General features: G+C 41.2%; 4 protein-coding genes and 2 long non-coding RNA genes across 10 annotated transcripts in view; 2 read left to right on the top strand and 4 right to left on the bottom strand.

Moving 5' to 3' along the window:
* Nucleotides 1–4,715, bottom strand: part of LOC120409777 — an 8,037-nt gene extending 3,322 nt beyond the window's left edge. Inside the window, exon 1 of the long non-coding RNA XR_005601592.1 lies at nt 4,551–4,715. This is a non-coding gene — a long non-coding RNA (uncharacterized LOC120409777). The remainder of the gene's footprint in view (nt 1–4,550) is intronic.
* A 17,185-nt stretch (nt 4,716–21,900) lies between these two features.
* LOC104687366 (histamine H3 receptor-like) lies at nt 21,901–28,754 on the bottom strand. The gene is made up of 3 exons (XM_010396442.4): nt 28,451–28,754; nt 25,017–25,183; nt 21,901–23,020 (listed from the first exon to the last, which is right to left on the bottom strand). The coding sequence occupies exons 1-3, from the start codon at nt 28,695–28,697 to the stop codon at nt 22,235–22,237; spliced, it is 1,200 nt and encodes a 399-aa protein (XP_010394744.2). The 5' UTR covers nt 28,698–28,754; the 3' UTR covers nt 21,901–22,234.
* Nucleotides 28,755–33,556: 4,802 nt separating this feature from the next.
* On the bottom strand, nt 33,557–41,184 carry LOC104687319 (histamine H3 receptor-like). The gene is given in 5 exon segments (XM_010396395.4): nt 33,557–34,599; nt 34,602–34,682; nt 34,685–34,871; nt 37,429–37,595; nt 40,132–41,184. Coding segments are annotated over 5 exon segments (1,242 nt in total). The 5' UTR covers nt 40,421–41,184; the 3' UTR covers nt 33,557–34,081.
* Nucleotides 41,185–43,016: 1,832 nt separating this feature from the next.
* Nucleotides 43,017–56,502, bottom strand: IMPACT (impact RWD domain protein). The gene is made up of 11 exons (XM_010396396.4): nt 56,364–56,502; nt 55,412–55,540; nt 54,631–54,683; nt 54,283–54,345; nt 52,095–52,180; nt 50,385–50,513; nt 50,000–50,094; nt 47,707–47,780; nt 46,093–46,183; nt 44,015–44,149; nt 43,017–43,766 (listed from the first exon to the last, which is right to left on the bottom strand). Exons 1-11 carry the CDS (start codon nt 56,397–56,399, stop codon nt 43,695–43,697), a joined length of 963 nt encoding a protein of 320 aa, XP_010394698.2. The 5' UTR covers nt 56,400–56,502; the 3' UTR covers nt 43,017–43,694.
* Nucleotides 56,503–63,346: 6,844 nt separating this feature from the next.
* Nucleotides 63,347–142,619, top strand: OSBPL1A (oxysterol binding protein like 1A). Of its 5 annotated transcripts, XM_010396388.4 has the most exons (28): nt 63,347–63,435; nt 68,736–68,858; nt 75,457–75,542; nt 77,407–77,481; nt 78,241–78,352; nt 79,473–79,558; nt 82,714–82,858; nt 83,594–83,661; nt 83,742–83,786; nt 85,217–85,290; nt 85,376–85,439; nt 86,364–86,465; nt 87,921–88,043; nt 89,840–89,921; nt 92,538–92,644; nt 112,591–112,753; nt 119,790–119,946; nt 124,930–125,005; nt 126,603–126,737; nt 129,582–129,679; nt 130,362–130,544; nt 131,040–131,147; nt 131,239–131,328; nt 131,580–131,706; nt 134,960–135,076; nt 135,850–135,973; nt 137,681–137,771; nt 141,454–142,619. In XM_010396388.4, the coding sequence occupies exons 2-28, from the start codon at nt 68,738–68,740 to the stop codon at nt 141,554–141,556; spliced, it is 2,862 nt and encodes a 953-aa protein (XP_010394690.1). In that variant the 5' UTR covers nt 63,347–63,435; nt 68,736–68,737; the 3' UTR covers nt 141,557–142,619. The 5 variants fall into 5 exon arrangements, with proteins under 5 accessions (XP_010394690.1, XP_010394691.1, XP_010394696.1 ...); XM_010396389.2 differs by lacking the exons at nt 63,347–63,435; nt 68,736–68,858; nt 75,457–75,542; ... (10 more) ...; nt 89,840–89,921; nt 92,538–92,644 and adding an exon at nt 95,136–95,271; XM_010396391.4 differs by lacking the exons at nt 63,347–63,435; nt 68,736–68,858; nt 75,457–75,542; ... (10 more) ...; nt 89,840–89,921; nt 92,538–92,644 and adding an exon at nt 95,297–95,514.
* LOC109144201 lies at nt 71,079–73,162 on the top strand. Its single transcript, XR_002044800.2, has 2 exons — nt 71,079–72,933; nt 73,040–73,162. It is a non-coding gene; the product is annotated as an uncharacterized LOC109144201 (long non-coding RNA).
* Nucleotides 142,620–143,153: the final 534 nt, after the last annotated feature.

Here is a 143,153-nt window from a genome sequence, read left to right as displayed (position 1 = left end):
AGCAACACATCCAAAAGGGATTTGCTACACCTCTCGGAGTAGCCAGGATCTGGGAGGTCAGCCTTTTTATTAACAGGCAAGGCTGTGCCATGTGAGGAACAGCAGAATTTACACTTGCCATCTGCAAAATGAATTACATGTTCCAGGCATCTGCAGCTTCATAAATTATAACACAGTGTCAACAGTGCACCTGTGAGGAGATTTTAGACAACAGGAGCAAAGAAACTGCCAGTGAACCAAGGGGATGCACAGGCAGGAACGCTGGGAAGGCATTTGGCTGCTACCTGCTTCAGCTTGCCCGAGCTTTTCCCTCCTGCATGCCCAGCCGCCAGCAGATTCGCACCACCAAGAGTCACAGAAAGTGCACACTTTTATCAGCCTTTTAAACACTGGGCCCCTTTCTGTAATTAGGTGTGGGGATGAGGCTCTGCTTGGCCTTCCTCTGTGGTTCCCCTTGAGCATCACTGGTGAGGGGCTCTTGGGGGAGAGGGGGCAGGCAGGGGGCCGGGGGGCTGGGGTTTTGCATATGAGATTAAGGACTGAACATCCTGTTCATTTCGCTTTTATCTGTCTGTGTGCTGTAGCGCTGAAGTCTCTGCTTTCCCTGTGTTATATTCAGCGCGCAGAGTGACTCATCTGCAAGCGCAAATTACCTTGCTAAAGTATTCTTAGGAGAAATAATTAGCCACAAGCACCTCCTCTCCAGCCTCCTGTATGTGCCTCCGGGGACTGGGGCGCTTGACATAAATCATTTAGTCCCGAGCCCTAGCACACACCTTTCCCAAAGGACTCCATAATTGGCAAAGTAGTTGCCAACCGGGTTTAAAGTGATTTGAAATTGTTTTCCATACAGCCTTGCTGATAGCAAAAGGTTTCCCCCTTTCCTCAAGCATGAGTTACAGTAACATGATTGGATGTAACCCGTTATTCAGTTCAAGCTGTGATTCTGATACAGTATAGACAATATAAATTCCCCAGAGCTCTGTGAGGCCACCTCAATGGTCCATTTAAGTCCAATTCAATTAGGCTCACTATAGTTCTTAGGATTTCTTAGGTATGTTTGCAGCAGCCTTGGGGTTTGAATGTGAGAACAGTATTCATCTAGGAGTTTTAAATTAGGTCTCAGGTGTCATCATTCTAAATGAATTATTACAGTGGTGTGTTCATGCCATTACAGGTAAGGTTATGTTAGTATCTCCATTCAGCCATATTAATGCACCAAGGGCTGGAGCTTGGTATGTAAGGTCCTTGCCTTACAGCGTCTGCTTTAACCTCTCCCTCAAAATAACCGGGCTGCCGGGCACCGAGCTGTGTTTAAAATACGTGTAAATAGCTTGTTTACTTTCAGTTTCTGACTGATTGTCAGCGATGTGAATTAGGAGGTGCTGTTACACCCGCAGCACTGCCAGTGCCCTTCCCTCCTCAGAGGGTCGGGGAAAGGGACCCTGTCCAGCCTGACCCCCCTCACTGCCGATGGCAAAGAGGTGTGCAGAGAGGAATGGAGTGCTGGGATGGGAAAGACTGCAAACGTCGCTCCTGCCTTTCTTTCAGTTGTTGGATTTTGGAGTCCTGGTTTTGCTTTATTTCCCCAGCCACGGCTCGCAGGGAGGGAAACATGAAAATGTGCTTCATTTCGCTTTCCCCAGCTTTTCTCCATTTGTGTCTGCATCTGATCTCCCTCTGGTATTTAACGGTCCTCTCAGTGCTTTCAGGAATGAGTGTGGTGAGGGAAGAGAAGCACTTCAGCAGCCCAAATGGCCCCTCCATATTTCATGTCTACAGATGGACACCATTTGGCTCCTATAACAAGGCAGTGCAAATGCCAGCTATGTAGATGAAGCTTACTTCAAAGGAGGAAAAAAGAAGAAGCAGAGAAGATGATTAATTTTTAGCAGGGAACTCTGGAAGCCTAAACTGGCATTTGGATTGAATCCTGAGACTAGATTTAAAGGTCAAAGATAACATGTCTTTATTGGCTATATGTCGAAATTATTTTCATTGTTTTACTCTGGTCCCATCTAGTGGCTCCTACAGAAAGTGAGAGCCCTTCGCTCCATTGCTGTATTACCTGGAAAAGCCACAGTCTCACTAAGGCTAAAGAGAGAAGGGATAGGGGATATTTCACAGGTGGAGACCTGAGAAATAAAGCAACCTGTTGGCCTTTACGTAGTTTCACACTGGCTGTCAGGTCTCCCAGATCCAAGCCTCCTGAGACCCATACAGTACTTCCGAGAAGAGTATCCTACCTCCCAGAGCCATAACCTTTTCCTATTGTTTTTATCCTGGAAATTTCACTTAGTTTATCTCCACTCTGATTTGCTACATCTTGCCCCTATGCTCCTGGGAGAAACATGTCAATATTTTGCCTGTGTTATATAGGGGAATAGTCAGAAGAAAAGACTCAAAATCTTTCCTCTGCTCTCTGTCATATCTTTGCTAGGGCAGGCTGTAGCCCTAAGGTCCTTCCAAGATCAAATAAATGCCTCCAGGAAGAAAAGATCAAAGGAGAAAGAAGCTTAAGAAGTCACTAGTCTGGGTATTTCCTCCTATTAGAGTGGCCCATCATGATTCAAGCAGTCTCCTGGGTAACAAAAATTATGGGGCAAAGCATGTTTCTCTGGGGACAGAGGCCCCCAGATGAGAGAGAGCATCTGTAGGGCAAATCCACACATGCAGGACTCACTTTTCCCACAGCCATCTAGAAGAGAGTCAGACCTCACCCACAGGCCAAGTAGCAAGATTAGTAGCAATTATTTCCGAGATTCTCAGCAAGGCCTGTGGGCGGTGCAGCACTAGCACAAGCTTCGGGACACCTCACAGCCAGGGCTTTGGCTGAGCACAGAGGCATGGGATCCATAAAGGTCACTGTTCCTCCAAAGGCATTTGGGACACACACTGAGGGATGGCTCTGCTGTTTCAGGACCTGAGCTGGGATACCCTGACTGCCTCATTATGCCATAGGAGCTTCTCTGGGGGATTGACACTAACTGGGGGATGCCTGCACCATCCATAGATGACCACTTAACCAAATATATTAGGTCACCTGCTAGGTGCTGGGTGTTTCCATTCATTTTCTTGTAGCCAGCTTCAATTTTTAAGCCTAAATTTTGTCTCCTTATTTTTCCTTGGCACGACCTCACTTCTTTTAATACTGCTACTATTAAAGTACAATCAAGGTCACTTCAGAGTGTCACTTCTGGGACTGTTCTTTGTTTGCAGATACCCAAGGGAATTAGAGCCAAATAACTTAGTCACATATGTAGATATCTTATTGAGTCAAGGTTTCAGTGAAAGGGAATGTAATAAAAATTAATATCTCCTAAGGAACAATGTTGATTTGCAACTTTTTACCTTGTTTACCAGAACATTTTTTCTGGGAAAGCCTATGACTTCCCGAAGTTTTATTTTAGTAATTAATTGTACAGATGTATTTTCTTACCATTTAACTAAATTCTTTTGCTAGAAACCCTTTTGGAATTTTAATCAATGGAGATTTAGTAGGAAAACAACAGGTGCCCACTTTATATCTTAAGAAAGGTAGGACATTTCACAGAAGACAAATTTTGACATCCCTGCAGAGCTAATCTAAAGCCAGACTGGCAACTGGGAGAAAAAACATTCCCTAAAACACAAATCCTCAACAGCTCTCTTTTGGACTCTCAGATCTAGGAATCAGTCTTCATCCGTGAGGAGCTTCTGTTCAACACAAGTATTGGAGAGGAGGAAAAGAGAAGAAAAATTACTTTGCCTTTGTCTCTTTGCTTGCCCAGCCCTACAGTCTTCTGTGGCCTAAATGCACAAAGCAGAAGTATTCACAGGTTTGCCTAACATTGTACTGTCCACAATCATCCTCTCCGGACAGACCCACTGCTCTGGGCTCACTGGTGTTTGTCAAATGTTGTCTGCATCGGGAGCACCTGAGGACACTTCCCAGCTCCCTTACTGGGCAGACCAGTTGCACCGCAGCCGCTCATCTGGGCAAGACCAGTGACATGCTGCTTCCCACACGCCCTGCTTGCCCCAGGAAGTGAGTGCAGGCTGAGGATGATGTGCTTTTCCTGGCTCCCTTCCTGGCGTCCTGCAGCTCAGCCCTGATGTATCCATGAGATGCAGCCTTCTCATCCCGGCTGGACTCCCACTGCCCTCAGACCTTTGCATGCAGAGAAGAGATTAACTCTTTATTGTGAGGGGGAGTGAGGCACTGGAAGAGATTGCCCAGGAAAGCTGTGGATGCTCCAACCCTGGGAGAGTTGAAGACGATGTTGGATGGGGCTTTGAGCAACCTGGTCTAGTGGAGGGTGTCCCTGCCTGTGGCAGGGGGGGTGGAACTGGAAGATCTTTAAGATCCTTCCAACCACCATTCCATGATTCTATGAGTCCATGAAGCGAGCAGCCACAGGAAATGTCAAAGACACTCTAAAGCTACTGCTGGGGGATCCTGCTAATTTCATCACTGTTTCCTTCCACCATCAATAAGTAGCTATAACAAAGAATGCACAGCACCGACACCCATAGCATCCATACCTCACCCTCCCAGAATCCATACGGACCTTTTGTGTGAGTCGGGGCTGCTCGGAGACACTCAAAGCAGCAGATCCCGCAGATCCCGGGTGTGAAAATCCCGTGTTCTGCCACTCCATAGCTACCATCACTTCTCCTTGCGTGGCTTTCGGAGGGTTTCCGCGGAGCAACAGTGACATCCAGTGGCCGCATCCACCCGGTGGGATTCCTGCTGCAGGCGCGACTCGGGATCATTACAGATGCTCTGCCTTCATTACGGAAAAAAAGCCGGCGCGCAGAGAACTGCCGGGCTGGTGAGAGCGCACCCTAAGAAGGGACATGGGGGCTCGCCTTCCAGCAGCAAACCTGTGCGCTCCTGAAGGCAGCTGGGGAGTCGCGGGTCAGTCAGGGGAAAGCAGGAACTGCCCAAAGAACGCGGGCAGAAACAATTTTGTGAGGGGGAGACAGTATTTCTGAAGGGGGAGGTCATCTCTAAGCCTCCGGCCACTAGCCCCCCAAAACCACAAAAGAGACAGGGAGTAGCCTCACATGAGTGAAATTATCCTGGTGGTGTTTTTCCGTCTCCTTGTTTCAAACCTCACAATTGTGCCTGTAAATCTTCCAGCTGCAGTCAAGGGACTGAAAAGAAAAAATGGCAAACGCTGTGATTCTCCTGATATGTGCCCATCACTGGAACCTTGGCTCCAAAATAGTGAGTACAGGGAAACGGGCAAAATCAAAGGGTCAGTGATGCTGCAACCTCTCTGACTTTTTTCCCCCAACAGTCCAGCTTTAGTGTAAATGATGACAAGAGCTACCCTTAAAAAACTGACCTGAGGCTAAGTCTCCACCGGAAACCTCTGCCTGTGGAACCACATTGGTTTAAGCAGTGACATTTTTATTCCTGTTTTTTATTCCTGGTAAATCCCTAGAGCAGGATTAGCTGTACTAGAAAAAGTTCCTGTGAAGGAGTGATGGCAGGCGAGTTAACAGGCAGTAGTTTCCACTCACTAGCAGTGCCTGGGGCAGCCTTAGCTCAGCCTCAGTGCCCTTTCCTCCTGACCCTCCTCCCTCTGAAGCACAGCCCTTGAGCTGTGGCTGTGCTGCTGGGCTCTGCGGCTGCGCTGGCTCAGCCCTCCTGCTACAGAGACCCTTCATCATCACCCTTGCCTGTAAGATCCCTTACACAGCAACAGCCCAGTATTTCCAAGAATACGCTTTTACTGGCAATAGTACTAGTTACAAGTGCTGCAAGGTAATTTGCCATGACTCCCACACCAATCTTTCCTCTCGTAAGATCTACAATAGGAAAAAATACTCAGTAGGTGGAAAAATTCCATCATAGAGGAGGGAGAAAGGCTCTGTGCACCTGAGTCATTCCTTGTGCCTTAAAGATGAAGGACTGGAGTAACTACATGGGAAGCCACTTCCCAATTTCATTATCCTTGGCTGCACGGTAGATATCATAGCTCTAACATTTAAATAAGTTACATGGATGCTGAGAGAGGATGACCCATGACCCACAAATGTTGAGAAGTGATTTTTTGGCCCCTGAGAGGAAAAAAACCCAGATTACTAATTAAGGTAAATAGTAGCTTTATTTCTAGCTTTCCCAGTTGCTCCAGGGACATTCAGGACTGTCAGTGAATTGGAAAAAAAATCAATAACTAATTGAGAAGTAAACATTTGCTGTTACAGGTCATCCCCTGCAACCTCAAGCCACAGAGGAGGAACCCTCTTCTTGTAAAATTTCAGTCCCTCAGTCTGGTTTAAGACATTGACAGGATTTTAGTATGACCACTTCCACCTCCCACATGGTAGATCTGAGGGAGGATAGAAACCCTGCAAGTATCCTGCTAGAACCCCTCACAACAGTGCCTGGAAATAGACAATATAAATTCCCCAGAGCTCTGTGAGTGCCCGGGACACCTTCCTTGCTCCAGCCTTGCTCCAGCCCTGCTCGTGCCTCCTAAGAATCACTTTCTAGAAATACTGGAAGTGGTTTCCTCACTAGCAGTGAATGTTTTGAGGATGCCATGGGCATGTGGGCAGAGCTGGACCTATCCTGGATGAGACAGCACCAGGACAGCCTTCAGAGGGGCCTCTTCCAGAGGCACACCTATGGGTGCAACTCTCCTTTCATGGAGTACATGCCACTGATCTCATAACTGTAAAATGACTTTTTACCACTGCCACTGTCGTAGTTACCATTGCTGGCTGCCCTCCCAGGCAGGCAGAGGGATGTGCCCCTGACCTCATCAGGGAGCTTCTCCCATTGCAGAGCATTCACAACTGTCCCATGTGTGGAGGCTAAGGAGAAGGAGAACGGACTCCACTTTTCCACCCCTCACTTAGCAGCTGCAGTAAAAGGTGGACCGACCCAGTCTGTGAGAAAAACTTTCTCACACAAGTTGCTTGTTTAACAGTGTTGGCTACTGCTGCTGTCTTCCATCCCCAAGCCTAACAGGGAAAAACCCCTGGGAAACCAGCTGCTGTTAGATGTGCAGCAGCTCCAGCAAGGGGCCCAGGTCAGTGACAGTGGTAGTAACACGCCAGGAGTCCTGGAGCCGGGGTACAGCTGTCAGCACAAGAGGTGGGTGCCAAAATTACACCAGCACCTCATTAACCTGGAGAGGCAGCTCTGTGCAGCAGAGGAGGCAGGGATGGCCGAGGAGGAAGAGGCCAGGCTGCTGCTCAGATGTCAAAGCACAGGCAGTAATTGACAGCTACATGCTGGCAGGCAGCAGTGAGGGAGAAATCTCTATACTTGTCCTCCCAACATGAGGAAAGAGCCGCATGGTTCTCTAACAACCTCATTTCGGAATCGTCTTCCTTTTCATGTGCGTAATAGCTACCAGCAGCATCTCCTGTCAATTGCTGACAAAGGATCCCACCTGGCACTGTGCAGATGCTGCCTCATGAACAACAGGCCACCAGGAGAGAGGTGTTGAGCGTTGGAAGATTTATAGGTATCAAATTCTTCTTTCTAAAAGAGAAAAAATGTGGGTAGCAAGAACAAAAAGGATGAGAATAGCAAAAACAAAGACAGGGAGGAAAACCTGCTGTGAGGAAATACAAGAGCAATAAACTTACAGGAAAGAAGTCAGTGGCCCAACCAGACTGGTGTAGTGAGTCTGGTCCCCTCTTTTGCTTTTAGTAATGTAGTAATAATGTTTAGTAATTACTTTCAGTAATGGATACTGCCTTCAGATGGAGGTCTGAATTTGCACAGATAGTTCCTACAATTCCTTTTAACTCATAAGATTTCCTAGTTGTCATTTCCCTTCCTCCAGGAAGGGCCAGTAGCTAAGAGAAAAGACCCATGCAGTGGTATTTTGCTCAGGTACTTCTCAATCCTTCCTTTGTATCAGTGTAATTTCCAAAGGTGCTTTTCCTTGCCTCTAATGTCAGTAAGCATGGATGTCGGGTAGCACTGTGTCTATGACCACAGACACTGCTCTACAATTTGTCTTCATTTTTCACCTTTTTGTTTTGTGGAGGCACAGCTTCTCTTGCTCACCTGGTGGACTGAGTCATCTGACATTACATTTGCACTTTCCCAGAGACCAGCAGGCTTCAGCTACTAAGCCATCATCATCCAGCCTCCCCCTATGGGCATAATATGCTAATTTATACCTACAATCAAGCATCTGTGATACCATTTGTGCTGCAGATACTTTGGAGGGAATTGATGGTTATTCAGATCTTGTGTTAACTGAGGAAAAACTGATTTATTTCCCCACTGAGTGGAGCAGTTACTAAAACCAGTGTGGATGAACTCTGCTTTTTCAATGTGTCTTGGCTGCATGCTAATCGTTCGGAGTCTAGGTGACTCATTCATTGGAGAAACTTTGCTCTCTGAATTATTCACTTATTCAACCTACTAAGCCAGATAATAGGAAATGGCAGAACCTTTCCTCATGTCTCAGAGGGTATATTAATATCCTTTAAACATTCATACTCTGCCCAAATATATACATTTCAAGACTTATTTTTGCGTGTGTTCTTTTTCTGTAGTTGATTTGATATTCTTTTATTCTAACTTGTACCATGCACGTTTGGCTGGGAATAGAGCCATACTTCCACACAAAGAAAGAAGATGGGCTCCCTTTTTTACACAGGCATTTTATGTGTGAAGATGCTTAGCATTTATCCCCTATGATGGGAACCACCACCGCCTCTTTCCTGTCCTACAGTCATTGTCTATTTCTAAAGTCACTCCAACTTTATTTTAAAGCACAAACAACTCTATGTGAGTGAATTCATCATCATTTACATAAATTACAGTAGTTTTTCTCTGAGATAAAATCCAAGATACACATTACTTCTTGTGTGTATTCAAAGCAGATTTCATGACACCTTTCTAGCTGTCTACCTTTTCCCTCACACTGATTCTCCATTTCAAATTCACCTCCTGCCTTACAGGCCTTTGCTCTGGCAGGGCCAGGCCACCCAAAGTGCAGACCCCTTCTGCCTGCTCTCATTTTCCTAAGGTCCCTGCCCCTCTGTCTGTTTTACTTCCCATTGAAGCCAAAAAGGCAGATAAACCTACTTCTGTCCTTTTCACACCTTCTTCTGTGCTGATCCCCCCTCGTGGAGCACAATCTCCCCACCACCACACTGGTCACTCACTGTGTCCCCAAGCTGTGCCCAGCTCCTCCAGCAAAGATGAACCACCAAAATCATGGCATCATGGAGATTCAAGACGCAAAGGTGAGCAAAGTTCTAGAAGGCCCTGCATGCTGAGAGGGATTTTAGCATTGCTTTTGCCCTTATCTATATATCACCACATAATTATTTATCACCATAAATTCTATTAACGAGGAACAATACTGAGTCCAACAACAGACAGACAAGATAGGTGTGATCCACCATCCTAGACCCCTCTTCAAGATTCACTTCTTCCAGAATCCCTGAAGGCTGATAAGGAGTCGCAGATGGCTGAGATGCTTTTGGTGCACTAATTTCATTTCATTCTGTTGCCCATCAAGGCTGGTAACCACTGTTCAGGCAAGGACCAGATCATTCTGTGATTATAAAGCACCTAGCACAGCTAAATCTCAGTCCAGCTTGTCTGTCAGCCTCCAGTTACGCAAAGCATGATAATATCTGATTGCATGCCTCTCCATTTGTCCCTCCCTTGGGGCTTCCAGTATGAGAAAGTCAATCAGGGACCAAGTCACCCTGTGCATTGTCTTTTGCAACAGACTCCTGTCCCAAGTTCCTCTACAAAATTAATATAACATGATAATATGTAGAAAGTCTTCACTCAGACTTCCTTCTTATCCATTTATTCTTACAATAGAAACTTAGCAAGGTCACATATAATGATAATAATAATGGGATTAGGGGTAATTTAGAACATATATAAGGACAGTTTCTGATCACAATAAGGTGAAACACCTCTTTTCTCCTGCTGAGGCCTATTTGCCCTGAGTCATTATTTATCTCTGGCTCTTCACAACCCTGCTGTGCTAATACTGTTTCAACAGAGATTTTTAACATTTCATGAAGGCATTATGTTAGATTTTAACCAACTGATTGTAGTATTCTGCATAGCTGAACCTTATTTTTCCCCTTCACTTTTTTTCAGGTGAAGCATTACATTTCATTTCAACCAAGTTGGTCTCTGAGTAGACCAGATTTAAATATCTGCAAACTTGCTTGCATTTTCTTCATCTAGGGATAATAAAGCAGCACATGAAAGCTGTGTTTCTGAAGTTTAGTGCTGAACAACACATTGGAAAAAAAATATGGTCAGTGATGGGTGAGAGAAAGAAATTACACAAGGAGTGCTATTTTGAGAAGAATTAACACTTTCAAGAATAGGAAGCCCACAGGGGCTGAGTGTGGCCTGTGAATATGAGCATGGGAGAGACCCAAAGTAATTCCTTCTTGCACAGCCAATGTAAGCCATAGAAATACCCTTGGTGTGTGGTTGCACCTTGTAGGGTCAAGAAGCAGTGAAAATCCAATGCATACAGACACCAGCAGAACCTGAAAGAAGAAAAAACTTCTCCCTCAGAGATATCCAGAGTCCTATGGGTCCATCGTACTGTACTATCTATGCCATCCCTTTGCAGCAGATGAATAAGGAAGGGAGAGTGTTAAATTTCCTGGCATCTATTTTAACACATCTTCCATTCTGGGACCTTAATTATATCCAGGTGGTGTCCAGGTGCAGTTGTCTGGACTATCTCCATTGGGCACATTTGCTTATAGAATAGTCTGGTTAGAGGCTTTTTTGTTTTAGAAAAATGTGTTCTCCTGGCCATTCATTATGGGCTTGCACTCTTCCCAAATTTTCCCTATGTCCCCAAACTGAAAAATAGCTAATCAAAGCCATAAATAAAAGAAATCCACTTTGACAACTGAGAACACTCCTAACTAAGTTTATACAATACACTAGGCATCACTGATTATTCCAAAATCCACAGCAAGGGCATATTTTAAAGAGTGCAATATTATTTCTGAGATGAATACAGTTTGTGCTTTTTCTTTTTGTACTTGAGACCACCAAATCTCACCATGAAATCTAAAATATACCCTGGACTTTATGAAGCAGTAATATGAGAAGAAAGAAAGCTATAATAATCAAAAATGATGGCACCAATATACAAGAAGAACTTGAGGAAAAAAAGAAAGAACAACATTTTTGGGAGGCAAAATAATTTTCCAATGATCAGACACTAAATTTCACCACCAGATTTGATTATGCCCAACAATCTCACTAAGATTGTTCATGAACTAAGTGCTGTCAAAATTTTATTATGGCAAACTGTGACAGCCTAGATGTGGGTTAGCAAACAAATGCTTCTAATGGTAATATGGTCTGACAATATCATTAACTGAGAGGACCAACAAATATCCTCATCCTCAGCAACCTTCATTCAGAAGATCACAGTCTGGACTTGATTTGGTTCATATCTGAGGCACTATAAAAGACAGATGATTAAAGAAAATATCTTTTAAGGAGTTATTACAAACTGGCTCGGCTTAAATTAAATGTGAAACACAGCAAAAAGAAAGTTTCATAAGTAAAGTCATTAATTTGAAAGAACAAAAGTGCAGGTAAGTCAGCCAAACTAAATATTGAATGTAAAGAAAATGTTCAGCTTCCCTAAGACAAAGATGACCAGCATGCTAGAATAGGAAGGATGAGATAATATCCTGCCTTAAATTAGAAAAGCTTTGCCACAAGATTTTTCAAGTCTGTTAGCAAGTCTCTTTGATAAAGTAATAAGGTTGTAGACGGTGCTGTAGGACTGGGGAACAAGGGTATGACCTTCAATTAAGAAGGTGAAAAAATTGACCCATATTTACAGGTCTATTAGAGTCACTTGAATAGCTTGCTAGGTTTTAAAATAGCATTCTGTGGGGAGTCTAATTAATGATGCAGAGGTAAAAGCAATATGGGATAAAATGCAACATGGGTTTACTAAAGGTAGACCTTGCCAGATTCACTTAATGTCCTTTTTTGAAAAGGGAACTATGAGGGCAGCAGGGGAGGTATTTCTAGTAAAAATAGGGAAGCATTCATGTCTTTGTACGAGGCCCAGGTGATACCATATGGAAAACTGCTACAATCCTGGTCACCCATGTTTCAGGGAGATGCCTTCCAGCTGGAAGAGGCACAGAGAGGTCAGTGGGAAGGTTAGGAAAATGGATGTGAGATGTCTGGCTGTTCAGCCTAACAAAGGCTGGCTGACTGGGGATATGTCTGCGAGAAGCAGCCTGGGGAAAAGAGACTCAGCTAAAATAAAAAGCACTGGCACGGAACCTATACATACAAAGTGGTCAAAAGTAAATTCAGGCTGGAAGCAAAACGAGCTGCAAAAGCTTTGCAGCCCAAGCAAATGTTTCCAACAAGAGTTGTGGCACAGAAAGCTAACTACAACTCAGGCTGAGACGCAGGTATGTGAGAAAGGATGGCCCAACAAAGGGACCAGAATGTCACTTTGAAGACTCTCAGTGAAGATTTCCTCAGTTCCCACTCAATGATTTTCAGATAATTGCTATGATTTTACATAAAACACATGCTCTGAACCAACTTTCAAATCAAATTATTCAAATTAGTTCATGTTAAGAAACTAGCACAAAACTAGCATTGCTATTAATTTTGCTGGTGGCAGGAGTTGATGCTGGCTGCTGACAGGATCCACTTGGCCACTGGAAACCCTTGTCTCGTTCTGATGGGACAGGGTGTGAGGGGGACGTAAGTGTCACACTGTGGTGGACCCCATTTTACTGCCTCAGAAACATTCCCTTCCATTTAAAATCTGTCTTGCTTTAGAAGTCTTTCACACAGGAAAACAATTGTGGATTGTAGCACTCTACTTCCTCTGCTTTCACTTCCTCGGAGAATCAAAACTGACACACAGAAAGAAATTTCTAAAAAAAAGTAAAACCTGTTAACTTGTTTACACATTTAAAGTGTTCTCAAGAACTGAATGACCGTCACGGGTCACCTCCAACCAAAATTATTCTGCAGTTACATGAAGTGGTGCTACAGGCCTTGTCAACCTCTTCTCCCAGCTGACCCATCTCACAGAAGCTGGAAACAGTGTGGAGCAGAAAGGCTCTGTTCAGTGCCAGGTACAGTCTACCTACAAGGGTGACACTGCAAGACCATGCTGTAAGAAAACTGCTCACATCATCACCAAACTCATGAATGTTTGAGGGGAAAAAATTAAACTTTGGGTGACAGTAATTTCAGTGGCATTGAACACTTTGAGAGGGACATAATATGTAACCGAGTCAGCTTTGAAACCTGCTGGATTTCACAAACTCTGCTGCATGAGGAAGGCTTAATTTTTTTAAATGTCTGAGGGCCTGCAAATCTGCAGCTAAGCTGCGTTAAAGGTTTAAAGACCATTTATTATTTTCTACTGATCTAAAATCCTTAAATCACCTTAAACTCTTAGCTCATCTAAGATCTTAAAATAGAAGAACATAAGCTCCCTGTGTCACTGTATCAAACATTAATCTGATCAATATTTACTAAACTTATGCAGATAAAAGTCTAAACTTTATATTATTAAAAAGTTGTGAGGTTTTAGAACTGTCATGACTAAATGTGGCTCTCAGCCGACTTTGCAAAGGCAGTCTGCGTTCATGTGAACTTTCACGCTTCAGAGATAGTTTATTCTCTGTATTGGACACATCCCTTTAATTTGGGGACCCCTCTTTATCATTTATGAGGTAGGGAGCCACTATAATAAGGAATAATCAAATTATACCATACCAATTTTGTCTGTATGACTAAGGAATGCATCCCACAATATTTGTATGGATAACTGCGCTCCATCATTTTGTTGTCCTTCAGCAGGGTTTCAGTCACATATTGCACAATAATCACAAATATTGCGAAATATAAACAGGCTTGCAGCTAATCTTTTGATTTATTCTTCAGATCTTGTAGAATCATTAAGGTTGGAACGGACCTCCAAGATCATTAAGTCCAACCTTTGACCAAACACAATCATGTCAGCTAAAGCATACCACAAAGTGCCACATCTACCCATTTTTTTGAACACTTTCAGGGATGGTGACTCCACCACTTCCCTGGTGAGCCTCTTATCATGCTTAACCACTCTTTCGGTGAAGTTTTTTCTTAATATCCAGTGTGAGCCTCCCCTGGTGCAAATTGAGGCCATTTCCCCTCGTTCCATCCTTAGTTGCCTGGAAGAAGAGGCCAACACCCACCTTGCCACTGCCTCCTTTCAAGTAGTTGTAAGAGCAATAAGGTCTCCCCTGAGCCTCCTTTTCTCTTCCCTCATTTCCAGAGAAACTTAACTTTCCCTATTCAGTGTTAAGTAGTCTCTTACTTCCCTCTATCACATCCTTTGTTGTAAATAAAGGGTAGTTTTGCTTTTTCTTTCTGTTCCCCTAACAAAACCACAAAGATGGAAAGAGAACTTTGCTTTCCCCAGCACTGAGGAGATGTCCAGAGTAGTTCAAGATGAGAGTAATAAAATAAGGAAAGAAAACAGGCTTTAAAGGACTAGCAGCTCCTGTTACTGGGGCCTTGAACATTACAGTGGAGAGGGAATTAACAGCTCAGCAGAGAAAATGGGCTGCAGCACCTTCATATAGCCCAGAAGTGTAGGGGTGATGGGGCAGCCTAAGGACCCAGCCAAAGTGTGTGCCCTCGATGTTTGTCATTCTATGCAAAGATAATTTAGAATTGGAGACCCTGCAGGCTGGGCCATCCAGGTGCCTGTGCTCAGGGTACTCAGCTCTGGAAACGTGCTTCCTTTGGTTCTCTGTTGCCCACCTCACACCTCTGCCCTCCTCTCTCCAGGGCAGGGCACGGCTTTCAAATTCTCCTCACAGCTGTGGAGCTGTGGAGCTTTTTGCCTCTTAGAAAAGCTAAATTGGAGGCCAAGTACCCTGACTGACAGCAAAGCACAGCTGATGGCAAGAGCCACCAGGCAGCCACTTCTCTTTGCAGTCTGCTGCCCCACCTCAGGCTCAGCCAGAAGCCCTTCAGGTGCCACAGCGGCAGCTTCCCCTTCAATTAATAAATCTGAACCGGGAAGAGCCATGGAGAGGCAGGAATTATCCAGGGCAGTCAAAGGGGACAAGGCAAAGGCTAATGGCCTGAAGCAAGAAAGAAAGGCAATCCAAGATGAAAAGATCTTAACAGCAAGGTCCGTCAGAAGGCACCCACAAGAACTCTTAGAATGGTTATTTTTGCTTTGGGAGGATCAGGGGAAGGAAGGAGAGGAGACAACTGCTTCAAGTCCAAGAAATAAACAAACACACTCCAGGAATACTAATCACTACAGAAACACTTCAAGTTGCTCCACTGAGGGTGAAGTAGTCCCCTCTCCGCAACCTGGCCAGAAATCTGTAATATTATCAGCAGTGCAAAAGTTCAGTTCACACTTTTACCTCTGTGCAAAGCTGACATGTCATAAATGAGGAAAAAAGCGCCCATTTTTTAATGGGCAGCCTAGTAAACTGCACCCATGTTACTAGCATCCTTTTTTAAAGGATCTAGAAAATTTGGAGGGGAAAAGAAAAAAAATAAGTACTCTATTTAAACTCTCAGAGCTTTTCCAGCCCAGAACTGGATATAGCGCAGCACTGAATAGCACTTGTCCTTCTGCTGGTTCCCTTTCTCATGAAAAATACATCCAAAGAAATCTGCTACATCTCTCTATGGTAATTGATTCACTCAGATCCCTTCTAACATCTAAGAAACTGTGTGAGATGAGACACTCAAATATGGCTCAAGGTCTTTACCAGAACCAGAGGTGTATTTTGCCTGTTTGCTGTTTTAGTAGGCAAGTAACTACTCCTCCTCACATCCCCCATTTGGTTCAGGTTTCCTACCTGTACAGATATGCCATCCCACGTTACCAAGGAGCAACAAATCTCTGACTTCACAAGAAATAACTTGCACAAGGGCTAGGGCCTAAGCTCTGGACATAGGAAGAATCTCAGAAAGATAAGAAATCCCCACTTTGCTTCAGTTTTGATTTAAACTCTTCTTTCTTCAGTCTCTTATATGCACAGATTCAAGTAGCAAGGAAGACTTAAATCTGCATGCTAGATGGGAAGAATATTGAAAAATATAGTACTGCCATTCCTTACCAAGCAAAAAACTTACAGGCCTTTACACCCAGGTTCTCAAAGCACTCTAATTTCAGTACCTCCAGCATGGTAAAGAGGAGGGATACAACACCAGGTGCAAGGCTGTAAGAAGAGGTGAGTCAGAGGCCAGTGCAATTTGCTCTCATTATACCTGATGTATAATAATGAAAAAATTATATTGTGACATTAACTAGTGTGCACAACCCAGCAATAGAGAACAGAAAAAGACACTGTGTCAGTATAACAGCACAAAAGTCAGGCGGTGAGTTAACCTGAGATGGCATTAGTAGGACAAGCTGAAAACTGATTGATCTGCATACACTGGAATTTATTACAGAAATAGAATACAAGTAATATAAACCCTTAAACTTCAGAAGCCATACCCATTGACTTCCTTGGCTTTTTTGCAGAAACTAATATGGCTCATGTCCTGTAAAGAAGGCATTTGTACTGACATACTCTCTTTATACACACTTGAGGATTGACTCTACTTGCAGTCATTTGTCAAAAGCAGCAGAACCAGTTGAACGTAAATGTCCCGGCAGGCAACTCCACAAATTTTAACAGTTACAAACAGTTTCCCATGTACAAGCAGTTCAAGACAGAGTTAAAGTTGCTCAGACCTTTAGAATGCCAGGGAAAGCATTAGAACCAAGATCTGTCTTACTGGGGAAGTTCTCCATCCCCAAAAACCCGGCTGAGCAGACCCCCTTGAAGTTGTCCACTGTACAGATCAGACAAAGGCCTACTCTATTGTTGTATGGCACAACTTGGCTGTCTCAGTAAATCTCCAATGACTTTAGCAGAGCTAAAGCTCTGATCCATAGGAATTGACTGAGAAACATATTCAAGTACTCATATCCAAAGCTGCAGTTCCATTGGTAGTTGAAGATAACCCAAAAGTAAGCTGCTGACAAAGGGCAGCAAGAAGGGCAGGAGAGATGGACTTCTCCAGCCCACAAGCAGTCTAGCTTAAATAGCTTAATGAGAAAAAAACCTTTTATATCAGAAGAGAGGGCACTTTTTTCCAACAAGCCAATGCTGAGGACCTGCTTTCAGCTTGCTGTGACCCTCTCTCTTTTTCCATTGGTGACATAAGGCTCTGCTTTAAATTCTGAGCACAGGATGATTTCTATGCAGAGCAACTTAGGAAGAAGTTCTGTGCTGACTTATGATTATCTGTGTGACTAAAGTCTTCCTTTCTTTGCCAAGGTAATAAGCCCTTCCCCTAATCTTTTGTGCAGCAGAGTAAATATTAGATGTAATACAGCAGATCTGGTGGCAGTTTTAGCAGAAAGGTGCTGGTGTCATATCATGTAGGATTGTACATATAAATGGCACCTTTTGAAAAACCCACGGATCTGCAGGGTTTAAAAATACCGTGTAGCACCAGTGACATCTGCAGGAACATGCTGGTTGGAACAGCGAGAGGAAAAAAAAAGCCAAAATGAGGCTTCTGTGAGAAACTGCTGTAAGAAAAGCCAGGAGATGTACTCACAGTGCCTGACTCCTTGGCGTATTTAAGATAAAAATTTTGGGCAGAGTTGTTTAGCAAGAAGAGAAAGTAAATGAACAAGTATACACACAAGTGAAAATCAGAGCACTGTGCCAACACTTAAAAGGCAAGAAAGTTTGCTCCAGCTTGACATACAGTAGCCAGATCCTGAAAAAAAAGAGAGGAAAAGTCTTGAGGACAATTCCTAGTGATTACCAGTGATATAAGAAGCAGTCTGCCTTTTCCACCTCCCCTTTTGCATGGTAAAACACTGAACTTCGCCTTCATCTTCTCTCATTACATGATGCTGTTCCACTTTTGCCACACAAGAATCCAGCCACTCCGCTTTATACCAGTTTACCCTATTTACACTAGGAAAGTTGTTTCTAATGCACATCATTAACACTGCTGCTAAAACATTGTATTTAAAATAAATGCATGCAGGTAGAAAACAAAGGAAAATTTGGTTTTTCTGCTCAGGATTCATTTGTAGTGTTTCTTGGCTTAAAATTTTTTTTATACTTAGTAGAACAGCTGTACAAATATGACCGGGGAACTGTTGGGCAAGGCACAGAGAAATATGTGCCACAGCAGATCTATAGACACTGCAAGAGTGTGGTTGAACATGAGCTACCTGATGCAAAATGGGAAACCTGGTAATACAAGAGTACAAGAAATGTGGTGACTCTGAAAGGAAAAAAAATGCATCACTGAAGGATATTAAGTGACAGGAAGATTGATATAATGATAAAGTATTAGGATAGCACTGGTAAAAAAAAAAGTAAAGAGTGGGATCTGGAATTTTTTGGGGGGAAGAAAGCAAGAGATGCTTTGCCGGCAGAACTGAGAATCTTTCTGAGAGATGAGTGATATCACAGACTATGCTGCTTTGGATGACTTCAGTTCCCCCAGTATGGCTGGGGCAGAACATGACAGAACATGAGGTGACAAGCTGTGTCCAAGCCAAATCTCAGAAGTCCAATTAAAGCCTCAAAAAAATGCAGAAGACAGAGCTCAGAGCAGCCTACAGGCCCTCATGTATCTCAGGAGAGGACCACCCCAGTATAACAATGCTCCTAGGCCCAGGCTGATGTCAGGACTGGAGGTCCAGGGGAGGTCAAGTCATGGCATTTAAGTCCTACTGGGTGCCCACAAGGCCCTCACACAAACAGCAGTAAGACTTAATTGGTCTTGACTAAGGTTTCTCAGCAACAGGTCCCGCATCAGTTCTTTTTTTTTGAGCCCAAGGACAATTTTTTATGAAGGACTAAGCTGTTGTTTGGTAGTGAAACTAAAAAGCCACCTCTCCAAGGTCCAGACAAATTCCTCCTAAAAAGCATGGCACTTTCTTTTATTCAACTTTAGATTTTGGTCTTAGATGGACATCTGAATTTTGGTTTGTTTTATGGTTCCACAAGTCCAAGGGAGAAGTGAAATCTGCATCTGACAGTAGTATCAGATTTTCCCTCTAACCATCAGCCTTACTGATGCCTTTCATCAGCATGGATCCCAGGCCATGGTTTGCAGGACCTGCACTGACCATGGGTTCAGAGCAGGTATGGGAAGAATTTCATGCCATCAGCATGAAAGCATTATTTAGGTCAGTAATGCAGGTTACTTGTGCAACTTCCACAAGGACTCACAGTCTACAAGTCTCCTTGGTCTAAACCCTCCCCCGACTGTTCCAAGGGTTTCCACAGCCTGGCTGAAAGGTAAGGGGTACAGTGTACAGAGATCTTGTGAGACCCCAGCTGCAGTTCAGCATCCAGCTCTGGGGTCCCCCACATAAGAAGGGTATTGACCTGTTGAAGCAGGTCCAGAGGAGGGATACAAAGTTGATCAGAGGACTGGAACACCTTTCCTATGAAGACAGGCTGAGGGAGTTGGAGCTGTTCAGCCTGGAGAAGGTTGTTCAGCTCCAGGGAAACAGCCTTCCAGTACCTAAAGGAGGGCTACAAGAGAGCTGGAGAGGGACTTTTTATAAGGGCAGGTAGTGACAGAACACGGGGCAATGGCTTTAAACTGAAAGAGGGCAGGTTTAGATTAGATATTAAGAAGAAATTCAAGGATGATGAGGCACTGACACAGGTTTCCCAGAGAAGCTGTGGATGCCCAGTCCCTGGAAGTGTTCAAGGCCAGGTTGAATGGGGCTTTGAGCAATCCAGTCAAAGGTTTGTACCTGTCCCTGCCCAGGTACAAGTGATCTTAAAGGTCCCTTCCAATCCAAACCATAGCATCAATGCTGTGATTCTGTGCCTTTCTCTGCTGGAAATAATTTCTACATCAGAAGAATAAAGAGACTAACCTAGCCCCTCACCTAAACAAATCCATTTTGCTTTCCCACCAGTTTCTTTCTGACTCCTCTATCCTACTAACAATAGGTAAGGAAAAGAGAGGGAGATAAGACCAAATAGATTCACAAATTATTTCCCAGTACAGTTGCAAAGGCTGACAAAAATAAGCCAGAGGTATTACTGAAATGTCTGCTCACACCTCTAAAAGCAAGTTTGCACCAAGAAGCCCTGTCCAGTCAGTGTTTATTCTGATCACTCCTAACATGTCAAGTCAGCCCAAATGGAGGCAGCATTAAATGTTTCACTGCTCCTCAGAGCACCTAAGCCTGTCCTCCATATCTTGTATCAACTAACCTCAACTCGCTTTTCCTTGGCTTTGCACAGGGCACTGCTGCAGAATTCACAAGGCCTCAGTCAGCTTATAAATAAGCCTCTGTTGATACCAGCACTCAGCTCTTCTGGCCTGCACCAAAGAGTTGCGGCAGAGACCAGGGTGGTATGAGAAGAAAGCAAAAGATGTGAACGACAAAGAGGAAGAACAGAAAAAAATGTAACACGTCATAGATATAAGATTATGTGTCCTTGTCTACACATGGCAAGAGCTAAATTTCAAAGATATCTTTGATAAGCTAACTAGAATGAAATCTTTAACTCTGTATTGCTGACACAGTCAAAAGTATGTCTTATAAACTTTAAGGAGGATTTTCTCTGAAAGCTGACACAGACGGATCTGTTTGCACATGTTCAACACTACTGACTCTACAAGTGGCATTTTAAAAGAATGACAAAAACTTTGCAGATGAAAGACTGGTACATGCTGCACTTAAAGAAAATAGGTGGGTGTAGTGGCTCTTGTGTTTTGTGTTCTGGCATGCTTTGGAGATACATATATATATAGATATAGATATAGATATAGATATAGATATAGATATATATACTGACTTTTGGCAGTAATTACAAGCCCAACTCTCTGGCCAAAATCTTATAACAGATGCAAAACATGGGTCTTCAAAGTAGTTTCTATTGAATATCAGAGTTTTCATCACATATTTGAGAGACAATACTTCTTACATTGCTGAATACATGTGTAATTTGTATAAGTAGAAGAGTATAAATTATCATATAGTATAGCAAAATATGTAACTGTGATTAATGCTAATGCAGCCTAGAAGAATATTCAGAAGACTGTTAGGTAAAATATACTAATATACTGTATGAATATACAACAAAATAAAATGGACACCAAATACTTCTCACATTTCTTTAGTTTTCATTCTTCCATTTATTTCCCAGCCTTATACTTACTGACTATATGATGAAAAGAAATTATTTACACTTTAAAGTTACACCTGTTTATTTAGTAAGGAAGTTAGTACCTGGTAATTCCAGAGCCATGCAACTAAATAGCCCTTAACAGTATGGATAGTGTGTATTGAAAGAAGATCACCTCCAAGCTGTCTCAGCTCTCACCACACATACGACAGGCAGACATCAAGGTCAGCCGTTTTTCTGGCTCATGCAGAAGAACAAACACAGCCTTATACAGTGCGTAAGGAATATACCCATTAATCACAACCTCCAACTAAGAGCTTGCAACAGAAACAGAATGGGATTTTCCCCCTCAAGGAGTGAGAACAAATACTACTCTTCCCTGTGATCTCTCAAAACTACATCTGAAGAAGTCTGGTTTCTTGCAGAATAGTTGGGCATCCACAGCAGTGCTTTACACACCTGAATTCTCTACTGCTGTATCTGAGCAAATATAGCTAGTGATGGCCTTCTGCAGAGACCACATACATCCAAGTTTTTGAAAGTAGTCCCTATTTGCTTCTGTGGTCCAAAAACCTTTAGTGAAAGGAAGTAATCCTGCTATGTGCCTGACAACAAAGTCATAACTTCACTGGATGTTTCATATAGGCAAAAATCAGGTTCTGAATGCAGTGAAAATTGTTCAAAAGAAACAGAACAGAGAAGATTGCAAATTTAGAATACAATTGACCCTATGGGCAATACACAATTTATTGTATTTTTAACTAATGTCACCTGTGAACAAAAATATAAGCTGTACTGCAGTTGAAGAGAGCATCTTCAGCAATTAGAATTAAGATAATATGGGTAGACTACTAGGCAAAGTCAGACAGAGGCAATAGCCTTTAACTGGCCAATTAAATAGCTGGGAAAAGTACACAAAACTTGGGCATGCACATTTGTCTGCAGGAAGACATTTCATGAAAGTTTTATTTAGACTTTCCAACTAGTTTAATCTCCTGAAACAGTCTAATTTCAAACAGTGGCTACTTACATCCCTCATCCAGCTCCTCTTGGACCTGCTTTTTTTTTCCTTCTAAAAAGAACCTGATCTCAATGTTGCAAACTTTTTGGGACATAGTATTTTCAGAAAAGCCATTCGAAATTTAACATGACAGAGAGGATAAAGAAATGGGTTCAAAGAGGAATTGATCCACAAAAGCCAAAAAGTTGCTTCATACAGGGAGCTATGGATGCACTTTCCTTGGCAGGCCCCACGGATAATCATTAATAAAGAGTATGGGGCCCAGCAAATGGCAAACACACATACAATTATGGCAAGGGTCTTCATTCTCTTCTTGTCCTGCTGCAGTTTTGATCTGGTCTTTGCACAGAAGGAAACAGGACAGTCATTTTCTGGGGTTATAGAATAGTCTCTGGATGGAGATGAGCAGTCAGTTACCAAAGACTCTTTCTTTGGTCTCATGGAGGAAGAAACACTGTCCTCTGCTTCTGACAAACGAGATGAAGCCCCTGGCCTCGGCAAGCCACAAAACCTCCAGGATAAGCTGCTCCTCCTTGGAGGCTCACAGTCCTGCACGCTGCCACGCCGCTGGCGCCTCTGGATGTTGTGGAAGATGTGCATGTTGAAGTAGGTCACCAAGAGCAGCGGCACAAAGAACTCCAGGGTGGATGCACACAGCAGGAAGTACCAGTTGTCAAAGAACTCGGCGTAGCACTGATCCGCCGCTACCACGCTGTGTCCGGCCACGTGCTCCCAAAGCAGGATGGCTGGGCAGTAGAGCAGGAAGGCAAAGACCCAGATGGCCACCATCTTGATGGCAGGGCTGGATGTTATTCCCTGCTGGGCTCTGTAGGATACCTGCGAGGGAAATAAACATAAACAGTTCATGTTGGGGTCCCTCCCCCGCCGTGTAGCCCTGGGAGAGGGGCCCTGAGGGCACAGACACGGGGTTTCCCTGCCCCTGCTCAGCCTCGTTCCCATGGGTTGGTTTGTGTTCCCTGCGCGGGCAGAAGGACCCTTGGGCCGGGGACTGGAACAGTTCCTCGGCAGAGCCCCGGCCATGCGGCTGGAGAAATAAACATCTCTGAAACATCTAGCAAGAGTCTGTCCATATATAGATTTCTTTCCCACGGGCCTCATTGTCTGATACATCGTGTTACAGAATCCCCACTGTAATAAGTTCAGACTTGTAGAGACTAATTTTGGAAGTAAGAATAGTAACAGGGGAGGAACTCAAGAGATGCTTGGTGATACAGAGCTGTAGCTGTGCTGATCAGCTGAAGCTCACCCAAGTCTGTTTATTTCATTGATGCTGACAGAGCATAGGGTTATCTCTCTTACAGGTTAATATCACTGTATGAGGGTCCAGGTCCAGGGGACGAAACATGATCATCCATCTGTACCTAGTAATTTGGTATGCCCTGTTTGAGACACCTATTGTCTGAACTAGCAGAGGAATTAGCACTTTATAGTTGTTTGGAGCATGACTCCCACTCACTGACAACAGCACTGCTTTTTACAGCATTTTACAAACAAATAATGGTATGCACCATGGTGCTCAACAGAAAATGAGGCACATAGATTTAACCTATGAGAAAATTATTTACTGGACACTTCATGAGGATGAAGGAATAGATACCACTTCTGCACCACAGCCCTTAGCTGATGAAACTAAAAAATCACCCATTTCCTTCCTTCTCCACCCACTCCAGGGCCAGTACCTATTTTCCACTATATGTTGCAGAACAGATAGTTATATTGTGGTTCACATCCTGCTCCATCCCTTTCACAGGATGAATGTGTAATTCTGAGAGCTTAGACATACAATTGATAGCAAAAGTTTGACTTAATGTCACTAGAACTATCATACAAATGCCCATAGGTATTAATTGCATTTGTATAGAAGCTCTGAATTTTGCACTTTGGAAATTCTGAGTCTTTGTCTCTCCAGCGTGAGGTTTCTTACACAACAAAAGTTTTGGTGGTTGATTTCCCAGATGTTTTCTTTAATTAAAATAAAGTAAAATAATAAAATTTAGTAAAAATGTAAATCTAGTAATTTAAATTAGTTATCATTAACAAAAATAAGACTGAAATTCTATCACATGATCATACATCACAAAAGAACCGGAACCTTTAGTTCTCTGTGACATTCCCTGCCACTTGAGCTAACAATGTGGCTGGTGAGAAATGCTGGCCTCCACCCCTAGCAGGGCCCAAGACATAAAGCACACACCAGGTATGTAGGATTCTCCACAGAAAGCAGACAGAATGTGTCTGAAGTTTGAGGTTCTTCTCCAGACACCAAGAGGATTTTATTGCTGCATATCTATAGGCAGTGACTGCAGTCTGTCCCTTGTTCCACTCTCTGTCCTGTTTGCTCTTGCTCCCAGTCTTATCCAGAATCATTTGTGACCACATCTCAGGTCTAGACACCCTCCCTGGTGTCCTTTATTTCACTGCCCTAGCTTTACTGTCTTTTCCTTTCATACCTGATTTTAGGTCCAAACCCAAATCAAATACTCTGAATTTCCTCTTTCCCTGCTCCTTTTTTACCAGTCTGCTGCCTTACCCTTTTTACCCCCTAGCCTGCTTTTCCTCAGGCAGTAACACAACAGCAACTTGCAGCAGAAATGGTGAGAAAGGTCCTGGTTGACCAGCTCTGCACTGAAGCATGCTCAATGGAATATTCACCCCATCTAGCTGCAAATATCTAATAATCTCCACACGCCAGTATATTTTTGAGAGGTATTATCTTGACTAAATTTGGGCTTATGCTCATCAGCATGGCAAAGGTTGGTGAATATAATCCTCCAAGGAAAAAAATCAGAGAAGCTATAAACAGAGTACTTACAGCTTTAGTAACTGACAGGAAACGGTCGTAGCTGATAAGAACAATATTAAACACTGACGCTGTGCAGTGGAGATGGTCCATAACCAGCCAGAGCTTGCAGATGCCTCTTCCCAAGTGCCATTTCCCTGTCAGGCTGTAAGGGATGTAGAGGGGCATGCAGAACACACCTGTGGAAAGCAACCACAACGACACCATGTGGTTCATAGGGGATTGCAAACTCCTGGAAGCAGAGAGACACACTATGCTGGTACTTGGGTAAAAAAATCAACAAATCTATTAAGGTGAATGTGTAATTTACACACAGAAATCCTCAAATCCTCATGAAATCTGATGGTGACTTTCTATGTCTTCGATCTTAGTGTGATTTATGCTGATTGTTGGGAATAAGCTCAAAGCAAATCAGCAAAGAGGGATTTACTGAAGAAGAAAACTTAAGTCTAACCAACTTAGACTCTCTAAAGGTATATAATAGTACTGCAGCATATATGCACTGTGGTTGCATTCTGACATGTAACCTCATCATTGTATTTCCTCTGTTCTTTTATCTGTGTTTTAATTTTCCCCCAAACACATCTAAAGGTGCTGCCAATAGCAGTTATTACTGTAAGACTGGTTAGCATTTGTAAGCTAAAGACAATATATTGGGCTGTCTGTGTGGTGTTTGGAAATTTCTTTTACCAGAGATAGAGCAGACACAGCAGAAGTATGAATCTCCCATTTTCAAGGAATGTTTAATTTCATGCTTGTTCTCCACCTGAGAATAACTCCAGAACTACTTTTTGGTTTGTTAAATTTGTGTTTTGTCCAAAAGACTTTCCACTGAAGTACTTCATTAAGAAAAAATCATGTTTGTGTTTTATTTTTAAGCCAGCAACTTCTTCATTTTAACACTAATATTCTTTCAAAAGTGTGGTGCAATAGCTCATGCTACATTCCTGAAAATGCTGATCTACCAGAGACAAATAGAAAATTCTATGCAGCTTCAAGATCCATTTTAAACTCTCCAGATTATTCTTTTCTTGACTGTCTTGGGGTGACGTTATGATGTGTATCCCATATCGCTGCCTATGCCCAGAAATTCATTTTTGTGCCTTTCTATGCCTCTAAACTGAGCCTGAGAGGAGGAAGAAAAAATTGAGCAAAATTTTCTCAAAGCAGTTTGCAGCTCGTTCAAGGTCATATAAAGATAGCAGGTTTTTTTCCCCCCAGCTGCGGCAGGGGAGCGAGGAAGCACCCGGCTTGCTGTTTTTCCAGTCAGCTTTTGGCCAGTTTGTTTTCCAGTTTTCTTGTTCTCCGGAGAGAGACTGAGAGTTGGACTTTGCTTTTCCTTCTCTGGAATTCCAGATTTTCTCCCTTTTCTACTGGACTGCTTTCAACCTCAGAGCACATCGGAAGGACTTTCCACCGGGCACAGAGGGCCTGGCCCTGGGCCAAGCCCCAGCTCCGAGGAGACCAAAGGGAGGACTCTAACGCTTGCCCAGGTTTTTCCTCCACAGTGAAAGATTTTACCATTTAACCTTATTTTCCTTTCCCGGGTGTTTGTTAAATAAATAGTTTTATCTTCACTTTCCTTCGAGGAAAATTTTTTTTTTTTTTTTCCCGAACCTGGTGGGGGAGGAGTGGTTGTGCCTTCTCTCAGAGGATATATTTCTAAATTTGGCCGAACCGGTACATTGACATATCCACCAAGATCTTAGAAGTTACTAAACATATCCAGGGTGATGTGGTCCACTGACAATAAAACCTGGGCAGTGAGCTGACAGACTGTTCTCAACAGGGAAACGCTCACAGGGCTTTCAGTACTGATGGCTTGTTTTAACATATACCTCAAATACAAGCAGCATCACTTTGGTACTAAATACACATTTCTCATAGTTGCTGATGACAGCTCCTGTTCTCATGAACTTCAATGGGATCAATGTTTGGCACCATGTCAAAAAGTAATGACTGCTTTTAGCTATACATATAGAGGCAAACTCCAGGTTTTAAGCACTTACATTTGAAGCTATTCTTATTTTTACTAATTAGTGGATGCAAAAACATGAGTCACATCCCTGGAAAGGTTCCAGGCTTTTAATAAATTTTAAGAAAAACAACCCCACAACAATTTCAGAAAATGAAGTATTTGCTGATCAATATCAGAAGCAAAATCTTAGATTTGCACAGTCTGTATAGGCTGATGGCAATCTGATGGCGATCATTTCCTCTTGGCTGATTTAAGAATGCATGAGGCACCAGCCACAAAGAACTGATGTGGAAGGTAGATATTTAACTCTCTTGACTAAACTATGAGATACGAGGAGAAACAGACCTTTGCAGAAGAACTGAGCAATGAAACAGCAGATCCAGCAAATTGTCTGCCTTGGCAGGAAAGCAAAGGCTTCATCATATGCATCGTTTGGTTTCTGCCCCATAGGACAAGCCCCAGAATAAGGCAATACATATTATAAATGGCATAAATGAAGGAAAACCTTAAAGGCTAAGCTAATACACTTTACACAGCATTGACAAAGGAGCAGCATTTGGTGGGATGGTATTGTCAGAAGTGCAGTCAGTCTGTGGCCGCGATTTCCTTTCTCACAATTCAGTGAATACCGGTCTCTGTGGCCATCCTGAAGAGAAAGCCTTTGTGTGCAGCAGTACCTCCTTGCCAGCCTCAGGCCAAGATGTTTGCTGGCACATCTGCCATGGGACCATGGTTTTGTCAGGTTTTCTCTGCTGCAGGGACTGTTTCCCTGGCTCCAGCCATGGAGGAGTACTGCACTAGGCATTCACACCACCACTGCCTCACTTGGCATCACCAGCCAGGACTGGATCCATGGCAGCTCCAGCAACCAACTCTCCCAAAGTTCTGTAGTGGCACTATGGGAAGAGGGGACCAATAAGGAATGTAGACAAGAGATGCCAGCAGGGTGTTACTGGTATTGAACAACCCATTGGATCAATAGCCTCTGTTAAGCTGAAGCCAATAAAAAGACCGGGTGATAAAGTGTCTTGCTGTAGTGTAATACATTCATAAACCGTTAGTACTATGTAGAGAAGTAATTCATTTACCTGGATGTATCACACATAGCTGTCAAATATAAGGATGTTCTGAAGTGTGTGATGAACACTCTTACAGGAGAGGGAAAGGTAAATCATAAACTGTAGCAAACAACCTCTTCAATTAGTATTCACACATAACAGTTTCTCCTTTTTCTTGAAGCAACATTAAAAGTATTTTTATGAGAAAGGATGCATTTCTCATTATAACATATTTTGAGACATACTGGGCTATTAAAATACTTCATGCAGCTTCCACCATTCCTGATCCTACCCCCAGACACAGCTGCAAAATAGTTCTCTCAGAAGAAAACACACAGAAAACAAACACCATTGCTGCTCCTAAGACTCCTACAACACAATTAGCACGAGGCTCCACACCTGTGACTTACCCACTGCAAAGTCAGAAACAGCAAGATTCAGAAAGAAATAGTTACTCCGATGCCTGAGGTTTCTGTCCATAATGAAAGCAAGGATCACCAGGATGTTCCCAAGGATGGTCACCAGCGACAGCAACACCATGAGGAAAGCCAGCAGCACCAGCACGCCCAGTGAGAACTCGGAGCTCGGCGACTGGCTGGGCCACGTCTCGTTACGCGTTGCAGCCGCGTGCAGAGCTTCGGCCGTGCTGTTGTGCATGGTGGGTATCCAGGTCAGGTCAGTCTGGGAAGGAAGTTGTATCTGGCAAAGTTATCCAAAAGGTTGGGACAAGTCTATTAACAGGCTGGGCTGAATACTGGCACATAAAAAAAGAAGATTCACAGTATCGAAAAAATGGAACACAAGACTCCAAGACCTGGACTCGCTAAGATTTCTTGATCTGAATGCACCTGTTGGCCTAAAGAAAGACACTTCATAAGCAGTGTCTTTCCTGGACACAGATCCTTATCTACTGATGTCAAAAAAGCTTCTCAGAAAATAAGTTTCTTCACAGTCAAGCAGTTTGCATATTAGCAATGTGTAAGTGGTTTTACATACATAATTGTGCTGAAGCTAAAACCATATCTCATTTTCACCTCCACAGTGGTGAACGGGATTAATATTATTACAATTCTATTTCTCTTATAGTAAAATGTAGACACGTTTGCACTTGCTGCTGTAACACTTTTTAAATTTTACAGTTAATAACAGAGAGATATTTCTTAGTGTTGCTGGTTACAGAGCATTTATAATGCAGTTACATGCAGCAGAAGCATAACCAATACCTCTTCAGCTCATCCTAATCAGAAGCTCTGGGAAGAACAAACCAAATATTTGGATTTTGGGGGTCTTTATAGTGTGGCCCATCTAATCCTGGACCTCCCAAGTAATCCTAGATAAGATTTTACTCCATGAAGTGCCAAGCCTTTAGCCCTTCGCAGGTGTGAAAAAAAGATAACCCTTCCTCACCACAATTCCATTTATTTTGGTAGGTGTGCACAGAATTTGGCAGGCCATGGCTGTGGCTGACACTCACCGACTCTGTAGCACCATGGCACACGGTGTGACCAGCATTTCAAACTGCAGCCATAATGCCAGGTGCTTGGGAAGATGTAGGGCAAGAAACAGGGAAAGAGAGGGTAGGAAAGATGTGGGGAGGAAAGATGTAGTACTCTGCTGAGGAACAAAGGGAATATGTTGTAAAGAGTCATTAAAGCAAAAGGTGTTGGGTGACAGAAACAGACCTCAGGAATGGCAAAACGTGGCAAGGAGACACAGCTGCCTTAGCTGTGTGTGCACGGCTGCAGCCTGGGAAGCACAGAGGAGGCACTGGAGCTTCCTGGGCAGTCACCAAGCCACACTTGACATGGGTGGCCTTGTGGTGAGAGCATGTTGCAGAGCTCAGGGTGAGGGAGGTGATGAAGTCTTCTTTAAGCAGCTCAAGGAAGCGTCTGGACCACAGGATCTGCTTCTCGTGCAGGACTTTAGAGTTCATGGCATCTGCTGGAAGGGCAACACAGCAGGTCCAAGCAGTGAACAGGATTCCTGGAGGCTGCCAGGGGGAACCTGCAGATACAAGTCCTGCGTGGGCCAATGGCGGTGACGCATAGCTGGGTCAGCTGCTCAGTGGTAAAAAAGGGGCTGTTTAGGGATGCTATCAGTGCAGACTTGGCTGTAGTGATGATGAGGTAGTGGAACTCAAGATCCTAAAGGGGATGAGGAAGGACAGTAGCAGTGCAGACCATGGGCTTCAGGTGAGCAGACTTCCATTTAGGAAAGTGGTAGTGGGATCCCATAGGAGGCAGATCCAAAAGACAAGGAGCTCAAGGAAGCTGAAGGCCTGCCTCTAAGGACAGCAACCTCCATGCACAAGAATGGTCCATCCGAGTTCTCAAGGAAGCAAGCAGATGTATCATGACCCTGGGGACTACAGTGTAACATGGCAGCATGAAGGAGTTTGAAGGAGGGACAGGATACGAAGGAGATATTTAGAAATGTTTCCTGGCCACGTAAGAATGATGTTACGAAAACAAAAGCTCACCTAGAGCTGATGCTTGTAAAGGACATCAAGGACAACATGAAGAACTTCAGCCACCCCATTAACAGCAAAATGGTGAAAAATAAAAATATAGGTGCTTTGCTGGATGGGAGCAGTTATCCAGTGACAGCAGGTGCAGATAAGGCTGAGGTACCCAGTGCTTCCTTAGCTTCATTCCTCACTAACTAGGTCTCCCTTTCCTTCACGCTTAGTGAACGAGTTCAAGGATGAGACCTGCCACGAGCAGGTGAGAATAAAGCGGGATTACTTGAGAGGACTTGACCATAAAAGTCCATGGAACCCATTGGGCTATCAAGAGAACCAGCTACCACCTTTGCAAGGCCACTTTCTCTCCTCTTAGAATGGTTGTGGAGATGAAGGGAGATTCCCAACTGAAGAAAGGCAAATGTTGCAACGATCTTCAAATGCTGCCACAAGGACAAAATGCCAGATCGTCTTTAATCCTTGGGAAAATAATGGAGTGAGTCCTCTTGGAAGGTATTTCTGAGGACCTGGGGGAGGAGAAGATGACTGGGAACAGTCAGCATGGACTTACCATGCCTGAGCAAGTTGGTTGTCTTCTTCAATAAAATTACTAGATTAGTGGAAAAGGGAATATAGTCATTTGCTTTTAAAATTAGGGAATAAATCTAATGTTGAAGTTTTAATCATAGTCCTGTGTGGCACTGAGGGGGAAATCTATGTGGTACCTCCTTTGGAAAATAAATGACATGGACATTAGGAGAATCATTAAAGTTCAATATTTGTTCCAGAAATAAACAAACGAAAGATAACAAAATTTCTTCCAACATGTATTTTTTATTTGTTGAGAGCTTTTTTTTTAATCTGAGAGTCAAAGTAGAAAAAACTGGTGTGGCTTGAGTTGAAGCTCACAAAGTCATACTGTCACCATGTATTTATGAGGCCTATTGAACATCTGCAAAGACAGAAGAAAATTCAAGGACATGAATTGGTGAAATGGATGAGTGACTGGATAGAGAGACCTGGGTGAGAAAACCCTTTGGCAAGAAACATCCATTTGAGTCAGGGCATAAGAACAAAAGCTGAATAGATATTTTACCATAAGCCTGAAAACTGTCTGATTTGTGATTTACAAGGGAGAATATTTATGATGCCACCCTGACCAAGACAGTTTTAAAGCTGTGGGCACAGTAACCCAGTGCTTGACTTACCCTGGGAGCACTAAGCAAAGTTTTCAACAATTAGAAAAATACAACAAATTTTTCTAATACACAGGAGTGGTGTGAGAAAACAGTTTGAACACTGTGTGTGTAAAACAAACTCTAAAAAACACTGATCTCTAGTAGCTTCACCATGGTATATTGTTTCAAATTCGCTGCAGATTGTGCTGCCTGGCAAATTCCCTGACAAACTAGTTTTCCAGCACTGCAAAAAGTGGACTCAGTTTATCTAGTCAATTATTTCCAAAATAAACAACACATCTTTAAGCACAAAATGCAAACTAAATTTTTATACTACAAGCATAGGGATAGAAAAGCAGACGACTCAAATACATTTCTATCTCGGGCCTACCTTCACTTTCTCTATTTAACAGATGCTTAGTACAGCTATTCTATAAATGTTTTAACTCTGTGTGTTTAGATTTTTTAAGCATCACGGGAAAAAAACCTCACAAAGTCTCTGCCAGCACCACAGCTCATGACAGCAATAACAACTGTGCTGAATCAATGACCTCCTCCTGAAGCTGCATCTCTCTTACCAATCAGGCTCACAATCCGTAACACTAACCATGTGAGGCAAGGAAGCATAGCGAGAATGAACAGTGGAAGATAATCTTCCAGTGTGAAAACTGACCCATAGCCTGAAGAGAAAGAAGCTGACTCATAAACTGAGAAGCTGAAGAGGAGTCTTCAGTTCCAGACCTCTGAACAGAAAGACATTCTAGCTCTTCAAAGCCATCAAATTTTGTGCTATAATTAAGCTGCTTCCATGCATTTGAATTGTGTTTGCAACACAAGTGTTATGGCAACACTTCTACAACCAATTTCAAATTAGATCAAAACTATTTAATTAACTGCTGCTCTTCATTGTTCTGTGCATCAGATTTCTCTTTCCTTATTTTATACATTTTCATATTTATAAACAAAGAGGAATAAAATCACAAAAAAGGAGAGAAAAAAATGTAGCCAGTGACTCTCACTTACCCATCCATGAAAGCCTTCTGGGTGAGTTGCAATACTCAATACATGGTAAGAAAGTTTGGCACATGGGATGGGGTGCAATCAAGCTCCACTGCTTTCTCCAACACATCTACTCACTCCTTTCAGCACTGGGTATTCAACTGCTTTGTTTGTTAAGAGCTGCTTAAGACATCTCTGTGTCAGCTTCCAGACCTCTGAAAACCCCATTCTCAAGCAGTGAATATGGCCCTTGCTCCCCAGTAGAAAAAATCCATTTTGATACTTGTTCTGAGGAAGAGAAAATCTGTATAATGTCACAGCAACAGGACACAAAGAACTGATCTAGTATAAAAATCACTCTGTCAAATCAAATTTGTTCCAGACATTTTGATAGAATATCTTTGCACTTGCAAAGCTTTACACTGGAGAGGCTATTGTCTATTCTTGCACAGCCAGTCAAAATCATAAATCCAGTATGAAGTTAGCATTGCTTGCTCTGCTAATTCAACAGGAATGTGATCATGTGCCCAAGCCTGGCCTATCTTTTAGGCAATCACATAGTGCACAGATCTGGCACTAAATGTCATTTAAGCGTGACCAAAGAGGCAGCCACTGTCAGGTGAAAAAACAGTATGGGTGAAAAGACTAACAACCATTTATGTCTGTGACTATTTGGATAACCAATCTCAAAATTCTCTTACCAAGGAAAATTTGATTCTCTGAAAATCATTCAGAATTACCAACTTGCACATACTGTGTCCTGCAACACCTGGTAGGAACTACATTAAAATTTGAAAAGGACAGATATGGCAGGTTAGGCAGTCCATTCACTTGCATTTTGCTCACTGTGGGGATTATAAGAAGGAGAGGGCACTCTCTTGTCTTCATAATAGTTTATTAAATGAAAATATACTGCTTCTATGAGTACTTTTACAACCTTTTAAAAATATAGCAGAATTGCTTCTTCACTGATAGCTTTAGGTTCACAAATAGGACATAAATTTTACTTCAACACATACATGAGCAGGTATCTCCCTTCAGTAACTCTATGGAGATAGCGATAGAAGAGTTATTTCACAGTGCCAGCTCTATATATTAAACAAAGGGGGGAAAAAAAAGAAGGAAAAAATATACACACACCCACAAACCAAGAGGACATCCAGCAAAGTTTGTTATTCATTTCAATGTACTAGATGGTAATTAATCTGGCATCATACCAGCAACACCAAAAATGAGATCCTGAAAATTAGCAATATCAGGGCAACTACATAACTCTGCTGCACTCTTAACCAATGTCATTAGTAAACAAATGGGTTTTTTCTCTGTGTATGCTGATGACACATATGAAAAGGCACCACTAAATAACAGAGGAACCTTATCTGTAAGACATTTATATCACCTCTCTAAGAAGAAGGTGTGTTACCAGATCTCAATGTCGCAAACTTTTTGGGACATAATATTTTCAGAAAAGCCATTCGAAACCGCAAATGACAGAGAGGGTAAAGAAATGGGTTCAAAGAGGAATTGATCCACAAAAGCCAAAAAGTTGCTTCATACAGGGAGCTATGGATGCACTTTCCTTGGCAGGCCCCACGGATAATCATTAATAAAGAGTATGGGGCCCAGCAAATGGTAAACACACATACAATTATGGCAAGAGACTTTGCTATTTTCTTGTCCCGCTGCAGTTTTGATCCAGTGCTTGAACAGAAAGAAGCAGAAAAGTTCCTTTTGAGAGCTGTAGAACTGGTTTCTGTTCGAGATGGACCATTAGCCACCACTGCTGGTCTCCATGACCTCGACAGTGATGAAACACTGTCCTCTGCTTCTGATGAAGATGAAGCCCCTGGCCTCGGCAAGCCACAAAACCTCCAGGATAAGCTGCTCCTCCTTGGAGGCTCACAGTCCTGCACGCTGCCACGCGCTGGCGCCTCTGGATGTTGTGGAAGATGTGCATGTTGAAGTAGGTCACCAAGAGCAGCGGCACAAAGAACTCCAGGGTGATGCACACAGCAGGAAGTACCAGTTGTCAAAGAACTCGGCGTAGCACTGATCCGCCGCTACCACGCTGTGTCCGGCCACGTGCTCCCAAAGCAGGATGGCTGGGCAGTAGAGCAGGAAGGCAAAGACCCAGATGGCCACCATCTTGATGGCAGGGCTGGATGTTATTCCCTGCCGGGCTCTGTAAGATACCTGCGAGCAAAAAGGATGTGTCACATATTCAGATAACATTTTGGAAAAATTATGTCAAAAAAGCCCATACAAAATCAAGCCAAATGTAATATTTGTTCTGTATCTCCCCAGACACCTAGGACATCTTCACTATGTAAGGTTCTGAAAAACTGCTAGTCTTGTTCTCTATACACTGTAGCTCTGTGATTTATTTTAATATTCGGGATAGGAGAGAAGCAGAAATTATGATGGCTAAACTATCACTTGGCTTCATGGTATGAAAGGAGATAGCTTGTTTCCACCACACAGTAAAGTAGCAATAAGGAATTGGTAAGGAATAGGTTTATGATACATCAGCCCAGGCTCAGCAGAGAGCGAAAGCAGCTGTGGGAGTTCCTACATGCCCAGCAAAAGTAGAAGCCTTCTATATTAGACAGGTTGCCATGTGAGACTGCAAACACCAGACAATGTAATTTTTCATACTGTTTCCTCTTGCCATAGCAGAAAAATCTATCCCAGACGTATACTATAACATCCCCTGCCTTTTTGAATCACTCTATTTTAATATTAAATATTAAATTTAAAGATTTTCATGTCTAGCCAGACAGGATATTAAGAATTAAAATAAAATCATCCAAAGTTAGGAAATACAAGAGCTAAGCCCACCCTGTAACAGCCCAGCCATACTCTTGTTCCCCTGCATCTTTCATAGCACAAAAGTTGCTAAGTTGATGATAAAGCTGGATATTTTTATTTCCTCTGTACTGTTCAACATTTGGCATCTCAGGCTTTCCTCAGAACTGCTGCCTTCCTCATCAGCTTCCTATTCCTATTAGCAGAGCACCTGCATGCTACACAGAGAGTAATGAATGGCACCTTCACAGCCACACACCAAACAAAGGACATTGTCCCTATTTCACCAGCAAGTATCACAGCAGTAGTGCAGGGTTATACACATTGGTTTGGATTCTCTGCTTTAAATATCTGTAACCTAAAGATTCAGACTCCTCTATATCTTAAAGCACCATATTAGCTCTGTGCACAGCTCCAGGTCTGCAGTAATGAATTTGCCACCCTGTGCAAGACCACAGGCAGCTCAGTTTAGAGGCAGAAAACAGGAAGCTGGGCACAGCTTCACAGATTGTTCCATCTGGAGTGACTGGACCCTGGCCACAGGCTAGGTTTGCAGCAGAGGCAGAGGTTGATCCCAAGTCTGTGAGGAAGCATGGTGTCTTTTCTTTGGACAACAGCCCTGTTACACATTCCTGGACTCACTCCTTCCTAATAACCTAAAGAAGAAAACCAGAATGTGATCATGTTAAAGAAGACCAACAGCAATTGAATAAGAACATGGATCTCAGCTGGGTTACAGGAGTCCTTTCAATTTACATTTCTCACATTCTAAGCTCTGCAGCTTCATTAATGTCTTAGATATAGGGACTCTGAACTTACTGTTCAGCTTTAAAAAAAAAACAAACAAAAACAACAAACCAGCAAAATCCAACTGTAAAACCACACCACTGGGGAAGAAGGGAAAGTGATTAGGCATCGTATCAGCACTTCCCAAATGAGAACCTACCAATCTAATATGAAACATGTCATTCAAGCAAACAGACCCTGAAAGAAGAGAAGGCTTTGCGGTGACCTGACTGCAGCCTTCCAGGACCTGAAGGGCAAGTAGAGACAGGACAAGGGGCAATGGTCTTAAACCAAAAGAGAGTAGGTTTAGATCAGGTATTAGGAAGAAATTCTTTACTGTGAGGGTGGTGAGGCACTGGAACAGGTTGCCCAGAGAAGCTGTGGGTGCTCCCATCCCTGGATGTGTTCAAGGCCAGGCTGGATGGAGCGCTGAGCAACTTGGTCTAATGGAAGGTGTCCCTGCCCACAGCAGGGGGTTGGAACCAGATAATCTTTAAGGTCTCTTCCAATCCAAACCATTCTACAATTCTATGACCAAACACCAATTAGAGCTTAGAAATGGTGAATGATCGTATTTATTACTTGAGTCCTTGGATATCCTCTGAAACAGAAGAATGACAACACTCAAGAAACATCTCTTACCTCTCCACATATTCTTCTTTTTGCTTCAAGGGATCAGTTGCCACTCAACTGCTCATTGTCAGCACATGTCAATCACCCCCTGTGGTAATTCAGATCCTCATCTGATCTTCACTCAGTCCATCTCATGTCTCTCCATACCCTCTTCTTAGAAAATTTATCCAAGCCTTAGCACATCCTTGACTCAACCTAGTTTTCATGACCACCACCACTTCGAATGGCCAAAGCCCAAATGCTCCACATGCCTGCTGTCCCTTTCCCACCTTGACCTTCCCATCTCCTGTGTAGTGTAATTCAATAATTTCTAGTGCAGGTGGCACGAGGGTAACATTGAGGTCATAGGCAAGGCAATGTCCTATCTCTAAGTCCCAATGCAACATTGAACCATCACCATTTCTCCATTAAAGTATGGTACCAACAACAAAGCACCATTTAGCTTAAAGTGCTAACTGTGAAACACTCTTGAGTTTTATAGAAATCTCAATATATATAAAGCAATAAATAGAAATGTTATTCTTACAGCTTTTGTAACTGACAGGAAACGGTCGTAGCTGATAAGGACAATGTTAAACACTGAAGCTGTGCACAGAAGATAGTCCATAACCAGCCAGAGCTTGCACAGGCTTCTTCCCAAGTGCCATGTCCCTGTCAGGGCATAAGGGATGTACAAGGGCATGCAGAATGCACCTGTGAAAAGAAACCGAACACACACGTCAGCCAGCACTGCACTACATGAGAGCAGAGAAACATTTCTGCAGTATCTGATCAAAGCATGATTCATATTGACTGGAATTCCCACATGAAAGGCTTTGTATTATCCTGCAACCAAATAACATTTACTAAAAACTAGGTACTAGTAATGTTCTTAAAATTAATACCTCTCTGGAAGGTGCATCATGTTTATTATGTATCATTGTTACTTCTCCAATTAACACCACCTGCCAAAGGAAGGAGCAGTTGACTGCTTTAGCTACTGAAGTAAACACTATTCTGTGTTATCTGCTGAAATTAAAACAAACAAAAACATCTTTCCCTCCATGTAATTCACTGTTTTCTACAATAAATTACCCAGTTGCCATGCTTTTATCCTCTTAGAAGCATATGTGTCTGAAAGTGTTCCAGAAGTAAATTCTGGTAGAAATACGAGTTCCAGACTAATTTTTAAAACTGTATGATCAAAAGGCTGACAAGAACAGCACAGTTAAATACACCCAGCCTAACACTTCTTCTCATCATAAACCTTGATAACAACCACTTTTCAGTGGCAAGCTGATAGGATACTATCTATGGGAACTCACCAGACTGTGGGAACACACGAGTGACCCAGCTGCACCCATGGCTACCTAAATATAGGCTGCTAAATCCAAACGTTGTGAAAGTGCCAACATGACCTCATTTTAATGGATTTTGAGGTGATCACCCTACTGAGCCCCAGTGCAGCCTTGGGAGGCTGAAGAGCTAACGGCGCAGTCAGCTGGGATGCAGAAATGCAGTGAACAGCATCGACACTGCAACAAAACGGAATCACTGCATTTACAGAGCAATTGGCACTTGGTCTTTGAGCAAAACATTATTGATTTTAACATCCACATCAGGAAGAAAGCTGTGGTTTCAACTTTAGATTTACTACATAATAGTGTGTGTATTACTGTAACCGAGTATCTTGAGAGTTTGCATTTCCATACAAATCTTGCAGTTCCTGTTGTTCTCCCTCTACTACAAATCAAGAGATCTCTATTCAAACGCAGCTATAGGTCCAGAAGCATGGAGACAAAGCAAAGGTTGCTGAATGTCAAAATCAGATAGGTTAGATATGTTAAAAGAATAAGCAAATGACTTGCAGGCTTTTAGCAATTTAGATCAAGAAGAAAGTAAGGATAATTTAGGCATACCCCAAATCTAAATTATATAGCTAAAAAAATACAAATCAGTTTGACTCTAAAGTCAAACTAAGGCAAAGGCAAAGCTTTTAACCAAATTTATGAATAAATCTAGACATTCAGATAAACATAATACCACAAAACAAAAAATTATGGAAAGTAGGTAATGACAAGCAAGCTGTACTTCCTTCTTTGACAGAGAATGTTATTTACCTCATACTTCTCAGCTAGATGCTGGTATTTGTTCAGCATGACACTAGATTGTGAGTCAATGAGAGAACACCAGTTTGTCCACTGGTTTTCCGCTCACTGCTCTGTTTTTTTCCAGTGCACTGTAAATGGAGAGCAGGCAGCAAGAGCTCTGCAGCACAACAAGGCAGAAATAAGCTGGAAGAAGACATCAAACATACAGAGGAAGAGATCAAAACATTATACAAGGAGATCTGGACATCACAAGGATAGGACTGTTAGAAGTTGTGCCCCTGACAGAATTGCTGGCACTGGCAATAAACTAAAAGAAAAGTTTCTTTTGTTCTTTCAGTATACTTCTTAAATATGTACATAAAAAAAAAAAAAAAAGTGATATAAGTCAGAATACAGATTTCATTAAATAGCCACAACTATTTAAAACCATCCTTTTACACACTCAATAATTTAACCAAAGCTTTTAGCAGACAGCCAACACTTCAAAGAATATTGCAATACATCAGTCTCCGAGTATCACACTCGTGTTTCAATCGTACTTCTTCTCAGTACAAGTTTCCAAACTGTGTCCCTATGTATAAATATACATGTAGCATCAAACTTCTTAGAAATTGCTTGATTTGTAATTTTTATTTACCTATACAAACACATATTCCCAAGGTATTACCCTAGATAGAGCATGTACAGCAAAACGTCTAAAAGTACTATTTGTCATTATTTAGTCACAAACGTCAGATGATGATCTGTATTGTGTGACAGCAGACTGAAATAGAAGATATTGGCCATGTATGCAAGATCTGTCAGACAATATAGGCTGTATTTGATTTGACTATCTAGATTTCAGCCAAAACTCTTCACAAACAACTCCCACCATTCTTTGTTATTCCATAAAATTCCCACAGTAGTATTTTATCCTGAAGCATTAAACATTACCTGCTTAACTAACAAAGCATCCTTTTTTTTCTGAAAAATCATAGGCTGCTGAAATACTTCATGCAGCTTCCACCACTCCTGATCCTACCCCCAGACACAGCTGCAAAATAGTTCTCTCAGAAGAAAACACACAGAAAACAAACACCATTGCTGCTCCTAAGACTCCTACAACACAATTAGCACGAGGCTCCACACCTGTGACTTACCCACTGCAAAGTCAGAAACAGCAAGATTCAGAAAGAAATAGTTACTCCGATGCCTGAGGTTTCTGTCCATAATGAAAGCAAGGATCACCAGGATGTTCCCAAGGATGGTCACCAGCGACAGCAACACCATGAGGAAAGCCAGCAGCACCAGCACGCCCAGTGAGAACTCGGAGCTCGGCGACTGGCTGGGCCACGTCTCGTTACGCGTTGCAGCCGCGTGCAGAGCTTCGGCCGTGCTGTTGTGCATGGTGGGTATCCAGGTCAGGTCAGTCTGGGAAGGAAGTTGCATCTGGCAAAGTTATCCAAAAGGCTGAGATTCATAAAGAGTTAAAATAGGATGAGTGAAACATCCAGTAAGCATCCAAAAAAAAATTGCCTCAGGACGGGAAAAAATTAAAAACTTTTGATGCTAGATCAATCTAGTTTTCTTAAGAGTTGTTAAAGCATGCGTAGCTCTAGCAGAGTTCTGGTTAAGAAATATGCAGTTTTTTCAAGCTCATATTTTAAAATGCAAGTTCTTCTTTAAGCAACCCGATTCTTATCTGTGGAGGTCAGGAGGGCTGATTTGAGGTTCACTCTTGCTTTCCTCCCTCCCTTCCTGATGTGTTTTGCTTGCTAGCATTATATACAACTTCTTCTAAATTTTGCTTCTTAATCCTGTGTACATATCTTAATGAGAATATAAACTACTTTTTAATTTCATCCTTGTTTATCTGACATTGTTGCAATTCAGCAAGCCTTTGGTCCCTCTCTACTGTAATATATTTTTTGCTGACAAATGCATGGTCAACTTTGTTGTTGCTGCTGTTCTCCTTTTTGTGGACTATGGGGCTGAAAACTGATATGATGTAAATAAGCATAAATACAATTACTTACCAGAGCAGTTAACCTGTAATGGCCCAACCCTCAGAGATCAGTTCAAAACTCCCACTGGAATCAGTTTTAAAAATCTTAGCAGCAGCCTCAGTGATACAGCACCAGCTGCTGTTGCCCCAGAACCAAGGAACTAAATACAGACTCCCTGAATGAGAATGAGAGCTTGGCAATTAACTTTAACAGGATGAGGCTTTTGTCTTCCACAAATGCTTGTATTTTGTATGAGTAATGAAGCCACTTGCAGAGAGCTGTGAGTATTCTACAGTTGTAAAAATTCAATCATTTTTATTATGGGTTCTAAAAACACTTTGGTGTCTAATTTTAGATACTTAAATCTGGAAAACGCTGGCTGCCATGTATTTGCCTCTGCTGTGGGAAAAATTCATTAGCATTTGCCAAGTGCTTTTACTGAATGTTTGAATGGCAGTAGTACAAAAATGCAAAACTTTATTATCCATGCAAATATCTTCACAGCATGTATGTCCATCACTGGTTTAAGCTTTATTTCATGTCCAGGTACTGCAGAAAACACACTATGGCACAATTACTAATACCAGTAGCCTTTCTTCTGGTAGCCATACTGAAGCCTCAAGATGAAGTTCAGCAGTTTCACTTTTTTTCATGAGAGCCAGCTGACCTTGCCACACTCTTGCTTTCCAGGAGTATATAGCTGCCTAATTGTACTCCCTCTCCCTCCCTCAAAATTTTTTATTGGATCTTTAATCTAACTTGATTTCTTGGAATCTTAAATATCCAACTCTTCCACACCAAGCTTCAAAAGCCTGTGTGTCACAAAGCATCTACACATATGAAGTTCGATACGAGACCACTTCGTGAGCTTTTAGCGGAATTTTTTGTGCGTGGCTGACTATGATTAAACCAATCTAGAACACATCTAGCTAGAAAAATATTACAGTAGCTACTAGACTGCCTTCATTTTTCACTGAAATAGACATGCTAGGCAATAAATGAATAGCAAGGATTCATAAGTAAATGTCCCATCTTTCTCTCCCTTCCTTCTTTCCCCCACATTAAGGAAGGACACATACTAAACAGTAGAAACACCACCCTGAACTACAAACAATATGAAGAAATTACTAACAGTCCAGAATTGGTATGCTGATGTAAGAAAGACAATTATCTTCACTTTTAAAAGTTAGGCTTTTAAAAATGTGACTTGTATTATTTCAGTCATCTGGAAGATTTCCAGATGCATGTAGGACATTTAGAGGAAGTATTTGATAGTGAAACCACCAAGCAGCTCTTCAGAAGGTACTCAGCTAACAAAGTACCCCAATCAGAGAGCAGATATAAACTCTTGGTCTGGTCATTTGAAACACAAAAACCAAAAAAATCATTCTGATACTACCTTGTAGGAAACTCTAATGCTGTAATAGCTAACCTGTTTTCAGCTATACTCCTGATTGATTTTCAGAATAACAAAGCAAAAACAGTAAAATAAAAAGATATGACAACGGAGCAGCCAGAAAGACAAAAGGCACTATTCACCTTTTCCTGGTAATGTTTGATTCTTCATTGACATATTTTTATTACAGGCAATTGTACTTTGGGTATAAATTAATTCCATAATGCATCTTTTCTTTTTTTCTTTTGCCAGATAATGAAATTTGTAACTCTTCCACAAGTGGGCAGTATGTCTTAAAACCTTATAGTATCTGATAACAAAAATGGTTAAAACTGCTGCTTCAGTTCAACATTAAAATTAACGACCCAGCAGAATTAAAAAAGTTAAGAGTTGTTTTCAGACATTTTTGTCATCTCTTTCCCTTGTTGTATCTTTTCTTAGAATAAAGGAAGTTTAAACTTAGGAAATGCCTGCAAACAAAAATAGGAAGAGTAACTTCTCTAACCAAAAGTGTCCACAAGACAGTTACACAGCACCTCATGCTCTCTCAGAAAGAAACTGTGTGAAAATAAAAATGCATTTCCGCTTTGATGGTCCGCTTCCAGACATTTTAAAGGACAGAGGATTCATTCTGCTCACTGACTGTATGGTCTATTTCACCAGTTCCTTTAATTATGCAACACGAAATTCTCATCTTTTCAGCAGGCTCTTACAGTGTCAGTTGTCACAGAACAATTATCTAAGAAATTTTGTAGTGGTTCCATCACATTTCTTAGTTCACTGCCCATGTTCAGTCTTATGCCACCAAGCAGGTCCTATCTAACATCTGATCCAGAGCAGGACCAGGCACTCCAAACACAGCACTCAACCCCATTCTTTCCTTTCACAAGAGCATCTAAAACTTTTTAAGCGACCTGGTGTATGAATGACTCTAGTCCCACTCTCAGCACAACAAACAGGAGAATTCAGTTACTAATACAAGACAGGTATTTGAATCCAGGAATGGAGAAGATGAGAAATTCACATTTTCAATTAGTCAACTGTTGTTTGGTGGGAAGGGGTGGGATGGAGCAACGGTTCCAGATGCTGCACTGTCCTCATAACAAGGAGCTCAAATGTGTAAGAAACAGAAAGCTCGTGTCTAAGCTCTACTTCAGAACAACAGAAGAATTCACAAAATGAGATGAAAATGTATCTATGGCTTTACTGAACTCTCTTCTGTATACAACATGTCCATTCTATCAGATAAGGCAATAGGGTCCAGGTTTTCTTTTCATATAAATATGTGCAAAATAATCTTTTGAAGTTTTTTAAAAATAAATTAGTGTTCTGTTCTCTTCTTGTTGTCCTTCCTTATCTTTTTGCTCCTTCCGGCTTGTCTAGATGATTCTTCCTGAAATGAAAAGCATTTCAAAATTTAAAAAATATTCTTGTAAACCACAAGTATTCTCCCAAGGTCACCCATGAGAATTATTTTTAATATGAATAGTATTCATAGGTCATTGGGATTTAGGAAAATTTTGACTTGTATAATGTTTATCCATTCACACAGTTTGTATTACTTTTCTTCTGCCTTCATCTAAAGGTGGAAACTGACAGAAGTTCACATGCAAATGCCTTCATTCTAAGGGCAGAACATACCATTGATGGTACATAGTTGTATTCCACAAGGACGTTTCTTGCACAGTTGTTTATATGTTTGAAACGATCCGGTCCCAAGAGAATACCTCCATACCAGCGCGACACCACAACCAACACGTTGTGGACATTCAAAATCTGTGAATAAAAGAAAGCAATAAAAGCTGTTATCTTTTAATTGAACCTGGTTTACTGCTGACACCAATATGAAACGTAAAAAGGGTCTACTATCTTGTATTCAAAAAAATTACTGAGTTACATTTCTTATTCTTTGGTATGATCAATTATTACTCTGTCATGAAGCTGATTGTCTATTTACATTTTTGGAAGTGTTGGTGGATAAGGCTAGGCCAGGCCACAGGCATCGTACATATGGATAAATAAAATGCCATAAGCTAGTACTGTTAACATGTGCATGTCAACAACCATTAATCATCTCTGTTAAGGAGAACAAACAGGTGTCTGACTAATTTGAACAATACTATTAGGAGAGTCAATCATTGTTTGTGAAAACAGAAATATTCTTAGAATTTTAAAATGAGAAGGACTGGGGGCATGTTCTATGACAGGCATTTTCTACTCTACATTTATGTATTTGCCATAAAATCTGTATGTAACAACTGCTGACAGTAAACAGGATGGTACTAATCTAAAATATAGTTTCTTGTAACTAGAAAGTGCTATCTTGAAATGCTGGACTTATCTGAAAAAAGATTAATTTCTGTTGCAAAAAAACCCCCAAAAAACCTGGTAAGTTCAGCTACAATAAATGTTTTAAATCACCTTATTTTCATAACCATATGTCATAAGAGCTCAAAACAAAAAAACTGCAAGATCTATGAACATCTAGAAATCAGCCTATAAACTATTACAATCTTTTCCTATGGCTGATTTTTCTGATCTCTATCACACATTCATATTTGAAAGAGGATTGTTATGTCACTTTCTAAACAGGATTTTTATGGAATAATAAGTGCCTAGACAAGTTTCAAAAGCACATATTAACATGCTGAAGAAAAGCTGATAAGCTCAGAACAAACTGAAGTACAGTAACTGCCAAATTGTTTCTTTGCATTATTTTCAGAGCAATAATGTTTTCACACTTAGCATATATACTAGCATATATTGCATAACCTAAGCTTGTTTATTTATTCAACCTTCCCAAGTCTGGTTTGAGTTATTTAGGAAGTTTGAAAAAGTTCAAAATTAAAAATGTCAGAATGTTTCCATCAATTATATTTTTTTCAGAAAAAAAAAAAAGGAAGCTTGGTGGGTGGAGGAGAGCCTCCAGGAATAAGAGTGCAACATACTAAGCAAAAGAACATTCAAGCAAGAAATGGACAGGAAAATAAAGTTCCTGTTGTAAAGAGGACATCAATATAAAATAAAAAGAAATATATTGTCTGCTTACACAGCTAAGTGACCTGAGGCACAGCATTAAGATGTACCCAGCTGTCCCCTGTAGCTGTGCTATTTTAATTACGGTTTTACGAGGGCTTGCAGCTCGAACCAAAATTTATCCATCTCAACTCACATTTAGTAGCCAAGTATTATTTCAACCCTTGAAGACTAAAATATATGCGAGTATGAGGGCTAAGGACCCAGAACAGGAAATAGCACAACAAAACAGACTAAATGATCAAAACAACTCTTTCACTCCTTTTGTATTTGAAGTTCTACTCTGCAAGTTCATATATCGGTGTCTTTTTATTACGCCTACTCGAGGAAACCACATGAAGGTTGTGCCCAGGTCAGCTGTTATTTTCTGACAGTCAGCCCTCCCAGTCTTCATTTTCTGTGTACCTTACACCACACAGGAAGCATAGGAATTAAAGCTTAGTTCTCTTTTAACCCATTCAAACTATCCTTGCCACCTATGAAACATTACTCATTTCTGTGCTCCGAGACTTGTAAGTGCTACAGTCTGTGTTTCTCCTTTCACCTTGAGAAAGCAATCATCTGGCTGGCTATTAGCAGAACAAAAGTTTAAAAAATCTTCTACAAGCTTATTTACATTGTAGTGATTTTTAAAATCAATTTCAATTCAAGATTTCCAGAAGTCAAAGATTAATTTCTACAACCTGCATGAGATGGAGAAGACGGCCACCTGCTGCTGTCTCTCCATCATCTTCACAATCCTGTAGGAATGTCTGCTTATCTTCACAGTATATTCTATACAAGAAAAAAAAAACATAAAATGGATTTTAAAATGTCAATCAACTAACATTTCTACATGATTAATAAAGTCTCAGATCTTTCATACACATGTGTATCAGTTCTAATTCTCTACCACAGACATTTACATGAAAACAGGATGAGGCATAGGGTAAACCACAAATGTTTATCTGTACAGTAGGATAAGTTTTGAGAAGCTTTTACACAGACTTTAGCCACTTCAGGTAAACTCCAGTTTAAAGTCCCTAAACAGAAAAATACCCAGGCTTTTAGCCTAATTATTACATCTAGCTGAAACCAACTCCATCAGACACAGATTCAAATTATGGTATAAACCTAGAAGCTGGAAGAACTTGGACAAAAACATTATGAATAATTAATTAGGTCTGTATTTCAGCAGCAACATGAAACTATTACTGAAATTTGCCTTTGGATTCTCCATGTCATCTCCCTCCTCAGGAGGCACTGCAGTAAACTTTTGGGTGTATTGTTTCATAAAAAGGTCAGCTGCCCAGGTCTAATCTTCCAGAAGTAATGCTTAGAGGTCTACTGAGCAATAAGTTGGTTTGTTACCAACTTATTTCCTAAGTTCTGAACTTAGTTACAGGTGACACAATGAGAAAGAGGCTTCTACTATTATATGACAAAGAGGAAGCAGTAAGTATGTGCTTGTTCCTTTTTATTTTTTCCAAGTGGATTTGGATAATAAGAGTGAAAGAAGCCAGATCATCATCTGTAAGAACAGAAATGCCCTCTTTACCGAAACTTCTAACTTAGGTAGAAGCTTTTACTTTTTGGTAAAATAAGCTTTCACTTGCTCTCATTTCATGTTTCATTAGGATCACACCAGGATGGGCATGAATGGATCAGCACCTGTACGTGCTTTTTCAGATGACTGGTTCCTTCAGTAATCAAAGGGCTCCCTTTTACTGCCACATTCCTCAGAAAACCTACACTGGCATCTGGACTGTGACCAATTCATTTCACATAAGCTATGTTCACAAAAGTTGCCAGAAGCAGATGACTGCCAAACTCAATTTTACCTGGTTCTCATAATCCCTGAAGTTTCTTGTATTTCAGCTGAAACTTCGTATGCCAGATGTCTGCATCAGGCTTTCTGATTCGACTCTTATTTCAATTGAACATTTTCAGCTATTTCTAAATATAAGGTTGGGGGGGGGAAAAAGAAGTTACTTCACCCAAGTGAAAACACATTTAGTTCAGGATGATGTAACATTTCCATGCTCAGACATACTACACAAAGTATACCAACACATGTTCAAATCCACTTTTTTTTTCTATTCCTAATGCTGCTTCACATTCTTCTTTCCTACTGTATTGACCTCAAATTCAAAATAACACCTGCAACATTTACCATACAAACAAGAAACCTACTCTCTAAAGCAAGGAATTTCTTTTAACAGCAAGGAAATTTAGTAGGAAGGAATTTCTTTATTATGTCCTGCACTCATCCATCAAAGAACACTAAAAAAAAAAAAAAATCACTGTTTGTATCTCACCTGTATGCATATATGTTGTGGGTAGCACTTGCAATTTTCTTGTTCTCATATAATTTTTCAAGAACTCTTTTTACCTACAGAAAACAACAGAAAAAACCCTCCTTTTGTAACAGTGATTTCATACATCCCTCTCAATACCACTGCTAAAAAACCATTTCCCTAGCACTACCATGAAACAGTATCATGCTTTGACATAAAATGTTCAGTATGATAACTCAAAAACCAGCTTCTCAGTACTCTCATACTTGCTTTAAACAATTTTTCTGGGATACTGAAAACAGCCTGTCCCTTGAATTTCTACATTGTGTACATTCATACTATTGCTCAAGATGTAGAAGGGTCAAATTGCTTTATTAAACAAGGGACAGATCTGGAAAATATTTTTAGTCAGTATTAAGTATCAATTGCACCTGCCTACTCTTCTAATAATAAGTTAAGCTGGAATAGAACACAACTTGACATACATATTCCCACTACACACTGCTTTTAGTTATTTCACAAAAACATTATGTTTAGAAAGCCCTACTACATTTCAAGCTTTTCCTTTTCCCTCAAACATGCTTTTTTTCACAGCTTCCACTTCACAGAAAGAACAGTAAAACCAGAAAATGTCCTATTAGCGGTCTGAAAGTGTCAGTACTTCCCAGAAAACAGATATTCCCATGTCTATCTCTTTGCTCTTAAGAAGTACCAAATTCAAAACATTTATCAGTATCAGTTCATCATATGTTTCTAAGTAAACATGCTAGCAATTGTTCAACCCGTTCCAAGGGTCTAGCAAAAAAAAGAGCTTTTGATTAAGACATCATTATTGTACATAATATAAAGCATTACTGAAATTGCAGAAGTCTGGGAAAACATGCCTGGCAAGTAAATTACCTTCCCTGCAAAAACCAATGTCTCAGAGGAGTAATCAATAGATATATTAAATATCTGCCCTAGCTATACTGTGCTATTTTCAATTCTTCTTGAAGAAATTCAACCGACAAGAATCACCTCAAATAAAAGATACCTCAATGAAAAAAATCCTATTATTAATGGAGAATATTGCTTCAGACATCTGTCTTCTCCTTACTTTGAATGCTGAAGGAAGACAACTTGTACTTCTTAATACACTTTCATATACATGGACAGTAAGTTGAAACAGTAAGTTTCAATACATGGACTTAAAGCACAAGTCATATGAAACGATCATCACCTTTGACACTACTTATTTGCCAGCTACCAGATTCCTAAAAACATACTTTCAAGATTCATTTTTGTGCTACAGCTGTACCTTCTTTAAGTGATTCTTTAATATATATAAATGACCTCTGCTGCTTTAGAAAGGGAAGAAATGCGAATCATTGGCTTAACATATCTTTTTCATTTCAAAATGCTTTTATCATGATTTGTGAGCAAGATTGTTCCTACATACACAAAAACCCAAACAAATGTACAGTCTATGTGAACTTGAAAGGTTCAAGTGCTCCAGAAGGGATGCTAGGATTCAGAGACCAATTCTTATGTCCATACTAAGCAAACTACTGAGGGGGAAGAAAAAAACAAAACAAAAAAAACACCAACAGCTTCAAACGTTACAGCTTTTTTACACAGAAATCAGCCAAAAACCCTGTCAATATGTCAATGTTTTTTCATAGTTACTGAGCATGTAGTAGACCTAGCTTACCTGGAACTTCAAGAAGCACTTGACAAAATCCCTTACCAAAAATTCTTAAAACAAAACCTAAAATTGCACAAAAAGAAAGAGAAAAATCCTCTCAAGGTTTAACTCTTGAGTTAATGAAAAAAAAGAACAGTAGTTTCCTCACTAAACAGGGATGACCAAAGGAGGCTGATGGTAACAGATGGAAAGTGATGTACAAAAGAAGCTCCAAACCCCTCTCAATTAGGTCATGATAAAGATTTACTTATGCACAATCCAAGTGTGTTTTTCAACAGAATTCCTTTCTGAAGGAGGGAAAACACTTATAAACCCATTTTAATTCCTTTTCCAGCTAACACATGATAGACTCAGAAACTTCCAAATATGTTATGATAAACCTGCCAACATCCTGAAGTCAAATAACAGTGTTCTTATTCTCTTTCATCTAATGCACATAGTGGTGAAGAATAGCAGGAAGCATTGCAGAGCTGTTATCTAGAATGATTCAGCTGACAGTGAAAGCAAGACACCAGTAACTACTCGGAAAATATTAGCACAGAAAGATGCACAGAACAGACAGACCAACATATTTGGAAAATTCCAAGTATTTCAGTAAAGGCAAAAGGAGAAGAACTGATCTCTACTAACTTGTCTGGTTGTCACCACTGGAGCCAGATGTGCTTGGAAAGTGCTCCTTCGATCTGTGATTGGGTTTCCATGATGTATGGGTGGCAGTTCTTCATCTGTGGGTCACAAACAAGAGAGTGTTTCTTTTCTTTTAAGAGTACAGAAACAATGAAAGTGGCTATAAAAGTAAAGAATGCCTCAACTTTAAAAAAAGGGACTTGTTAAAGGGAAGTACAGAAAATAACAGACAAACCCACCAAAAGCATGTTACATTTTTTAATCACTGTTATTAAACTTTATTATAATTCTATTGTCACTAGATTTACTCTAAAGCTGAGTAGAAAAGCAGAATCTTCAGGCCTCTTTTAAATTATTTCAACAGAATTAACAAGAGCATATTTTTTACCTTCCTGACTTTCAGATGTCATGTAATTTAACATTTTACTTTGATCTTCCTGAACGGGCTGATAGTCTAAGAGAAAATCATCTCCATCATCTTCATCAACTTCTTCAGTGGTTTTCTTAATATCTGGTTCTATTAAGATACAAGTAGTAGAATTTATTACACATTTTTTGCAAGACAAGCAAAACAAAATTTCAAACACTTTTTCTCAAAAGTCTCTGGCTTTTCAGTTAAAAACAGTTTGACATTAAGAATTTTTAAATGGAGAATAGTAACATTAATTACAACAAAACCCAAAGTACTCAGCCCAGTATTAACTTAAAACTTCCTGAGAATTAAAAATAAAATACTCATACTATGGGATCCTTCCATAAGATCTTCTGTTTCAATACTAACAGTATTTCTAAGAAAAAAAAAGAACAATCATGTTTACTATTTCCATTAAACAGTCAAGATGCTACCTTTTATCTGAATTTAGCAATCAAATTAAGCTGCTGCTTCACAAAAACTACAGTCATTTAATGGTCATCCAGGGAAAAACGTAGAACTGCTGCTCAATGCTACTTCATGAGGTTATAAAATCATTAGACTTGAAACATCCCTCTCAACATGCTTCAAGTATTCTGGGATTCCCAAAATCCTGTTTTCCTTCATGCATAGAACATCCAAAAAGTAATAGTCAATAACAAAGGAGGAAATATACACGATTCTGACATCTGGATTTAGAGCCAAATTAATATACCACAGTTTGATTCCTATTTAGAGGGCCTATGATGTGCTTATATGTATTTTCCACAAAAAACAGAGGGGTGATAAAGCATGTTCAAAAATGGAAGCCATAAGGTTGTGGTCAAAATACCCAAACTTCCAATACTGTCAGTAAAATTTTCACTTCTCAGTGTCCACTCCTTTAGTCACAGTAGTGAAAAATGACTTCTCCAGTGTCTGTGATGTAGCAACAAAATGCACAGTTTATGGAAAGACTAAGACTGGACCTTACCGTAGAACAACACTGAAAATGAGGTTTTTTCTCTTCAGACTTTTATTTCTCACAGGACTAAGATAAAACCCGACAGAGAAAAGTAGTTCTGTTTCCTTTTGCCATATGTGCATGCATGCATGTCACTGACACATTTCATAGCAATTTAGCATGTTAATGTACAAACCACCCCCCCACCATTTTTTGAAAGAACAACTGTGAATTTACACAAACTCTGTAAGAGTAACAGCAGAAGAATCACTGCAGCTCTACTGATGATGTACTTCTCATCCCAATACAGTAGAATGAATGGAAGGATGAAAAAGTAAAATGATGGAATACTTGGTCATTTGTCAGCATATTCCACTGAAGTTTATCTTCTCTTGAATCCCAATCCTCCAACAGGGCACTCAACACCAGAAGTTAATTACTGGTATGAATTATTCATTTGAAGAATAATGCATAATGCACCTGTGGGCAGCACTGTCCTTTCATACAAGTAACTGCATTCCTGAGAAAACTGAGGACTTTGTTCACAGGCCACCTACACCTTCTTTTCCCTACTGCTTTTTTAAAAGGCACACTACCACTGTAAAACAGTAAGCCATGACACTGGAGACTGTTTCCTGATATTTAGATCCAATTCAAAAGTGGGCATAAGCTAACTTGTATGAAATCTTACTTTGCAGTGGAACAAGAAGGAAAATGAAAACCCCAAGTATTTGCTGAAGTACCTGGATCTGAAGACTGTGCCTTTTGTATGAGAACTTCTCGTATCTTCTCCACCCATAAATACAATATACTTTCACCAAGGTTCTGTCTGGAAGTAAAAACTCATGGTAAATGAAGAATCACTTCTACAGATTTCACTTGGAAAGTACATCAAATAACATACAGATTTCAGACACACAGAAATATAACATAAGCTAGAGAGATAAAGAGCTTAGGCAGGCTTGTGTAGAGTTCTGTCTCAGTAGCTCACTGGGTGAAACACATATTGGTGGACTATGATGGCAGGTCAGTGGAGCACTGGAATGAAACACTACAGTTTGGGTAACAGGCAGTGCTATAGCACAGGGAGATAAAGATTTAGGTCTAGTAGGCGTCCCTCAGGGGGCACAGGTGTGTATTAGGGTACTGGGGGAGGATGGGATGAGCACGTTTTATATATGCATGTTAGGAGTTAAGGAATGCTTCCTTTTTGTGCAGCAGGACCCAAACAACTCAAAACACGTTTCAAATGGTTGTAACGGTTATAAACTGTGCCTGTTTGTCTAAGAAACAAAACGAAAGATTTAGGGCTGTAGATATCTCATGGTTTCTCATTAATTTTATTCTTACTGCCACCATCTGGACACCAGGTAAGTAACAAATTACATCTTTAAACTTTGCTTAACGTATACAGCAGGGCTGTGGAAACAATCAAATTCAAATAAACATACATATTTTAAGAAAAATATTCAAGCAAAAATAAGGATTTCATGAACTTGTAGCTCTGACTGCAAAATCCAGACAGACTCCAGAACAAATCAACACCATGATTTCACAGTGCTTATTGTATCGAAGCACTGCTTTAATACCTGAAGACATTTTTTTAGTGATGGAATGGAAAAGATTATAAAAGGAATAAAATTTCCCTGCTTTATGAAAGTAAATAGCAATTTGTCCAGTCATCACCCAATTACGGTTTCTGAAGAGTTGTAAATTACACTTCGTGTCTCCCAAAACAGACTTGTGATCTGTAGTGATCCATTTTTTCCATAGCAATTGACAGTATAGTTCACATTGGTTTAGACTGCAGACCTTCACAACTTAGATCCCTAGGGACTAGAAACCTGGTCAAATACAATGTGAATGATGCAGAGTATCTCTGTTCATCTGACAACCATGCAGACATTGAATAGATAAAAGGCTTTCACAAATACTGTGCACATCAGTGACTACTCCAGGTTTTTCAACAATCTAAAATGACATATAAAGGCCCAAATACATTCACTTCCTGAGGAACTAACAAAGTGAGAGCAGACCAGCGAGGGCTCTGAACAGCAGCTGATACAGACAGAAGGGAGCTGCAAGGGACTGAACTAGTACAATTCAACAGCCTACGGGACTGCAGAGGGGAGAACAAAAAAAGAACCATGCTCAGAGCCCTCACATGCCAACTTGTGCTGGATGCTCAGGTCTTTAAATAACCCCCTACAGCAGCTCTACCTGTGGTAGAGACTCCATCAGATCCTTTGAATCTGGACAGCATTAAGGACAACCTCTGTCCTTTTTGCTCCACTGAACAACTGTAGTGAATGTGATCACACAGAACTTTTCACTTAAAATCCTTGTGCATTTTTAACACTTCAAATTAAATTTTCCTTGCTTAAATGAGCTGTTGCTTAATTAGCTAAGAAACCCAGTTAATCAAAGTAAAAAACCCTTATGCAAGCTAAGTGCTCTCTTCCTTATGGCGTTAAAAAAACATCTCTTATGCAAGATGCTCAGATTTCAGTATCTAGGGCAAGACTGTACTTTTTTTTTTCCCCCCATTTATTTTATATTATCTTTGGGATCTGAAAGAAATAAATAAACCATATAAAATTACTATATTTTCTATCCCACTTTCACAGCAATTCAAAATCATGTAATTTGAGTATTTCTAAATGCTGTTATGCTTTCATTATGCCTTGTTGTTAGCTGCACACTGTGATAATAAACAGTCCACGATGCTCCAGATTCCAGTTAATAGATTCTGCATGTGTTTATTTTAAAACCTACTTATCCCTTAGCTTTTAAGAAAAACTGGTATGCCACTTACGCTCATAGACACAACAAAATGTTTTCACATCCTGTGTTTCAACATTCAAGTGCAGAATAGATAGAAACTGAAAATACATTGTCTCCTTTTACTTTATTCCACAGTCTTGGACTTACACATATATTTCTTCCAAGCTATTTGCTAGTTCTGTATAATCCTGTCCTCGAAGCCAAGGGGCACTAGAATGAAAAGAAATGCAATGAAAATTGTGCTATATGCTGCTTCCAACATTCCCAAGTAAATGTGGTGAACACCTTGAAAATATAACTTTGCCAACCATAAAGATTCTAGCTGTAAACATCTTGGAAAAAGCAAGATACAGAATAGAATATCCTTGCTGGAAACATCCCCCATTCCCAGTGTACTTTAATTCAAGAAGCATTTTAACTAAACTTCCACTTACAGATAAACAATTAACAGTGTCAATTCAGAAAACACAAACGTTTGCAGAAAACTTCACCTACTTTAGTTGATAAATAGGTGGCTCTGCAGTTGGATATCCTGGAGGCAAAATCACCTGAAAGAAATTCAGGGTATGTATTCATTGGACTACCCTCAGCTTGCTAAGCTTTACTGAAGGACTCTGATGTCAAGCACTAGGACTACAATTCATGTTACAAATGAAGAAAACACTTGGGTATGTTGTCACAGAATAACAACAACCGAATATTTGCATTTTAAATTCCAATAATGGTAATGCATACAAAAATGTTTCATGGGGCAATTTATACAGATGCAAAATAAAGTACAGAAAAAAATTGAAAAAAGCTGCACACATGATTACTGGACTTAAGTAAGTGGCACTGGACTTCCCTAAGTAGACATTTCAATGTTTCTTATGCTAAGTAACTTATTGCTTCCAGTTCTGAAAACATAAAGTAAGGAGTTGGATCAATTAAGTTAATCCAAACTTCGTTTTGTCTCAACACTTTCCAGAAAGCAAATCTAGAAGCAAATGCAGCAGATTCACTGAGGCACAAAGTCGATGTAAAAAATATTTCAGAAATCAGTCTTTGGTGAAATACACTGAAGTGCTTTGCTCAGGTGTGGAATTAGGATACGCAACCACTGAATATATCACAAGCACACCAATGTTTTACAGGAACAATCACTGAAAAGTCTTATCACAGACTCCAATCCACAAGCTTCCTAATGCATGTGAGTTGATAATAAACCATATTTAAAGCGTTTCACCTGCATCAGTCCAACTGCAAAACTTAGTTAAACTTCTTCCCACCACTATACCTGCAAACAGAGGGTCCATTTTGGTTGATCCAGACAGTCACTAATCTTAATGCAATAGATTTTTTCATCTTCATCAACAACACACCAATCATCACCATAGATTGACGAAAGAGCTTCAATTTCATCAATCTAAGAAAAAAACAAAAAAAAGCAAAAGTAAATACCCCCCCCCCCAATAAAGCCCACACAACTTTGTGTGCCAATCATCTTTTCATCTTTTTAAAGTCTTGCTCTTCTACAAGTTATCAACAGATGTGACCAGATTCACTGCACTGGAAGGCCATAAGTACTAGGGATCCAGTCCTGACTCACAGGACTTAAGGTGCACCAGGGGAGGTTTAGGCTGGAGATTAGGAAGAGTTTCTTCACAGAAGGGGTGATTAGATAGTGGAATGGACTGCCCAGGGGGGTGGTGGAGTGCCCAGAGGCTTTTAAGGAAAGACTGGACGCTGCACTTAGTGCCGTGGTCTAGTTGACTTGGTGGGGTGTTCGGCCACAGGGTGGATTCGATGATCTCAGAGATATTTTCCAACAAAATTGACTCTGTGATTTTGTAAGTAGCCTTCGCTCAGTTCTCACACACAGACGTTTTTGAATTTCTGAGGACAATCCTGTCATTCTCAGCAGTGACCAGGTGAGCAAAATGACAGGGAGGAGATGCCAACACGTTCCCTGCAGCTCCCAATCGGTGCAGCTCCTGGCTAGGTGGGACCCCCGCAGGAGAAAGACCCCAAGGGTTTGGCACTAAGCTCTTCCTGAGGAAGAGCGGATATTCAGCAAATTCTATAAAGAAAAACCGGAGAAGTGCCTTCCACCTAGAAGTGAAACACCTGAATTGGCTCGGCGGTGCAGAGCCACAGCGGGCACGGAGCCGCTCAGGGGCCGGGGTTCACCAGGAGCTCCCTGAAGTCACCGATTTCCCCGCAGCCCCCTCGCCCCCTCCGCCGCTCACCTGCTGCTGGGCCCTTTCCGTGTCACTCGCCGCCATCGGGACCCGAGGGATAGAGGAGGAAGGGAAGGAGAAGGAGAAGGAGGGAAAAGCCCAGGGAGCAGCCCGGCGCCGGGCCGTGTGCGCAGCCGTGGGGTGACGCTGAAGGCCCTTCCTTCCGCTGCAGGGACGGGGGGAGCGGGCGGTGTGGTCGTGTCTCGGGTTGCTACACAGCCTTCATTATATCCCTCCTGAATAGTTTTCCCTTATTTCTTACATCCGATTTTTAAATTGAAGTGTGTAAGCAGTTCTGTTTCAGTGAGGATTTTAGTGATGCAGCCGTTTTCACCTTGCATTTATGGCACTCGGAATGAACGATTGACATGATGAATGAACTACACAATTCCCTTTAAAAATTATTTAAAAGAGTAACAGGTGTTCCAAGCAGTTTTCATTACATTAATTACATTTCATGTCATTTCTCGAAATCCATTTATTTCATTTAACTTGGGCAAGTTTGTGGCATCTCTTTTAGAGACGGCACTGATCAGTAAAGATCTCATTGCACGCAAAGCATGGGTTCACCGTTTTTGCAGGTTTTGTAGTTTATGTTTTCTTCCAGTGTGATTTTATACTAACACAGTTGGGAAGAATTCAAGGTAAACTTTTGCCCTTCTCGAAAGCTTAGAGAATTTGCGCCCGTTCAGGAGAACAGGATTAGAGTTCAGAATGATTCTGACAATCAGGGCAGGCGTTCTAAAGACAAAACAAAAACCAAAACAAACGAACAACCCACAACAACAACAACATTAAAAACACCCAGGATGCAACTGAGCAGGGAGAAAACTAGCACTGTGATATCAACTACGTGTATCCTGGATGGAGAACTGGTTGCACAGTGGTTCTACAGAAATTATTTCAGAGTTAGTGAATAGAAGTCTTTGTTTTCAGTGTCACAGACAGAGTTGGTTTCATTATTTTTGAAATTATAATAAAAAGAATATACCCAGTCTTAGAACATGACAAAAATGCACATTTTATCAGACAAAGTCACGTATTCCAGTTAATTTTAAAAGAGAGAGAGACATAGACAGAGTGAGTGTATTGTTTAAACAACTGCCTTCTGACCAAGACATAACTGAAAGCTTTACTCCATAAGGACCTAGAAAAGATGGTGCTCCATCTGTTCATCCTAATACTAAACTGCCTTATAAATCTAAAGAGACAGCTATGACAGGACTTAAACTTCCTAACAGCAATCTCTCTATAGTGCTTGTGCTTTGTAAATTGCTAGTTTTGACTTAGCTGAACAAGTGAGTTACATTACTATACACATTTTTTGTTATTAAATAGCTCAAAAATGTTATTGCCATTTTTTATGACTTGTCTATAAGTCATAAAAGCATTGCTATGAAAGACTTCAGCAATCTACTATTGGGCCAGGAAGAAACTGCTCCAGATAAGGGGGCACAGAGAATAAATCACAAAAGCTGTATGGACTGTAGACCTAACAGATTTCAGAGGACTCGCTAATTTCCTTTCATTGTCATTTTTATTTGTGACAAGTCTTATTAAACAGAAATGGAGATAAATGTGGCTAATGAATCTCCAGCATGTTTATAGATACTAAATCAGTAACAGAGTAGCTGAACTGATATGGTGCACAGGAGTATTTACCAGATAATTAATGTCTTTGTCTGTCTGAAACATTCTATTAAAGCAGATATGAAATACACATCAAATGAAGGATATCAGTACAGTAGAGTTTACTAAACTATTTGGGGTATTTTTTTAGTACATAACTGGACCTTACTGTTCCTTATAGTGAGGCATCTCCCAAAAGGATACACTTCCCAGCTATGCTTAAACTTTGATATTTAAAACGGTTACAAAGTCTAACCTTTGGTCCATCAGTTCAGTCTTTGTAAACCACAGATAGCAAAGAAAAACATTTAAAGCTCAAGTCAAATCAATTAAGCCAAGAAAACCCTGAGGTCAGGAAGCAGCCCAAATCACTACCTTGAACTCAAATTCTTTATTCTGTTTTGTCAGGGCAAGATAATACACTGGGTAATTACTCATTCCCTTCTGCAACTAGAATCTAATACTGGAGCACAAAAACTTAAGCAAGATATAAATAATATTCATTCAGGCAGGACTGAATCACAAATAAGTGAAAAACACAGAACTAAGAAATACAGAAGAATTAAGGTTTGAGTAAAATATCCATAGCCCTGCTTTATTTTGCATACAACAGTTCAAACAACATGATGCATTTTCAACGTCTTCTTTACAATAAAAGGAAGAGGAAGATTGAGAACAAATAAGGACAAGGTCATGTCGTGTCATGTCATGTCATGTCATGTCATGTCGTGTACTACTGATTAATGCCCTCAGTTCTGTACTCTGGTTTTGGGCAGGATTTTCTTCTACTGAGACTCTTCCAGTAGTGTCTTAAGAATAGCTCAAGGAGAGCATTTTGCTATAGTTTCTCATCAACAAAATACTAAATTCTCTTTAATGCTCCAATTCTACTCTACATTCAAAAGAAATCTCATTCTATAATACAAATCTTAATTGGGTCATCCAATAATGAGCATTTATCCATTTGAGGACAAAGTAATTCAGCTGATTTCAGTTCCACAATGATGCATTTAGCTAGACTGTGGTCTAAACTGACCACAATAAATTAGCTATAAGGTTCAACTCTCCATATACAGCTGATTTATTATTTTGGAACTAAAACCGAACCAAACTGATTCAGTGACAAGAACAAGAAAGTGTGTTAAACAAACCTGATTCTTGGTCTAAAACTACATGTCTGGTAAGACTGAGGAGAAGCACATGTACAAGGGGACTTAACACCTTGGTTAGAAATGTTTCTTTTCATATAGCCACAACCCTGTTTTTGTGCTGGCTATAGCAGGGTACAGTTGCCTTCTGCAGAGCTACAGAAATCCAAAAGCTTTTCTATGAAGTATAACTACTAGCAGACTTTAGGAGCCTCCTGAGAGAAGAGGACCAGCAGTGAATTCTCCCATTTTCTCCTGCCATACTTGCATTCAGATAAAAAATGGGCATGTTAAAAGGAACTCTTCTCTCTTACAGTATTTTTTTCCCTGCTAGAGGATACCTCAGAAACTACCTGAGCTTGCTTCAGTGCTGCTTTGATCAGCAAAAAGAATTTCTCAGCTCAGGAGGCAATCCAACTCACACCATCCACAAATTCACATTTTATGGTTATTTCCTGCAAAGTATGAAAGAAACTCAGCAGCAGACTCACATCTGCAAGAATTCCTATTGCAGGCAGTTCAGAACAACATGAACATTTGCTTCTATCACTCACTGGCAGTTGCCCATGGTAATACAGAGAGATCCACAAATAAATAAAATCAGTATGGAAATAGGGCAAGGACCTGTGCTTTTCAGAGTTGAGGAGCAGTTTCCTCAAGAAGTGCACCAGGGCTGCATGAAAGCTGCTAAGGAGCAAATTTTCAGGACTGCTCATGAGCTAACAAACACACAGTCATTTAACACGTTACTGCGTGAAAACAAACATACAACCCATCGTGTATCATTTATTACTTTCACTTCTCATTTTCCTGTGTGCACTCCCTTGCCCAGTCATATATCTCAAATTTGACCAGTATGCTGTAGTCTGAAGAGGAAGAACACAAAGTCTCAGCGCCATAAGGGCTGCCCCATCACAGAACCCGAAAGGATATAAAAAATACTATTCTGTGAAAATCCCAGACAGTTCAGTGAGTTCTGTGCAAGGCTGTTTGCCAGTGTGCTCAGCCCTAAGATGGGACACCTTTCATGCTTTCTGAATCACTAATTTCAGCAGGTTATCTGAAAAAGGAAAGACATGAAAAAAAGAAACAAACCAGGGGAAAGACACTTAGAACAAAACCTTGATATCAGCAACTCTTTTTCTCATTTCCACACTTCAAAGTCCAAATGCACTGGCTCATTATTACTCTGGAATGTGCAAGGAGGCAAGACACGGGTGAAAAATAGACACTCTTTGAGGACAGTGGAAGCAGGGGGAGTGTAGTGATCCTGGCCAGGAGAGGACTGTACATCCAGGGGTTGGTGATTCACAGTACAGTTACTGGAGCAGGCCCAGGTGTGTGCTGTGCTGCACTGCCTTCAGGCCTGGATTGTGGTGCACAAAACCCTTGGAAGCAGGATTAACTCCACCAGCTCCTTGGCACAGAGTGCAGGCAATTACACCACGTGCATGGCCTTGCCTTTATCTAGAAGCATAGCAAGGAGTGAACCTATCTCATGAACATCCTTTATGAATGGCTATTTTCTTGTAAGAAAACGAAAATACTGCAACCAAAGAGGAGCCTTTCTCCAGAGCTGGGATATGTACAGCCTGCCATGAGAGAAGTCCATCCAGGGTCAATCCAATGCTGCAGGAATGTGGACATCATGGCTTCTGATTTATTTGCTATCTCTGTTGGTCTTTACTCTGTCTTTTTAAAACATTAAATTTATTAGGTTATTTGTTTTCAGGCCTTTCTTACCCAGATTCAGAGAAAAACCCTGCATTGACTGGCCGAAGGGTGAAACTGAACTGTAAACTCCGTGTTCCATTGCAATGGGTTATAGAGTAGGCGGGTGGCAATATCTCTATTTCATTATAAAATTTGTAAGAAATACAAGGTGATAATATACATATTTTAATTTTGCATTCATGTATGCAAAATAAATACAAAACAGGAAAAGGTTTTATTGTGAGGTTGCTTAAAGCATTTATGGCATTGTGAAAGATGGCTCAAAGTCAGAAGCAAGAGGAAGAAATAAAGGTAAAGGTATGTGGGGATAACGCAGCTAGTGCTTTGAAGGTAAGGGCAGCAACTTGAAGTCCTTCTCCTAAGACAAGAAAGCCAATGTGATCCTTCCCTGAAGCCTCTCAGATGTTATATAATTTTTACTAAAGCATTGGTGGAAGCAGATCTCTTAAGATAAACCAATTAAAAGTAACAAAAGGCAGCAGAAGTCCAAACATGATACATTTGTGTTATCTCTGCAAGTATGGAAGTGTTCCTTTTCTTCTTTTTGGTATGTCATTCTTCGAATATTAAAATATATCTCACTACAGACAATGCAGAAAAATGAAGCTTGCCTCATTATCTATGCCTTAAGAGTTTCACAAGAATTGCTCAGGTTTAAACTTGCTCACTTTTGGAACAGAAGTTTCATCCTAATCTTCTGTGGTGGTTTGTCATGGCACCTGTGGCTCCTGCCCTGCCTTTTCAGTGCTCCTTCTGCATATGACACAGACTTGGTCATGCCACAACACTGCAAAGCTTTCCTGCTCCCTTAATAAATTCTTGCAGGATTTCAAAGGCACTGTAGGAGTTTTCAAAACGCAACCCCTCTCACATGCTAAAGGCAGAAAAACAAGGTGCTAGCTCTTGGCTTCAGGTGAAAGGTGTAGTGAATAAAAAAGGGTAGGACAAACAGAGGGGAAGGAGTGGTGGACCAAAAGGCCTTGAAAAAAGTGAGTACTTCACTTTTTGTCCCTGGTAGCACCCAATTTCTCTTTTAGGTTGCTATGCTGTTCTTAGAAGCAGTGTGTGTATTCACAATTTTCTTTCACCTCCACACGGTTGTATAAGCCACCAAAGCGATTTCCTTTTCCCCTCTCTGGCGATGCACCATTCTCGTAGTGTTACAGTCCTCTTTGAGGCCGGTTTGTCCCCCCATCTCTCTGAACGCCTGTCGGCGTCTTTGCGTCCCGCCCCTGCCGGGGGAGCTCCCCGGGCAGAGCGGAGCCAAGGCCGTGCACCCGCAGCCCGGGCACTCACATGCGTTGGAAGGGGCCTCTGGAGATCATCCGGTCCAACCCCCTGCCAAGTCTGGGTCACCCAGCGCAGGTGGCACAGGAACGCGTCCCGGTGAGTTTGGAATGTCTCCAGAGAGGGAGACTCCATGACCTCCTTGGGCACCTGTTCCAGTGCTCTGACACCCTCAACGTGAAGTTCTTCCTCATGTTGAGGTGCAACTTCGTGTGTTTTAGTTTACGGCCATTGCTCCTCATCCTGTCGCTGGGCACGACTGAAACGAGTGCGACACCAAACCGCAGCGGGCACGGGGCAGCCCCGGGAGGAGTCACTGTCCCTCCCAGGGCAGGGCGGCCGCCGCCGGCTGCGCCCGGTGCGGGTCCGTTTCTCTCAGAGGGCGGACGCAGCGCCCTCGCCGGGTCCTTGCTTCACTCCTCCCGGCTTTCCGGGCGGGCTGCGGCGAGATATGGACCCCCAGAGCCGGCCCGTATGGGGCGCCCGCCTGGCCGGTCCCTGTCCCAGTACCGGTCTCGGTCACGGGGGCGGTGCGGCGGCCAGGCGGGCGGAGCCCTGTCCGTCCCGCCCCGCCCGGCCTGCGCGGCGGGGGGAGCTGCCGCGGTGCCGCTGCCGGTCACATGTAAGCGCACCCGGTGCGCGTAGCACAGCGCGGGGCGGCGGCGGCAGCTCGCGGGGCGAGGCGAGGCGAGGCGAGGCGAGGCCGGCGGCGGGTCAGCCCGCCCGCCCGGAGCGGGTTTCCTTCCGTGGCGGGGCCGGCGGGGGATGCGCCGCCCTCCCGTGGCGGTGTTGGCTTTGTTGCTGCCGTGGCCGCCTCTCCCCCGCAGCCGCCCGGAGCGTGTTCGGGGGTGGGGGTGTCACAGGTTCCCCCCTCAGGAGTCTGTTGTGCGGGCTGTGGGGACGGCCCAAAGCCGGGATCGGCTCGAATCACGAAGCAGAGGCGGCCTTAGAGGCGGGGGCCGAGGTGGTCTCTGGCCCTTGGGAAGTGGTGTCGTCGCTTGCTGCTGTGCGTGGGTGCCCCTTCCTCCTCCTCCTCCTCCTGTTCCCGCTGTTCCCCTCCCTGGAACAGGCGCGGCGCTGGCCGGTGCCCTCAGGTCTGAGCGCACCTTTCCCCGCAGGCAAGGAGCGCAGCTGCTGCGACACGTGAGCCTGACTCGCCTTAAAAAGTGTTTAATTACCGGGACCGGAACGAGCCGCTCGGTTCCAGGCGGTTCTGCTGAAGTTCTGACTGCTTGGGACTGTGCCTGTCTGCTGATCCGAGTGAGATTTCGCACGAGCTGTGGGTAAGCTATTCGGAGTGCCTGTGCTGGAAAAAAGTCTTTGATGTAACAGGACTAAAATACGTGCGGAAAACAGCCAGGAGATGGCCAAGAACGAGGATTAGTTTAAGTAGTGTTTCCTTGGGAGTGGTATTGAATAGATGTGTTAATTGCTATTAAACAAACAGTGTATTGATTTTAGAGAGGTGCTGCGTTCACAGGAAGACTGTGTCATAGAAGCATGACCAACTTCTACAACCCTTTACCCGAAGACTGAAACAACTACTTTTAGATAATATCACTCATGGTTCTAGTGAGCCACTCTTTCTTCTTGGAGCAGCTCCTGCCAGTACAGTGTGTTGTGTGGGTTTGTAGACAGGTTCTGTCTGTTTGTGCGGTTTGGTGCGTTTTGTCTGCCTTCTTTGCAAGCATCACATCATAGTGCATGCGTGCTGGGACACGTAAAAAATCTTCCTGAGCGGGTATCATCCTTTCCTACAGGAATCTAATTTTCATTGCTAGAGGGAGATCTATTGAAACACTAGACAATGTTATGCTTTTTGCCAACCTTACTGTTTGTCATGACGAGAGAAAGCTTCCTATGCAACAGTGGCTGCTGCCTCAGAGCCTTAATGTTAAGTTGGCTAGTGCTAGTACTGCTTCTCCTACTTTTCTAGCTGTATATGAGTGAAACCCACTCATTCTAATTAGTGTATATTGTCATTGTTCTGGGCTGTGTACATGGCTGAAGGATTCATCAGGAGAAGAAATCAAAGCAAAAGCAGGTGAGTCTTATGAAGAGTGCTGCCTTGTAGTCAGGGATGGCACTTTAGATCTTTGTAGATCACTTTGAGAAAAGAAGCTTTTTTTTGCTTGGACTTTATCCTAGCAGCGGGGTAAAGTTGGTAGTTTGTATATCGGTAGTTAAGTGGCATTTTGTCTTGAAGTATTCTGCAAAACTCCCTTAAGTAGGTGTGCAGGCAGAATGGTAACCTGTGCTCTCTGTGTAGGAAACAACTGCTGTGTGAAGACAGACCCTGTAATAGTGTGACAGGATCACTCTGGCATAGGTCTCGTAGAAGAAGATAAAAGCAGAGCATCTCAGTGCTATTTTTTATACCTTCTTAAAGGATAAGATTCAATTAGCAGTCAAGTACTGCTCTGGTAGTCCTAATGAGTTCAACAGAAGTGCCTTGCAGTCACATCTCAGCTGCAGAGGAGATGCTAAATAGTGTTTTGTGGTGTTGTGTCATGATGTACCAGTGACTGTGGAGACTGCCCTGCAAGCCTTTCAAGGGCACAAGGCATAAACAGGGGTTGTGAAGGGCAATTTAACCTGTATCAGCTGATTAATGGAATAAGCTAATAATGGCAGCACAACTGACTGAAAGATGTGTTTTCCCTTAAGTGGCTAGTAGATTGGCATAGAGGCAGCACAATTCATATAGATTAACCTGCTGGTAGTGTCTTAAGGCTAGTAACTCCAAACCAAACAATTAAGTTTCTCCCTCAGTGATGATGGCCTGGCTTGGTGCCTCAAAACTGTCATGGGGATTTTGGATCTCTCTTCATGGTGGGTCATGGGACCAAATAAACTCCTGTCTGCATGGGAGTATAGGTGTACAAAGTACACTGCAAGTGCACACTGCTTGCAAGGGCCTGTGTACTGATTTGTTTCCATACTCTAAACTTGTCACTCAGACTTGTGTTGGTGGTTTCTCATCTCTGTTAGAGAGCAAATCCTGTTGCTTAAAACAGTGTTTACAAGAGTATAAAAGGTTCTGTTAAGAGCCTCACTGCTGCCAGCTTCATTTAGGCATGTCATTGAGCTCGTTAGCTGAAACTTCGTTCTTTACCACTTGTCTGATGGGTAACTGCATGCAGATTCGCTTTCCAGCCCCAACTGTAGAAACGCTTTCACGTGAGTGATCCGTCTAACTATGATTAATAGCCAGACAGTCATTCTTCTTCTGCATCATTGCATGCTTCAGGCTTACAATGTGTATTTGAAATTGGAGGCTTGGGCTAAACAGCAAGGTCTTTGGGGACTAAACCAGTGAAGCAGACAGACCATGTTACTATGCATGTTACTCTATTGCTAATGTTTGCTGTAAGAGTACAAACAAATCAGTGATTTTAACCTTATGAGTATTTGGTGGTAGAAAAACTGTGCAAGTAATTTTATATAGTGATTGAACTTTCTGAATATCTTGAGCTGTTTAAGATTCTGGTCATGTACGTAACAGGCCTTGCTGCATACAAGAGTTGTTTATTTGAATCAGCGTCTTGGTTTCTTTCCCAAGCAATCTTTTCTTCCTTCTCATCAGTATCAAATGGAAACAGCAGGTCCTTAATGCGTTGAAAGTGCACTGCTATTCGTACCTGCTAAGTATGTGGGATGTTGACAAGTGATACAGGGTAATAATAGGAGTGTGTTTCTTGTCTGAGAGATGGCTAAAGCAATACTGTGTGGGAAGGGGTGAAAATGAAGGATGAGCTTAACTTTTTTTTTTCTTTCCCCCCTCTCCATGATGGCTAAGCCAGAAAAATGGGTCTAACTGTCCTCTTAGCTTTGGTTTGTGTGGTTCTCACTGCTGCATTCTGTGTCCCACTGAAACTGTGTCAGTCAGCTTCAGAGATAGTATTACAGGCTGATAATACATTAACATACATGATTTTGATCATTCTCTAGACACTGCTAGATCTGATTCACTGAGGAAAGCTATACCTGCCCCAGTAACAATAAACTCTGCTGTGTTGCCTCCACAAATGTTTTAAAGGAAAAAGTAGCTTCAGGGCTTGAAGGACTGCTAGAAGAACTAGTACTGTTTTGTTTAATCTTCTGGTAGAACTGAAAAGCATGCATGAACAAGAGTGCTGACTAACCATTTCTGGAGAAGGCATTTGTATCCTTTGTCTGTGGTAGATTGCAGGTGACTGATCCAGTCTGTTCTTCTGAAATGTGCTAGAAAGGGCTTGCTTAGTCTTTGTCAGATTCTTTGAAAATGGATTCTCTCTCCCCCTTTGCTGATTGAGGAAAAGGTAGGGAAACCTGTCTTTGCTGTATTGTTAGCTCCTTGGCAGTCTGTCCTGTTCTAGATTTCTGCCTCAGTCTTGAATATTACAGGATCTGTTACAGGCTTTTTGTTCCTTACCCAGTGTTCTCACTGTCTCTTTTCTTGCTGAGTGGCTTCTTATCGAAGCCACTCAGCAAGAAAAGTCGAAGAGCTCCCTGCATCTATTTAAGCTGTGAGTGTGCATGGTGCAATCAAGCTGCCTGTCCAGAACAGCAGAGTGTAAACAGTTTGTGGGACCAATCAAAACCTCTGCTAGTATAGGAAAGCTAACTGTGTGAGGCCAGTAATCATTAACTGACTGCAGGATCTGGTAAATCTAGTGAACATACTAAACTGGAGACACTAAATTTGGACAGACCCTCTTGTTTTCCTATTTCCTATTGTATCAACAGCAATAAATTGTCTATAGGAGCACAGTCTTTTGAAGCTGTTTTTAAAATAATTTCTTGGCACATCTTAAAAGCAGTGTGTTTAAATAGGGCATTGCTGTATCTAGGTCTAGTTGAACCATAGAATAAGCTGAGTCAGAAGGGACCCATCAGGATCATCGAGTCCAGGTCCTGGCACTATGCAGGATGCCCCAAGAGTCACACCATGTGCCTGAGAGCATTGTCTAAACACTTCTTGAATTCTCTCAGGTTTGGTGCTGTCTGCTTCTTTGGGGAGCCTGTTCAGTGCTCAACCACCCTCTGGGTGAAAAACCCTTTCATGATACCCAACCTGAACCTCCCCTGACTCAGCTTCATGCTTTTTCCTCAAGTCCTGTCACTGGTCACAAGAGTGAAGAATACCTGCCCCTCCGCTTTCCCCCATGAGATGTAGAAGGCTGCAATGACTTCTCCCAGCAGTCTTCTCTTCTCCAGGCTGAACAAACCAAATGACCTCAGCCTTCCTTCATAAAGCTTCCCCTCCAGATATTTCATCATCTTCATTGCCCTCCTTTGGACATCCTGTATTATCTTAATGTCTTTTTTATATTGTGGTGCCCAAAACTGCACACAGCACTGGAGGTGAGGCCGCCCCAGTGCAGAGCAGAGTGGGACAATCTCCTCCCTTGCCCGGCTGGTGATGCTGTGCCTGATGCCCCCCAGGACACGCTTGGCCTTCCTGGCTGCCAGGGCACTGCTGACTCATGTTCAACTTGCCATTGAGCAGGACCCCCAGGTCCCTTTCTGCGCTGCTACTCTCCAGCATCTCATTCCCCAGTCTATACACACGTCCCGGGTTGCCCTGTCCCAGATGCAGAGTCCAGCACTTGCGCTTGTTAAACTTCATACAATTGGTAGTTGTTGTAATAGCATTTAAAAAAAAAAAAAGGCAAACTAACTTCAGATTGTGATTTCAGTGTGGGAAAAAAATTGGTTAAGATATCACTTAGTAACAGTATTCATCAACAGACCTGGTAGGTACCAGTATTGCTTGCCTAAAGGTCTAATGCTCCCAGTCTAGTAGGGATCTGTAACATAGTTATGTTAAAAGGTTTTGTTTTCTCCCTTCTTTGAAAGACATAAATACCATTTTTTCCTTTGTAGTTCAAGAGCAATGGTAGGATTAGAATTAATTAGTGATCTTTTACAATTGTGTGTTAACTTCCTTATATTGTATTATTTGTGTTTCTTAAAGATTAGGTCAAATCTACAAAGTTGTCTGAGTCCCTGATTACCCTTCAAGTCGAGGTTGCAGGGCGTCAGGTACTCAGGCTCAAGAGATGATAGTACTAATCACTGATGGTTATCTGACACCTTCATGCAAAGACATTCTGTTCCCCACGGTCAGCAGCCAAAATACCTGTCAATTAATTCTTAAGTAATATTTGGGCTAATGGATGTAGATAAATTACCTTTCTTTTCCTTTCCTGTTGTCTTTGGAAACCTTGAGGGATAAGGGTGAAAGCCTTGTAACGAAAAAGCAAATGCTTACTGGTTATGCTTGTAGCAAAGCTTGCCTTGTTTGTGGCATAGATCTTCAGCTCCCAGGCCACCCTTAGAATCTAGAAAACAGAGAAGCAAGAAAACATGGGTATTTGGTTATTTAACTACTTTGTATGAGGAATTTTAATGCTTCTTAGTAGCCTGAGTGCTGGACTGTTGCAACAGCTTGCGCATTAAATGTGTTCCACAGAGAGAGTAGTTATCTTTCTCATAACAGGGTTAGTATTAAATAACAGGGAAAAGTGATGTAATTTTAAGCAGTAACTTACAGCAGTATAAGAGATTGCAAAATCTGTTCTTTCGTATCTTTTATTAGAGATGACTACAGAAGCAGAACAGCAGCTTCTCCATGATGCTAGAAATGGAAATGCTGAAGAAGTTAAACGGCTGTTGGATACCTTGGACAAAGGAGAAATAAGCTTTGATATCAACTGTAAAGGTTAGTAGCCTTCCTCAAATGTTTGTAATCTCGCTGTTGAAGTCACATGTAGTGAAACTGATAGTGATAGTATAATCTTGCTTTCTTTGGAGTGCTCAGTAGAGTAATAAAAAACCCACTTAAACAGCTTTTACGCTATGACTTGAGGACATACTTGCATAGGGGAGAGATAATAAGAGTATGGGTAGTTGCAGCATACAGAAAACCTCAATGTAATTCACGGACACTAGAAGTGTCAACAAGACAAGGAATCAGTACCTCTTTTTGCCTGTGTTTGTGCTTATGCCACCTTGGAAGCTTTAGAATACTAAACAAAACAGACTGTAGTGCCCGGGGATGGTTTAGGGAGGTAAATAGCCTGCAGCAGGGCTGCAGAGAGGATTAGATCAGGTCAGTCATTTGTGTTCTGCTCAGTGTGAGTTAGTTTTATTTTTATATTTTTTTTAGTCCTGTGTTTTGTTATCACACAGTAGAAGTGCTGCATTTCTTGCCACTGGCAAAAATGTTTGGGACAAATGTATATTTTTTTACTATTAGCAGAATACTGGGTTACTTGGGAGAAGAAACTAAAACTGGTCTTCATCTGTGTCTGGGTCTTTGTCCAACACTGAAGTTTTGCTCATGTGTAGCTAACATAGTTGTGGCTCAGCAACTTGCTTGCTGTGCATTAAAACTTAAAACTGGTACTGGATTTGCAAGCTTGCTAGCAATTGCAGACTACCTTACTTCTTTATTATTTTAGCAGTTTTATATTTCTCTTTATTTACACAATTGTGTTTCTAGTTGCTTCCAAAAAGTGTATGTGTATCCCATTTTTTCTCCCCAGGCTGATATTCTGTTGTTTGGCATTTAACTGATAAGCAGCATTGAGAAAAAAGGGCTACAGAGGGGGAGAGCAACTGTGCTTCCTCTCAGCTGTAAAAGAAGGGAAACCCTTGCCCTAAAGGGCAGGGATTCCTGTTATCTGAACAAGCTCTATCCCTTTCCCAAGTCTCATTCTTAATCATGAGCTTACTTATCCTTTTGTTTGACTACTCAGCTGTGTTTTGTTTTTTCAATGGTTAATGTACTCGCCTCAGAAAAACAAGTTGTGAAACGAAAGCTCTTGCTACTTCATCTTTGTGGAGCTAGTTCATAATTTAAAGGGCAACCAAACATACCTTGATGAAGCTGAAGTCCTCCACCTTTAGAAGTATGTCCTTGGTAAATATTCAAGATGCATAGTGCCTAAACAGTTGGAATAAAATTACCTTAAGATTCATGCAACGGTGCCCATAAATAAATTCTTGAAGTCTCTTGTGCTTAGAAGAGATTTCAAAGTGTCTCTGATGTGTTCTTGCACATAATCTGAAGTCAAAAAAGCATAATGAAATGGCATAATCTGCCATCTATTATATCAAGCAAATGGGTCTCTGGTCAGAAGGTCTGCAGCATAGAAGAGACTCAGGTAATGAAGTGAAAAATAGTGCTTAGCTGTTTTTTCTAGTTTAACAATACATACCAGCTAGTTAATACTTGCTTGCTAATGGGGGCTCTAGGAAGCTAGAAGGAATGTGCTCGTGATATTGTATTTAACCTAAACTAGTTCCAAATACGGATTTTGTTTACAGTGAAATCTCTGCTTTTGAAGTTTCAATTCTTCTAAGTGTTAGAGGACACAGAAGTCTAGTTAGTGTTTTCTGGGGGAACTGCTCTAGTTGTGTGAAACTTCAGAGTTAAATCTCTGTTCTTCTGCAGTCTCTTTTCAGAGGCTGACTTGTTTCACTCTGCTCCCATAGAGTATTCCATTGGAAACAGTCTAAGAAAAATTCAGGCCAAACAGTATCTGCTGTGTAACTACCCCTGCCATTCTGTCTCCTCACCAGCCAAGCTCCTCTGTCTTGGAAAGAGAGGAGGGAGAAAAAGTGAAGACAACCCTTCCCCTTCACCTCAAAGCTAACAAATTTTCGTTTATATTCCCTATCAGAAGCCCCATCCCTGTCCAAAGATGAGACCTATCTACCTTGGTGCTGCCCTCACTGCTGCCTGGACGCTCCTCACAACGCCACAGGCCTTCAGCTTGGTTGTCCCACAGCCCAGCCGTAATATCTGGGTGGCCCTAGCAAGGACATTAAAACAAGATAACTTGTGCCTGTCCTTAGGCAACCTAGACAGCCCATTGTCGACATGCTTGGTAGGCATTCCTCTAGCAGCACATGAATACCCATATACAGGTAAGAAACCCAGTCCGGTAGACATTTGGGATGAGTGGACCAAGATTCTTCCACAGGCACCAAAGGAACCCCAGGAATTGGACTTATTGGGGTCCTCCAAAGCTCCTTACTGTGTGCAATTTCATTGTAAACTATCTGAGCAACATTTTAACCATCTTGACCTTATTAGGTCTACCCATAAAAAGTGTATCACCAAATAACAAAGTTTATAATCCTCCAAATTGGTGCAATTACACCAGTCATACACTTTCTTCATCCTCACTCCATCCCAAAGGGTTGCCCTGGGGAGTGTTTCTTATTTGTGGAGACAGGGCATGGGCCAGGATCCCCTCATGCCTTCAAGGGGGTCCTTGTAGCCTTGGCCAGCTTATTACCCTCACCCCAAACGTTACGATACTCCAAGGTTTAAAGAATAATTCGGCACACAGACTGGCATGCCAAAAATGATCGTATATGGAATATGACAAAAATTGTGATTCTCAAGTTATTGATTGGAGTAAAGGAAAAAGGGTAGCAGTCTCCCTGCTTCAACCTTGGGTAGCCGCTGCTAAAGCCCTTGGTGAGCTAAATCACCTGGGGTGCTGCCTTAGCAAGCAGGCCAGTGCAGCATCTGCTGCCCTTAGCAACCTCCTCCGAGATGAAGAAACCACCAAACACACGACACTGCAAAACCAGGCAGCCATCGACTTCCTGCTCCTAGCCCATGGACATGGCTGTCAAGATTTTTGAAGGCATGTGCTGTTTCGATTTAACCTCATGTAGTGACTCCATCTCACAGAACATCTAGCTGCTAAAAGATCAAGTCCACCAAATCAAGACAGAAGAAAAAATCACAGTGTCAACAACTTTCTTGGACAATGGGGACTCCAAGGGTGGGCACTTTTTTTAGTTAAGGGTGCTTTGTAGATTTTCATTGTAATTCTTACTGTATGGCTTATGTTCTCATGTTTTTTACGCTGCTTTAAAAAGGCCGTTGGGGAGGTGTTCTTGGTTAAAAAAAGAAGGGGGAGTTGCGTAGGGCTGTGAGCCCTTGGCACAAGAGCCCTCGGCACAAGAGCCCTCTGCACTTCCTTAGAGGAGAAAGGCTTGAGGGCAAAAAGACTTTCCCCAGAGATAAGCAACCTTCCTCTGGGTCATGGTGATGTAGTGAGCCACCGCCAGCATGCCTTGTTTCTATATGGTAATAGCCTGTACCCAGTTGGCTGGTTGGTTTCTACCCCACCCCCTGCCTTTCCCATAAAAAGCTCCTTGTTTCTGCCCCTCGGCAGGGAGCCTTGTCCCTGGCCTCCCCTTCACAGGGGTTGCTGGACCATAAAAGCTACCTCTGTGGAATTGCCATACAAGGCTCCTGTCTCTCTATCCCTGAGTTGGCCTTGGGTGATTTCACAAAGAGCTGAATCACAAGAGCTGGAATCACTTGTAGGTGAGAAATCACTACACTTGCTGAAATCCCCTGCTGCCCAGGGAGGCCTGCCATCGCCCTGGAAGAGTTGTTCCTTGCAGGACGCTCTCTCGGAAGGTCACGGCGCACCGGGTTGTACACCCCGGCTTTCTGACAGCAATACTGTTTTGCTGCAAGTTATGATCTGTTGGGTACTACCAGATAGTAATCACATAACAACCTGATGATTAACTAAAGTACACACTGTAGACTGTCTTTTTGCAGCCCTCAATCTTCCTTCTCTTCCTGACAGCTTCTTGTGCTTCTGTCATTACCTTGGATAATAGATGTCCCTAGAAAGTCAGGGTATGAGGAATGTCTTCAGAGCTGTAGCAGTTGCTTCAGGATTTGCATCTGATATGGCAATGCCACGTGGCTTGGAGTAAAGTGCTTCTGGAGCAGGTGGAAGGCTGTACTGGAGGTAGTGTAAACTTCCTGCAGGGTGTGCCTTGGTAGCTGTAGGTCTGACAAGTTAATGCGCCTGGGTGACAAAGCCTATCTTTGACATCTTCTCCTTGTCTTTTCAGAGTGGAGCTGTATCTGAGGCTGGGTGTGCTGTATACTCATAAATCAAGTCTGGCAACAGTGATCCTAAACATCACAATTTCAGCCAAAGTGAAGGAAGAGAAAATAAATTCAGGCTTCCTGCACTTGCTCTGTTGTGACTGTATTCTACCCTGTCGGTGCTCACAGATAAGCAGGATTTGCTTGAGGAAAATCCAGCCAAATTATCTGAACTTCTCTTTTCAGGTTCCTCAGTTCACTGCTTTGGAAAGAGGGTATCTGCATTAAAACAGTAACAAACCCAGGTTTCATCCAAAATAATCATGTTTTCTAAGGCCATCTATTGTTGGCTCATTCTCATTAAATACAAGAAAATAGCATATCTAGGAATTTGCAAAGTAAAAAATCTGGAAGGTAAAGTTAACAGTCAGTAGCGTGTTATGGCAAAATACACATTTGAATGACTGCACAGTGGCCAAGCAGCCCACGGCTGGAAAATGACTGCCTACCTTGTCTCCATTCTCTAAACAAATGGTGACACTTGAGACTAGAGTTAACTGACATTAAAGCAAAGAGCTGGGTGTAAGGGAGAGAGGAATTTTGTTTTTAATGGAATTACATTTTTTCTCCTTTCCTGTCCTTTCATTCTCCCCTGCATAATGGTGTCATGATTTAAAATAATAATAAAAAAGGTGTAAACACTTGTGGTCGCTTGAAGAGAAGTAACACCTCAAAAGCTTGAGAAATAAATGGTCAGCTAACATCAGAAATGCAAACATTCTGAGTGGATGCAGAACAAGGGTCTGTTCTTACTTTATTCAGTAAGAACTCCAAATCTGGACAGGTTCCTGGTTATTTTTTTTCATGACTGGATTCCTTGGCAGCAACACCATCTTGTCAGTGCTGTTAACTAATGACTGTTCTGGGCTAATTATATGAATTCAGTGCAACTCAGATCTCTTTTGTATTCTTTGAATGAATCTTATTCCCTACTGGACTGAGGCATGAGTGATGTTCCTTTAGTTTGTTATCCAACATAAATAGCCCCAGAGTTAGTGATCCACACTAACTTTATCTTCTGTCATACTTTGGCCTATCAGTGCCAGAGAGTAGGAGCTCTGTTTTAGGCCAGATTGTAGTGAGGGAGAGATGTAAATCTGGGGTTGGAAACAACAGGAGTTGAGAAGAAAGATAATCAAATTACAAAAGAAATTGTCAATAAAGGGCAGGAATGTTAGCTGGAAACAGTTATAAGAAATGGGAAAATATTTCAGCTCTGAACCGCATTCTAATGTTAATTTTTAATATGAGAGCAGAAAAGATGATGAACTTTCAAGATGAACAGTTTGTTTTCTTTGTGCTTGTGGCTTGTTTCCTCAGGGCAAACTTATGTTGTGCATGTTCCATGCCTCAGTACCTGAGGTTGTATGACAGGGGAAAACTTAGTGGTGGCAGTAATTTCAAAACAATTTCTACTGCCTTATTTTCATTTTTCTTCCAAGTACAAAATGATAGCTTTCAGCTGACACTGTAATGCTGTGGGTCTGTTGCTTAGTAAAAACAAAGCACAAGTTGTCTTTGCTTAATACAGTTGAGTGTTGCAGTTGGAAAGTAAAGTGAGTTGTTAACCTTAGTAATCTCTAATGCTTTAATATCTTGCTTTTAAAAAAGTGGTTATAGGAGAGTTGTTGAATTTCATACAGCCAGTCCTCCAGGTCATGTTTTAAATGCTCTTTAAAGCATAAATCATATTTTCTTGTGCCTGCTTCCTGTCTGTGATTTGTCACTGCAACTTAGAGCTGTAGATGATACATGAATTCTACTGCACATAAAGATTTCAAAGCTCATGACTTAGGCTGTCTTTATTAAAACCAAGTAAAGCACAAGACAACAAAAAAACTGATAACAAAAAGCCTCAACATTAGGTCATTCCACCTGTTTTATTTTGGATACTTTATTTGAAGGATGGGTTGTCTTACCTTTCATTTGTGTGAAGAAAATAAAATTGTGTAAACCAGAGTTTTTTTGATAAACAAGAGAAAAATGTACTTGCATGTGCCATTTTCATAGTGAATGAAGAATGAAAGTAACTGAAGCCTCTTGCTAGTGTTGAAAGGTGTTACATGCAGATAAAAGTTTTATTCCCAGTCAGGCTACATGACTTTGGCCTTTCAGAAAGTTGGGGGGCTTTTTGTTTGGGTTTTTCGGTTTTTTGAGGGGTTTTTTGTATGTGTTTGTTTGTTTTTTAAAATTTGAATCCAGCATTCTCAAACTGCCTCCTGATTTAGTAATTTAAATAATATTAATAGTGTTGATGTGTCCAGCTTCCTTGCTCCTCTGCTACTGTGAAGAATGGTAATCCATGACAACCTCCAAGCACATGACAACATCTCTTTTGTGCTGTGTGACCAAAACTTAATTTACCTGTTTTGTCTTTTAGGCAGAAGTAAATCTAATATGGGTTGGACACCTCTTCACCTTGCTTGCTACTTTGGACATGCTGTTGTGGTAGAGGATTTGCTGAAGGTATATTTATATTTTCCTCTGTGTGTAAGGCTAGAAGCAGTTGGTGTTTATTCAGGTTTTTGTGATAGAAGGAAGGAGGCTTTGCAGAGAGGCAGAGCCACTCCTACAGTTTATCTACACGTAACAGAGATAACTGACTGCTGTGACATTAAGATAGGCCTGGTTTAGAAGGACCCAAAATAGTGACAGTGGAAGGATATACAGTAGCATACAGCCCTTACTCTGAGTAGTTTTTACAATTATTGATACTTAACTGGTTTTCTCTTGGAGAGTAACTACCTGTGTGTAGGAACTGAGGACATGTAATATATAGTATGCACTTGTGAAAGTTCAGGTTTTTTGAAGCTTAGTGGGTATCTGTGTATAGTAAGCCAGCGTGTGATACTAGACATGCAATTACTTCAACCGTTTGATTAGTTTACTGTAGTACATAAAGCACTTCAGTTTAGGCAATTTCAGTCACGGAGCTTTAGAAAAGGGTGAAGTGTCTCAAATGCAGAAAAACTGCATTATCTAATTCCATGTTGTGTATAGAAGTATGGACAGAATTTTGTGCAAAGTAGCTTGTATGTGTTTCTTTCAGGCACAGGCTAACAGTTTGACTCATTATTTCTTTCTAATGTCTTTGAAATAATGATCTGTGTGATGAATTTTGAAACAATGGACTTCTGTTATCAAAACTGATGTGTTTGTATTTGCATAACAACTGCAAATGCAGTGATTATGTGGCTTCTGACTGAATTTTTTTTTTTTTTTTGCTCTCAGGGTAGTTTCAACCAACCTTAATTATATTAGACCCTCTTTAATATTTGAAAGATTTTGCTGTAGATGGCAGGGGTGTGATAAACAGCCTCAAGTGCAAAGCTAATCTAAACTTGAATTTCATTAAGAATAAAAGCTGCCAGCCATAATCCAGACTTTAAAGGAGGAAACAAGTTTGAGATTTCTTTGAGAAATTCTTCTCTAGCCTACACACTTGCTCAGTAAATAATGCCATTTTCAATTCAAGCGGGCTACTTAAAGCAAAAGGTAAAGTTTTATCACTTAATGCATTTATCAAGCATCCAACGTCAAGAGTTGGAGGAGTATATGAAACTTTGTACTTTGTGTTCCTTTGATAGGGTTCTTGAAAGGGTATTATTTAAAGACTAGGGTGAGAAATAAGTGAGACCGTGCACTTCTGAAAGCTAGGCATGTATAAGTGTGTCTATGTACTTGTGCCTAGATTTTGTGCTCAAAGAGCAAGTGAAGGAGGCATTACCAGGTACAGAGCTCTGGATCTAGTCAGGTTCATCAGTTAACTTTAGGCAGGCAGCAATGACCTGGCTAAATCCCATGATCTAAAAATACGTGATGAAGTTTAGTATGCCCTGCCCTCTTTTTCACCCTTTGAGAGGTTAGGTAGAGTGGTGTAGAAGGTTTCTTGGAACAGTGCCTCTGCAGTGTGGCAAACACTCTTCCTTTCAGGTAAAAGGTATAGGATGGAGAAAGTGTGTGATGAAGGGAGATTCAGCGCAAAGACTTACAGAACCCCAAACAACCCAAGCCAAACAAAAACCAAGACAACAACAGCCCCCACCCCTTGTATTAAACTCATTTTCCATATACCCTTTTCTTCAAAGTGTGAGAGATGCCTGGAAAAAATGCAGGGCCTTTTCCTCTTTGAAGCAATTTAGAGAATGTCGGCTATGAATCTTAAATAAGTATTTTATCTTTGTTTCCAAGATAACTGCATTACAGTTTTGATCTGCTTTGCCACGAGGCCTACATTAGTGTCCTCTCTCCCCTTCCCCCCAGTCAGAGGGAATAGCTGTGTAGTTCTTGTTGGAAGGACATTCAGATGTCTTTTGGTCTTGCTGTTTAGGCTGGTGCAGATGTGAATGTGCTGAATGACATGGGGGACACTCCACTCCATCGTGCAGCTTTCACAGGGCGTAAGGTAAAGTACACTGGCTTTTTTTGGGCCTCACTCATAGAATTATTAAGAAAGTGCTAGCAATAGGATCACTTCCAAAAGATGTTTTTACAGTGTCTAAAAATGACTTATTGTCTGTTTTGGTACAGTGTGTTCAGAAGGATTAGGCACATTGCCTAGCTTGTATAACTCTGTCTAAAAAAAAAACCACAGAGAGAAACCACATTGTTTTAATCTTAGTAGCTTCTGGAGAGGAAAGAAATCTCTTAAATTAGGACACACAGGCCCATTTGGTGTCTGGAAGTGCTGTTTCTTCATAGTTAATTAGAACTAAAGAGCTTTTTTTATAGGCCTTTGTAATGTGACACTAGTTTGATTTTTTTCCCACATGCCACCATCGTTCCAAAACTAGTTCTACCTCTATGGATAACATTTTGGCCCTTCAGAAGGAGTGGCTACTTACTGTCTCGTCAAAAGAGCCAATTACACTATTTTTTCTATTAAATTAAGCATTCACACCAGGTACATCAGCTTTTGAGGTCAGTCTGTTCATCTGTAACTCCTGTTGGTTCCTTCAGCCTGACTGATAGGACAGAAAGGTTGCAGTTGGTCTCGCTCTTCAATCTCTCTAAAACATCCCTTCCTGTTTTCATAAGAAACCAGCAGTGGTGAGAAGCCGTTGGTTACAAAGCTCATCTTACAGGATGCCCATAGCTGGGAAGCCTGATTGTGGCCTTGCAGTTGCACAGGCAGTTAAGCAGTGTTTTTCAAATTGTTTTTCAGGAGGTGGTGATGTTACTCTTGCAGCATAATGCTGATGCTTCTATTGTTAATGGGAGTGGAGAGACTGCAAAAGAAGTTACTCATGACAAAGACATAAGGAATATGTTGGAAGGTATCTTTAATAGGTCATAGTCTGTTTTGTGGTTTTTTTTAACGTGTGCATTCTAAAAGCTGCTTTTTTTCTTGCAAGTTACAGAAGCTCAGTTGAATTTTCTATTTAAATTTGGTTATTAGAAAGAAAAAAAGTCACAGTTTTTGGTTCTTGTCTGCAGTACTGATATGTGGTGTTTTTGTGTGACTTGGGAGTTAAGTATCATGAATACAAATAGCATTATTCAGGTAACTATTTCAGTCCAGCTGGGATAGTCCTTGCTACAGCTTTGGTACATGAGTAGTCAAAGCATTGGCTCACTGGAAGAGACAAAACTCAAGTCAAGAACAGTAAGTGACTTTGTGTCAACTGAGTCATTAAGAGAGCAAAATTCTGAAGAGTTTGAGAAGGTGACCCAGTTATGGATCAGGTTTAGGACTTGCTATTGCAGTCTTAGACGTGTCAAAAGGCATAAAAAATAGAAACCCTTCCCCTTGTTTCCTCCATGGCCTCACACGTGTCAGAGGTGAGGCAGATTGTGTCCAAATACTAACCTAATTCACTGATTATGGTTTTGGAGAGTTCAAAAACTGTGTTGCTTCCTGGTATTACTATGTGATACTCTTAAATACTGCTGGAACACTGTGTCCACTACCCCAGACTGCATATGAGAAGTGATCTCTCTTCTGATTCTACATGCAAATGCACAGATAACTCATTTCCACTGCTCATCTGCTGAATCATTAGAGAAGAATAAAATTTTTGTAAGATGACAAGAAGAGTAGAAGAGAAGCTGAAAAAAACATAGGGAAGATCTGCGGGTATTGCATAGTTCCCATTTTCCCTTCTGCAGGGAGTGGTCTTGGTTTTAAGTGTTGGAAAAATAATATATGTTAATTGTTGGAAAAATAATATGTATGTTTATAAAAACTTGCACATCTTGTCAAATTTTATGTGCTTTGAACATATTTTTGCTCTGACACAGACTTTTCTGAGTAAATATTCTATTAATACCTGTCCCAAATAAATAATACTGGAAGCTCTTGCTTTGCTAGGCTTGTTTTGCTATAGTTTTTTGAATGCTGTACTTTATACATACTTTACTGAGACTGATCTTACTTTTATTTATTGTTTTTAATAGCCGTGGAAAGGACACAAGAAAGGAAGCTGGAAGAACTTCTCTTAGGAGCAGCAAGAGAGGGGGAAACAGGAAAACTGACTGCCTTGGTAAGAATTCAAGTCAAGTGATTCAAGCTGTAATGCCGATGTAACAAAATATGACATTGTGCCTTGCATTTCAAAGGGCTGTGACATTGAAATATTAGTGCTGTGCACCATTTTATATTGGTAAGGTGCTGAACCTTCAAGGATTTTCCAACCTCTTTGTTGGAGGTTGCAAAACCAATGGTTTTCAACTTCTTTCATGGTTTTAAATCCTTTAGAAAGAATTAGCTAGTTAGCTGCAAACAGCAGTGTAAAGGTTCATGGTCTGCTGAGATAAGCTTATTAGGTTATTGTGGAATGGGTGCCTAGGTTTTCACCACAGTGTGGCCTGTCTTTATTCTTGAAAGTAAGCCCTTTGTCATTAGCATCTGTTGTAGGTTTTAATGGACAGTTGTCTGCACAACACTGTTTCATGCTGAGCAGAAATTGAAAACTCTGTGCGTGTGCACACTCATAGTAATCCCAGATGAACAATGTGGTGCCATAGTAAGGCTGTGGGAGAAGCAGATCACAGAAAGACTGGAGAGTGCTTCTGGACATGATCTAGTCCAGATCCTGTTTGCAGAGCAGAATGAACTAGAGCAGATTGCTCAGGATGAAATCCAGTTGGGTTTTGAAGCAGAGTCCCAGTGCTTGAACTCAAGCTTTTGGGAGCCCTGAAGAGTGTCCTTTGAAGGAAGACATGCAGTATGGAACATTTTCTACCTACTTTAGCACCTTTAGTAATACCTTCTCAGGCATCAAAATTCACAAATGTGACATTTGTATATTGAGATACGTGATGTTGTTTATTTTTCTGCCTGGAAGCCAGAGTGAACACCTCTTCAGAATTTACTTGGCCCCTCTAAATTTTTTTCTTGTAGTCCAAAGATCCCTTGTCTTTCTAACTCCTTGCAAGGAAACTCTTGTTAAATCTTTGGTCATTCTTGTAATTCTTATTTTGAGTTTTTGCGCTGTCCTCTTCGAAATGGAGACAGAACTAGAACTGTACACAGCCCTTAAGATGTGGAAGAATAGTGCATTAATACACTGCACAATTGTACTAATTGTAATTAATACACTGATATGAGTTATCTGTCCTTGATTCTGATCATTTTAACACTTGTTACACGTCTGCTGACTAGCCCTTAAGCTGATGTGACAAAAAAAATCAGAAAAAAGGTGACTCCTTATAGAAATCTGTCATTAAAGACTCTGCTTTCTCTCATGTGGCATGTAACTACGCGTGAGCATGTAACTCTCCCTGCGAACGTTTTAATTTCTAAGTGATTTTTTTATATTTGGTATCTTTGAGCTCTGTACATGTGAGGACAGCTGTATGTTGACTCCTAAACCTTTTCAAAGTACTTATCACATTTTTGACCCTGAGTCAGTTTTTAAGTCAATTCTTACCAGGTGTTCCTTGGAATACACTTGCAGCTCTATGGTGTAAATCTCTTTGACTTTCCCACCCTTAATACCTCTGTCAATCATTTGTGTAGCTCTTCAGAACTGCCCTTTAGCTCCAAAATTCCTCATACTTTGCCTCCTTTGCCTGTTCAGGCCTTTCTGCTCCTACTGTACATTTTTTTTTAGCAGACTATTATGCTCATAAAACACTAGCTGTTTACATTTACTTTTACTGTGACACCTAACACCAGAACATGTTATTTACTAGAAGTTAGATCTTCAGCAGCTGAATCTTAACCCAGGCTCTTTAGTCTACTTGAGGCAAAGCCAGTGTGTTCTTCCTGTGAGTTCTCAAAAAATGTACTGTACGGTTCCTGAAGTGACTGGAGAGATTTTTATCACAATGAGTTGATGCATGAAACTTTCTTCCAAGTATTCCCTTGTAAAATGGCATAAGCTGCTGAAAGCACAGGCATGCGGCTTAAAAGGTATGGAGGCAAGAAGTCAGGAGACAAAGTAAATGTAAAACAGCTGGTTGGAAAGATCTAAAGCTAAGGAGTCCTCAGGAATGCAAGCATTTGACTGCCGTGTTAATGAGGTTATACTTCCACAAGCTCCCTCTTTTTGACTTTTGTTCTCTTCTCAGTTGATCTGTAAACAACAGTAGTTGTTCCTTTATAGAACACTAGTTCATCCTTTATAGAACTATTTCTGAAGCATATATAATGTGGTTGCTGTTGATGTTAACTTAGATTGTGGCCATGGGAATTCTGTTATTATGGAGTAATTTTTCAAAGGTAGCATATGGCTAACAAGAATACTTAAAATGAGTTTCTCTAAAGTTGTTGTCACGCACTTGTGACTCTGGTCTCCTAAGGCTGCTTATCAGTAATTTAGCCTTTCTATTAAGGCACTCCCTTTTGGCTTGTGAGTTTAAGTAGCTGATATTGCATGAAATGGTTTGGGCTGGAAGGGACCTCTACAGCTCGTGCAGTCCAACCCCTATGTACACATCCAGTAGCCACATATTTGAGCAGAAGTGTAGTGGTCTTTTGGGGTAGTTAGCAGTGTCATGCTTAATGACCCTTCTCTTTGATGAGGTCAGTTTCTCAAAACATTTATATTGTGTGCAAGTAAAACTCAGTTTGGGTTGGGGCTTTTTTCCCCTTGGTTACATAGCTGCTCTTACCTTAATAGTTAGACTTCAGAATGCAGCAAAGCTGTTTGTGTTACAGATTGCCTATTCAAGGAGCTCTAAATGGCCTAGGATATCTGTCACTGAGACTTGCAGGTCTGCCACCCTTCAGTACAGAGTTCTTACTCTCTGAAACTGGTGGCTGCACAATCTTTTTCTGCATTTAGCACTGGCCTGTGTTAACTTCTGCACTGTGCCTGGCAGTCTTCTATGAAGAACAGTAGGTTTTTGGTAGTAGAACTGGGCAGGGCCATTCTGGTGTATAAATGACTGAACTGCTATACTGGGCAACTTTCCCTGGCACCATGCAGTTGAGCAGGAAAAATGTGTCCATATTGTGCAGCAGGGGTGGAAGGAGTATAGCAAGCAAAACACAGAAGTTCCTTGCTCTAGCTGAATGTCTTGTTTGATTGTTGCAGTCCTTGCCCTTGTCATAACACTTGTTAAATGCCCTCTTTGTTGCCAGATCTACACTCAAGCATCCTAGTTAGGAACAACTAATTTTTAGAAGAGAGAATATGGCGTCTGGGATGGGGGAAGATTGATAAGTAAGCAGAACTTTGTTTTTTTCCAGTTAAACAAGCACAAACCACCTGATATCAACTGTACTGATCAGATGGGGAACACACCATTGCACTGTGCAGCATACCGTGCTCATAAGCACTGTGCATTGAAACTTCTGAAAAATGGAGCAGATCCTAAAATACGAAACAAAAATGGTGAGTATCAAAAGAAAAACGTATTAAATGTTAAGTGGAGACACAAATTCAGTGTCTTCTGTAAGCTATGTTACTTACTGTGGAGTGATCAGGGAAAGTCTTATGGTGCTTTACAGGCTTTGTATCACTAATAAAGGAAGGCCAACAGTGACTAATTGCAGGAGGCTGAAGAACTGTAGCAAAATACTTATTGTATGTGCTTTTATTTTCCAAACTTAGCCATTTCTAGAAAATTTAATTACTTTCTTAACAATGAAATGTGCCTGGCTTTTGTTTTCTTGATGCTAAACACTGAACACAGATAACAACAAAACACAAGATTGAAAATGTGGCCCAGAGAAAGTGACTCCTCAGAAGAAGGCTTCTGATGAAACCAAAAGGACGAAAACTTGACGCAAATGTTTTGCAAACTGTGTTCTTGTCCTCTGCTTAAAGATGCCTGTGTCTTGGTATTTGTGAATGTTCTAAAATGTTTTTTATAGCTGAAAGCTAAAAACAAACTTAAATCAGTAGGGGCAAAGGGCTCTGTAGTTAGTAGAACTCTGACAGGCAGTTCAGGGCCTTAAAGTTCAAAACGCTTTTTAATCTTCTGCTCCTGGGAGTTTATGTTCCCCAGTTCCAAGTAATTGTAGATGCTTGGAGGCCAGACTGATGAGTAAAGAGTGTCAAATTATTTTTAAGTACATCTAAGTTTATTTGTGTCAAATTTTCATGCCTTGTCTTGTTACTAAACAGATCAGACACCCCTTGATCTAGCCCAGGGTGCAGAAATGAAACTGATACTGGCAGGTAAAACTGGAAAGGTAGGAACTTTTGTATCAATTTAAAATGCCAAGGCTGTCTAGTTGAAGCTATTACTATATGAGCTTTAACTTCTGTGCAGGTTATCAACAAACCTCTGAGACGATATGAAGGTCTCCTATGGAAGGTATGTCTTATTTCCCTTTCTAAAATAGCTTGTAAGCTATATGTCAGTATGTCCTTTTTCTATATTTCAGTTATAACTGATGAATTAAGGCATTTTTCTATAATATATTTGCTAAATGGCTTGATTTAGTCTAATATATATAGATGGGCTGGCTGGGTGGAGTGGCTACTAGATTCATGGCACCCTGATCTTAGCCTCAGTCCCTAAAATCTCTATTTCTTGGTAATTTTTGTGGCAAAGCTTCACTGTGATAAGGCTTTTTTCCTTGTCTGTGTCGTGGGCAAAATGCATATTGTTTTTTCTTTCCTTGATAGATTACTTTGATAATCTATGACTGATATATTGTCTTTAAGAAACTGTGACTAATATTTTGCCATCATCTTCAGAAAATTTTAAAACTTAATGTGAAGGTGGCATTCAAAGAGTTAAAAAGTTGTTTTTCTGTGTTGCTCAAGTGACTCTATTTTCCCTTCTTGAAAGAAAGTCTATGTGAATGCTTTATTATGTTGCTTAATGAAATCTCCAAAGTTTTCTTCAGTGTAAATTTTCCTATATCACAATTGTAATAAAAGGAACTGTTCTTAAACGAGAACTGTGTACTAGAGCTTGAGAAAGATAAAATGTTTTAGTTGGATATCTCAACATGTTTTGTTTCTCGTTTGATTTTATAAAATAGAATTGAGTGGTGACCAACAATTCCTGTAATATTAAAAAAATGGAACATTTTAATATTTCAGTTCTTACTGAGTAGCAGGCTCAACTTTTATCTTCAGGTGGTTCCAAAAACAAGAGTAGTGCTGCAATTGTAAAATATTCTCAGGTTGCTGTGATCATCAGGATATGCAGAACCTAAAAGGTTTTTGTAATGTTTACTAGTTTTAAGTGTTAAGGAAGCTTCTCTGCCTGACCATGCAGGAGTCACTCTGTCCATCACACTTCTTCCACCAGAGACTTTTAACTGCTGGAACCAAAGCCCCTTTGCAGTTGATGGCTCCAGTGAGTTGAAGGGTGCCCAGCTTGGCTCCCTAAACTCATCACACTCAGTCATACAAGGTTGACCCTTGGTTTCCCATAGCTGAGTCTCAGATGTCTGGATCCTTACTTTAATCATGGTGCAATAACAAAATAGCATCTTGAGCTGGTGCCTCTGAGGAGGGACCCAAACAAAGGAACCCCTGGGTTTTTCTGCCCCTGCAGTCTGAGTTTGTGAAAGTCTGGGGTCTTCCTGCTGAGTCCTCGGCTCTTGACACCACAAGTCGCTGTGCCCTTGGTTAAGCAGAGGGTCAGTGCCAGTTCATGGTCTCTCACCGCAGGCTCCTACCACCCAGAGCTCAATCTGCAGCTCACACTGCAGCTGCACACTGAGCTGTCTGCACTAAATGTATACCTGGCTTTTTTTATTCCTCCCCTCTCTCGCTTTAAATTCTTAGAGCTCACGATTTTTTGGTTGGAGACTCTACTGGATAGTTCTGGAACATGGAGTCCTTTCCTGGTATCGGAGACAGTAAGTTATTTCTGTGTTTAAATTTCTGAAAAGTGATTTAAATAAATCCTGTCTTCACTTTACTAAATCTCTTCTTCTTTCAAAGAGCTGATGCAGTGAATAATGATCATCGTCAGGGATGCAAGCATCTAACACAAGCTGTCTGCACGGTAGGAAGTGAAGTGTGTTGTAACTACTGAGCTGGTTTTTTATGTTCCATTGTATTCCATTGCTGGTTAATGAAAACTTCCGCTGGATTGGTAACCTGATCTTTGTTATAAAATAGGGAGAAAGCTTGTGCTGTTGAAAGAAATGCTTGTTCTTGTCAAGCAAAGTATTCTTTTATGTAAAGTGGCTGTAAAGCTCCCTCACTGCTTTCTAAAGTCTTGAAGATTTAGACACACAAGGCATCCTGAAAGCAGACCGGGTCAGTTTGAAACATGTGATCTGGAATAGCCAAAGCTCCAGTTCCTCCTTAGCTGTCCCTGGCTGCTTGTGACTGATTGCATAACTTAAGCTGATCTCAGCTGAAGGACTAGTCAATTTTGAAGGTGACTTTTGGAAAACTTCGCTAATTTCCATTATTCTTGTGGGAATCCATTTTGGAAGGGGTAAACAGAGGAAAAAAAGGCCAGGTGTCCTAATGCACAGGAAGATGAAGTGTTTAAGGAAAATGCATTTAGGATAATTTTGACATTTCTATAACTGTGCCATCCTAGCTTGGCACCACAAATTCTGTTAAATTGCACTTATATATATACCCATATTGTATGGAAAAGTGACTCTTGCTTTTCAGTATCTACAAATTCCTTAATATTGGTGATCTTGAACCATTGCTGAGGTTTTGTCTGAATCAAGGGGTGCAAATAAATACAAATACAATATTTAGACATAAAGAACCTCTATATTACTATTCATGATGTAATGACACACTTTGGAAAACTGTTCTGACCAAGGTTTTTGTAAATTACAATTACTTGGATCAAGACTGAGGCAAAAACTTCTGAGTTAAGCGTAATTTTTTGCTTAGCTTACTCTTCATTTTTTTTTCTGATTCATTATACTAATTTTGTGTTTTCTCCACGTTGCTCTAGATAAAATCTACAGACCGTTGCTTCTTTTCTGTCAGATGTTTTGATGACACTGTTCATCGTTTCAAGATTCCTAAAAATAGCCTTCCTTCTCAAACTAGAGAGGTAATAATGACCCTTTATCGAAGGCATTAAAATACAGTAACTTCTGTAATGAGTAATTTGCATACTACTTGCTATGGATGCATTATTAGCAGCATGTTTCATACCTTGATCATCAGGACTTGGTAGCATAAGTGCAGATATTAAATCTTTTAGCAGGGTTATAGATTAGACAGCAAAAAATGGACCCGTTGTAATTATCTCTTCTTTAGAATAAGTGCTTATTTTCCAGCTCTGTGCCTCTATGATGCCCTGTTATCTAACTTCCTGTTTTTCATTAACTTCTCCATGTGGTAAATTTCTATTTCAACCTCCTTCTTTTGCACTTTCATAGATCATTATTCCAAACAAAAGAATCTTTAATGGTACATTCTACTCTTAACCATATTCCCAGATGACCTAATAAATTATATTTTCTTAAAAGGTGGGTCTGAAACAAGAGAAGTCTGTTTTTTAGAGCTATTTGTAGTATATTCACTGTTGTACTTCTACAGGTGTACTAACTAGAGATGGAGTTGGGGGAGTTGGAGGCAGCAGGAGTGCTGTGTCCAGTTCTGGGCTTCTCACAGCAAGAGAGATACGAACATACTAAAGAGAACCTAACGAAGGGCCATTAAGGTGATTGGAGGGATCAGAGCATCACTTTTATTAGGAAAAGCTGAGGGAACTGTGACTGCTCAGTCTGGAGAAGGGGAGGCTCAGGGAAACTTGGCTGCATATATAAATGGCTGAGGAGAAGTGCAAAAAGGGACAGGGCAAGGCTCTTTCCAGTGGTGCCTGGTAACAGGACCAGAGGCAATGGGCACAAGCTGAAGCACAGGGATTTCTCTCTAGACGTAAGAAAAAAATGTGAGGGTGACCATGCACTGGCACAGGGTGCCCAGAGCAGTTGTGGAATCTCCATCCTAGAAGATTTTCAAAAGCCATCTGGATGTCCTGGCCAACCAGCTCTAGGTGGACCTTCTTGAGTAGAGGGGTTGGACTGGATGATCTTCAGAGGTCCCTGCCACCCTTAGCCACTCTGTGATCTAATGAACAGGAAAAGGATCTGCCTCTTAATGATGACAGTACTTGAGGTTTTGTGCAGTTTTTCATGCATAAGAAGGCAGACTGTCACAGGGACCTTGCTGTCTGAGCAGAAACCCAGAGATGCAAAATATATTCGCTACAGTCTTTTAATTAATGAGAGGGTTTTTTATGTGACCTTGGATAGACTGAGGAGTGGGTTACATTTGTGCTTAAGGGTTAATAAGTTAAATCTGTCGTGCTCTGCCCACAGAGTATTTAATCTGCAATACATGTTACATTTTCTAACAATCTATATCTTGCCTATTGAGATGTCTCATTTTACTAATGACTGCTTATTCCTATCAAGAGAAAACTTTGTTGTTCTGCATACATACTGTGTTTTGCAGATGACCTTTGAAATGTTTATTAACTCTGTTTTTTCCTTTCCAGAGCTGGCTGGAAGCAATAGAAGACCACTCTGCATATAGCACTCATTACTGTGCACAGGAACAGCTGAGCAGTGATGATGATGATGATGCAGTATCTGTTACAGAGCTTCAGGACACTCTGAAAGTATGTACTGAATACTTGCTTGGCTCATGTGTCTGAGCAGTTGCAGATTAGTATTGTTTTGTGTTGAAATACTTCAGTATCCCTTTGACTAAAAGTGATGATTCCTCCCAGGGATGTATCAATGCTGCTTGTGTGTTTGCACTGCTTGCTGTTGTGTATTCCTGCTCAGACTGTGTGGCTAAAATGGCATGTTTATCATAGCTACAGGGCTGTGATGTCGCTTTCGCCAGCATTGCTGTAAGATAGAAAGCTGCTTGAGCTGAGAGTTTCAGCCAGGAGAGGGAGCCTTGCGTACTGTACTTGTTATCCTCCGGTCTCAGTGTCACCAAAGCTAACCCACATCGAGCTCTGCCTCTATAGAACAGCCAATGAAGTGTTTTAGAAACGAGCTTTTATCACCTCAGATCACATTAGATGCATTGTACAGTGACTGCTCATACCTGCAATGGAAATGAGTAATCTTTGGCAATTCTAGCATTCAGCCTGTGATTCTTGCTTTTTGCTCTACGTATACTTCTATTTTAAGGGAAAGTTGATACTTCAGTGCAAAAATCTTCATGTGGCTAAACTCCAAGTGTCTTGTACCATTCCTTTTAGTACAAGAACTTAAAGTAGCTCATGGCAGAGCAGAGGTGGCAGGATAACTGGCACTGGCAGTCCCCAGCAACCTACAGAAGATGGTATTCTTTAGGTATTATTTAATAGATAACAGTGCACTCAAAGCCCTGAAGACCAACTGCATCCTGGGCCACATCAAAAGCAGAGTGGCCGGCAGGGCACGGAAGGCGATTTTCCCCCTCTTCTCTGCCCTCATGAGACCCCACATGGAGTGCTGCATCCAGCTCTGGGTCCTCAGCACAAGAAAGATGTGAACATGTTAGAGCAGGTCCAGAGGAGGGCCACAAAGGTGATCACTGGGAATGAATGAACACCTCTCTTTGAAGACAGGCTGAGAGAGCTGCAGAAGCAAAGGCTCCAGGGAGACCGCATTGCCAATTTTTAAAGGGGGCTTATAAAAAAGAGAGGGAATGACTTTTTACACAGGCCAGGTGTGTAATAGTGATTACACACTAGATGTAGTGATAGGATAAGTGGGAAGGGGAGAGATTTAGTTTAGATATTGGGAAGAAATTCTTTACTCAGAGGGTGGTGAGGCACTGGAACATCTTGCCCAGAGAAGCTGTGGATGCCCCATCCCTGGAAGTGTTCAAGGCCAGGTTGGATGGGGCTCTGAGCAACCTGGTCTAGTGGAAGGTGTGCTTGCCCAAGGCTAGGGGCTGGAACTCGGTGATCTTTAAGGTCCCTTCCAACCCAAGCCATTCTATGATAACTGTCTCCAGGTTTGAATGCAGGCTTGAAAGATGATCTTGGGGTTGGTTCCTGCATGTCACTGTACTTGCCATTTATCAGTTAACCTATGAATGTGCTTATTTTGTCCTTAAGTTTCTCAAAGAACAAGCACTTGTTCTTCCTGGATTTTGAAACTGTTCAGTAAAGAATGAGGGAAAGAGCAACAGTGCTACATACAACAAAGCTTTGGGGGTTGATCTACTACATTAAATTAAACAAGATCTGGTCAGCGATAAAATGTGCATAAATATTTTGTTAGCTTGTGTGTCTTTGAAGGTAGTTTAAGTAATTTGTTTCAGTTTTAATATTATCAGTCTCTGGGCTGGGAATCTTTGTTAAGATTTAATGCTGTCTAAATTTTTAAATTTCACTATAGTAAAGAGAGTAAGCATACGCTTTCCTTAGAACAAAGCACTTCTGACATAGCTATCCTTGTTGTCTTTCAGAAAGCACAAGCATGCCAACAAAGACTCAGTAAAGAGGTTTCGGACTTTCTTGCAATGGTTAAATCTTTGGATGCTACAAAAGGTAGAGCTTATTCATTTAAAATGTAGTTTGTTACCAAGCAACTAATTTTTTCTTTCAAACAGAATGCTTTTATTTCCCCAAAATGAAATTTTCAGGAGCTTGAAAATAAGGACTGTTTTCTCCATCAAAAAAGATTGAAATAAAGTAGCATTATAGTAATTGCTAACAATTAAGATTTCAGATTTGGAGAAACAACTAAGAAGTATGCTGATTGAAAGAAATGTTATTAGCAGCTGTAAATGCAGCGAAAACTGCCTCTAGTTATAGTCCTTATTGAGTAGTATCCTAGAAGTATAACACAGGGGTCGTCCTCCAAGGTTTAAAAAAAAATCTGTAATTGGTAGCTTATTGCAGTGCATGAGTGTCTCCTCACAGGTACAAAGAGCAGTGAAATCACAAGACTATACAGAGAACTGGAGGCATGGTATGATGGCACATATTCACAGATTTTGCCATGACTTTTATGCCAGCTTTGAACTTCTCAGGCTTCATTTCATGTTATAATTCTTTACACGTACCTGGATTTTTGCAGCATAACTGCTAAAAAATATCACAGGCATCAAGGTGTTAGAGATTTGTACTTATTTTATTAAATGCCTTAAACATGTACGTGTTCATGTCTTAAACACACAGAGGAGTTCTATAAGAACACCTAACTGTTGGCCCTTTGAGCATGAGTCCTAGTTATATATTGTGGCTAAAATTATGAAGCCCAAATTAGAGAACAAGTTGTTTGTCTGTACAGATCTGTAGTCTGTAGTAGAATACCAGTGTTGAGGAGAAAAAAGTTCTTCTTTCATCCCTGTGTCTTTCCAAAAGGAGTCCAAAATACTGATTTTTCTCCATATGCTACTGGGGTAAGCTATTCGTTGATGTTACCCTGTCTTTTTCATAAACTGAATTTTTACCAAATTTTTATTTCACAAGGAAAAGTGACATTTCATAATACATATGAGTGTGAAGTTTTCGTAATTATTACAGTAAAACTGAATTTTTCACAAAAAAACCCCCAGTCTGAAAATTATTATAAGGTTGATAAATTCCCTTTGGTAAATACAGAGGCAGTTTCCCTGACTCCATCATGCTGACCTGAAGAACAGTGAAGTTCTTTTTTAAACAAGAACATGTTTAGAAAGGACATACACAACTTAAACAACCAAAACCCATACTAAAGCAAAAGAAGATGCTATCTCATTCCTAGAAACTGCTGGTCTTGGCCAAGAGCAGTAATAAGTTCCTGTTTTCCTTCCAATGAATGTTTGTAACTTGCTAGGTCAGTGAACTGTTTCTGGGTTCATGTGTGACTTTTATAGGTCACAACAGAGACAACTTCTGTAGTTCTTCCAGTTCTCCCATTGTTGTGGTATCTTTAAAGTATTTGACTCCTCTGGCTCCAGAAGAATGCAAATTTCTGAGTTAGCCTTCTGTGTGTATGGGATTTTCCCTAAAAACGTTTGAGTAATGTAAAAATGGCTATGCTGGCTCCTGATTCTTAAAATTCTAAAATTCTCTATGTGTTTCAACATGCTATTCTGGATCCAGTTATCTTTGAGATTTCTGCATCTTGTATATTACAAATAAAGTTGTTTCCTGCTCCTGCACTCGGTGTGCTGCCCCTCCTTCTAGAGGCCGTAGCTGTTCTTAATAGCTGCTGTAAGACTCAGCTCGAGTCACTGGTGAGCTCTGGTATTGGAGCACAGTTAGTGTGTGGATATGTACTGTATCTTGTCCTGCATAAGCAGTATAAATTAAAAAATAAATTCAGGAACTGTCACTGATGGACCTCTTAATCTTCAGTGGTGTGACATCATCTTGATGCACCTGTGTTACTAAATGGTGTCAACTGATCCTGGAGTCTGCAGGCACTAAATGTAGCAATTATTTTAATTGCAACAACTATGCTTCCTGAGAAAGTGGCTTACTTGATTTCCGAGGAATTGCTGCACATCACAAAACTTCACAGATTGACTCAATTTCTACCAGCTGATTGAGTTATCATGATTTCCTGCTGGTTCTAGACATGCAGTCCCTTCTATAAATGGTCACAGAAGTCAGGATGTAAGGTGAAAAGCTTACTACTTACACATAAGACAAGTCCATGAAAATAAGATCTTCCCCTTTAATTGTTCAGGGCTTGTAGTTACAACCCCATCTATTTTTTTCAAAGCTACATTTACAGCTGCACTGAGCACTGTGGTAAGATTTTTTTCTTCTATATATTACATGGCAGAAGGTAAAAAACCACTAAATTTTTCACTTTAACTTATATTAAACCAGTGCAGTATCCTTTTTATTTAAGTTCCGTCACCTGGAGCTTTGAAATCTAGAAAGTGGTTAAAAGAAAATTGTTGCTAGTCCCTTTTCCAGTGTCTTGCTGCCATGGCTTACTGCCTCTGCTTTCTAAACCATGCTGAAAGAGAAACTCCATCTATTCATGTGCCTCTTATACCAGTACTAGGGAAAGGATGCAAAAAAAACCTCCCACAGATCTTCCAATGCACCAGCCTTCCTGTAGAATGTGAATGTTATGTCTGTATTACTTAGAGGAAAATATGATTAAAAGAATCCTGTAGTTTACAATGTCCTCTAACATTACTAATATTTTTGTGCTTTCAGGAATATCTTCTCCTCTCCTGCAGAAAGTTGATGTGGTCTCTGAAGTATCCCAGGAAACATGTGAGGCTCTGGCTGAGTGCCTCAACCTATTCACAAAGCAAGAAGGGGTATGTATTGTGCTGTGTGGGTCTGTAAAGGGTTGAGCAGCTTAGCATATTTGGCTAGTTCCCTGCTTACCTGTTACAAAAATAAATACACAAACCCATACAAATTCATGTTGTTGGTAGGTTGTCCTTTTCCATACTGAATGGGATGAAAATTCATGCTTCTGGAGAAAGAGTAGGTAGGTATATGCCCCTACAAAAGGATGCCTTAGTATTTGGGTGTTTGGAAGAGACATTTTGGTTACAAGCTACTGCTTGCAATGTTCAAACTGAATGCTTGAATTCAGTAAAGCTGTTGCTTTGCTGATTTGAAGGTCAAAATATTGAGAAAATTAGGTTTTGGATTTTTTTTTTTTCTTTTTACTAGCTAACTGAAGTGTTGAACAATATTGCTTCTGAATTTGTTTTTCAGACCATGTGCTTAGTGGGTGTGGAAATGCTATTTGTTGAACTTCTGGCTTTCCCAGTAACAAATATCTTGTATAGTGTTAAACATAATGCAAACACTTCAATTTGGGAATATATGTCAAATTCACTAGTTCCTGGAGTAGGAGAGCTGGTATTTTTCTTCCTTCCTGAGGATGCCCTAGTACCATGGAGTAAACTTGTCTTCCTGTACTGCGGTAACTATAATCCCTTGGTTAGGCTCTTCTTGTCATCAGTAAGCTGTGTTTCAAAATGAGGTTTGTGTTGGTGCTGTTAGTCTTCCAGTTATTTAACAGTGAGCTACAAACACTGGCTCCATTGTCTAGGTTTGTTTTTTTTCATTCCTTTCCAAGTCCTTTTGTCTCCAGTCACGAGTCTTTTAGACTTACTTCAAGTTCTAGCAGAGTGGAACAAGTATCGCTTTTCTTACAATGAGTTTTTCCTTAAGAAAGTCTGATATTAAAGTTGCCAGCTTCATTTGCAGATGAGGGGGAAATTGTTACAACAGTGGGTGTATAGTGTTAGTTAGTATTCCTTAAATGCTGGCATCTTGCTTCAAGCCAGACTAAAATAGCTTTCCAGAGTGGAATATGGCAAACATATGGTGAATTTGTAATTTCACCTTACTTGAACTTGAATAGTCTCAGTAGGTGTAATAGAGGCCTTATTTTAATCTGGAAGCACATAGATTTGGGCACAGAGGGATAGGCCGAGGTGTGAACTTGATGTTCCACCATAGCTAGTGAAATCCATCGATGATGACAGGAAGAGTTTTTTCTCTTGGTATTTTTAAACTTCAAACTACTGAGTTCAGGAATATAGTGCAGGCTTTTAAAGGTGCCATAAGATTCATAAGGGAAATTACAGCTGCAATCTCTTCCTAAGACTTACAGCTTTCCAAGAAGCTACATTCATTGATCAGTACTGTTCTTAAACCCACAGCATTTGGCTTTGTTGTCCTTTATAAGTCAGGGCCCTGTTCTTTGCTGTTCAGTGTTGATTTCTAGACTGTAGCTTTGTTGGCATTGCAAAAGATATCTATATATATAGATATATATATCTATATATATCTATATATATATATGTAGATATAACCTTGCAATTGTATTGTGCATGTCCCATGAAATCTGGTTATCTCTAGAATGAACATTTCTCAAGCCTGGTGCTTTTTTATCTTGCCTCTTTAAGGAGAATTCTTTTTCCCTCTATTTAAATTGTCAGCATACCAAAAGCTACTGCTTGACTAATGAGGAGAGGCTCCCCACTTCAGTAAGGATAACTACAGTGAACACACTTTTGGCTCTCTAGAGAAAACTTTATTTAGTGTTACTTATCTCCGTGCTTTGGCAATTGTAGCATAATCGCGCAGTCTGCAGATAAAACTGCTAACGCAGCACTGAAATAGACAGCTTCAGCCGTCTTCCACTTGCGCTAGAGATGGTGCATGAGCGTGATCTCCGATCGCTCCATCTGTCCGCCGCTCGGCGTGCGCGGTGGCGGCGGGGACGCTCCGAGCGGCCGCGGGGCGCGGGGCCCGGTGCCTGCCCGGCGGGCGGGGGCCGCGGCCGCTGCTCCGGCGGGGCTCCGGGCGGAGGGGCCCCGCGCTGGCCGCCACCCGCGCCGGGAAAGGCGTGACCTCCCCGCTCCGCACGGCGGGAGCGGCTGTGACGCCGCAGAGCCGGGAGCGGGGGGTGGGGGGAGCTTCCAAAAATAACCCACTGCGGCGGGGCTCCGTGCGGGGCGGCCCCGGAGGGCTCGGGAACCCGCACACCCTGCGGGGCCGCCCCGGGAGCCGCGGCGGTGAGCGCTGGGCAGCGCCCCTGCCCCGGCGGCGGGGCGGGGGCGCGGCAGGGGCGGGCGCGCTCGGTCTGTCAGGCCATTTTTAGCCGGGCTGGGAGCCGGCGTGGCCGCCCCGCCGTTCCGGGCTGGTTTCCTCCTCCTCCTGTGCCGCCGCCCCGCGCCCGGCGGAACCCGGCGGGAGCGGTGTTGAGCGGAGCCGCGCCCCGGCTGTGCGGGGCGGCCGCGACTCCCCCGCCCCGCCCCGCCCTGCGCCGCGCCGGGGCGGCCGCGGAGCCCGCGGCGTGTGGTGCAAGGTGAAGGGGCCGCCCGCGGCGTGTGCCGGCCCGGCAGGTGCTGCCGCCGCCGCTGCTGCTGCAACCGGGGCGGCTTCCCTCGGAACGGTGCCTGCCCGAAATCGTCCCGCGGTATGTAGCGTGCGTGATGGGCTGGAGGCTGCTGTTCTGTGGTTCTGCTTCCTTCTTGACATTGGGATGAACCCTTCAGTGTCAAGCAGATACGAACACAGATACTTTTTGCCAAATAGTTAAAACATGTGAGGGCAAAAGGGAATGTAACTTTGTTTCTTTAATCTGAGTGTTTACTGGGGCGTTGATGTCGGAGCCAGCCAGCACAACTTGAAACGTTTTCTGCAGTGACTTTGGCACAAGGTTAGTAAGTAGTGTTTCAAGGCAGGATTTGCCTTGGACCATTTCTTGCAAATATCAGAACCTACATTCCTAAAGCAGTTTGATTCTAGTAATTTTTGTGTCCTGAGTTATTTTATGTAGTTGCAGAAGGAGTTGAACTTAAGGTTCTTTTCATGCTATTCTCTCTGCTAGATTTTCTGAATGAGTTTAAAATTCATCTCTAGTACTTGAACTACCTGTGCTGAAGCTGTGTGAAATCGATAGAAAAAAATTTATTTATTTATTTAAAGAAATTAGCTTTTTACTTTTCTTACCTTGCTTCTTCACTAACCAGTGCTAGGTAAAGTGTGCAGATGAGTATCTTGGCTCTTAAGTTTCACTTTTACCATCAAGGGTTATATGTAACAGTAAATTAAGAGCTCGTATTGCATGAGTGTAGAACGGATAGCAGTTGTAAGCTGGTTTCATTTGTAGTCTGTCTGTGGCTTTGCAGGTGTTGTCTTTCTTTCTGGTTTGTTTTTGTCTTAAAAAGAGGACTTGTTTACAAGCTGGTGAAAAACCTTAGCTGATGAGATAAGGAATTCAGGGAAGGTTTCTTCATTTTTTGAATTAAATGAGTTGTATATTCAGCTATGAAGAATAACCAGTTAAGCTTATCTCTTCTACAGAAACTTTTTAATATCAAAATGCTGTGGGTCATAGTCCTTGAACTTAGTTATCTTTACCATGGCGTAATGTGCTATCTCTTGTATGCACATCCTGTAAATAAAAAATGTGCACACAGTTCAACTGGCAAATATCAGTCTCTGGAAATTCAGTGTACTGCCTTAGTTTATTTCCGATTTCTTGGAAACAATTGAATGTCTTTAGATGTGGTTAGATGTGGAATAGGTTAGATGTGTCTGTGTGTGTTCTTGTGAGTGAATGCTTGCATGCTCTTTGGCATGCAAATTGTTGTCTTTAATATATTTCTGATTTGTCTTCTGGGAGACAGTTATGAGTGTAGCTGTTATCACTTAAACCTTCTTCCTACCTTACTGTACTGTGAATGAAGAAGGTACCTGTAGCCTATGTCCAGATGACTCCTTAATGAGAAATTCTATTATCTGTTTCTTTGTGGGGATGCGGGTGAAGAGAGCAGTGATGACACTCTCCAGTCAAGGGAGAAATGCCGATAAAGGCACCCTGAGCAAATCTGCTAGAGAAGTCCTGGCATCCATCAGCAGTCTTTTTCTTCCAGCTGGCAATATCATCAGCTACATTAACCTCTATAAGGTCTTGGGGGGAGAGATGAAGAGGGGTGAGGGACTCGAAATCAGAGAAGCTAAGAAAGAGGTTAATGATAAGATTCCTGAGTTAGGTCTAGTAAGGGGATCATGTATTGGTTGGCTATTGAACTAGACCTAGAACAACAGAGTCCATAGTCCCTCAGGTGATAAAACCAGTGCCTTTGTTTCTCTGATCTTTTCTCTTTGTGCTTAGAAACAAGTGACAGCCCTATTTTTTAATTTTTATTTTTATTCCTTTCAATCAAGGAGCACAAAGGAATTACGTTGTCCATTCTGTTCAGCTCTTGCTGAGAGTAGCGGAGACCAAGGGAAAACCTCAGTGTGTCAAGGCCTGTCAGCAATGCCCTGAACAACTGGAATGTTGTTCAGGTTGTACACTTGTGGAAAGAAGAACAGTTTTCAGACAGTTGATGATTGGACTAAACACAGGAAGAGCTGTTTGATGTTGAGAGTATCAAGGTGTACCTGCATCAAGAAAACCTTTATTTACTCTGGGTCAGTAACTGACTTGATCCTGTTTCTTCCCTTCTCCACCAAATGAGTAGAAATGTACTAAAAATACCTAGTGCAACTTGACTCTTGTTTGAAGGTTTTCAAGTTCATTGGAAGGTTCTCTATGCTAAGATGGGCTCTGTGATAAAGACTGGTATTTTTCCCTTATGCAGTGGAGCACAGGATATAAAGTGTTGTGGAATGTTGTGCAGGCACAGTGTATAAGAGTACAAAGCTGCCAACAGGGAAGTCATTTGGAAGGTTGTTTCTCCTGCTAGAATGTCGACAGTTCTACTCATGCCTTGATGATTCTTGCTGTACTAATTTTTGGGTGCTGTATATGTCTTTCCTCCGGGCTAAAGCTCTATAGTGAAGATATTAAATTTGGAGTAATTTAATAGTGAGATGTTTGTGAGTGGCAAAATGTTTTTCCTCTGGAAGCATTTTTTTTTCCACCAGTGTACTGAAGTCTTGCAGCTATCAAGCTAACTACAGATCTATGAAGACAATGTCCTTACCAGTAGAGGAAGGAGTTTAGCATCTTAGTGAAACTATCTCAGAGGTAGGGGAATTAAAGAACATAACTTCTTTTTTCTGAGATTTTCCTAGAGCAGCCAAGATTCAATAGGTCACCAGAGTGGGCAGTGAAGCTAAGCAGCAGCCCAGACAGAAGCTTTTTAAAATAAGAAATACCGAGTTTCCATTCAGGGGAAAGATAAATAAATATTACTGCTGTTCTTTTATGAAAGGGTATTATGTGTGTTGACAGAGTGCTTTTTTTGAAGCACTTGATAGGTTTTGAAGCAGTTGATAAGATCCTTGGTCAAGTGCTGTATTGGAAAGGCTTCTGGGTGAAAGATGGTTCTGGCTCACAGAAGGACACGCAGATGTTACTATAGGATAAAAGGCAAGTGCTTCTGGTCTTTCTAGTACAGCAGGGTCCCAACTCTGGAGACCTTTTTGGTAGTTTTGTGGGGTTTTCAGTTTTTTATTTGTTTTCTTCAAGATTGCTGATACAACATATCCCCAGCTACAAGTAAAAAGGTTAATTTCAAAGTACAGAAAGTGACATACTGACTTCTAGCAATGGGGAAAGTCCTGCTGACCTGTAGCTCAAAGAGCCTGCATGGAAGCTGGTCAGACAGCTTGTCTGAAAGCATTCCCTGCTCCTCACTGTGTAGCCCAACTGGAGGCCCACTGCTAACTTGTTCTTGCACTTTCCATAGTGGGTTAATGCTTATTCAAAGCTTGGCCTGTAGATGTGTGTTTTGTTGGCAGTTGTTGTTAAGCAGCCTCGTGTAAACTAACTTGGAATCCATTCATGGGCCTCTGGGGAAACACAGTGTAAAAAACACACTGATTTGAAATGAGGCTCCTCCTTAATGTGCTTCTGCAGCTCCTGCTCTGAGGTTTACTTCTAAGGTCTTGTCTACCACTTGTTTGTGTATTTAATTTTTAATGCAAAAACATTGAGAAAACAGTCTTAGCTGAGGCTGCAGGGAGAAAAGACAAAGCAGCAATCAAGTTTAATGGAATAGTACTTGACAGAGTACTATTCCTTACTTCTCAAATATGAATTAGGAATTCTGTTTTCTATGAATTTATTTGCAAATTTATGCTCTTGTCTCCAAGCTGATGGAGACAAACAGAAAAGAAATGTATAATATGGATATCTTCTCTAAGTGTTTTCACTACTTAGTGCTATGAGAATATTGTTTGTTTTCCTCTCATGCTTGAAAAACAAACTGGAGTGAAAAGATGCACACTTTTATTCTTCTGATGTCATTGTGATGTCATCATGGCATGTAAAACTGATCAGCTTGTTTTCCATATTCTGGCTTAATTTGTACCTGATGTGTTTTGGAAGAATGGTTGAACAGCAAAGTTCTAAAACTTGTTAGCTCCCAGCCAGTTAGTGTATTGTCAGCTAAGGACTGGTAACACTTCAGGAAAAAAATGAAGCAGCAAAAAAGCAGGATATAAGGCTGAACCTCTCTGCATAGCACCATGCCTGTTAACTTTGTTTGCTGGGATTTTGCATGCAAGTGTATAAGATAATTGACTGCAGTCACCGTCTGGCTGAGTGGTCTGGTTTTGTGTCTCAGCTGCATAAAACATCGGAACACTGAACTGGATAACTGTGGTCACGCACATTTACTAATTCTCTGGAGATGTACAGTTCTTCTTGACCTCTCTTTCTTGAAACTTAATTTATGAAAAATTAATATAAAAGAAAATAAGGCCTTTTTTTCCTGTGTAAGTCTCATAAAAGCTATTTTCTTAGAGTAATAATTAAAATTAATTTCTACACATATGAAAAATAAATTTAATGTAGCCTATCCAGTACTGGATATTAGCACATGCTTTTGAGGGAGACAGAATATTTAACTCTTTATTATGTGTGTATTTTGTGTGAAGCTGTTTTAAAGGCAGTGTTTCTGGGCAGCATAAGTAACTTAAAGCTTTGTGACACTTAACAGTTGTAAAATCATCTTAAATTTGTCATGTGGTGGCATTTTAGTATATTTTAGTTTTGCTGGCTTCCTTAAACATCAGTGATACCGGGTCTTTTGCCTTATGGGCTACTAAGCTGTCCATGTGTAGCCTTTTCTTGAATAAAGGAGATTGACCGAATCTAAACTTTTCTGCTGTTCTTTCTGGGTTTTTTTTAGTTGGTTTATTTTAGTCACTTCTGGTCCCATGAAATACAGGGGTCTTCTACCTGTGAAGAGTAAAATGGATGATTTCCTGTTTAGACAGTATTAGTGCTTATGGAAGAGCATGTTGTCCATTGTGGTTTTTGTTTTTAACCTAAGCTTGACCAGGTCACAATCATGGTATTTCAACTAAAACTGCTTTTTGCACTTTTTTTATTCTGACTTGTTAGAGCTGATACCATTTTTATAGTCAAGGTAAGCAACTGTGAAATTTGACCTCTTGTCTGATTTTTTTAATCTTGTGACCAAATGTGTACTTGTTGGCCTCTCTCCCCAGCCCCCCAGACAACCAGTGACTTTAAAAGCTTTATCTGTTTTAATATTAGTATTCAGAAGTGTGTTATCTCTTCTTGCTCTGTTGTCCAGTGATGAAATGCCTTAGCATAATGCTAGCTGCTGAGTCACTGAGACTATCACTAGAATTGGTAAATGAGCTGTGTTTAGAAAGTATTTACACCCTGAAAGTAAATCACTGGTGCTGTAGTTTTTCTTGAAGGTACATGCCATGCCCGTTCATAAAGGAATGTTAGTAAACTTTTTCTCTATATTGCCTGTATTGTTCTTAACATCACTCTCCTTGCAGCAATAATGCACTTTAACAATAAATGTGTTCAGTGTTATGTGCAAATGGGAAATACAGGCCTATGCTGTCCAGGTTGGTTGATTAGCACACACAAAACAAACTATGCTTCATTTATAGTGAACTGAATGTTGCTGCAAAGCAATGGTAAGGTAGAGGCCCTCTTACAAAAAAAGTGTATCCATTTGTTGTGAATATCATGATGAGTCCAGTATGAAAAGATGCCCAGCATAGCCCTCATCTGAATATCTGATTTCTAGGCATAGCCCTCATCTGAATATCTTGTCTTTGGGAGTGACACCTGTGATGTGCTTGCTTTGCTTGCATAGCTTCATGTTAAACCATTTGTAAGATGAATGTGAACTCAGTTGTTTTTGAATAGGAATGTTTTCCCTCCTCTCATGCTTGTCAGTGCTGCATTATTAATGTTAAAACGTGGACATCAATGCAATAACTCTTGGATCCATAGGTATGCTAGGACACTTTGAGAATAGCTTTAGAGCACGCCTATTTGAGGGGGGTCTGCAGTGTACATTCATAACATAGGAGTACTTTTTAACATAGAAGTAGATTGTAAACTTTTTCATCCGCTTCAGAGAGTTTTGTGTTGCAAAGCTAACTGCTTTCACAACAAAAGCTTGTTCAAATATGTTTGACCTTTAAATAGAAGTACAGTTTCTTGTTAATCTTGAAATATAATAGTGTCGCTATTGCACATGCCTTTTTTTGAGTCAAGAGCTATGGTGGGATAAAGGGTAGAGAGAACAAACCTATTCTTACCTTGTCTGGAAATATTCAGTGTAATTGGTCAGAGCATCAGCCTCCAGGCCTTGTGCAGGGTTACAGTAGCAGAAAAGCATCTGCAGGAACTTGGTGGGTTTGACCTGATAGACATGCACTAATGGGACACCCATAAACAAGGTTTTTATCATTGTGGTGGGGAATAATCTTGAGTTGTCAAGATAATAGTATACCTCCTCTAGGTAATGTGGTAATCCATGTATTATCTGTAGTATGCCTTTCTGGAAATGCCAAGAACATTATTAATTGTGGGTGTATCCTGTGCTATGCATCCAAATTGGATTGTGTGTTTTTCCAGTGAAACATCTTGCTGCAAGGTCAGACAAATCAAATTGAGGTTAAAATGAGCTGTCTGAGCCTTTCAGACAGCTTGAAACCTTAGACAGCAGGCATCTGTGCCTATGGATAGCAGAAATACAGCTTCATCTGACCTGTATCTCCTCTACCTCTGAAGCGACATTTTGGGCTAAGGCCTAAACCCTAATTTCACAGAAGAAAAAAATGGAAATGGTTGAGGTTGGAAGGCACCTCTGGAGGTCCTCTGGTCCACCCCTCCTGCTCAATCAGGGCCACCTGGCCCTGTCCAGATGGCTTTTGAGTATCTCCAGGCTTCAAGACTCTATAACCTCTGTGGGCAGCCTGTGTCAGTGCTCTGTCACCACCACAGTGAAAAAGTGTTTGACAATCAGAGGGAATTTCCTGATTTTCAGTTTGTGCCCATTCCTTCCTGTCATGCCACTGGGCACTACTGAGAAGAGTAGTTGTCTTTGCACCTTCCCTTCAGGTATTTATATAGATGAGATTTGCCCTGAGCCCTCTCTTCTTTAGTTTGAGCAATCCTTAGACATACAAATACTACTTAAGGGGCAGTCCAGTACAGTAGTGTTAGAAAATTTCAAGGAACCATGTGTCAAAGATCAGCTGATAATATACGGTCAGTGCTTTTCTACTATTGTCTTTTTTCCCACGTGCAGTTTATTGAATCTAAAAAATTATGTGTCATCCTAGGCTGTTGGATTCTGTTTCGGCTTGGGATGGGGAGAGCGTAGAACTTTCATCAAATCTACAAGTTTTCTTCTGGCAGCCAGTGAGTTTTATTGGAAAAGTTTGTAAAAGAACTTGTTAGAAATTTAATCTGGGGTCTCTTTTTCCTCTGAACTGTAGATGCTACCGGATTGCATATAGGGGAGGAGTAAATAGAAGGCTTAACAGTAGATAGCTTTGCTGCAATGTTTGGAAAAAAACAAACAAACAAACACAACAATAGAAAGTTCCCATAGTATAAGGGCAAAAGTATTTGAGAACGCTCGTAAGGAGAAAAGATCTGTTCCACTTAATTGGGAGTATTGGGATGGGATTATCTAGTTCTGCATTGAATTTCCGTACTCCAGAGCATATTTGTCTGTTTGCCCTAGCTGCTGGACAAATGTCTGCGTGACATACTCTAATTTCAGGAAATGTCTTATCAACCTACCCAGGGCCTGGATGAAGTCTGCTGGCTGTTGCCTGCTTAGGAGTAAGGACAAAAACAGTGTCTCAAAGGACAATCATCCCTAAGAAGGGGCAATCTTCTTAATGCTCCAAGTCCTCCTAAAATCTGAGGTAGAAGTGGGATTTTTGCATTTGTATCGGTCTTTGAAGTCTGATTCTTTAATATTGGAAATGTGAGAAGAGGGTGTTCTGGGCTCTAGCAGAAACAGTAAAGAATGCTTTCCAAGGTGGATTTCATTTGGCGATCAGAACTCCAGCATTGTATTGTAAAACTCACTGTTGATTTCTGGCCTATGTAACATATTTCACTTTAATTTGGTTAGTGTCCAAAATGAAATAAAAACTAGCAGTTGAGACATCTGAGTTTTTCAGAAATGCAGAACAGCTGTACAGCATGCATGTTTGTTTTGGAATTGCTTTTTAAAAAACCTGTCAGTTAGTCTTCATGAATAATGAATAATTAACAAGATTCCCAGTGCAGAGCTTGTAGAACAGACAGACAGCTTTAGAAGTGTTAATTTTTTTTAATAGGAAGCTGTTTTCACTCTGAGTCAACAACTGAGTCCAGCAGCACTAGTAAGCCAGTAAGAGCCAACAAAAACATGGCAAAGACATGACAGTTGCTTCAAAAGAGAAAACATTGCATGCATTTGCCATAATCCAGCTGGGAAGAAGCATGGGGGAGAGATTACAAAGGGGTTGATCAAAGTAATCAGTGGTGTATGCGGAAGAATACTTAAGGGAAGTAGTTAGATCAAAACTGCCTCGAGATCTCTTTTCGAAACAGTCCTTAAGAATAAAAAGGAAATGTTTCCTGTATGCATTCTTAAAAACCCTTACGTCTTAAAGTCTGGTGTCTCTGTGAGACTAGCAAACTTCAAAGATGTCCAGTCCCTCAAAGGGAAAAGACAAAAAATTGTCCCTACCAGATCTGAAAGTATCCAGCAATATGTTGTTCTGGTTCTGTTAGCATCAGTGTAATAGGTCAGCTTCAGTGAGGCCTTTAGTTTGAGTAAAGTTACTTGTGGCACATGCCTCTGAGAACATAAATGCTTAATCTCACTGGGGCAGTGAAATATCCTTGCAGTGTGGTTTTTCTCTGGTAATCTTGTAGCTCTGCAACTCAAAATGCGCTTCCCAAACATGTGCATCACTGCAGATGTCATTGAGTCCCAGCTTGTTTTTGGCATTAGTGTTGGCAAGAGTGAATAGCAGCCATATTTAATTTCAGCATTACTCAGAATAGAAACAATACTTCACAGAAAATGACAAAATCAGAAGGCTTTTTCTTTGAGCTCCTGATATTTGACTAATCAGTATTATAGTACTGGAGCACAAGTAGGGACAGAATGGGCTCTGGAGACTGGCAATTTCTGCAGCTCTCAAACCTAAGCAGACTTCATGACATTTATCAGATTACAGTTAAATTGTTTAAGTAAAATGTGAAAAACAAATACTTTTGAAAGGAAGACTTGGAATTGCCATTGAGTCTCACTTTAGAAACAAGCCAGAAAGAGCTTTTTAAGTCTTGACTGTGCAGAAACACTTTGAAGAAAGCAGTTTCTCTAATGAAAAAGCTTAAATCCGAGAATTTAAGCTAAAACCAGCCTTCTAACCTGCAATCAGAAATTAGTCTTTGCAGTTTTCTCCTGTGCTCTTAGACAGGTTACTGGCTGAGATCTGCGACATTCTCCACTGGTTAAAACTGCAGTGCTTCAGCAGCCTCTCAGTAAACAGACTTTGACATAGCCAAATGTGGAAACAGGAGGGGGGAAGGAAGGCAGCAAGGTCCGTGTTGAGGAGGAAGTGTTAGTGTCTTAGGAGGGAAAGGTGGGAGGCAAAGAGGCCTTGTCCCTAGCATGTGGATAGTTCAGAAACTGTTATTCCAAGCAGTCTTGAATGATGAATTTTTATATTAGACATGGTGCTGGGAGAAAGGTGCTCTCAGCATCTCCAGCTTTTCTCTTGAATAACCGTTCTCTTACTGCCTAGATGTCTGCCTGAGTCAACATGATCCTGCCAAAATACGAATTTCTTCCGTGGGGATGATAGCTTGGCTCTTGCTTCTACTAGTGCTTCCGCTGTTTTTTTCTAAGTTTTATGATCATACCTGTTCCTTTCCTTCATTAGCAGAATTTGATTATATTAATAAATCAAATATAGGGAAATACTACAACTTTGTGCTCAGAAAAATGAAATGTAGCTGTTCCAAATCAGCCCTGCTAAACTCCTCCTCTTGAACTTTGATGTGAATGTTCATAGTATACTAACAATGAACTCTTGTGTTCATCTGGGAATGACTGAGGCAGTCGTATGACTTGTTCTACAAAGTCTTTGCTTTCTTCTATAGACTTTGGGTTGGGATGTAAGAGAGGAGATTACCAGGACTTTAAATTTACATACCAGGTATGTATGGGGTTTGATTGTGTGTATGTGGGTCTTTCAGCATTTGTACAAAAGGAAACTGTATTGGTGCTGTTTTCTGTATATGGGTCTGAAAGAAAGCCAGCTGTTACATTTACCTTCCAAGTGCGTTTTCTCTTTTGAATATGATGATGTCCATAAGATGTGGTCCTCTGATGCTGTAGAGTCAGCTGGCTGGACTTCGGAGATGAAGACTGATGCTGTCTTGTGATACAGTAAATAACCCTTTGCCTATCACCAGTGAGCTCAGCTTACCTCCTTGATTAAGTGATCACATCTTGTTTTGCTTTTCAGTAGTTGCAGTAGCAGTAGTTCAAGTAACTTTCACTTTCTAACTATGCTGGGTTTGGATCTGATAGATCTCTGAAGCCAGGTAACAGACAGGCTTATGGCACAGAGAGAGGGAAAACCTAAGGAAGAAACAGTGGCTGAAGTAAAGAATGACCTATTTTGGATCAGTCCTCTGCTCCCTGGGACGAGCCACGGCTGAGATGAAGTTTACAGGAGCTAGTTTACTCCAGCAAATGAAGAGTTAGGATGCAAGACTTTAACATATGTTTATACAGCAGACATTTGTCACAAGTCCCTTGCGCTTGATGGTGCTGGGGAGTAGTGAGTCAGCAAGAGGTTCTTTGTAGAAGGGCCTATGTGTAAACAGATCAGAACTCCAAAAGTTTTGTGTAAAATATTTACATGCTTTAGGAATCTGGGGATGTGTTCCTGAAATCGATTTGGGAATCTGTTTGGGACCACTTTGTTGTTGCTTTAATGTGAGCTGTCACACTTGCAGTTTTTTGAAGTGCCATAGGAGTATTCATAAATGACTTGTTCCTTTATCTAGTGCCTCAGATACCTGAGGCATACTTGGAAAGAAACACTTTGAAACTAGAACTGTTCCTGCTTTTTGGGAGTGGAGAGTTAAGAGAAAAGCAGGATTATACATATTCATATAATATACTAATATTTGCTTAGTGGGAGTTAAGCCCCATGAGTAGAGGTAAAAAGTCAATCCTTTTCTAAAATCCGTTTTCCTTCTGGAAAGCGTCCTGTGTTGAAGTTCAAGTATGGTTAAAACTGAGACCTTTCAGAGTGAGTTCTCTTTGAGAGCAACTGGTTTCAGTTTTCACTTCAGTTGTAGCTTAAGCAGCTATTCGGTACTATTCCAGGTGGCAGAATGTCTAACTGCTCTTTTCATAGAAGTCTGTCCTGTAGAACTAGTGCTGCAGTAGCATGCTTTGAAATTAGCTAGCAAAATATGTAGAACTGTTCTGTTTCTAAACAGATGCACCTCGAGAAAAATACTCAGTCTTTACATTTCTTCCTTTGTTCAAGACATGGAGGCAGGCCTGGCTCTGTAAAACTTTTTAGTTCTCATTCTACATTAAACATAAAAGAATAACAGGTTTACTCAGCACTAGTTCAAACTGGACATTGCAAAGGACTGGCTTATGCAAGGAGGCACTAGCAATAGGGACTGTATTGTACTGACAGCAAAATTGCAATTCTATGAGCTTGTTAGAACAGACAAACTGTGTACATATCAAACTCTGCATTGAGGTTGTGGTTTCCACTCCTAGCCTCAGATTTTTTGGTATGTGTTTCCACTGCTACCCTCAGATTTCATTTGGTATAAAAATCCCAGAAGAAGGGACAGAATTCTTGCTTTGGATTCCCAGTGCTTTCTGTGACAGGTTTTCTGTAGTGTAATGTGTTACAATGCAGTGCTTTGTAAGTTCTTTCAGGATAGTATGTCCTGTTGGAGTAGCTGACTCTGGAAACTATCAGTTTCATATGAATAGATGTAGTGTGAAACAAATGGTAGGTTTGATTTGCTTTACTTTATTACAGAAAGCATCAGGAGATGTTTGCAGAAAAATGCCAGTTCTACTATAGCAGAATTTTTCTAATTCCTTGGTTATGTGATAATTTCCTGCCAGGTGTTAGACTAGCCCCTACCTTCCTGCTGAAAACTTGCACCTCGTTTGTGTGCTTTGTGGTAAATGTCCCATAAGAAATGACACTTTTGGGAGGATGGAGTTTCTGTGTGGCAGTTGGACAAAGCCATTCATTTTGAAAACTGAAACCTCCCTTCTGAGTCGTCCGAGGCATTGGTGAGGCGGTGTCACGGGCAGCTCTCCCATGCTCAGCTTACTGCAGAGCAGGGTGGGTACGCAGTGTTCTGGCATTCCAGCAGAGTCTGCTTTCAGATCCCCTCGTGGTCTCTCTGTGAAAGAGGAGGTACTTCCTTTCAGCACAACTCTGAAGTCTGCGTGTTTTGGGCAGTCGTTCCTGACACTGGAGTTGAGTGCTTGAAAATAAAATTCAACTAAATCACACTGCGGTGTTGTGAAGTCTGTCTTTTCTCTCTCTCAGTCCAGGAGAAGTAGGATCTAAGGCTATCTTTTAATTTGCAATTCTAATGTTGAAAGCATGTAGCACTGCATATTATTGAGGTGTCTGTATTTGTTCTATGCCTTGCACGCTATGTGTTGGATTTAGTGTTTATTTGCAGCTGCAACAGCATGTTGCTGAGATGACCATTTATTAGCTGGGCATAGAGTGGTGTGATCCTTTCCTACCCCACAAAAGTGCCACTGTTGCGGTGCATTGATTTAAATTAAAAGCATCCAGCACCAAACAAAGCAAGTATTTTGTGTATTGTACTAAGATGTCTTCAGGATGGACAGAGAGGCCTTCGTTACAGGCTGTGCTGATATAGTTCAAGACTTAAGCCCTTAAAAAAGAAAAAAGGAGGAAAAAAAGAGAAAAAAGAGTGGTTTGGTGCATGTTAGTAGTCTCCCACCTACCTAAGGAAGACTGAGGGTACAGAATGGAATGGGAGCGGTGTTTGTTACACGCAGATAAGCTTTTTGATATTTTGGAATAGGCATGTGAAGTTTCTGCCAGTAGTACACAATGAAGACGCCAACTTTTAAACCATGCTCTTGTGTTTTGCAGGATTTCAGGTAACATGGAAAGGCAATAGGAGTGTCTGCAAATAGTTTGTTACTTCCCTTTAACAAAAGAAAGAGAAGTCTGATTGCTAAAATAACTCACTTCTACTATTTAAACTCACAATTTGGTGTTCACAGCACCAAATATTACAGTAGCATTTACAAGAATGTTACAGGAAGCTGATGGAAGCAGATTTCCATTCAATAAAACCAAAAGTGAAACTGGTTACCAGACCGTGGATATCAAACATCTTTGGCTGGAGAAGTACGTTTCTAAAAATGAATTGTTGCACTGACCTAGATACACTGACAGAGAACCACCAAGACTTCAATATGAGGTTATAGCTCTGTCTATAGCTGTAAGGATAATGATGGTGTGACTGCTTACTTCTCTGAGACAAGGGTGGATAGTTTCCATCAGAAATAGTAAATCTGAAGTTTGACTGTAATACCATTCTCTTAGAGCTGGAAGCAAGACTGATCTAAATTGTCATTGTGTAACGGTGTGAGCGCAAGGCCAGCTTTATTGATAACTATCTGCTGTTGTGCAGAACAGCTCCTGACAAGGATAAGGTAGGAGGCCTGGCCAGTTGAGCGTTGGGAAGTCAGCTGGCCTCATGCCGGGTTCACTTGAGCACTTGGTGCCGCTTTCTGCGTAAAGCTCAGAGGAAAGCTTATAATGCTGCTGGTGGTACTGGCATTGTGGGCACCAGTGACAGGGATCATAGAGGTGGCAGCCATTCCGTAGCTGGAAGATGAGGAGCTGAACCCAGTAGAATGTGAATTGCCATCTGTCTCTTTCTCATCTCAGGCACCACCAGGAAAGGGACAGAAACCACGGCTGTATTACAAGCTGTGCCTTATGCAGACTGTCAATAAAATTATTCTTCCATTAATCCCTCATGCTCAGGCTGGATTTCCAGAACTGTGTGTACACAGGTGTCTGCATCATTTTGTTGTGATATTTACTACAGTACATAAATATTTGTGTCAGTTCATAAAATGATTTAGTATTCAGCTAATGCAACTTCACAAAATCAGGTGATACTTTACTGAAAAATACTGCTGTCTCTGCATCCAAATTAATAGACTGAAATGCTTCTCAAGTTTGTTGTTTTATGCTCATCTTCCTCCCTATTACATGAATCCTACAGCTGTTCTGTTAATAACAATTTTTAAAACTGGTCTGGAAGTTCCCTCTGTAACCTTGCAGATGTTTTTGTGTTGGGACAATGAAGAAAGACACAGTGGGAAAGAAACAACTTTTGCAAAAGGGATAAAGCTGAACTGCCATCACCAAAAATGGTGGTGGAGTAGCAAGTTCACCTCGGATCCTGTTCATTGACCATGTCTTTTGAATGAGAAATAGAGCATGGCAAAATTATGCATAATGGCAGTCTGCTTCTTACATTTTGGGAAAACCTATCACTCAATTACATTGTTCAATAAACTTACACTTTGGAAGCAGCCCCAATCTGCCTGCAGTGCTTCTCGTTAAGCTGGGAAGAGAATGTGTGATTCTAAGAAAACAAAACAACAACATTCTGCCTTTACATTCAATTTACTGCAAGTAGTTTTTAGGAGGTGTATCTCATCACCTTGTCTTTTATTATTACAAAATTGAGGTATCTCTTAAAGCTGCTTTGTGCTAAAAAATAAAGAGTAAACTGCTTATTTCAAGCAAAGTTCTTTCTCCTGTATTGTTGAGTACATCAGGGTTGTATCAGCTTTATCTCTCCCAGCATTGCTTTTCTATGGGCAAAATCAATCAAATAAAGGTAGCAGAACCGTTTTTAAATTTTTTTTTTCATTCTCATGTTGACACTGTGAAATTGTTTTGGTGCTTAAGGATGTGGTGTTGTTGCAGTGTTTACTGACAACAGCCCTCAAGGAATGACTAGTGTAGAGGTGCCTGGCTGTAGAGGTTGGTAGAGCAACCCCTGGGCTCTCTCTGAATATGTCCATCCCATAAGCTCCATACTGTTGACAAAAATGTTATAATACAACTTTTCATCTCAAGCCCCCAGATATTGACTTAGGTTGCTTTAAAACCAGTTTATTAAGTTATGAATTAACATCCCAATGGTTGCAAGCAACAGAAGTGTGTTTTCTTTTTTCCTTAGCTTCTGGTTAGCGTTGTGTTCCTTACGGAAGAGATGAAAAGCTTTGGGTTTTGTTACCTACTAGTGTATAATTGCTGTACTAGTAAGTGCTTGGCAACTAGGAAGTCTGGAAATACACAGAAAAGTGAACCTTACTGTAAAGCTGGAAATTTATTTTACAAAAAGGGAACTTATTTGTAGTACACCTTCTGCAGTTCTGGATAGCTCTACATTATGATAAGACAGAGGAACCTTAAAGTCAAGAAAATACTTTTTTGGAGGAGGCTTGGTCTTAGACCTGTATGTGTTATTGCTTTAGTCACTGCTGTGACAAAAGGATGCTAAAAAGGTCCATCTGGGGTTTTAGATTATTTTGATTTTCCTTCTATTTGCTGTAAGTTTTAGATAAAGATTTGAATTGCTCAAATCACTTACCAAACCAAAGCATTAGTGCGCAGTGGCATCTAATTCAATCCTGCAAAACCAATATTACTGCAAATAGCATTTTCATAACTGGTTTTACTTTGGTGTTTAATAAGAAAGAAAAGTACCATTTTATTTTTCAGCCCTCTGTCCTCCCTGTCTCAGAAGAGTAAAATACTGATGCTGTTTCTCTAAATGGGTGGTTCCTTAACTATTTGATAGTATACCAAATGTATTTAGCAGAAACTGCCTAATAACAGATCATTTGCATGGTATGTCTGATTTGTATGAAACATTGCAGTAATTGGCTTCATTGGTACTGTCAGAGTGAACTTTAAATGAAAGTGACAGTAACTAGTCCAGATTTTTTTCATTTTGTTCAGAGTAAAACTATTAGACAGTAAGTGACTTACTGGTTTTTCTGCTTTCAATTAGCAACCCAATTTTATACTCTTTTAATTATCATTTAATTGGATTCCCCACTTACGCTCAGAGCCTGGCAGCCAAACCAGCTGATTTAGTATTTGGCACAACTGAGGGGGTGAAAATTTCTTCTATAAATCTTTCTCTAGAGGAGATGTTTCTGCCAGCATAGAAGCTCTTTTCTGGAAGTAGCAAATCTCTTTTAATATCTCCTTACTAGTCTCTTTTGTGCCCAGCTCTGAATCCACTATTTGAGAAGTGGTTATAACTGAAGGGGCTGAAGCCTCCAAAGTAAAGCTTTAATGTAAACTGTAACCAGATAGGACATACAAACAGTTCTTAAATTAGATTCAAAAAGGTAATGTTGGTATATATGTAAGTTATCCCTGTAACTGTTCCAAGAGATTAATTGCCATGTCCTTGCATGTTCTTAGTGGAGGGGGAATTAGTGTTGTAAACTGACCTTTGAGAGTAAACTAGAGGGCAAGGCAGGGGTTGGGGATGCTTTTAAAAATGGACTGGAAGGGAGAAAGGGAAAGACTTGATGGTTTAGGGGCTGAAGGAGAGGTAGCACACCAAAGCCTTGCTGGGCTGGGAGAAGTGACCATTTCTGAGCCTTCAGTTACAGCCCTCTCCCCTCTGCTGGCAGACAGAGGAGACAAGGAAGCACCAGCAAAAAAAACGAGGAAATAGGAAGGACATGTTGGTTTCTCGTTACTAGTACTGAACTCAAAACATGGATAACATCATCTGCTCTGGAGTCCATTGCATGTGTGGGTTTTAAAAAGCATCCACCATCTGTTGGCTGGACTTCTCTTTTTGTTAACTTCTGGCTCCTTAGTAAACTGGGGAGTGTGGACGGAGGGCTGTTTATATCGATGTTAAGTCAGTTACCAGAGGAATCTCTTTTTTAACCTCCTCCTGTAATCTTCAGGGTTAAATGTTTTCAGCTCATAGTTCAGTTGCAGTTATTTGTAGCTGGCATTCACATTTGCTCTCTAATTCAATTTAGATGATGCTGCTTGGCCTAAATTGGAGCAGACTAGTAGAAGGAGCTTGGTGCATGTAGAAACCGATCACTGACTCCTTAGTTAAGGTCATCCAAGTAGAGCTGTAAATATTTCCCCTCAGTTTTAAAGAATAGTTATCTGGCTTGTATTCACTTACAGAATTGTGATTGATACTGTCAGATCTTATGTGTCAGATTTTTCAGCTACTAAAAATGCTGACTAACAACCTTATTGTCATCACACAAATGCTGTAATACTCTCATTAATCCATGTGGTTTCAGTTCCAGCTGTTTGCTAGTTATTTATTCATTAGGGTCTATTTTCTGAATAGCTTCCAGCTACGCATTCTTCAGAGAGATTAGATTTTATTCATACATGTATCTACTTATAGGTGAGGAATTTGAAACTGGAGCATGAGCAGGAGAAAAACAAGATCTTGTCAGAAGCATTAGAGACACTTGCTACCGAACACCATGAACTAGAGCAGTCTCTGGTTAAGGGATCTCCGCCTCTCAGCATCCTCAGTGAAGAGCAATTCTATGATGCTGTTTCAGGTAAGTGATGATGTCCAGAATGTGAGTGTGTAGACAGCATGTGTGTAGTGAATGTATTGGGGGCAGGTGGGTTGGGGGAAGAAGGTGGGAGCAGTCTCAATTCAAGTGAAATCTCTGCCTTTCTAACATGGACCTCATTTTAGGAGTATGCGTGATGTGTTTTATGAGCAGGGCTCTCAAAATTTGCCAGAGTTCACCTGTAGAATTGTATTGCTTCACCTTAGCCTGACCAAAGGTTACAAGACCACAGGACAGTAATGGAAGGTCTGATTGCTTGGGTGTTTATGCTCTTTTTTAAAATAGCAGAACATAAGGCTCCTGTTTTGGGAGAGGTAACCGTATGTTGTAGCCTTCTGACTTGCTTTGTCCATGATGGTGTGTGCTTTTTCCTTTGTTCCGTTGTTAAGATCAGACTAAAAATCCCTAGTTTTGAGGGATAACAATGTTAAGAAAGGCTTGTTCCATTTCAATTCTGTGTACCTGAAGTGTTAAACATGAAAGAAAAGGATGAATCAAAATCCTGCATGCATTTATTAAATGTCTTTTCCTATTTGTTCTTCAGTTTAGTATCTTTCATAATTTCATATGCAGAACATGCAAATAGTGGTTTTGCAAGATTCTGAACTGCCTGACATGATTACAGCATGAATTTGTATAGAGTAGCTGTACATAGTGCAGCTCAGCAGTCACTCTAACCAGGTGATTCAGCAGCACACACCTGTCTACAACTATGAAGGATCTGGAAAAGCTTGAGGGTGAACATAATCTAATTGTAGCAGACAATTGGGTTGTGATGGCAAATTTCACTAGCAAGTATGGGGTTACTTTTTCTGTGAACTGAACTGTCTGATGCTTCTGACAGATGAGAAAAGCAGTGTTCCCAGACTCCTTGATAGGTGTTCTGCAGTGAGAAACTTCAGCAGTGAAAAAACAGGCAAAGGAAGTCTATGCACAGGAACACAGTGAATCAACTTTGTGAAGCAGACTCTGCTGTTTGGCACAGTAGCAAATTTATCAAGCCTTCAAGGAGAAGAAGAGACTGAGGAACACTAAAACAGGTTCTTCATCTGGAACCAAAGGAAAAATTCTGCTGAAAGGCCTCAGGCTCTTTTGACTGTCAACAAAGCAGAGAATAGTTCTTTATCTGATGCTGTTGGAATGCAGTCTCTCCAGCTGGGCTTGCTTTGTGCATATGAGAGAATATTAAGCTTTAAAGAGCTGCTAGTTGATACATCTCATAACTGACCTGATCTCTAAGTACTGTTCAATGGAGGTGTCCAAAGCCATCTCTCTTGTTGTCGGAGGTGGTGGTTTTGTCCTTGGAAGCTACAAACAAATCACATTAAGTGGATTTGTAAAACTGTGAAACTTGCTGAGTGCATATATATACAAACATACATTAAAAAAACCAAATGTGATTTCTTTCTCCTTTGGGAGAAGTTACTTGACATAATTTATCTTAATTGCATTTTAAATAATTTTCTGGGACAGACTCAGTTCCTTGGCTGTCTGTCAATTTAATCAGACTGGTGTTAGGTTCTCTTCTCTAGGTTGTTCACATTTAGTGGTTTGCAGAGATTAGGGTCCTTTCTGTCTCTGAAGGGGGCAGGGATGGGGAGGTGGCGAGAAAAAGGGAAATGTGACATATTTTCCTGACTGCTGGGTGCATGTTATCACTTTCACTTTAAGCATAAAAGGAATTAGTTTTTTGTTGGTATGGTTTGAGGAGCAGTTTTTTTACTCATCACTGGGATCCTGGTAAAGCTTTCTAGCCTTCATGCTTTTCTGCTGTGTCCAGGGAGTCTCAACTAGAAGGCTTCTTGTCTCTGTATGACAAGAATACAGAGAGAACAGAGAATCTGGGGATATTTGATACTGGTTCAAAGTTTGGGAATGTGGGTCTCCTTTCTGAGAGAGGAGCTGTGATCTTAAATTTTTCATAGAGCAGTGCCTAGGTCTGATCATCAGAAGCTAAAAATTTTTGTCTCTGGAAATCTAAATTGCTACAACTGTCTGCAAAGCTTTTGCTTAACCTGATCTGCAAACTGATAGCGTTAAATTATATTGATTTTGGACAAATAGCCATATTCAGAAATTATTTTTCTAGGTTGTATAGGAGATTTAGCAAACACGAATGTATTTTAACAGGGTGATATAACAAGTTATAATGTCTGTCAGTGGGAAAATGCCACTACTTAGAGTATTTTTCTATCAGGATGCCATCTTTTTCTGCTTGCAGTTCTATGAATTTTTAAATCCGTGCTGTAGGAGTGAGTTTAGAAGTGAGAGTGTTGCATAAGTAGGCTTGCACTTTGAGCTGAAGAATTGTTAGTTTTGACGTGACAGGTTGGAAGAAGATGCCACTGCTGCTTTTTGTTTTGTTTTTTTTTTAAAAGAATTTTGTATGTATAAAAGACATTTCTTGTTTACTCTCAACAGAAATATCACTAATGGAACAATTCAGAGCAATTTTCAAGCAGGTTTTTGAGGAAGAGGCGTATCAAAAAGGATGTATTCACTGCAGGAGCTACTTGTCCCCATTTGCCATGCTCTGGTTCACACTGTAGAACAATCCAACTGCTCCTGAATGAAGCTGAATCAGAAGATACAGCCCAGTAGTTCCTATTGGACACTCAGTCCATGGCAGTAGAGCAGAGCAGATCTGAAGAGAACAGCACTAGACATGTATCTGGTTCGATTGTCAAGTCCTCAGCACCATCTGTTCCGCTTGCAAATCTGCAGCCGAGCCATGCTACCTGCTAGTGTTGGCATAGATTGAATTGCCCTCTATAAAGTCTGTGGTGTGTGGTTCTCTTTGTAGAAATTGTGGCCAGAGTTAAAGAAATACCCTCTTTCTTTTCCAAAACTGGAGTAAGGAAAATGTTTGCAATGTGGTAAGTTTCCTTACTGAAGTTGATTTCCTGAAGTCTCTTCTCTTTTTATTTTTAAGTGATAGGCTGTTGTCAGTACTTTTTGACAGTCGCAGTAGTTCCTAAATCCCTGCAATAAGAGAGATATTTAAGGAAGAACCTACAGAAAAAGCAAGTTGTGTTACCAAAGCATGGTATCCAGTGTTAAGAAGAGCAAAGTTAAGGGTGTTATTAATCTGAACTCTGATAGCCATAGGTCAGTTAAGAGCGCTTCCCGGTGCGCTGATCCGCTCATCATGGGAGTGGTGGAAATGTGTAATTAAACTCGATACCACACAGAGTGCTGCAGCTCTCACTTTCAGGATTGAATGCTTAACATGTGTCAAACTCTTCTATGTTTAAAGCAGGGTGGGGCGGAACGGGAGGGCTCTGGGGAGGGGAAGAAGCACTGAACAAGTAGCAAAATTAAAAAGACCAATGCCATCTCCTAGAGAGCTGGAGAAGTTATTAGCTTGGATTAATACAGACCTGAGGAGCATATGAAAATGGAGTACAAATGCAGAGTCTGTCCACATTGCTGAAAAATGGCTGAGCAGGTGAAGAATTAAAGGGTAAAGGTACTTGATTTTTGCCTTTCAGATAAGGTTCCATTCTCATATGCAAATTGTGCACCCAGTTTGGGAAGAATTGAGATCTGCCTTTGTTTTTCTCTTTTAAACAGGTTTTATCTGAGACGTGGGGGGTTTTTCTGCAAACAGGATTTTTGTGTGCGTTGAGAGGGTTATTGATGGAATCTTGCAATAAAAGCAGCTGTTTAGTTACAGGAATATTTAAATACACTGAAGCTAACCTGTCATAGTACAGCTTCTGCTGGTATCTACCACTACTGGGTGCTGTGTTTATAAATAATGTTCCTAAATGGTACAAGAAGTAGCAGACTACATCCGTTGCTTTTGTTTGCTTCCTAGTTTGTCTCCAGTTATCAGATCACTTAAAAGTAAAAATGGCACAAAAAGCATAGAAACCTATTGCTCTTCCTTCCATGTTTAGAGTAGTTTGTCAAGGGGCTTTTTTTGAATGTGTACCAGAAATACTTCACAGCCTCTGTGAGAGCACCGCTGCCTGTGACTTCTTGCCTTGAATAGAGTTAAAAGAATGAATTCAGACATCTCAGAGCGATGGGAAACACCTGGTCAGAATTCAAACCCAACAGTGCCAATGGTTAAACACTGTCTTTCTCAGGTTTATTTATTAATCAAAAACACTGGCCAAACTTTTCCATCTGCATCTGAAGACTTACCAGTTGTTGCAATAGGAAATGAGGTCCCTTGAGTTAAGTTTCTGTCATTGCTTCTGCTGTTTCCCCTTGCTTTCCCACTCTTGCAAAATGTAGCTGGTGTTTGTACTGTTTCTCTTCCAGGTTTCATGAGCTGGAGAGCTTCCTAGTCAGCCTGGTCTTGTCTCAGAGATCACTTCAAAATTTTGGCTTCTGAACAGGGACTCTTATTCCTTCTCCCCTCTCCTCAGCCCACAACCCCTTAAGTTCAATTAAAAAAAACACCTCATTTTCTCCTAGTCATCTGTTTGACAGCTGCTCTGTAGAAACTTGTGAATATAAATCTTTTTTTGCAGTGACGGGGGAGTATGCAAATCTTAATTCAGAAAAGAGTTCGCTGCAAGTGCACAGGGAAAAAGCTCAGTTTGAATTGCCTGTTGATCTGTGCTCACAATACAATACTAGGCTTGTTCACTCTGACACCGTAACAAACTCTCAAGGCTTGCTGAGTTCATTGGGTTAAAGGGGGGTAGCTGAGGTTAAGGGCTTGGAGACTGAGATCTTTGATGGCAGCCGTTGTTGTAGACAGATTTTCCCAATTTCTCAGGAAAATGGGTGAGGTTTCTCTAGAGAGCAATTTCTTACTACAGCTGTGTTTCATTCTTCTACTGTTCTTTACTGTATAGCATGAATTGTTGCATTAGGTAAGGCACATGCCCCGGAGAAGGGTGTCTGGTCAGTGTCTCCAGCTCTGGAGAGGTTTGCAGGTGCAGAGCTCAGTCCAGCAGAATCATCTCTTGGCACTATAAGGCCAGCATGAGGAGAACTGAATGTGTGTGGTATTTAAAAATCCTTGTTACACTGAGAAGCATATCCAAGAGTGATTGGCAGTTCTGGTGAAGCTTATCTGTTCTTGCCTTTCTGCCTCTGGAGTCCTGGCTCTGTTGCAGAAACTCAGATTGAGAGAATTTGCCCACTATGACTCTTGTCTGAAAGCAAGACAGTCCTGAATGGTACAAGAGAAGGACTCTGCAGGAGTAGATCTTTTCCTTTACATTGCTGGGTTGGCTTCTTTGTTCTTCTTGTCATGATAACTGTTGGCACAGTTGAGCAGCTCTTTCAAAAGAGAGGTGGAATACCTGCCTCGAGGGGATTTATAGATTGTCATGTGGTCAGGAAGCTGAGGCCCAAGTTGTGTTACACTCCTAGAGTGTCTCTTCCTCTGCAATATTTGGATATGCAGGAAAACTGTTTTCCTGGCTACCTGTGCTTAGGATCTCTGGACAAATCTGTATTTTATGTAACAGACTTGTCCCAAGTAAAAATGGTTTTCCTTACCCTACTTGTTAAATATAGTACCCACCAAACCAGTGCTTTGATATGTTATATCATAACTTGGCACAGAACTAGACTGACAAATTTGGGGAAAATTGTGAGAAGATTTTCTGGAGTGCCAGTCCACTTTTTTAACATACCCTTAAGCACCAGCTGGCAGTTCTTTTCATCCCCTAGCAACTGGCTTGATTCCAGTACTGTCTTGACAAGGATAGGCATGGATGTTTTAAATGAGAGATCTCCTTTTTGCTTCTAGATCTCTCTCTAGAAAGGATGAAGACATTGTGACACAACTCATCCATTCATCAGAATTTTGTCCTGTTTCTGACCCTTATGTAATCTGGATGTGGTAGAAAGTCCTCTTACCACTATATATATATACACACACCCTCCAGCAAAGCAATATACAATTTACATGTTCTGGAGAAACTACTGGCATAGATTTTTAAAGAGAAAACAAGAAAGCACCTGGCAGTAGACAGCTGTGAGTGAGATATTCTTTTGGATAGGCTGCTACTTCAGCAGGTTTTGATTACTGGGTTTGAATGAGAAGGAGTGTGTGAGAGAATGGCTAATTTTGCAATTATTCCTCTGGGGTTTTGCAGCCAAGAGCAATAACATATGCTGGAAGCAGTACATGGCAGGAATAGTGTCTACTATAGTTTGGGTCTACATTTTCAAGAAGCAGTGAGGCTTGCATTAAGCTGTTTACCATTCAGTGTGTTACCTGGTTTCTGCTATAGGATTTTTCAAATGAGATAGAAGTTGATGTCTTGAGCTGTTCCCTCACTTCCTGGAACTTGCAATTGGATAATCTTTTGACAGTCTTGCCAGGTTTGAAAGAAAACCTAACATAAAAATACAGCCTTTCCCAGGAAATTTGTAGTTTTTGATTTGGGGCAAGACTCTCCCTTCTCCAGAGCTGGAGAAACACTACCTGACCTGGTTGGAAGGAAGGTGTTGTTTGTTGATGTTGGGTTTAGTTTGAGATGTGATGTGGATTGTACTATTAACCTGCCTTCCACAGTACGAAGTTTATCTTGTTGATTGGTAAGCTTATCACCTAGACTTTTCTGGGACCTACGTGGTTTGTGTTATCTATATGATACATCCTCCTGTTCTTTGATACTTGTTCAGTGAGTTAGGAAGTGAAGGTTGGTGAACAGCACTGAGTGTCTTAAGAACTCAGACCCATCTGAAGAAGGAGTCGTTACTCAAGGTACCTGTCTGTTCGGGAGGGTGCTGGCACCTCTATGGCACTGGCTCTTGTCCTGAGCAAGGTCTAGTAGCTTCAATTTATTAAAAATGCCAGATTTTGGCTCAGCTCGATAGAGGATTTTAATGTATAGTGGTCTTGCTTATTGTGCAATTTCTTTATATCTAGATGCTGGGCTGCAGCAGTCTCTGGCAGTACTAGTTACTTACCAAATGGATGCTGTCATCAGGACACAGTAGGCTACTTAGGTTTCAGTTTTGTACGAGGAGGGGAGATCTGTCAGTGACTGAAGTCTAGCACAGGCAGTAGATTCATTAACATGCACCTGCTCTTTTGCAGATTCGGAATCTGAAAAATCATTAAGTGGGTTTGAAACAACAGCAGCCTACTCATTAGAGGACAGCATGGATTCAAAAGATACAATAACTTCAAGCATGTCTGAAGAAAAGGTGTGTGGCAGTGGGGAGTCGCTGTCAAATGGAATCAAAAAACACAGGTAGGATGTTGTCCATTCTTAAGGTTTTATAATATGCATTAATGGTAAGAGACCACAGGAATCTCTGAAAAGCTAACAGAAAACTTTTAAAACTTTGTTAGGGATGGTTGACAAGTAATTGGTTGTGCTATGATTTTATAAAGAATGTTTTTCCAAGGTTGGTGTGCTCCTTTGCATCTTGATGATCCAATCTAAATAAGTAAAAACGAAATATAATGTGCTGTTTAAAAATGGACACACTTGTTCTTTATTAGATCTTATTGAAATCTATGTGGATTTTAATTCCTTCATGTATCTTTGATGACCTATACCTCCTATTGCCTCTTTAATTTCGAGTCATTTGATCCTTCTGTTGGTATCAGGAATGAATGAAAAATATTGCTAGCCTGGCATCAGAAACTCAAATGTGAACAAAGGGAGTCTTATTCTAAAAGTCTCATCCATGTTTTATGTGCTTATTTTGTGTTGTCAAATGATCCATTTTTGTTTGTTTCCTTGCTGATAAAGGAGGACAATAGGTCTGGAGTTAATGAGATGTAATAGACACCACTATTCTCCAGTTTCAGTGAAAGGGCAATATAACATTTGTGCTACAGATAAAGCCAGACTTCAGCATGTTTCAAAGAGACTGTTCTGGATGTGTTTTGGAGGTACAGGATGATGATGGGGACACCAGATTTCTGTAAAAACAGGAAAATAATGTTTAATTTTACAGAAGGAAGCTAGATAGCTTTTAATTACTTGGTATCTTAAATAGTTAAATTGCAGTAACTGTTGAAGTGCGTGGTAGTGTCAGACCTGATGTTCCAAGGGTCAACCTGTGCATGTCTCATACTAGGCAAAGACTAAGGCGAATGAGGGCTTGGGTGGAGTAAAGGGTGTTTTGGGGAGATAACATAAAGCAGCTGACAAAGCATGTTGCTTTGCTCTTGTGCTATTAGCAAGATGGTATTTATGGCCTTGGCTAAGTGCCTTCCCTAATTAGAGCAGGAAGTTCAGGAGTGGGGGGGGAAGCAGTAGGTGAAGGTGGACATCTGAGTTGCCTTCACTGTCTTGGAAACGGCGAGGAGAAAGGATACAGTACATAATCAACGTGAAAATGATGGTGCATGTTGACTTGCATTGTACTGAGGAGTTTTAAGAGGATTTGATCTTCTGTTTACTATAAAAAAAGAAGTTACTGGGCAAGTTCTCATAATGCTGCACTGTGCTGTCAGAACTGCAGGGGGCGGGTGACTGGAGGAGCATTTCAGATCTCCTGATTTTATAGAGTAATGAAAGGTAATAAACCAGTACCTCTGCTTCACTTGTTTCTCTGAGCTGCCTTTTAGTGATAGAGAGAGCATAGGATTTTAGAGTAAAATGAGTGCATAAATTGGCTAGTAATTTACTGCTAAAGCAAAGTGAAAACTTTTTTTTCATCTGTTTTGCATTTAGATCAGAATATATGACCATATTTTATGTGACTAAGTGGCTCTAGAATATATGGCTGTATTTTATGGAATTAAATGACTGTAACAATATTACAGGTTGAGCTGTAATGTTAGGCTTTTTTACCTGGCACTTTGGTGTCACACTGGGTCTTGTCCCCAAATATATTGATGCAAACTTTTTCTCCCCAGAAGCTCAGATGATTTAAACTTTACCTGCAAGAGAACCTTCTCAGGGGATGGGAGATGTGTGGTATTTTTAGCCTCTTTTCTGAGGCTGTTGGTAGCAGCCATGTTTGGCCTGGTACAGCATCTGTTTCATGTGACTTCAGAACTGTGTTACCTGCCTGGAGCTGCTGGCTCCAATTTGTGCCTCTTTTTGTCTGGGGGCTTGTTCTAACTATGTGCATGTGGTCAGATAGGCACTGTCTGTGATGCCACCTGTGTCCTTTTCAGAGCAAAAACTATAGCTTCTTGATGCTATGCAAAGTGAGGGGTTCAGAACATTCTGACATCACTTCATTCCATCCTTACAACCTTGAGTTTGCTTATAGCTTTTTTTTTTTTAAACTTCCATTTGTATTAACCACATGGAAACAAGAAAAGTAGACCAGATTAATTTCTTTTGCTTAAAATCTTGATACCTTCAGATGAGTAAAGGATTTGTGGTTGCCTTTAGGTTGCACATGAGAGTACCTAACACTGTTTAGCCATCAGTTTAAATAAGATTATTTCCTGTCTTCATCTAGACAACCTGAGCTCTAATCTGCACCTCAAATATTATTTGAGTGGTTGAGAGTTTTCCACTCAGAAGTGGAGGGTGGTTTTTGCTTGGCAGGGGGAGCATACATGCTTTGGGTTTGGAAATGTAAGAATAAATCTGTTGGTTCCAAGGAATTAAAAATCTTGGGAAGTACATATACAAATAGATGAAGCCAGTAAAACATATAATCTGCTGGTTTTTTCTGGGGTTTTTTATGTAGTTTGCATCCTACTGGTTGTTCGCAGAGTGTTTTGAGAGTGGACCTAATTTTTGTACATTTCTCGGGAAAGGATTTGAGTGAATAGTACAGTACATAATCTGGAAGCATTCAAATAACTTCTTTTTAAGAGGGAATTTTTTAATCTGAGTCAAACTTTAAAAAAAAAAAGAAAGGAAAAGAAAAAAACCATCCCTCAAAAAAGTCCAAGCAAGCAAGCAAACCAATAAAAACTCTGTTGCATAAAAAATGTTCTATATTAAGTGCCAACATTTTACATCCACGTGCCACTGCCATTTCCCTCTTATTGCTGAGTTTTGTAGTCAGTTTTCCCTTTGGTCCCTGCATTGGGGGCCTTTCAGGATGCAAACACATTGGTGTTCAACTTCATGGGAGCCTGGATCAGGCTGGCATGAAGAGCAAGCTAAACATGCCTTTTTCACTCCATATGTTTCCTTCCCCACAAGATTCCTGTAGTAGTTGATGTGTAATAGCTAATGCTTTGGACAAGTGTTATTGTTTAAGTAAAGGATCCTAAATACATCTCATCTGTTCTACTGCACAGAAATTCCAGTAGATGTTTTTGTCACTTACAGCTAAAATTAACTTCCTGAGTTGTTTTTGAAATTGACATCTGGAGGGAAGTTTCTGCATTCAAAAACCTTTTGTTTAATCACAGGGAGTATGTCAAGGTTAGTAGGCCTCAAGTCTTGGCTGCCTGTCATTTTTCCACATGTCCTTACTTGTCCCTGGGATATTCCTTGGTGGCTTAAAACTGCTTTGTTTTTTCAGTGCATGTGTGTGTTGTAGAGGGAGGAGAGAGCTGACTCCCATAGCAGGTTTGACTGATATAGGCAACAGATATGGATGAATGGCTAAAACTGAATGCCAAGTTTCAAGTGATTAAACAAATTTAACAAAAGGGCAGGTTAACTTTCATGAAAATGTAAGTTCTAGTGTGTAAGGAAAGCAATTCCTTCACTTCAGCAAACTAAGGGTTAATGTGTTCAACATGCAGAAGGGCTTACTTAAACACAAATATCACTCTGCTGACTGCCTGCATTAAAGGATACACAGGAAAAACAAGTAAACATTACAAGTGAAGGTAAGACTGAATAGTTGGTGGACACTGTCCTCTCCTGGACATTTGTATCAAAACATCCACAGAAGTATTTTATATTTCATATTATTCAGGGTGATCTGTTTGACAAAACATTTTTTTTCTCAGTGAAAAGTCGGAATAGGGAGTGAGTGGTGGTACATTGGTCAGTTAAAATAAATCCTCCTACCCACTCATCCTCTGCAGGGGAGCTGAGGAGAACAAGTCAGTGTTGGGCTTGTAGCTGCTTGCTAACGCAGTAGTTTGCTACTATGAGGAGTTCAGACATGTGACTGGGTTTATGATGGGATGGGGCTTGTTTTATTTTAAGAAACGTTTTTTGGTTTTGTTCTTTCTGAAAACTGAAGCATCAGCCCTGGTAAAGGTGTTTCAGTGGCAGCTGAGAAGTAGGGGAGGTAGCACAGCAAGCAGAGCTACTGAAACAATTTAGCCTGGGTATTTTTTTTCTCTTGGCAGTGTTTCTGTTTATTAGAAAAGTGAGGTGGAGAAGGAAGGTACAGCCTGTTCACACTCTCTGAGAAAGATTGCTTTAGCTGCCTTGAGCAGAGACAAGACAACCTTGGTTAGGAGGGCAACATGATCATTTAGAGTTAATTAAACTTTGAAACTAATAGTTCATGCAGTTTGAGTGAGCTCTAGGTAATTTTTATCTATTGATAAGAACAGAAAAATTGTGAATTTTTCTCATTGGCAATAGCTTCATGATCCAAAAATTAATTTTAGTATTATGGACAAAGGACTTTGACCAATAATTATGCCTTTCTAGAAGTAAATTGGATTAACAGTTGAGCTGGTCAGTAGCAGTAAGAAAGCTGAACAGACTCTGTGCCTGATTTCCCATAAGGCTGAGAAATACATGCTGTGCTCTCAGCCTAACTGTTGGTCCTTGGAAGTACACTTATGACTTGTTTCGGGATACTTCAGCCCCCTGTAAAACAGGCTGCTCTGTTTTCTCTTCTTAAATGATGCTGATTTTTGTGTTGTTCCTGAGGGCTGGTTTTAGTATAGGTCATAAATATTGTAGCCCTTCATGGTCAGTATAAAGGTGACTAGCAAAAACACCCCATAACAACCCCACTGTTTAACTCTCAGATCTGTTCAGACGTACTGAACATACTTACATGCCTATTCACATTTAACTTCGGTTTTCTCACAAAGAAAAGACACAATTAAATGTCTTAATGGTGCCATTGTGAAAACTGTTCTGACGACTGCTGTAGACATTCTCTTCCTCTGGTGTTATGCAAAATTAATAGTTCTGCTTTTGGAGAAATCAATGTTTCTGCGCAGGTAAAACAATTTAAGTGCTTCAAAGTAGCACTGTCATTCCCCCTGGCTTTTTAATTTAAAATTTGGGAAATTGTTACTTTCATAAATGAGCATTTGCATTTATTTGTCATGGTTAGTATTAGAAAACTTTTCTTCTGCTTTTTTCCCCTCTTCCTTTCCACAGAACAAGCTTGCCATCTCCGATGTTTTCCAGAAATGACTTCAGTATCTGGAGTATCTTAAGAAAATGTATTGGCATGGTAAGTAATCAGAAAGCTAGGATAAAAAATGGGGAGTGATTGTTTTATTTGAGGCCCGAATGAAAACTTGTTTGGGAGGAGAGGTCTTTTGTGTGTGTTTGTTTGTTTATGGGGTTGTTTGGTTTGTTTGTTTTAGTTTATTTTTAATTTGCTGCTTACGCTTTATTTACTTTCACAACTTAAGAAGGTAAGACTTGGTCAGAGCAATATTCTTTAAGTAAAATCATCTTCTCTTGACTTTGACCCTGTAAGTACTTTGTGGTAGCAGTTTGGTTTTGTGTTTGGTTTTTTGGTTTTTTTTTTTTTTTTTTGACTGTGGAAAAAACAAAACAACACCAAAAAAACAACCACTTTGATTTTGCTCTCGTCCCTTCCCTTTAGCATCTGAAGTCTTCCCCCTTCCATGGTGTTACTGACCAGATGGTGGCCAGATCAGAGTTAGCTGGTTGGCACCTAAGCTGCTTCCAGCTAAGTGTGAATTGAGAAGAGTTCTTGTCTCCATTAGATCCTACAATAGGCTGCAAATACTTGTTGCTGCTAAACTTCTGTCAGTCTCTAACAGTAGTCTACAGAAGGGAAGGTTTGTGGTTTTAGTTGCTGTTGTTTTCTCTTCCTCTCCTTGGTGTAGTTAGGAGCAGCACCAAGCAGTGAGGTGTGGAAATGCTGGGGAATGCCTGCATCAGCAGCTCCAAGTCTCCCGAGTTGATGTGAAGTGTCTGAGGCTTCTCACAGTGGCTTTAGTGAAAAAGTGTTATAAAGTACAAAGAACAGATTGGAAGACTGCCTTGCATAAGGTGTGTGCAGGGAAAAAGGGTCTCAGTTCTGCTTTGCAGCCACTGGTGCACAGAGGTTGTAGTTGTGGGAGGCAGCAGAACTTGCAGTGGCCTGTACCGAAGCATCTGCCGAGGCTCCTGGTGCCAGGTGCTGCTGTTCTGGCTCAGGACGGTGCTGTTTGCCGCACACTTGGCCAGTAGTCACACTTACACTGCTTCAATTTGCTGCTGCAGGCAGGTTAAACCAGGGCTGTGTTATGCATTCAGAGGGCATGCCTTTTAAAAATGGGAAGAGAGAACAAACAGCACCCAAACTCTAGGGCTTCCTTTAAATTTTTATTCCTGTTACAAAAATCCCCTTTTTTCTTCAGAATACAAAATCCCTGTTTTTACTCTAGTACTGCCATGTTTCCCTGTCCTTCCTCATTCTCCTCCCCCCATATTTGCCCTCCTGCCTCCAAAAAAAGATGTTTAAGTAATTAGATGGTCTATATCTATTTATGGAATAATAAATAACTTAGTCTTTAAAAGGGTCCTTAATATTTCATTCCATTGTTTCATCTCACCTTCTTAATGCATTCATTGATAGGAAGATTGATGTTTGGTTTTCTTTTTGTTTTAAAAGTAGCCTTAATTCCAGCACAGCTCTGCTTATTGAGCTCATAAGGGTTTTGTCCTTTCAGTATTAGCAGAGCCAGGTCAAGCACATTGCATTAGCACTAAGAGCATCATTTATTTTTGTAATAAGCCAATTACACTCGGGTTACTGCGGGTCAGTGTATCTAATCATTCAGCTTTTAACACGAATTTCATTTGTGCATCAGGAGTTGTCGAAGATCACAATGCCGGTTATATTCAACGAGCCACTGAGCTTCCTACAGCGACTCACGGAGTACATGGAGCACACATACCTCATCCACAAAGCCAGCTCCCTTTCCAGCACAACTGAGCGAATGCAGGTGCGTTGGCTTTGCTAGCTTCTGTGAGCTCTTGGAGAATGGCGTGGGGTCTTTCTTCCTTATAGATGGTCTCATTGTAGGAGGAATTCCTGTAATTTGCTGCCTGTTGGTTTCTCTTATTCATTGGCCAGTTTTGTTTATTGTCCTGGTTTCCACAGGGATAGAGCTCATTTTCTTCCTAGAAGCTGGTACAGTGCTGTATTTTGGATTAGAATGAGAATAATGTTGGTAACACACTGATGTTTTAGTTGTGCCTAAGCTGTGTTTACAATAAATTAAAGACTTTCTGTGCCTTGTGGCGCAAGAAGCTGGGATGGGAACAGAGCTGGGACAGCTGACCCCAACTGTCCAGAGGGATATTCCATACCATATAGTGTCATGCTCAGTACATAAACCAAGGGAAAGCTGTCTGGGGACTGCTGCTCAGGAACTGATGGGGCATCAGTCAGTGGGTGGTGAGCTACTGTGCTGTGCATTACTTGTTTTGATGATTGTGATTCTTCTATCATTATTTTTTTCCCTTGTGTTTCTGCCTTATTAAACTGCCTTTATCTCAACCCACTGATTTCACATTTTTTATCCCTCCAGTCTATCCCCCATCCCATTTGGGCTGGGGAGGGGGTGAGTGAGCAGATACGTGTTTATCCTGCTGGGTTAAATCACAACAGTCCTTTATGGCACCCCACAAGCAGCAGAGCATAAAGGGTTGAGATAACAACAGATCTGACCAGAGCATAATAAAGGAAATTCATTATAAGCATTTATGATATTAGTTTGATAGTCTCTGGTCACAATGTTGATTTATTTGCTCTCCGAGCTGCTGTGAATGTTCTCGGAGCTCTGTTATGCAACATCTAACTTGCTGTATATGTTCCCTGCTGTGCTGTTTATCACCTCTGGGGACTGGGTTAAGGTTAGCATTTTGTTGTACTTTGTAACACTGTCTTATGATATGATAGAATTCCTGGTAGTGCATCTGAGCTGGTATTTGTACTCAGCATTGCCATCATTTCCACACTTTGGGAACCATCTGTAGGAAACTATTCATAGTTACACCTTTTGCCTTTTCTCATCAGAGAGCAAATCCATGTGGGAGATACATACCATCTTCCATCATCCCCTTCTCCTCCAAGCTAATTAGCTCTTGAGAATTTCAAATATCATCAGGATATCAAACCTGGATGTTTTTTTGCTGCAGCTCTTGATTGTGTTTCAGATCTTGTTTACAGTAAAACAACTATTTTTGGATACCACCCAGAGATCTGCCCCAAGGCTGGGTAGATACAAGTGGCAGGGGTATGTGTGGGATAGTATAGGCAAGCACTAGGATAGAGGGTATCTCCAACATTTTGGAATATCACTCCTAAGCAAGCGCAGAATCTTGAAAAATTAATAAAATGCTTGGGAAAAGTATGCTGTCACGCTGGCAATTCTAGAGTTACAGAAATCAGTGCAAGGTGCTGGGGCCTGGCCCAGGCCTAATGAGCCCTGTTCAGCACTATTCAGTACCCTCAAGGGAAGAGAAGGCCCCTGGATCTGACAACAAAACAAAAGGCACTGGAGCTGCTCCACCTCCTGTGACTGGCACCACTGCTGAACCAAAGAACCAACCTCTGCTGGTGTGAGTCACCCCTATACACAAGAGGAAGTATTGGAAGCAAAAGTCAGCTCATGTGGTAAGGGAGGAAGGGGTTTCTTCCAAGAGAGAGCAGGAGAAAGATGTAGACGAGACAGACTACTCTGAAGCAGGGCTGTCATGAGAGACCAGGAGGAAGAGGAGAGGTAGGTGCTGACTGGGGAGGAGGGAGATGAAGAATTCATGAATGAGGCAGTACCCACCCAATCCCTATCCCTGAGTGAGCCGTGAGGTACACAAAAAGATTTCAGCTGCTCTCCAGGTGAACACATTGTCACCAGCCTGCTCCAATGCTGAGGTAATAATAGGGCCAGTAGTCTGGAATTATAGGGTAAGGAAGCCAGGCAGGTAGGATCCCTTTCTAGGAAAGGGGGCAGTGACAGAGTGATCGGAAAAGTGACGCAAGTCCTCAGCCTGTGGAGGTGACTCATGTGAGGTGTGAAGGAAAGAGACTCCTTCAAGGGAGATGTCACCCAGGCAAGTGGAGCACCTTGGAAAATGTATCAGTACCTGAGGGAAGTAGGCCTGCTGGGGGTGATTTATGATGACCTGGATGACAAGCAGTTATCCAGAGATGCACATTAAGTCAGGTGCATGTGACCCATGTGGTGGAAGTTTGTACAGAACCAGGACTGTCATGGTTCAAGGCAGCTTCAATACCAGACAGCCACTCGCTCACCCTAATCCCCCTCACCTCCTCCATGGGATGGGGGATAGAGCAGGGGGGGAAGGAAATAATAGTAGAATAGACTAAACAGGAGATGCACAGTGCAGTCACTCACTGCCTGCAGACCAATGCCCAGGCAGTTTCCAAGCAGCAGCAGCCCCCAGCCTGCTTTCTTTTCTCCCTAGGTTATTTATATACTGAGCATGATGTCACATGGCATGGAATATCCCCTTGGTCAATGTGCCAGCTCTCCCAGCTGTGTCCTCTCACAACTTCTTGTTCCCCCCAGCCTGATGGGGTGGTATCAGAAGTTGAAAAGTCCTTGGCTTTGTTGCTAAACATTGCTTAGCAACAACTAAAACATCAGTGAGTTACCAGCATTATTCTCATTCTAAATCCAAAACAGCACTATACCAGCTACTGGGGGGAAAATCACCTCTATCCCAGTGGAAGCCAGGACACTTGTCTAGGAAAATATTGTGGTATTCTGTAACACCATGGCTGCTGTTGATGAACTGTGTGCTCTTACCCCTCTGAACAGTGTGTTGCTGCGTTTGCTGTGTCTGCTGTAGCCTCGCAGTGGGAACGCACCGGGAAGCCATTCAACCCATTGCTTGGAGAGACCTATGAACTGATCAGGTAATGAACAGAGCCTGCCCTGGTGGGTGGTATTCCATGTAAGAGATGTTTCGTGAGGTTTGTCAGCTGGCTTGCAGACTGCACTTCAGCTCATAAGCTTCCAGCCATTCTCCTAGTAGCTGCTGCAGGTGCACAGAATGCATGTTGGTGCTCACCAATTCACCTCTCAGTGAAGAGAAACTACTTAACTTTTCAATTCAGAGCAGGCAGCTGAAATTTGCCAGGTTCAAAAGCAAGTTTTATCTACAAAAAAATTTTTTTTTCCCCTGAAATGTTATGAGTGCAAAGTGTGCATAAGGAGGGCATACGGGACTGTTCAGAGTACCTAGTAAGCAATGTGGGTCTATTAATGTGTAGCTCCACCAAAAGCACATTTTTCTTCCAGTTAATATTTTGGCCTGTGTTTAGGTGAAAATTTTAAGAAAGAGATCAGTATCAAAAGTAGTTATACAGATTCACCAGATCTGGTAGTTCTTGTTTCTTTTTTATATTAAGTCCTTAGTTATTTAAAATGAGGACGTTCTGTGTTTTAGTTGATCTTTTCAGTTAGCCTAGGCTTTTAACTAACTCTTGCCTCGAGTACAGCAGCTGTGCATGGGTCCAAATACCTCTTTCACCTCAGGGAAAACAACTGCAACTTCACTACACTTGATACGTAGTTCTGCTTATCTTTATTTTACAGAGATGATCTTGGATTTAGACTTCTCTCAGAGCAAGTCAGCCATCATCCACCAATCAGTGCTTTCTATGCTGAAGGCTTAAATAATGATTTTGTGTTTCATGGATCAATTTATCCTAAACTCAAATTCTGGGGCAAGAGCGTGGAAGCGGAACCAAAAGGCACTATGACTTTGGAGCTTCTTGAGTAAGTGGATCAGTAATAATTGAAGGGGCACAGGGCCTCATCCTTGATGATTAGTATGCATTAGAGTCTCATGGCTTAGGAACGGACGTGTCCAACACCCACATCCCAAAGTCTTAGGGCAGATCACTTTGTGGGGAGGAGGGGATGGGAAGATGAAAGGAACTGCCATTGTTTCCCCATACATGCTGCATGCTGCTAATAGCACCAGTGGAGGCCTGGGCCTGGATGTTCTCCAAGTGCCTGGACATCAGTTCTGCTAAATGCAGCATGCCTGAGTCCTGTTGGCTTTCCTTGTGTCTTTCCATGCTAACAGTGACTGCACCAAAGTGACTGTTTTAAGGAATTGATAAAATCAATAGCAATAGGTTGATAAACTCCCTGGGTTTACTGACTTATTGCCATGCCCATTTCAAGACTTGGAATGATGATGGCTCATTGAAGGACTTACATCCAGTACAAAAATACAGTGTTCTAATTTTTATTCCCTTCCCTTAGGCACAATGAAGCCTACACATGGACAAATCCTACATGCTGCGTGCATAACATTATTGTGGGCAAACTTTGGATCGAGCAGTATGGAAACGTGGAAATAACTAACCATAAGTACGTTAAGAGTGTGAGTGCTTTCACCTCCTGTAAGTTTGAAAAGGAAAAGCATTTGGAAGTAATTGGTGCTGTCTTGTTCTGCCTTTAGAACTGGTGAGAAATGTGTACTAAGCTTCAAGCCCTGCGGCCTCTTTGGGAAGGAGTTGCACAAAGTTGAAGGCTACATTCAGGACAAAAGGTAACAGCTTAATTCTAAGTGGGAAACAAATGACTGCCCTTGTTTCTGAGGGGAGCTGTAGAACAGAATGCCTTTAACAGTCTGTCAAGGGCATGAACCTGCAACAGCAGGGTTATGAATTCTGCAATACCAATAATGGAGTTTCAAAGTTGCCCTCAAAAGTTCTCCTTTCACATATTTTTGTCTGAAATGGGGAAATAAATCTCTTTAAGTTCCTTTGTAAACTTAGTCTGCTTTTTTTTTTTTTACAGCAAAAAGAAACTCTGTGCGTTGTATGGGAAGTGGACTGAGTGTTTGTACAGTGTTGACCCAGCTACATTCGAAGCTTACAAGAAAAACGACAAGAAAAATACAGAAGAGAAGAAAAGCAGTAAACAGGTATTAATCACATAAAGAGGTGGGATCTCAAAAGCATAATAAGACTGCTAAATATTTTAGTAGCATTTAGGAGCATTATGTTTTTCTTCACTTATCTTCTCTTTCCTAGTAGGATACAAAACAGATTGGATGAGTACCAATATTAAGGGATAAAATGCTTTCTTTCTTCTCTTGGATTTGTATTCAAACTTCCCAAAAGTTGGTGTGATCTCAATACTGTCTAGTTCATTACCTGCCTCTTCCTCCCAAGTTACATGGACGAAATAACATATCCATTAGTTAGGCCATTTCTGATCATATATGGTAACATATTCTAGTGGGAGGATTTTGATTCTTAGAAGCAGGACAGATTAGTTTCTTAATTGATAGAGGATCATCTTTTCCAGCTATTACAAGGAATTTTTTTTATTGTTTTCTATTAAATTTTCACAACTGGAGAAGTCCTGGCATTTTTAAATTTTTCTTCACAATTGATTGCTTTTTTTCTCTTGTGAAAAAACCTCATTCATGATTCTTCCAAACTTCTGGTCAGCACTAAGCTTCTTGTTTAGGATGAATGGTGATGGTGACAACATACAGCTTGGTGAAGAACAGCCACTCACATAGCAGCTTAAGACAGGGACTGTTCCCCTTTGGTGACTGCAGTCAGATTTTTTTTTTTTGTTTGGGTGTTGATAGTTTCTTCAGAAACTTATGAAGAAAAGAGATGGAGAACTCTGAAAGCAATTGTGCCTGTGCAGGTTCAGATTGTTGCTGTATCTGAGCTTGCTCCAGTGCTTGTCCTCAGGAGAATGGTAAAGCACTGGGGATTGCTGCTTCTCTGGGAGTCTGACCAGGAGAACTCTAGGGAGAAGGAACAAAGGAAAACACACTCTGTGTCTTTGCTCAGCAGCCTGTTTGCATTTTCCAACAATGCTCAAGATGATCATTGCTTTTCATTTTGAAATGGAGCATCCTGTTTCATAAAACTCAAGCTGCAGTGTTGCTCTGACTCTAGGAAAATGCTTTTCCTACTTAATTAACAGAGCCCTTTCTATGTAGAAAATGAAGGCTTTGTAATGCTAGGTATGGACCAGGTAGTCTATGTTGAATATGTACTCCCACTGCCCCTTGTGTCTGAGGAGCTGATATTTTCTATGGTTTTGGAGCATTTAGATGAGCCAAGTCTCACGTATAATGTCTGGATGTGGTTTTTCCCTTCATGGTACTGAAGGATTCATTCAGGCACAAAAGTACATGGCTTTTTAAACTTCTAATTAGAAGTTTCAGATTTATGTAGTTGTTTTCCAGCTATTACTTCATGCTGCATTGCTACTAATCAAGAAATGCTTCTGCCTCCCTTGAAGGAACCTGCTCGAATGAGAGCTCTTTTGCAACTTACCCCAGATTTTCGCCTGAATCCCTTTCATTTTTATAGGAATGAAACTTAGAGGAAAATAATTTTTCAGGGAACTAGACAAGCATTCAGGTATACAAAGGTGATATTTTACTAACATGAAAAGAGTTATAGTAGATCCATGCATGGTTCTGCTTGGAATGACTTTTTTTTTTTAATCAAGATGAAGCATTTTGTGTGTAACTTTCAATGCAAATACATGGAAGAGAATAAGGTAGGCAAGAGCAACTGCCCTCACATGTGCCTCATTTACAGACACCTCATTTAAAGAGGTCTTGCTTTGGCAGGTCTGTTAACTATCCTCACAGCAATATACTGAACAGTCGAGTAGCACTGAGCATAAAATATAGATCATCGTGATAAGAGCATAAGAAAATCCACATTTTACTTATTTCTCTGTAATTCTTATGCTATTTTAAGATCATGTATCCAACAAGGCAGAAATCACATTGTGTACTGTAGCCTTTAAATAAAAGGCTTGGAGTTCAACAGTCTGATATTGAATTGTCCTTGTTTTGATACAAGGATGTCTTTCTGATGTGTCCTGCTTCAAATTCCCAATTTCCGAAGGAACGATTGGGATAATTTAAAGAACAGAATGACAAGGTTGCCAGCACAGTTCAGATGTAGTCAACTAAAAGCCCCCTTTGTCTTCCTGAGAGCTGAGGAGCTAAACCTGGCCTGCGCATTGTTCTGCTGACTGTTCATTATTAAAAGCACAGTGAAGGTCTCCTCAGTGAAGCAAAATCCTTACTACAACGTCTGATTTTCCTGAAAATGGAACACATGAATTATCTCAGAGGACAACTGAGTGCATGTTGGGTACTGGATGTCTTCAGTATTACCTGATGCAACCGTGGGAGAGCAAAGCTTATTAGCAGCAGGATTAAAGCTGCTGGCCTGCAGCCAAAGTATTTAAAGCATTAGTTGCCTTTAAGTTGGGCTTTAATCTCCAGTGATCTCTGAAACGTGCTGCTGTTTTTAGCTGTGATTGTGACACCAGGTTTTCTTGGGAGAGCCTTAGTCATTGTCCAGCGTGGCTTTAGTTTGATATTCCAACATCCGCTTCTGTGGTGGAATTAATGTCAGCATCATCAGAGCCCAGCTGCCTGAAAGCTGTGTGTAAAACAGGGAATGGTTTAGGACTAGTTCAGGTCACACCTACACTGTGATCACCAGTTACTCTCTACTGCCCCAGTAACCCTCCGTGGAGTTTTTTCCTTTCTGGGAAAAGCATTTCACAGTCCTGTGGCTACAGCTGCCTCAGGCTGTATGTGTCAGCCTTCATACCCTTCCCAGAAGATGTAGCTAATTTAGGATATTCATTTCACATTTGCAGTTTGCCATTTCAGTAGTGCAGCAGTTAATGGAAAGGAAGGCTCCTCTGGGCACAGAGCAGTAAGAAGGGCTTTCTGTTGTGCACAAACTGAGCAGCATCTGCATTTTGTGCTAGCATTTCTTTGTTGTGGAAGGATGAGGAATGTGGCTTCTATTCTTCACGTTTAATGAAGCAGTAATGAAGTTAAGTATCAGGCATGAAAATGCTTGTACTTGAGGAAACAGGACATCTCTGAGGTGGAAAAATTGACATTTCTTAATACTTGAACATCCAGCTTACATCTACAAAGATGCTGATGCAAGAAACTGTTGGTAGTGTTCCACTGGGAGGGAATTGGGAGTATGTGTGCTATGTTAATGCCTCAATCCTTCCTGACCAGAATCTAGAGAAGTCTCTTTGCTGAAATTACTCACCTTTCGTCAAGGGAATCATTTTCTGTAAGTTCCAGCATTGAATGATCGGGTGTAAATGATTTGTGACTTCAAAGAACTACTCTTTTCTTTGTGTGCTGCCTTTAGGTGGGCAATACAGAGGAATCAGATGAGATGCCATTGCCAGACTCTGAGAGTGTGTATGTTATTCCTGGAAGTGTTTTGCTATGGAAGATAACTCCAAGACCTCCAAATTCAGCACAGGTCAGCTATGCTGCTTCTTATTGAAAATGTGTGCTATCCTGTTACTCTGTATGGTTTACACAAAACACATCCATTTGTTTTGTCATTAGCAAGTCTGGATTTGCCTGTTTATTGCAACAAATTTTCCCAGCACAACTGTAACTTTCTAACGTGGGGTTGGAAGGATAACTGCCACACGGATCAGTCTAGAATTAGTGAAATTTCTCTGGAAAATGGGATGCTTCGTGTAGAGAGTGGCATGGGGCATTTCCTCACTTCTTCTCTCCATCCTGCTTCCCCCACTGAGGCACCAGCCGTGTAAGAAATCTCGCTGAAGGCTTTATTAGGGGCCAGACACTTCCAAGGACAGACCTGCATGGCACAAGTTGGTGTGTGAAAGGCTGTGAAGCTGGAGACCAATAGGCAGAATACAAGGGTATTGTGTGCAACTGAGAAGACAAAGAGTTGGTGCAGAAAAGATGCCCTCACTGCCTTAATCAAGGGGGAAATCTCTCTACAGAGATAGAGAAAATACCAGTAGGGCTGGAGAAAGAAGATAAGAGAGGAGGAAGAGTGCACTGAGTAATTGGATGCTGGCCTCCTTAAACAGAAACACCAAGGATCACCCACACTGCCTGACAGGGCACTTTTGTTGGTATCTTGGGCAATCCTATATTGAGTGATTAAATAATACAAAAGCACTTGGATATTTGTTTTTAGCATTTTTCTTCTGCACTAAGACAGCAGCTAGAGGCATTGTAAAGTCACCTTTCATCTTTGTCTCTGCATTTCAGATGTATAATTTTACAAGCTTTGCTATGGCTTTGAATGAGTTGGACAAAGAAATGGAGAGTGTCATTCCCAAAACTGACTGCCGGCTACGACCAGATATCAGAGCTATGGAAAATGGAGAAATAGGTAACTTCAGTTATGGGCAAAGGCAGTTTTATTTTTTCTTTAAACTGAGGGACCGGAAAAAAGTTGTTAGATGAACAACTAGAGTAAGTAGCTGGCCATGCATTCCTCCATGATGCCAGGCAGTAGCTCCTTAACACAGCCTTCTGCAGGCTGTGTTGAGCTCCTGGTGTCACCCCCCTGTACAGGGGATGGTTGGGATGGAGCTCATCTTCTTCATAGTCTCCCACATCTGCTGCTGTGGTTCAGATTGGTGACCAAAGCAGTATTAAGGAAAATATCTGCACAGTGTTAAGGAAATACTTGTGAACTTTTCAGTTTCTGTTTCCATCAGCCTGATGCAGAGGGAGTGTTTTGATGTACCAGTTCTGAGAAATGCAGTCAAAACTATTAAAGTGAAGCTGCAAATGCCAAAAAATACACTTGATGCAAAATTATACTTCACTGGGAGTTGAACACTTCTGCTGTCCTAGAATAGTGAATTAGAAATAACATAATGAGACTTCCAGTGAGTAGAGGTAGTGTGCTTTTAAAATATTAAAGCAGGATGGCCAGCTTTGTAGACTAAGCATGGGGGCTGTTGCTTTCTCTTGCTTGCTAATTGATTGGGGTAAGTCATGAAACCCTGATTCAGTTTCAGCTGTATAACAGGGCAACAACTGTGAGACTTCTGATAAATAGTCTGAGATGTAGCAATAAAAACCAGTGTCATGGTATAATACAGTGCAGTTTTGCAGTTTTGTTTCTGTTTTCTCAGAAGCTGCTAACCATGTCTTTGAGGCTTTTAAAAAAGCAGATCAGTGAATTCCCACAGCCACTCTCCCCTGCCTGTACAACTCTTTGTGGCCAGGATGATGGATATATTTGGTTCAGAGCAGCCCCAGTAATTTGTGTGTTTAATTTAAAGTGCAAATAACTATGATGTTAGCAGCAGACCATATTCCTTCATGATATACTAGTGGCATGAAGTTTGTGTAGCAGGTAGTTATACACAGTGGGTTAGTAGCCAACAGGGAATGGCTGATCAAAGTAGTTAAGAGAATCATTCTTGGAAGACTTAAGATGTGTATGAAATACTTTTTGAGGATTTAGGTATGAGACTGACTTTCATCTAATCTGCTTCTGAGTCTGACTTACTCCTTAGACCTTCTGATCATCCTTCCCACCAAAGAGAAGCAACTGTTCTGCTTGTTTAGGATGGTACATTAGTGCATTAACAAAAAAAATGAAGGGATGCTGCAGAAAGACAATTCTCTGTGGTTTGGAGATGAGTGTTTCAAACCTCTGGTGATGAGAAACTAAGTTGCACCAGGAGCAACTTAACCCAAAACTCAGCCAGAAGCAGGTGGCTAGACTTCTGAAATAAACTGGTCATATCTTTACTTTCCCTACTGAAATAAATTCTACATATGCCACCTCCCTTAGCTCACATTTGCTGTTATGTAGACACATTCCCAGGGTCCTCAGGCCATGGATAAATATATATTTAGCGGTCTTAAAGACTAGGATGCCACTGGCTGATCCTGTGCCACAGCTGGCCTGGCTTAGCTCTTAAACTAAACCAGTAACCTTCACTGTTATGTAGAAGGCTTTTTGAATGGACAACCTTTACTGGTTTACTTCTATTTATTTATCTTCTGGGGCAGGTGAAGTAACATCCCTGTCTTATATATCATGCTTCAACATCATCTGTATTTTTATTTGTTCAAGATCTGGCTAGTGAAGAAAAGAAGAGGCTAGAAGAAAAACAGAGGACCGCCCGCAAAAATCGTTCGAAGTCAGAGGAAGACTGGAAGACGAGGTTGGTGCCCTCGCCTCAGTGTGTGTGTAGTTATGTAAAGGCTTTGAGCATTCAGGTTAAGTGACAGTCTCCACTGGTGACATGCAGAGAGTGTTGTGTCAGCAGGAAGAGCAGACAGACAGCGTCAGGTCTGGCAGTGCCGCTGTTGTGTTCACAGACTCGGTCCCAGCAGGATGTAGCGCTTCCAGAGGGAAGCGTCAGCCTTGCTCTCTGTTCCCTCCCTCCCTGCTTGCACACCTATATGTAAATATATGCAAATACAAAGTGTGCTGTCTTCTCTGAGCACTTCTTGGTTCTGTCATGACGGAGATGTTACCTCTGACAGCTGCTTCTAAGGACTGTGGCTGCTGGTTAATTTATAATTGCCTCAAATTGGCATGCCTGGCCAAAGAGAGGAGGAAAGGCTCTTCCCTTGTGAGCTCAGCCATGACTTCTCAGCCCAGTGGCTCTGTGCTGATAGTGCTGTGTTCTCACCCAGTTTATCACCCAGCTATATCCAAGACACTGCCTTCTGTTGGAGGGGGCCCCTAACTACAAAAGTAAGAGGAGCTAAGGGAAAAGTTAGCATACAAGGGACCTGCCAGGATGTTCTGGGGATGTTTTGGGGGTTTTCTTTAGACTATGAGGAGTCATCTGGGTGCTCTTACACACAAGCTAAGAAGCAACTGTGAAAACCTGACCAGGTGAATCTGGTTTGACCAGATGAGGTCTATTTAAATGCATAGTAACAAACTGGCATTATCTTCTTAGGAAAAAAACAGTAGGGCTAAACTTTAAGTAAGCAAGGCTCCTCTCTTCTCTATTATTAATTCACTCAGACACTGTGGATTAAATATCTCTAAAATGTTTGTAACTATAAATCACATTTTTCTTTTTTTTTTTTTTTTAAATGAAGTCACCCACCATCCCAAAATCCCAGGTTTGGACATGACTGCCTTTGCCTTTTTCCTGTGCCTGCTCTCCTGAAGTGTTTGGGTTTGTTTGCATAGAGACTGCTGAGAATAACATCTTTGTAAAGCTTCTAACTGCTGGACAGCCTTGCAGCTCTCGCTTCGTTTCCTGAATTCAGAGTGGTTCTAGCTCTCACTGGGCGTTTTCAGAGCCTGGGATAGTTACATAGTGTTCTTCCAGGTGCCTGAAGTAGCTTAAATACAGCTCAAAGCACCTAAGGCTGGCATTGGAAGTTGAGGAATTTCCATGGAGCTGTGGTTTTTGGGTTATATAATTAGTTCAGACACCATTCACAAGGTTCTGCAACTGCTGTGGTGCAGATTCTGTACACCTCTTCAGCATGTGTCTGGGATATCCTTTAAGAACTCTTTGCTCTCCAGGATATTTCTAAAGCTTTGGCAGAAAACTCCTGGTAGGAATGCCAGGTGTGGCTGCATATAAAGGATGAACATTAAGTGTTAGGGAGAGTTGTGCTATGGGGGAAAAAAGTGCCTGCTGTGAAGAACTCTCCTACCTGTTCCCAGGTCATCTGTGGGTCTTATTCTGCAGTGCATTATGAACTCAGATATAAACTACTGCCATGTCCTTGCCACAGAAAAACAGGTTTCATCCTTTGTCTAGTAGAATTCCTCCTTCATAAGACAATTCTCCAAAGTGCTGACTGATTTTTTAAAAAACTTACTTATTCTGAATCCCCTTTACTAGTGGGGTCTTAGTGTTTCTCAAGAGGTGATTAATGTTGAACACTTAATATTTTAAATGCTGACCAGTAATCTTAAGTCTTGAGTAAAAATATTTAATTCAGGTCTGAAATACAGCAGTTGATTTTGATGAAAGCTGTCCTGTCTTTTCCCCATCACTGACTGGTTTAGGTCTTACATGTCTCTCAAACTTAGTTCTTCCCATTGCCTTTCCCCTTCCTGTTGAAGTAGGTGGGCACTGGAGTCAGGGGCACACTGTCCTGACCTGTACAAGTGTTGAGGACACACTAGTGAGCTGGGGGGTGGTAGAATTCCTTAATCTGAGAGGTGGGGTCACTGTGCTTATAGCCCTGTCTCATGGCAAATGTTTGGCTTCAGTTCTGGAATGAGCTGCTGTCACCAGTGAACTGGATGCCTGAGCCTATCCATATACCTCTTATTTGGGAATAGCTGAATCCTCCAGTGGGAGGAGAAGCAGGAATGAGCTATGTACAGTACTAGGGGTGAATGACTTCTGTTGACTTCAGTTCACTTAACCAGGACAGCAGGAGAACCACTGGAGTGTTCCCCTGTTCAGTTACTCTTGTGGAGGCAGCACAAGGCATTTCTTCCAGCACAGCTCTCTCAAGTCCTTTTGAGCCAAGCAAGCAAGACTTGCCCGTGAGCTGCCCTGCTTTGTAACATAACCCTGCAGTACTGGTGGCCTTTAGGCTTCTGCCTTTTCAAGAGATCAAGTTATATTTGGTTGGATTGTGCTTTTTCTCTTCTGAAACCTTACGGTGCTGGAGAAGGGAAGAGCAGAGTTAAACAGGCTGCCTTGCACACAGATGATTTACTTGAGTGTGGTCACTGCAGTGAGTCACAGAAAGAAACAACTGGCTTCTGCGGTCAGTGAGGACGTGAAAGGAAGCTGTAGAGCACATTAACCACAGAAACAGCTTCTACCAAGCTGGCTGGTGCCATAAATGTGGCTTGGCAAAATACAGAAGGAAGTTAATATGCCTGAGGTCTGGTACTGTGTGCTGTCGAGGCAGAAGATTGAGTAACTGGGCCAAACAGAAAGTGGCATTCACTGTGTGCTATACAGTGCCTCCAGATTAGGCAGGAAGGGAGAAGAAAGGAAAGAAAGCAGGTGCTCAACTTCAGTGTTTCTATTAATAACCAGCTTAGTAAAAGCTTGCAAGTAGCTCCATGCAGATGGAATCAGCTTTCTGGGCATTCAGATGAGTCTCCTGCTGCCAACAGTGTAACACAGTGTATTAACTGGTAATAATCCACGACGTTTCCTGCAGCCTGTGGGTGATGTTTCATAGCTGGCACACTTGTTCCGAGTTAACTGCTGGTCAAACTAAAGGGAAGGGAGCAAATGCCCAGGCAGTGGAAACAAGGACGAGTCACCTGTGAAGAGTAGAGAGATGAGTTGTATAGGGATGGGGTAAGGAAGGCCAAGGTGAAGCTGGAACTTGGCAAGGGATGCAAAAAATAACACAAAGGGCTCCTACACATGTTAACCAGAAAAGAAAGGTCAAAGAAGGTGATGATTTTTAAGGTACTTTCCAACCCAGGTACCTCTACAGTTCTATGAGGAAGTGCATTGCAAGGCTTTAAAAAACAAGGGGTAATCTAGATCCAGGGAAATAATGTCTTTTTGTTTTCAGGACTGCAGTGCTTGTGGTGTTTACATGTCTTGCAAAAACTGTTACTGTTTGTGCATGTCAGAATGGTTGTTCACAACTGCTTTGAAGTAAAGCTGTACCTGTCCTTTTTTATGCAATCATCTTGGCAGCTTCAAATGGCAAAACACTGGCGTCGGTAATTCCACCTCAGAGATGTTTAAGCAGTGTAGCAAATGGGGAAATGTGGTCACTGAAAATGACTTTAAACTCACTTATGAATTTAAAACCAAGAGGACTCCTGCAATCACAATAATAATTTTGTGCAATAAACTGCTGAAGATGCAGCAAAGCAGTTCTGAACTCATACTTGTGTGTGTTAATAGCCTCACTAACATGCTGTATGTTTCCTTGCAGATGGTTCCACCAAGGCCCCAATCCCCACACTGGTACACAGGACTGGCTTTACTCTGGCAACTACTGGGACAGAAACTACTTTAACTTGCCTGATATTTATTAAAATGCAGTAAGGAGCCTCTGACTGATACAAATAAGTCTTAATCTGTTTTAACATTTTCCCTTGTTCTACTTATCTCCTGAAAATACTGACATGTTATCAAACAGAATATTAAGCATCTCTGCAATAAATCTGGTGGTACATGATCTGCAGTCCTAAAGGTAGGGGAATAACTTTTCTGGCTGATGGTGGGTCCTGCATGGACAAAGTTGCTGTGGTTTCAAGCTGCCCTGAGTACACCTATATTAGGTTGTGGTGTATGAGGAATAGAACACCTTCAGCTGTTCTGTGAATACTTTATTTTGTAGATAACATTGGCACAAGTAAAACTGGTTTTATTTATTGTGACATGGGAATGTTTAAAAAGCACACAAAGTAATTGCAATATTCTATTCTTAAATGAAGAAAAGGGTGTGTCACTTCTGTAAAGATGTAATTTTTCATACGGTGACTTCTCTTTTACTAAAGTAATTCCCTTGAAGCCTGAGCTCTGCTCAGGAGGTTCCAGAAGCGTTCCCATCTCTGGAGCAGTAATGCAGTTGTTTAAGCTGGTAACATTACTCAGAGGTTATTTATTCAGTGTTTTGTGCAGTGTTTTGAATTTTGCTTTCCTGTTTTGTTACCAACCTTATGGTTTAAGGAATTAAGAGCCATTTAAATATCTACAGATTTGATTTGAACTGCACACTAGTAACAGGTTTAAAAGAATCTGTTTCATGCACTAGAAGTTCCGGTGCCCAGCACCACTGCAAGAACCTAATCAGTCCAGGAATGACCTGGTGGAACATGGCAGGGGGACAGGACTGTGTCTGTACTGTGCAAACTCCCTGGGAGGAAGTCTTGTGCATTTCAAAGGTAGTACAGCACCTCAGTGAGGCCTCCTGTGCACAGCTGCTTTACCCCTTTTCAGTGGGGTGCATTCAATCTTAGTCTGTTTATATTGAACTGTGTACAGAGCTTCTAGAGGACGAGCTGCTCTTTGTACAATATTTTAACTGCTGTCTGGAGGTTAGTGTTAATTGAATAATTTAATTGCTACTAAATAAAGGCTTAAAAACTTCTTGCATCTAGTCTAAAGGGAGTGGTGTTCAACAGTGCTGACCCCTTCTGAGCAAGCCTCATCCAAAACCTGCTGCAATGAGGATGGATATGTTTCCCTGTGCTCCAGGGACCTCTCTTCTCCCTTAGCAGGAAGTCTCCTTCTGGGGGTGGGGAGGGCTGGGGAACGGAGAGCTTCCTGCAGCTTGAGCTTTGAGTGGACTACTGAAATTGTTAATAAGGCAATGAGATGCTTTCTATTTTTATTCCAGGCACTACTTGAATTACCCAGATCCTGATGCTGAGACATATTTGCATAGATAAGGGAAAGCCTTTTCCTTGGCAGCCTTTCCTGTGAGGGCCCAGCTCTCACAATGACCTGTAGATGCAGGAGTTTAATACCTGCTCTATCTGTAGGGAGCCTCTACTCTCTACTCTGGCCAGTGCTTCTTGAAATCTGTCTTGAGTGCTGTGCCATCTTCCAGGTGTGAGTCTAAGATCCGCAGAAGCAGCCTGGCTGGTGGGTCAGTGCAGGTCACACAGCACGGAATGCTCGCCCTAC

Source organism: Corvus cornix, chromosome 2, assembly GCF_000738735.6.
Source record: "Corvus cornix cornix isolate S_Up_H32 chromosome 2, ASM73873v5, whole genome shotgun sequence".
Lineage (NCBI taxonomy): Eukaryota > Metazoa > Chordata > Aves > Passeriformes > Corvidae > Corvus > Corvus cornix.
This window is presented reverse-complemented; position numbering and strand designations above follow the sequence as displayed.

What these genes read in the sequence shown, in the direction of transcription:
- LOC104687366 (XM_010396442.4), bottom strand. Translation starts at nt 28,697, where the DNA reads ATGCACAACAGCACGGCCGAAGCTCTGCACGCGGCTGCAACGCGTAAC. An exon ending in TGTTTCTGACTTTGCAGTGG is followed by an intron (nt 25,184 to 28,450) that starts GTAAGTCACAGG and finishes TGCTTTCCACAG; the next exon opens with GTGTGTTCTGCATGCCCCTC. An exon ending in TCCTGTCAGTTACTAAAGCT is followed by an intron (nt 23,021 to 25,016) that starts GTAAGTACTCTG and finishes TTTCCCTCGCAG; the next exon opens with GTATCCTACAGAGCCCAGCA.
- IMPACT (XM_010396396.4), bottom strand. Translation starts at nt 56,399, where the DNA reads ATGGCGGCGAGTGACACGGAAAGGGCCCAGCAGCAG. An exon ending in GTCTTCTCCATCTCATGCAG is followed by an intron (nt 44,150 to 46,092) that starts GTTGTAGAAATT and finishes TTTTATTCACAG; the next exon opens with ATTTTGAATGTCCACAACGT. An exon ending in ACAACTATGTACCATCAATG is followed by an intron (nt 43,767 to 44,014) that starts GTATGTTCTGCC and finishes TTTTCATTTCAG; the next exon opens with GAAGAATCATCTAGACAAGC.
- OSBPL1A (XM_010396388.4), top strand. Translation starts at nt 68,738, where the DNA reads ATGACTACAGAAGCAGAACAGCAGCTTCTCCATGATGCTAGAAATGGA. An exon ending in ATGAAGGTCTCCTATGGAAG is followed by an intron (nt 83,787 to 85,216) that starts GTATGTCTTATT and finishes TTAAATTCTTAG; the next exon opens with AGCTCACGATTTTTTGGTTG. An exon ending in CTTTCCTGGTATCGGAGACA is followed by an intron (nt 85,291 to 85,375) that starts GTAAGTTATTTC and finishes CTTCTTTCAAAG; the next exon opens with AGCTGATGCAGTGAATAATG.